The sequence below is a fragment of the Chelonia mydas genome, chromosome 1 (genome assembly GCF_015237465.2).
Source record: "Chelonia mydas isolate rCheMyd1 chromosome 1, rCheMyd1.pri.v2, whole genome shotgun sequence".
Taxonomy (NCBI): domain Eukaryota; kingdom Metazoa; phylum Chordata; order Testudines; family Cheloniidae; genus Chelonia; species Chelonia mydas.
In genome coordinates, this window is record NC_057849.1 from 290,472,204 (window position 1) to 290,616,382 (window position 144,179).

Sequence of the window (144,179 nt, forward strand, 5' to 3'; positions counted from 1 at the left end):
CTTGTCCTTTGTTTTAAAGAAACAGGGTTACCCACTACCCAGACGTTTCTGGTAAACATACTTCAGTCATGATTCCAGCTTATGTTCATAGCTTTACTATAATATTGCTATACACATTTCATCATGATATTATTGACCAGCAAGTTATTAGTTTTCAAATGATACCTCACAAGCCATGTTTTGTACAAAGATTATTACAGTAGTGTGTAGGGTGTGAATACAGGGGGGCATTCGGTCACACTTGAGAACAGTGTTATTGTGTGATTGTTTTCTGACTGGGAGTGGTCATGCACTCAAGACATGCCTGCCTATCCTACACGATTCCTACTGGGAGTATGAGTAATCTGTACAATGGGGATAGGCTCCAGTTCAGGAAAAACACATGCCTAAATCCCATTGGCTTCAATGGAGTTTAAGTACAGGTTAAAGCACAGTCGTGAATGGAGATATTTTCCTGAACTTGAACCTGGATCATGGGTGAGGAGCATAGGTCTGCAAATTTGCAGGCCACACCCTCAGACACCTAGACTACATTGTGTAATGCTATCCTTCACTCCTGTGTAAGGGGATCTGAGGAATAGCCTCTCCAGGTTTTGTGAGCAGCAGGAATAGGGTCAGAAAACCTCAACTCTCACTTGCCTTCTGTCCATGGGTCTTATGTACACTTGTGGCCAGAATTTGGACCCTAGGATATAACTAAAGTTATAACTATAAACCATGTTATACATAGCCATGAATGTTTGTTCCCATTTTGTACTATATTGATGGTCTCAAACCACCATCCAATGTATCAAAATCTGCATCCTTCGCTGAATTAATGTCTGGCTATATTTACGTGCCCTGGATTTCACCACAGCTCATCTGATCAGTGTGTAAAGCATGTGCTGACCAAACACATCTTCTTGCTGCCAAGAGTCCTGTCTCCAGTATGCATTCGTCAAGTGACCTGCCTCCCAGCTGCCAGTTCACAGCCTATCAACTGGGGCTGGAAATCAGCAAATGCAAGAGGACACAGACACTCCCAGCTGACCTACAGGACTTAGGAAAGGAACTGACAAGGAACAAAGAAAGAGACAGACCTACCTGAGACAGGGAATAGCAGCAGTTGTAGGGTGAGCTTGTGGGAGAGTTAGGAGGTGGGAGAGGGCCTGATCTCCTATAGGAAAGAAGAGGGAGAGATCAACAGCTGGAGAGAAGCCTGTTGCATAGTGGGAGGGCTGACAAATTTAGAATGAGTAACTTACTTGTCATCAGTTCCACAGGGTACCTCACTGTGAAAAGTATAGGATTAATATACTGAATAATAGTTCTTTGAATTACTAGATGAAATGTCATATTTTTTGTTAACAGTAACAGTAACAAACTTGAAAGATCTGGCCAAAACTTGAAATGTAACAGCTATCCTTTTGCTAGCACCATCCTACCTTGATTATTCTTTGTAATTTTTACAAAGCATTTACACTCACTCGTAAGTGTCATGCTGTAATAATTCAAATGTGAATTTATCAGGATCAAGAAACTACTTATGGATAGTATTCTATGGGCATTGCTGAAACAATTCATAGTTAACAATTGTCCAACAGATGGAATGAGAGACTGTACCTGTGGACCATAAAGATGAAGTAAAAATATGAGATTGCTACTGTCAATTTGAAATATCAAATCAATCTCAAGGTTAGTACCATTTAAAAAAGTGACTAACATACACTTATTAGGAAATCTGGATTTAGAGAAAGTTTTGTGTATTTCCTAAACTCTGATAGCTTCAAGTGAAAAATAGACCCTTGTCCATCTCAGTGATTTTTAGTGTAAAACAAAAATGTTGTTCAGAGTGAACACAAGTAGTATATCTGTTTTTAAAACCAGTTATCAATGGTAGCCATTTATTTAATCCCTATTTAGACAAAGAACTGCAAAGCTACCTGTAAATCAAATTGCATTCTCAACACATGACAAGGCAAACACGTATAATGGAACCCAGGTGTTAGACTAATTTCTAATTTAGCCATAAATGAAGAAAAGAGAAATATTAATCCTCAATACAAGTAGTTGTGGTATTACAGAATCCATCATAATGAAGAAGTGACCCCACTTTGCATAAAGGTTAACTGTACAAATGGTACTGCATTGACAAAAATGTTAATGAGTTTATGTGTGGCAGCAGGTAAGCAAGAGATGGCAGAAGGAAGCTATTGTGATAGGCAGATAATTACAATGGAAGTCATGTCTTGGATAATGACTAGGATTCACATCACATATCTTTTCAGTCACAGTACAATTTCTCTAGCTCTGTTTATGGTAATCTATGGGATTATTTGACAGCAAGGTGACATTTTGACTTTGGAACAAATTTCTTTCATAGACAGCGCAATTACTCACTGGTATTGTGACATTCAATTAGACACAGCCCTGCTGTGTAATTTAGATTTTAGAAAATATACAAATATTTGTATATTTTTTCATTAATACACTGAGGTCCTTTTGGGTTTTAACATTCTGATCTTCTTATGCTAAATGCTTTGGTTTTACTAATATGCAGTAGTTGAGAGAAATTAAACAATTGTGAATATTTAACCATTGGACTGCTAGGACTTCTTTTAAAAAGGAAAATATTATGTTTCCAATACTTAGACAGGTTAAGAACAAAGAATATGGACTTCCATGTAAGGCTTATCTGTATTTTAAACTATACTGAGTAACAGCAAATGTGTTTTTTCAAAAAGTATAAGGTATTCAGTCTGTTTTTAGGATACAGTGGGCCAGATTCTTGCACTCCCAAGCAACCAAAAACCTGCTTTAACTGAGCAAGCAAGGATTATCCCTGACACAAGGAATACTCAGATGGTGTAAATCTATTCCACTGACTATTCTCCATGTAGGGGGTGTTTCAGGAGCAGGGAGAGGGCATCAAGGGCAGGAGAGGAGGTGTGGACCTCTTGATGCTCCACTAGAGCCTTGATCTTCTGGGACCACTTCAGAGCTGGTGTAATTTAGAGCAGACATTGCAGGGGACTGTGTGTGTTTCAATGCAGAATCAAAGTCAAACGGTGAGCCTCAATGGTGAACAGTCAGTATGTTAAAGGGTAAGTAGTGTCAAACCTAGTTCAGTGAATTGTTCATAAGTGATAAACGATTTACTTGGCAAACAATTGCCATTTTTAAGAATTATGTTTGCTGTTTGAAATTGTTCAAGGAATGCATTTTGCAAACAAAATTTCAGCCTCTGAGTTGCTCATGAACTGTTCCCTACAAATATTCCTGTAAGTGTTTGTTTGATATTTATGATTCAATATCTGAACTGTGTGATTGGTCACCTAAATCACATTGTATTACTTTCCTTCCCTTATTGGATGACCTAACCTTCCAACACTGCTTCTATCCAAAATGTGTCTTGTTTCACAGTGTTACAGGCCTGAAATTCACTTTCCACAGACTATATGAATAAAATATTGTTTGCAAAAAGAGTACAAAAGGGAGTGTGAACAAGTCAAAGACAAAATCTGTTTAGAAATCACCAAAATGTCTGCAAATATCTTTTCTTACTATTGGTGCAGCTCTTGTCATTCTACTGATTTTTAAAAATATATTCTACAGCCTAAAATTCACATATCTATCATTTTTGTAACTATGGATCTTTGGGAAATGTCCATTATTTTAAGATACCCAAAGCATAAATCAGTAATTAGCACAATGAGAAGGTAACCATTCTTAATAATGCCTGTGTTATTCCTTCCACTGAGTTTAAATCTAAACTGTTATACTGAAATTGGCTTCAGAAAAGTTGACTTATGTAACTTATTTATAGTCATGATGTGGAAAACACAATTTGCTATCAGTAGCCTATTATTTCCTCTTCTGCTCAGTAATTTGTGACCTGAATGAATAAAGCCTATAGCTTTAATAGGATGAGGAAGTTACTAAGATTTGTGAGAGCAGTGAGACTATCACTTTATTTCTCCTTCCAAGTAGATAAGTTAAATGATGATCTTACATTTATACAGTAGCTTTCATGCCAAAGGATCCCAAGTGCTTTACAAATGTAACAAATTATGCAGTGATCTTTTCATCCAGTACGGAAATTCAGCAACCTCTGTGGTGAATCAGTATTTAACAGTTTTCAGAGTAGCAGCCGTGTTAGTCTGTATTCGCAAAAAGAAAAGGAGTACTTGTCCTTGAATGCATCCGATGAAGTGAACTGTAGCTCACGAAAGCTCATGCTCAAATAAATTTGTTAGTCTCTAAGGTGCCACAAGTCCTCCTTTTCTTTCTGCGAGTATTTAACAGTGTACAGCAAAACTCTGCGTCTCTTTAGGACAGGAAATGAATTCCTCCTCCAAAACGCAGGGAGAATATCGGAAAGCAGATTAACTATTAAAATGGGAATTCAGCCAGGACATGAGGATTAACACCCCTCTTCTGAGAAAGTGCGTCACGGGCTATTTAATGATGTTGCTTTTATGCTTCATCACAAGGACAGAGAGTTCAATAGTTCAGTGCAACGACTGCTATCTACTAAAGCACTTAGGGTTCAGTCCTACATGGTGCTGAGCACTCCAGCTCCGATCCAGCAAAGCTCTGGAAAATCACTCTAATGAGGTGCTTAAACTTAAGCATGTGGTTAAGATCTCAGCCAGAGTACTTGAAACCTCGCAAATTCAAGCCTCATGCCCATGACCAATGGAAATATAACAGATTGTCCTAAAATAAGAGCCTTTTATCTTTTAAGACCTATAACTCCTCCTCCTCGTAGCAGTGGCTTAACAACTACCTCTCTAGAGCTGGGAGCTCCAGTCAGAGTAGGAGGCACTGACAAAGACCACAGGGGAGTTTGGTCTGAGTGGGAGTTTGGCAGAGAGAAAAGGCAACTTAATTAGTTGAATATAGCTTGTAAAAAATATGGTAAATTACAGCAACACCTAAGATACCATAGATTCTAACTTAAAGGGAAACATGGTACAGCCTAATAGGCAATCAATCAATCAGATAAAAACCTGTTGCACTACATAGAAAGTCAGGAGATTAATTTGGTGGAGAATACCCTATTTACTGCACAAAGTGCAGAATGTGCGGCTACTTATGCACCTGATGAAAACTTCTTGTGCAGCTTATAGCGACCTAATTATTTCAGTGTCTACACTACAGCCTTTCTCCCGCCAATGTCAGTGCCCTACTACACTGACATACTAACTTCACCTCCGCAACAGACGTAAGGCTTATGTCAGTGTAGTTAGGGCAACGCAATGTCCGTGTAGACACAGTGTCCCTTACATGTACTGTTGACAGTCTTGTCAGTTTTCATGGCAGGACCATGACCAATCCTCCAACAGAGGTGCAGGAGGTAACTCCGTCCTCCCCCTTTAATCAGGTCATGCCACAAGATGGGTTACAGTTGTGAAATGTAGAAAACTGTGATGATAGGAGATTTGGTCATTGGAGAAATTGATAGCTGAGTAAGCTGTGAAAGTGAGACTCACTGGGTTATTTGCAAAGGTTGCAGGATCTCATGAATATGTTTTTAGACAATTTTCTAGTGAGTTTTGTGGAGGAGTCCGTAATCATGGTACATATTAATATAAATGATAGAGAGGACCTGGAAGTTAAATTTATATGACTAGCTAAAGGCTTAGATCTAAGGCCTTTATGGTAGCTTTCTCGGAGATGGTTTTAGTTCCATGTGCAGAGCCAGCTAGACAGTAGGAACTTCAGTCTCAATGCATTGATGAGAAGATGGTGTAAAGAAAGGATACTTAAATATATTAAGCACTGGGGACCTTCTGCGGAAAGGGAGAGCAAATACATAAGGGATGAGGTAAATTCCAGAAAAAAGTAGGAGGGTGTCAGACAAAAGAGTAAAATAAAAATTGCCACATAGCAAAACATAAACCTATAAATGGCTATATACAAATATGAGAGTGGTAAAAGCAAAAATAGAATGTCTGACAATGAAATAGGACTTTGCATAATAGATATTACTGGAATATGCTGGAGTGACATTAATATGATGCTATAACATCTGCTTGTAAACTATACAGGTAGGTCAAATTGGATGTGGGGAAGTAGCACTGTTTTTAAAAGATTCCACGGAGTCTAATGAGATATTTCTGAGTGGAGAGGTCTAGACAGTAGAATCTGTATGGGTACAAATCCCAAGTCATAAGAATATAAATATACTCGAAGGATTATGCTACTGGGCTCCTCATGAGGAAAGCATATTGAGTGCACAACATTGAGGCAGAGGAAAGCATTAGCAAAGTCTAACAACAGTAATTACAGCTTATTTCTACTATTCACATCTAATTGATGTTTGTGTTGGTGTTGTAGCCATGTTGGTTCTGGGATATTACAGAGACAAGGTGGGTGAGGTAATATCTTTTATTGGTTTGTCTCTCTCACCAACAGAATTTGGTCCAGTGAAAGATATTACCTCACCCCCTTAACTCTCTAGTCACATCTAAATTAGTGAAACATCAAAATGGGACGTGGTTTAGAGAAGTAATTTCTTGACACTTTAAATTACTTTCTGGGTCAGCTAGTTGTAGAAGAGAAGCTATTTTCTGTTTAGTCCTAAGTAACATACAGGAGTTGGTCTAGAAATAACTGTAGTTGAGCTACTAAGTAAGAATGACCACAGTATACTTACATTTCACATATCCAGAGGTGAAGGAGGAAATCATATAAAAAACTAGCACTGTGACACTAAAATTCAGAAAGGGGAATTATTAAAAAAAAACAAAAAGGAAGCTAGTCAAAAAGATCCTGAAATCCAAAGTGAGGAAAATTAAAATCCTTAGCCCCAGCATGGAGGCTACTTAAGCTTGCCATGATGGATTCACAGGAGGCATGTGTATCACTAAACATCATAAAAGGTTAAATGGCAAAGCCCAGGAAATTTCAGCCAAGCAGGTAGGTATCCTTCAGAAAACAGAAATCCAACCACAGTGAGGCAGGTAGAAAGGAACATGTAATGTGGATTCAAATCACAGCAGAAGTAGAGAGAGCTTGGAGCTAAAACACTCCCCACAAGCAGGAGCTTCTGATGCCTTATGCATTTCCCACCATCAGCATTTGCACAGAACCAGCTGTGCTGGCCAGTGCAAGATGGGATATCCCCAACCACTCTCTGGGAAAGCTAGTGCCAGCAGCAACAGTAGCTTGAGGCAATCATTGCACTCAGGGAAGGGCAATATGTGCTTAGTTTCTGCCTGGGTTCATTAGGTGGGGAAGCACCAGGGGTGCTCTGCTTCCATTGTGCTTCTCACAGAAACAGACATAATCAAGCCCTTTAACCTTGAGTAACCTCAAGTAACTTACCAAAGTGCAATAAAGTACGGGGGGAACACAGTCCACTTGAACAAACACTGCCATTAATATACAAGTGTCTTTTAAAAAAAAATCATTTTTAGTATTTTTGGTTGCAATTGACTTTAGTTACTTACACTTGCAGTCACTCTCTTCTACAAAATAATTTTGGGGACCCCCCACCCCCAAACCTCCTTATGGTATCTCTGACATGTCCCCATGCAACTGAGTAGCGAATAACAAGAAACCCTCCAGTAGTACATTTTTGCAAGAAAAATGTCAGTGAGCTATATGTCAGATCACTCCTTTACAAAGCAACACAAAACAGCTCACAAAATTATTCTTTAGATCCCTGGCTATTTGAACAAATACTCTCTCAAGACATCCTTTCTTTTTGTTCACCTAGCAAGTGAATGAATGAAATTGCACGTGCAAGTGTGTCTCAAAAAGAAGAATGCCTGTTTCCTCAGGACAGAGATGTAGGAGGTTCATATGCTTTTACACAGAGTTTAGTCCTAATAAAATCCGTATATGCTTGAAACTTTTTATCCCAAAATTCTGAATCATTCAAAAATGAGAGGAAAAAGTATTACTGTAATTGCATTTTAGTCATGACGAATAAGGGATTAAGTAATATGTGACGTGAACTCATAGACTGATGATTCTCAGCAAAAGATCTTTGTAACCAGAGGGCTTCGTACTGCAATTCGCACCCCAGCAGTTTCCCTACTTTTTTCACTGCCCCCTCAAACACATTCACGCTCCAAAATGCTACAGATGGCAAAATATATTCCATTTGCATCCTCCACACGATTTGGGGAAAGTAAATATTCCATTTTGAACCATATAGGAGCTGAACAATGTAAGGGAAATGTGTTTAATTTCTCATCTATTTTAACATTAGAGTTATGTAAATTTGATTAAAATAGAGATTTAAATAAAAATGGAATTGCACAATGAACTACATATCATCTTCACCATTCTACTTCTATCTGCCTGTGCAGATCAGTGATACTCCAGCTCCCTCTGCTGTTTAGTTGATTGCCCTAATATTTCAGATTTGCAATGTTTTTTACTGTATTTTTAATCATCTCTGTGTTTTGCTGAGAAAAAATGATGCAGATTAAAATTGCACCTAAAGCAATGAAATGATTGCTTGGATTGATAAACAGAGTGTGCAAAGTTTCGTATAATTACTCTCCCTTGTCTTTTCAGGGACTAGCAAAAAGCCCTAGTCTTCTGATTGCTTTTCAATGACTTTGCAGTGCATATTTTGTCATTATATTTTGAGTCTGATTTGGTGTAACAGGAATTTATCAGTAGCTTAGGCTGGCACCACATTACCTTGTTATGCAAATTCTCACTGATTATTTTTAATAATTGTTCCTTCCTGTACTTTGTACTATTTTATTCCCAAGTGTCACTTTCGGCCGTATCTCTGGAATACTTTACCTCTTAATGCTTTACAGTGTTCAGCCACGAAAAATGCTAAATAAAATCCAATGAGCAGTTTGCATACCTGTCTGTCATTGTTTCTTCATTTCTAAATAGGTTCTACAGCTTCCCTTTTACCAGCCCCCCGTCAGAATACAGCAGTAGACACTCAAAACAATGTATGTTGCTGTCAAAGTGCAATATTAAAATATACTTATCACAACAGAACTATGTTAAATAAGGTGTAAAATGAAGGGAAGGAATTACTGGAATAAATACATGTTATATGCATTATGAAAAATGTAGCATCACACTGAGTAAAATGGGGATTTGAAAAAGAAGCAAAGGTTAAGGGAGTATTAGCACACAAGATTATGCTGTTCCAAGGCATCTGTGATCCACAGGGGATTTTAGAAAATGCAGAAGGTCTAGTTAGATTACATCAAAGAAGGAAAGCTTAGAATTCAATGTGTAATTTTCTCCATAGGAGTATAGGCATTATGTCCTTTCTTTAACCATTTTATTCTGCTGGATATTCAGCCACTATGCAACCTGTGGCTATGCAACAGCAAGTCACTGATAGAATTACTCAAAGAAAATAAGATTAGTAGCTCTCCATATGACATTCTGAAAAATTATTGAAAACACAGGTTTTGGGGAGCCTTGGACTAGATGATACCGTCTCTAAGAGAGCTAGGATGTGATCGCAAAAGGACTGCATTAATGGGGAACCCCAGCAGCAATGTTACCAACTAACCAAGCATGCTGCCTTTGAGAATGTAGGGCAGCTTCTCATCACACTTGTACAGAACAAAAACTTAAATAAAACCTCTTTGACATTCCAATGCCATTTTAACCTGCTCCATTGTTCCTCTGGGACAGCACTGACCACGTCTGTGGCCCACAGTCTCTGAATCCTGCCCTCCAAACGCTTTGTTGCTCAGGTTAAAAAAAAAAAAAAAAAAAAGGCCTAGATGGTACAGAATCTGCTCCTGCTAACTGGTAAAGTTGCTATCTTCTCTAAATGCTTATTACTGCAACCTGTTCTCACACTGAGTAATACTTACTTGTGGGAGTAGTCCCACTGAAGTTGATGGGACTACTCACACAAGTGAATGTTACTCAATGTAAAAATTGTAGAATTAGTCCATAAGTGATTAACTGGATGATTAATGGTGAACTTTCTAATTTGAAGTGAATTGGGATCTGTAGCACAGATTTGATTCTTAGCAGTTAATCTGAAGAGTTTTCTGTGGAGAACACATTTGACCAACTGGTCAATAGCCTTGCATCCTGCATCAGTCGGGAGACTGATTCTCCACTGCCTTGCCCCTGTGTAGTAATTTACACTTATGAAGTACATGCAAAACAGGCATCAAACACTACTAAGACCTCTACTTTGCATAAGTGTAAATGACTAAACTGATTGGAAGGCAGTTGGGAATCAGGCTCAAGCAGTGGTGAGCTGGAGCTGGTTCGCACCGGTTCATGCGAACCGGTTGTTAAATTTTGAAGCCAATTTAGAACCGGTTGTTAAAGGGGTGGGGAAGCTCAGGCGGGACAGACAGGATGTGGCCCGCGGAAGCATCCTGTCCGAGCTCTCGGCTGGGGAGGCTCCCATGTGAATTTTTACTGACCCGGCGGCACTCCGAGCCTTCGGCGGCACTTCGGCGGCGGGTCCTTCACTCGCTCCGGGTCTTCGGCAGCATGGCCTTCACTCGCTCCGGGTCTTCGGCGACATTTCGGCGGCGGGGCCTTCAGTGCCGCCGAAGACCTGGAGCGAGTGAAGGAACCGGTTCTTGGGCTTCTGACAGCTCATCACTGGGCTCAAGGTATGATGGTCCACGTAGACTACAGTGATGGCATCTCTCTTCTGGTTAAAAAAAAATGCTATCTTTAAATTTAAGAGGTTATTACTTTGTGTGTGTGTGTCATATTTACTGCAAGAAAACTAGTTTGCAGAGATGTTTTCAATTTAGTTTTAAATACTGTGAAGCCTGTGGTTTTTTTCACATCTTGTGACAGAAAGTTCCATGGCTAGGTCCAGATCCTGCAAAAATTCTGTAGCTGCTGCTCACAGGTCTCCTACTATCAAGCAGTAGTGCCACTAGCTGTGGGAGTACAGAGAAGTGATCTTTCAGGCCCTGATTCAGGACAGCACTTAAACATATGCTTGACTCCCATTGATGCTTTCCTGAATTGAGGTCTTACGTAATCTGAGCTTATCCCACACAGGACTTGAAAGCCCAGGAAGAAGACCTAACAGATCACGATTGGCCAGTGGCCCAAAGGGAGTAAATACAACACCTCCTTCTAATGGTTAAGGCCCCAAAATTGAGAGTTATTACTACTTAAGAACTGCGCTGGAATCAAGGCTTTTTAGAAAAGACAGGACAGAGAGCTCAAAGAATAAAAAAAAGCAACTCTTAATGGCAAGGTTTCTTCACTTTCCAAATAGCATAAGGAAACTCATAGTTTCAGCAGCCTTTCACAAGTGTACTGTTGACACAGCTAACGAGACTTCCTTTCCCCGCCCCCCGCCCCCCATGTGTGAAATAATGAATTAGAATATAGCTATTGTGACAAAGTTCCTCCTCTACCTTGGTGGGTCTTGTGCTTATTGGCAGATTTGCTTGCCTTGGAGCTTCACGGCAGCCCTCAGCTTGGCCGTTTTTCTGAAACCACAGTCCAGGTCAACTCCTCCTGTGTCTGACCAGGAGTTGGGAGGATTTGGGGGGAACCCGGGCCCGCCCTCTACTTCGGGTTCCAGCCTAGGGGCCTGTGGAATGCAGCTGTCTAGAGTGCCTCCTGGAACAGTTGTGCGACAGCTACAACTCCATGGGCTACTTCCCCATGGCCTCCTCCCAACACCTTCTTTATCCTCACCATAGGACCTTCCTCCTGGTGTCTGATAATGCTTGTACTCCTCAGTCCTCCAACAGTCCGCGTTCTCACTCTCAGCTCCTAGTGCCTCTTGCTCCCAGCTCCTCACATGCACGCCACAAACTGAAGTGAACTCCTTTTTAAACCCAGGTGCCCTGATTAGCCTGCCTTATTTGATTCTAGCAGCTTCTTGATTGGCTGTAGGTGTTCTAATCAGCCTGTCTTAGAATCATAGAATATTAGGGTTGGAAGGGACCTCGGGAGGTCATCTAGTCCAACCCTCTTCTCAAAGCAGGACCGATCCCCAATTAAATCATCCCAGCCAGGGCTTTGTCAAGCCTGACCTTAAAAACTTCTAAGGAAAGAGATTCCACCACCCCCCTAGATCACGCATTCCAGTGTTTCACCACCCTCCTAGTGAAAAAGTTTTTCCTAATATCCAACCTAAATCTCCCCCACTGCAACTTGAGACCATTACTCCTTGTTCTGTCATCTGCTAACACTGAGAACAGTCTAGAGCCATCCTCTTTGGAACCCCCTTTCAGGTAGTTGAAAGCAGCTATCAAATCCCCCCTCATTCTTCTCTTCCACAGACTAAACAATCCCAGTTCCCTCAGCCTCTCCTCATAAGTCATGTGTTCCAGTCCCCTAATCATTTTTGTTGCCCTCCGCTGGACTCTTTCCAATTTTGCCACATCCTTCTTGTAGTGTGGGGCCCAAAACTGGACACAGTACTCCAGATGAGGCCTTGCCAGTGTCGAATAGAGGGGAACGATCACGTCCCTCGATCTGCTAGCAATGCCCCTACTTATACAGCCCAAAATGCCATTGGCCTTCTTGGCAACAAGGGCACACTGTTGACTCATATCCAGCTTCTCGTCCACTGTAACCCCTAGGTCCTTTTCTGCAGAACTGCTGCCGAGCCATTCGGTCCCTAGTCTGTAGCAGTGCATTGGATTCTTCCGTCCTAAGTGCAGGACTCTGCACTTGTCCTTGTTGAACCTCATCAGATTTCTTTTGGCCCAATCCTCCAATTTGTCTAGGGCCCTCTGTATCCTATCCCTACCCTCCAGCGTATCTACCTCTCCTCCCAGTTTAGTGTCATCTGCAAATTTGCTGAGGGTGCAATGCACACCATCCTCCAGATCATTTATGAAGATATTGAACAAAACCGGCCCCAGGACTGACCCTTGGGGCACTCCACTTGATACTGGCTGCCAACTAGACATGGAGCCATTGATCACTACCCGTTGAGCCCGACAATCTAGCCAGCTTTCTATCCACCTTATAATCCATTCATCCAGCCCATACTTCTTTAACTTGCTGGCAAGAATACTGGGGGAGACCGTGTCAAAAGCTTTGCTAAAGTCAAGGAACAACACGTCCACTTCTTTCCCTTCATCCACACAACCAGTTATCTCGTCATAGAAGGCAATTAGATTAGTCAGGCATGACTTGCCCTTGGTGAATCCATGCTGACTGTTCCTGATCACTTTTCTCTCCTCTAAGTGCTTCAGAATTGATTCCTTGAGGACCTGCTCCATGATTTTTCCAGGGACTGAGGTGAGGCTGAATGGCCTGTAGTTCCCAGGATCCTCCTCCTTCCCTTTTTAAAAGATGGGCATTACATTATCCTTTTTCCAGTCGTCCGGGACTTCCCCCGATTGCCATGAGTTTTCAAAGATAATGGCCAATGGCTCTGCAGTCACATCCGCCAACTCCTTTAGCACTCTCGGATGCAACGCATCTGGCCCCATCCGACCTTCTTAATTGTCTCCAGAAGGTTCCTGATTGTTCTGGAACCTTCCCTGTTACCTTACCCAGGGAAAAGCGACCTACTTAACCTGGAGCTAATATATCTGCCTTCTATTACTCTCCTGTAGCTCCGTGTGCAGGTGGCGGAGTCCCGCTCCGTGCGCCAGAGCTTGATCCTGGCAGAAGTCACGAGAGTCGGAGACCTCCTGGACTACGAGCGGGGAGACTGGCTGGATCCCCTGACGCTCGCTCGGCGCATGGGGCTCTCCAGACCTCGCATCCCCCGGCGCGTACTTCAGGAGGTGAAGGCCGCTTTGCCGACCGCTGCTTGAGCTTACCTCGACCGGGTCCTGCTCGAGGGCACGCCCCGCCCACCCTCTAGCCCAGGCCCGCCAGACCTTTTAATTGGACCCCTGCCCTGTAGACCCAATCGACCCCCTCACCCCTTTACTGCGAGCCGGCTGCATGAACTGCAGCCGGTCTGCTTCCAAACCGCGCCAAGGAAACATCTATACACGCTCGTGCTCCATACCCTTCACACCCTCGCCTTAGTGTCCTGCCCCAACACAAAGTGGCAAGACCTTCTGCCACCTTTGGAGGGTGAGCAGCCCCGGTGGGCCAGCCTATATTCCACCTTGGTTCCGAGGCCCGTCGGGGACATCAGTTGGCGGCTCCTTCACGGAGCTGTGAGCACGGGCACGTACTGGGTGCGGCTAACCCCCATCCCAGATGTCCATTTTGCGGTGTGAGGAAAACCCTGGCGCACGTATATTTGGAGTGTGCCAGGCTGCAGCCCCTGTTCCGGCTCCTCACAAATCTCCTATTATGTTTTTGGTTGCATTTTTCCCCTCACCTTTTTATTTATGCACTCCCCATCCGTGGCCTCACAAAGTCGCGGGATCTCCTAGTTCACCTCCTCCTGGCCCTGGCTAAAACGGCCATCTATAAAACCAGAGAGAGGAGGTTGGCCAATGGAGTTTCCTGTGACTGTGGGGCCGTTTTCCGATCCTCAGTCCGTTCACGTATCCGGGCGGAGTTCCTCTGGGCTGCATCCACCGACTTCCTTGATGCTTTTGAGGAGCGGTGGGCGCTGTCCGAGGTTCTCTGCTCGGTGTCCCTGTCCGGGTCCCTTTGTTTGACCCTTTGATTGGGGGAGAGAGCAAGGGACCCCAGCCTCAGCCATTGCTGCTGCGGACACCACCTTAGAGGGGTCCTTTCACACGTGGGCGCACGTGCTCCCCCCCCCTCCTCCGGATTGTCCACCCCACAGCCTGCCCCTCTTGTTGGGTGCTTTCAAAGGAGGGAATTGTTGGTGACACTGGGTGTGGTGCCAGGTAACTCGAGGGAGTGGCAGACCTTGAGAGTTGATGAAGCCCCCTCGCTCTGGGCCACCAGGTAACTTGGAAGGGTGGAAGACCACGAGAGTCGAGGAAGCCCCTCGCTCTGGGCCCAGGCAAGCTTGAACACTTCCCTCGCCTGAAGCTAATGAGAAAACAATTGTGATTGGTTGTTGCGTTACACGTTGCATATGCTGTTGTTTTTGCTTTGTAAGTGTGTTATGCAAATAAAAACACCTTTTTTGCTTCAAAAAAAAAATTTACTCTCATGTAGCTCCGTGTGCAGGTGGTGGAGTCCTGCTCGGTGTGTCAAAGCTTGATCCTGGCAGAAGTCACGAGAGTCGGAGACCTCTTGGACTACGACCGGGGAGACTGGCTGGATCCCCTGACACTTGCTCGGCGCATGGGGCTCTCCAGACCTCACACCGCCGGCGCGTACTTCAGGAGGTGAAGGCCGCTTTGCCACCCGCTGCTCGAGCTTACCTCGACCGGGTCCTGCTCGAGGACACGCCCCGCCCACCCTCTAGCCCAGGCCCACCGGACCTTTTAATTGGGCCCCTACCCCGTGGACCCAACCAACCCTCTCACCCCTTTACTGTGAGCTGGCTGCACGAGATGCAGCCGGTCTGCTTCCAAACCGCGCCAAGGAAACATCTATACATGCTCGTGCTCCACACCCTTCATGCCCTCACCCTCGTGTCCCGCCCCGATACAAAATGGCGGGACCTCCTGCCACCTTCTACCTTGGTCCTGAGGCCTGCCAGGGATATCAGTTGGTGGCTCCTTCACAGAGCCATGAGCACGGGCGTGTTCTTGGCGAGGTTCACCTCCAACCCAGACACCTGCCCCTTTTGCGGCGTGAGGGAAACCCTGGCACACATATATTGGGAGTGTGCCAGGCTGCAGCCCCTATTCCAGCTCCTCCGTTTTTATTACGTTTTTGGTTGCACTTTTCCCCTCACCTTCTTATTTATGCACTCCCTATCTGTGGCCCCACAAAGTCACAGGATCTCCTGGTCGACCTCCTCCTGGCCCTACCTAAAATGGCCATCTATAAAACCAGAGTGAGGAGGTTGGCCGATGGAGTCTCCTGTGACTGTGGGGCCTATTTCTGATCCTCGGTTCGTTCACGTATCCGGGCAGAGTTCCTCTGGGCAGCATCCACTGACTCCCTTGACGCCTTTGAGGAGCAGTGGGCGCTGTCTGGGGTTCTCTGCTCGGTGTCCCCATCCGGTTCCCTTCGTTTGACCCTTTGACCACACTCCTGTCCTTGTTATTTCATTAGTTGTCCTCTGGATTTATTTGGTATCCAGGTCCTGTGGATCCCCCTCTTAGGCTGGGGGGGATCCTTTAGCAGTGGACAGGCTTTGCCCGCCCACTTCCCAGATCCCAATAGGATTACTCTCCTGTAGCTATCCAGCCCGACCCTGTCACACTATCAAATATTAAGATACTATATTATATTGCCAGATAAAATAGTGGGGACAGGTGAATAGGGAACCAGATTGAATCAACTATTGTGATTAAATAAAAGTTATGTTTTAAAATGGAAGTTGGCTACAAGTGATAGAATGTAGGGCAGCTTCTCATCACACTTGTACAGAACAAAAAACAGGTTGGGGCAAAATATTGCGAACTTTAATGACAGGGTTTACCTCTTGGGCAATCCTGTTAAGGAAAGTAGCAGGTTGCATTCATATTGAGTTATTTTAGTGTAGTGATAAAGTGAAGAAGCAAGGCTAATATTTGCAATCAAGCATGTTTATGCTATAAATTGGTGAAATACACATGTACTGAAAAAAGCAATAAATAAAAAGGACTGAAACCAAATAGCATCTTATAAGGACACAATGAGAGTGGAATAATCAAAAATATTTGATCAATAATGTAGAGATCCAGCTCAGCTATGCATAAAAAGGTTCCTAGAATTATTAAAACAAGGAGCACAGAAATGGAAGATTTATACATCTGTTCCAGCCTGCTGGAGAACAGCAGTTCTTGAAGTGACTTTGCATTGTAAAATGGACTGTTTAAAACAAGTTTAAAAAGCATCAAAGAATGCACTGGAACTTTATAAATTATATGAACTTTAAACTTCACATTTCACCAGCTAGTAGAGCGCTGATGGAGAAACTGCACCTTGAACAAGCATAGCCTACGAAGCTGGCCAAGGGATGCACCACAGCAAAGCGAATTGCAGAAATAAATTACTGACTAGAGCAACCCAGCCCATGCTCAATGTTTATCCCAAGATGGTTGTACCAACAGCTATGGCCTAACTTGTCTTACACAAGCTGGTATGACAAGATGTTTTGTATGAAGAGACTGGAAAATTTTCAGCCCCAGTTGCAAAAGCTCAAAGGTGATGCCTCATTCCCTGATTAGACAGTGAGAGGACAACTCTCATTTTGACTGAATATTTCAAATCTTTGGCAGAAGTATGAGTTATCATCTAATTGGTCTACAGCAGCACTCCAACCAGAGGAGCCAAGCTGGACCACTCAACTGGAATGGGATAAAACAGCTCCTTCAACGCATCACTTCCTGAAAGCTGAAGACACCTGGAAGGGAGAAGACTGAGCTGGCCACCTAAGTACTCGATGTCATCGGCTATCTTGGATAGACACATTTAACTGTCTTATTTTCCAGGAATTCAGATTGCCTGCTAGCACATCAGGACAAGACTATAGTCAGGTCCATCCTTTGCTCCGCCTGTATTTGCAGCATCAACTCCTGCTGTGAACAGTGACTGAGCTGAAAACTGACAGCTGAGCAAAGGTCTGTTGATAAGTAACACACACTTTCTCTTGGTGACAACCCAAATTACTCAATTGACTACTTCCTGAAACTGGGTACTTAATTAAGGGCAGATCCATGCTTGTGAACGTGCTTTAAAGGCTGTCACAGAGTTAGGCTTTGTCTACTCTGGCAATTGAACAACAAAACTTTTGTCTTTCAGAGGTGTTACCCTGAACGACAGAATTTTTGCCGCAACAAGTGCCAGTGTAAACAGCACATTGTCGGCAGGGAAAACACAAACACTGCTCGTTGGGGGTGGAAGTTTTTTTGTTGGCAGGAGAGCCGACAAACAGCAGCTACACTGCACAACTTTTAGCGGCACGGCAGTGGCGACACAGCCATGTTGCTAAAAGCTGTGTAATGTAGACAAAGCCTTAGTGTGTGTCCTTGTTTTGTAGCAGGTTCCAACCAAAATTGTTGTAAAATTGAACAAGTTTGAAATTGAACAAGTTACTGTTGCTAACTAAGATTGTGAAGCAGTCTGCATGGGTCTATTATAGTTAGGTTTGAAAAGGATTAGATTTGTATTGGTAAATGTCAACAAGTGTTGATTTCATCATACTTGCACAAACTGACAATATTTCCATTGATGACTGAATTTACAGAAAGGCCAAGAAAGAAAATTCTGCTTGAAATTATTAGAGTTTGATTTAAGACTATTTACTTTGTGTGCTTTGACATATGATGTTGACATTTGTTTTAATCGTTACAAAGCTTTAATTTTTTAAATCTCAGTGTCACCAAATAAGTGTGACCCACCCACAATTTTCTGCAATTGTGAACATTTAAATAAAAAAAAAAAAAAAAATTAACCCAATTTCCCACAGCTGTGAAAATTTAAATTGATAAAAATAAAAAAATGCTTAACAAGCATGTTATCCATCAAAATTATAAAAATAAAATAAAAATTGAATTTAGCCATGCCTAACTTCAGTTAATGATTTCACACTGGCTTTCAAGTTCTAAGTGTATACAAATGTAAAAGGAGATCACATATGAAAGTAGGAGTTTTAGTCAGGAGTGTTAATAAGATCCTGGGGGTAATATAATTTATGTGGAAGCAGGTTAAGAGCTGACTACTATAGATCTGTTGGGAAGGAGACCTGGGGAGAAGAGGGGAGTAGGGTGCAAGTAATTGACCAAATTGTCTTGTTTTAACTTGGGTGGTGGTTCCTCTGTGGTAACACCTCCCAGTTCATAACCAATTGGCAAAAGTGAGTTTGTATTCTGAGGGACTGAGTCAAACTCTAAACAAAGTCACCTTCCCAAGACAGCGATTGAGTCTCATTGTTGTTTTTCATTGTGGTTGTGTTGATTCTGAAAACCTGGATGGTTATTGTATTAATCAATTTTCTAGCCAGTGTTAGCAAAATCATAGTCCATTACTACTTTTACCTTATATCCTACGCTATTAGTTGATGTTGTTAAGGATAGTTAATAAAACTCTATAAAAAAACCTGAGTTGGTTTTTCTTTAGTTGAGCAATTGAAATTGAAATAATGCTAAGAAAAGCAGTACAGGTGAGCAGGTTACTTACTATTTGTTTTAGACCTTATCTTTCTGGGACCCTTTACACAAGGCTGTGTGTGACTTAAGGCTTAGCTATGTCGACAAGGCAGAGCCTGTGGCAGTGCAACTGTGCCACCAGAACCCCCTGGTGCAGAACAAGCACACAGTGACAGGAGGAGTTTTTCTGCTGGTGCAGGAACATCTTGTCCCCCAATGATGTCAACTCTACCAACAGAAACAATCTTCTGTTGGCACTGCAGTGTCTACACTGGTGGTTTTGCTGGCATAGCTATGTCTCTAGGGGGCATGGGGGTTTTCACACCCCTGACTGACACAGTTATGCCATGAGAAGTTTTAAAAGGGTACGACCAACCTTTAGGTTACGATTCAGTAATTTAACATGGACAGATGTAGGAGTCTATCTGAGAAGAGCCCCACAAGTCACGGCATGGAGCACCCTGCATGGGAGAAGGGCCAAAACTGTATATTTGTAAGTAGTCACCTTAGATGAAAGGGTATCTCATTGTCCCTCTTTAAACTTTTAAAAGAAAAAGTCACTATTTTTAAACAATCACTAACAGCATAAAACAGACTGGCCAAGATTTTTAGAAGTGGATGCCTAAGCTTAAGTTAAATACGTGGTTAAATGCGCAAAAACTGAATGCCTAGAAGTTCCCACTGAAGTCAAGGGGAGCTTCTGTGCTCATTTGAAAATCTAGTCATTTATTTAGGGCTTGGATCTTCCAAGGAGTTTAAGGGTTTGTCTACATGGCACATTATTGCCCACCAGCTAGGGTGTAAATTCTAGCATGCACAAGTGAGTTGTGCACTAACTGATGAACGTGGACCCTGCTGCGTGTTGACATAGTCATGTTTCAAGTAGGACTCTGTCAATGTGCTCTAGGTAACTTTTAGTGCACGCAGCAGGGTCCAGACTGTTTGTGTGCAACATGCTGGTGCACACTAGAATTTACACGCTTACTGGTTCTACACTAACGTACCATGTAGACAAGCCCGAAAGGGAAGATTCACAAAGGAGACTTAGGCTCAGTGTTGCAGCACCTAACTCGGTGGAATCACACCACTTCTGTTTTGTATGGAGCCCAATCTGGTAGGCATCCCCTAAGGTGGCCTCTGAGCACTACCACTGCATCAGCGAGTTAGGCAGGGGAATGCCTAATTTGTGAATCCTGCCAGGGCTTAGGTGTTGAGTGTCAAAATTTTGGGATAGACACTGCTGCCTACCAGCAAAAATTTAGGTGCCTAGGAAATGTAGTCACCTACAGGGTTTGGCAGCAGCTAAACAGAGGTTTTGAGGATCTAAATATTGGACTTAGGCACCTGAAGCAGCAGTTAAGCACCTAAATCCCTTTGTGGACCTAGCCTTAAGTGCCCATATGTGGATTTAAGATCCTGACTTTAGGTACCCACTTTGAAAAAGGAATGCTCAATTTTCAATATCATATACAGACATATCTACACAACACATAATTTGTAAAAATCTGAACATCTTAAATCACTTTATTCAGTAAAGATAAAAGACATTTTGAAAATAATTCTTAATTGGACTGAGCAGATTTACACATTAATCCACACATTTCAATTAAACATCTGATATGTCAAAAGAAACACTGAAAAACAGGTGAAGAAATACATGGTTTACAGCTCTTGTTCATTTACTCAGATTATTTCTAACTCATCAGTGGAACTTGGCTTTTGTGTAAGCTTTCCATACAAAATTGTAGTTTACTTGTCAGAATTTCCTCTCTCCACCAGCACCTTCCTAAGTTTTCAGTGTGACAGCACTGCTAATGATTAACAGTCACCTTTACAAATTTGCATAATATCGATCCCGGTTCTGAAAGTTTCTGTAAGCATACTTGGCATCTGATCTACTGTGTGGGACTCTTCCGAATGGTTCATGATCATTAAAACAGGAGTCAAAAACTCCATCCACAGCTTTTTCTGCTGTTTCTTTGCTTACTTTTCTAACAGCCAAAATGGAGCGAATGGCTCGGTCTCGTACACAGGTCTGAAAGAAATGGGGGGAAAAAATTGTAGCTACGATTTGAGGTCACAAGTTACAAACCATTTTGTACAGATCTATCTAAATGTTAGTTCCTATTGCATGTGCGTCAACATTAAGGTTACAGTTAATTATGTATCACAGAAAACTGACACCATTCCAAATAGACAGATCTCAAAAACAAACTTGTGATCATTTAAATGTATTTTTCTTTAATCTAAAATTAACTATTTAATTTTCATTATGCACCTAAATCTTCATGTAATAAGAAGAAATGCTATTTTTCTTTGAGTAGCAATAATTCAAATGCAGTTTAAAACTCTGGCTTTATGTAAAAAAAAAAAAAAAAAAGTGTACAACTTAGACATTCACACAAGAGAAAATCTGCTCCAAGTTGAACAGCCATGTGTCAGTTAGCCTTTTTCAACTATCATCAAATAGAAGATCTAGAGGGCTTGACTCCTCTGCCATCACTCTCCCCTCCTGTGGTTACTTTCCCTGATCCCACCTTTCTGTAGCAACTGCTACCTATTGGGCTTTTCCTCTAAAAAGAAGAAAAGGATACACAAGATCCCCAAGCCACTGTCAGTAATTGCTGCTCTAGATCAGCCAGGAATAGATTTATTCAAGTTCAGTCCTGTAATCTGTACTTAAGTAAAAGTCCCACTGAAGTCTCGGGGAGCCTTTCCTGACTAAGGGGCTGCATGTCTGACTCTATACTAAATTTATATTCTGAACTGGCTTTTGAGTCTTTCCATACATAGGAAACAAAAATTAAAGCTTCAGCAAAAATCCAATTCAGAAGACACTTCTGGTCAACCCTAGTCACTCTTATTCTGTTCTTGCTGACTACCCATTGTAATTAATTTATTAAGCAGTAGTTCGAGCTGGAAAAACCACAAGCTCCTAGTTTAGCTTTTTTTAAAAATGCATTGGTTCTACCAATGCAAAAATCTTATTTTTTGCGGGAATTTTTCTTCTAAAAAAATGTAACCCTTTAGAAAGTGTCTTAAAAGATATGTTAAAGCTTGATCTTGAAGGTTCTTCTCCTTTCAGTTTTATCCTTCATTTAGAGCCCTTCCATCTTCAATGGCACAGCTCTGGAATCTGTTTTCAGGGCCAGATGCAAAGGTAGCTGAGGGAAGGGAGCAAATCCCTGGTATGTTCCCAACCTCTGAGCAAGAGAAGCCTCTTGCACAATCACTGGGTGGTCAGGACTCCATGGCTCAGGGCATTCCAGGGACTGGAGTAGAGACCCAGTAGCATTCCACACCAATGGCCAGTGAATGTAAAATGATACCAAATGAGAATGCTATAACTTTGCACAGGTGTACATGACTAGGCAAAGAGTGGGACAACAGAATCCAGGCTTAATTATAGAAACAACCTATCTCTGGCCGCTTTCACGGTAGGATGGAGGGAATCAACAACGTATTTGTCTCCTGAACATTTGGCTGGCTAGAAAGGGAAGGAGCAAGGATAGCAAAAGGGACAGAGAGCAGACAGGCTGCTGCTTCGTGCAGCAGCATTCAGCCAGCTCTCCTCTTCCTGCCAGCTGCCATTTAGCTCCTGCACAGAGTAGGAGTCTCACTGGAGCCTACTGCCAGAAGGAGCCGTTTTATCCTTCTGACAAGGCAGGAGAGGCTGCAGCCAGCTCAGTTCCATCCCGGCCCACCTATGCCCCTCCCCTGAAAGGGCCTGGGAGCAATAGAAGCAGGGGGACAAAGAGGAGTCACTACCAAATCAGGTTTCCATCCAGCAGCAGTTTCTTCTCTCCCTCCTCCTTAGGAGACAGATATAAGGGAGGAGAGGAGCCAGGTACAAGGAGAAACTGTGAAGAGGGCAATGGAGTGAGGAGACACTGGGGGCATGTCTGTATTAAAAACTTAAGTCAACCTATGTTAGGTTGACTTACAGCCACAGCAGTAACTACTGTGGTGGTTAATGTCCACACGATCCTCCTTCTGTCAGCGGTGTGCATCCTCACAAGGAGCGCTTCCATTTACTTAAGAAGGGCAGTGTGTGTGGGGGGGGGGGGGGGGGGGAGGAGGAGGAGGAGCACAAGAGCCCAGACTCTCAGCTCCGCACGCAGCTCCCCACCAAGAGCCCGGCTGCCCCCCCATCAGCTACCGGCTCCCCACCTGGGCTATCAGCTCCCTGCGCTCTTGGCTCCCCACCAGGAGCCCGGTGCGCCCCCCTCCCCACAGCTCTCAGCTCCCCACTCCTTGGTGCAGGAGCCCCCACTCACCCTGGCTTTCTTGTCAATTTCAGTTCCAGATGGAACCATGAAATTGACAAGAATGACAGCCAACACCTCAGATACAGGGGTGAGCGGAGGGAGGTGGGTGGGAGAGCTGGGGAGTGTGGGGCAGTGGTATGGAGGCAATTTAGAAAAACAGAGAGGTAGGGATGACTTGAGGAAGGGGAAGCTAGGAGAGGCAGAAAGGAAAAGGACTGAAGGTGAGAGAGCTAGAGGGGAAAATTTAGGTTTTGGGAAGTGGGAGGCGAAAGTCAGATATGGATGGGTAGGCGGGCAATATAAAATTATACAAAATTTACAATGATTTCCCATCATCTACTGTTTTTCCTGTGGTAAGATTGTGGCTAGGAGTTGGTGTATTGCTTGATGGACTACGATAATGAAGTCCAAAGCCATACTGTACTGTTCCTTAACATAAGTCAGCATTATTTACAAGGCACAGTCTTCTTTACCTGATGGTGCTGTTTTAATCCAAATTTAAATCTTGTCATTTCATTTATGAGTGAGCAGTCTCCACTGAGATTAGCAGCTCGAATCTATCATGAAAACAAAAGACCACAGAAAATAAATGGAAAAGTCAGAGCATTACAGTATGTCTTAACATAATGAAGTAGTTTCCAGTATTTTTCTGGTGGATTCTCCCTCTTTGTGCTTAACTGAGGAACACTGAACCCTTCTTTGCCTTCTTGGTGTCAGCTATGCCAGGGCATGGTTCATTGACCACCATCTTTTCCCCTGGTTTTGCTCTTTCCTGTACTTTTGCTTTTTCTTTTCATAGTACCTCCCCGCTCCTATATAAAGGCTACATATTGTTCTGGAGAGAATATCCCTTGGTGACTCCGGGGGGCCAAGTCATACATGCTCTTGCAGATGAAATGAGTGATCAGGGAGTAGAGAAGAAAAAATTAGATCTCTGAGCCACTGCTTGAACTTGAAAACCCTGTGAGATGCTCCTGTTGCCATCTGCATTAGGGACTACTGTAAGAGCAAGGAAGGCAGGCAAGTGGCTTTCAAAGAACCACCTGCTGCATTTTCCACAGTAGCAGGAACACAGCTGCATTAAGAGAAGTACAGACAGAGTCATGCACATTTCTCTTTCTCTTCCTTGCACTTTCTCTCCCTCCTCCAGACTAGTCTGGGGCTTCCCCGGTATAGCCTACCTTCTGGGATGGGAAACACTGCTCCAGTAGTTTATTTAAAAAAAAAAAAAAATTAAAATCATGTGTAGAAAAAAAATAAATCATTGTTTCATAAGAGGAAGCTAGTATTTGTACTGGTGAATTTAAAAGACTGAAAGGGCAAAAGTTGTTTAGACACAAAAAACGGGCCAAAAAGTACAAGCAAGCAATTCCCAGAAAAGTTTGAGCCCAATCTTGTGTTAAATCTTAAGTTCTAATTTTTTACATTCAGCACAATGGCACCCTATTACTCCTTTAGAGACAAAAAGCAGGTAGGTAGATAATGAAATTTCTGAATTCCAGAGGGGCTTTAATGATATTGTATATGTGGCTACTAGATACTAAACCAAATTCATTTCAAAGACGAATTACAAAGAAATCACAGCTGACTTCCACTTAAAGTGCATCTTCTCCAGGTAAAACAAATGCAAACATGATATACAATTTCATGTACCTGTATAAAATCTGACTTTTTGGTAGCAAATTCATTATATTACTTCTCTCATTAGGACAGAATACTGAAACTGCAGTTTTACAATGAAACCTGTAAGTTTCTGCTATCAACTCCAGATATCATTCTTTACAGTTCTTGAAAAGTACTCCTAAATGTTTTAAACTAAAATGACACAGACACCATTTAACTCCATATATTTACATTATCTTTATTGGCATAGAATAATTTTTTTTTGTTACAGTGAGGAAGTTTTCTACTTTATCAAAATGAGAAAGATGACATTTACATGGAAATATATTCATATAATTCTGGTTCATATTCCAAAATGAACTATTAGTAACCCGTGTAAGTAGCTTAGTTTCGTTTCATAATCCATCAAGTTCTCCATGCTACACAAGCAGCTATGTGCCACTCAATCTGGTAATAACCACTCTCCAGGAAAGGATTAGAGTGTCATGAACAGAGGTTTATGATTATTTAGGCTACAGTCAATGAAATAATAAGTAAATATTTTTACAGGAAGAGTCACTTCTGTTATTAACCTTACTTTTGAACTCTAATATACAACTATGAAGATTATGCAAAATATCAGTATTTGTAGAAAAAGGAACTTTATAAATACTGTACTATCATCTACATGTTTTTATTCTGTAGCTATTGAAACATGATAATCACTTCATTACATATCAGAAGCAGATAAATATGTATGATGTATTACATTTGTTTGTTAAACTCCAAAATATAGTATTTCAACTTGTACTTTGAACAAATCTGGTCTCTAGATTGAACCAACAAAAGGTGGGTGGGGGAGGAGGATGAAGAAGGAGTTATATTGAATTATGTTTCGATAGAACAGAACGTTTGGCTCAGCACCAAAACCTCTAATAGCCACCAGTGAGTAACACTCAGACTCAAGTAAGAAGCCTACTTGTGTGTGACAAGCACATTGACTTACCTCTGAACAGGCTAAATGTTTGACATTGCTGAACCAGTCAACATGTGCACGACAGTGATCAAAAGCATGAATCAGTTCATGTGTAACTACTCGGTTCATATGGGATTGTTGATGAATATTGTTCTGGCATAGAACAATCTATAGAACAAAAATATAGGAAGTCTTTAGCAGAAAGTTAAAGGAATTTTCCTTGCAAGAGTGTACTAGCTTTGAACAGTATTACTGGCTTTACTCCCGATCCTGTTGGAATTATTTACGCAATCACTACAATACTAATTTAACCATAATTCCTATATTAAATTCAAAGGCCAAATGGTATTTATACAATTGCTCTAAACATACCTAAAAGCCTAACTAATAAGCCCTTTACTACATCCCCATAGTAAAAAAAAAAAAAACCAAAAACCAAAACCAAAACCAACATTTTACAAGCATTTGATCAAGATACTTACAAATGGGCTAAACCCAGGGGTTCTTAGACCCATAATCATTAAATCATACATGTGTATGACTGGAAGAGACCTCAGTAGATTTAGTCCAGTCCCCTATACTTAAAGCAGGACTAAATAATAACTAGATCATTCCTGACAGATATTCATCTAACCTGTTCTTAAAAACCTACAATGATGGATATTGCATAACCTTCCTAGGCAATTTGTTCCAGTGCTTAACTATCCTGACAGTTAGGAACAACCTTTTATGTACTTGAAAACTGTTATCATAACCACCGCCCCCAGACTGCTCTTCTCCAGACTAAACAAACACAATTTTTTCATTCTTCATTCATAGGTCATATTTTCTAGACCTTTAATCATTTTTGTTGTGCTCCTCTGGACATTCTCCAATTTGTCCACATCTTTCCTGAAACGTGACATCAGAACTGGACACAACACTCCAGTTGAGGCCTTATCAGCACAGAATAGAGTGGAAGAATTACTTCTCATGTCTTGTTTACAACACTCTTGCGGACAAATCCCAGAATGATGTTTTCTTCTTCTGCAACAGTGTTACACTGTTGACTCATATTTAATCCACCTTTCTGCAGTACTCCTTCCTAGACAGTCATTTCCCATTTTGTATGTGTCGAACTGACTGTTCCTTCTTAAGTGGAATACCCTAAACTTTATAAGTGTACTCTCTACGTCATTATCTAAATCATTTATGAAGATATTGAACAGAGGCAGACCCAGGAACAATCCCCGGGGGACTGCACTCGATATGCCCCTCCAGCTTGACTGCAAACCACTGCTAACTACTCTCTCGGAACGGTTTTCCAATCAGTTATGCACCCACCTTATAATAGCTCCACCTAGGTCGGGGTGGGCAAACTACGGCCCGCGGGCCACATCCAACCTGCCAGCCAATTTCATCTTGCCCTCAAGCTCCTGCTGGTGAGCGGGGTCTGGGGCTTGCCCCACACTCGTGCTCCAGACGGAGATGGGGTCCGTTCTGCGCATCCGTGTCGCAGCGTTCTGCACATGCGTGTCCCGGAAGCAGCAGCATGTCCCTCCTCCAGCTCCTACATTTAGGGGCAGCCAGGCGGCTCCGCGCGCTTCCCCTGCACCAAGCACTGCCCCTGTAGTTCCCATTGGCCGGGAACTGCAGCCAATGGGATCTGCAGGGATGGCATCGGAGGACAGGGCAGTGTGCAGAGCCACCCTGCCGTTCCTCCGCGTAGGAGCTGGAGAGGGGACATGCCGCTGCTTCCAGGAGATGCTTGAGATAAGCACGGCCCAGAGCCTGCACCCTTGAGCCCCTCCCGCACCCCAAGCCCATGCTCTGATCCCCCTCCTGCCCTCAGAACCCCTCAATCCCAGCCCAGAGCCCCCTCCTGCACCCCAAACCCCTCATCCTCTGCCCCACCCCAGAGCCTACACCACCAGCCGGAGCCCTCACCCCCTCTGCCCCAGCCTGGAGCCCCCTCCCGCACCCTGAACTCCTTATTTCTGGCCCCAGCTCAGAGTCCACACCCCCAGCCAGAGTCCTCACCCCTTTCTGCACCCCAACTCCAATTTTGTGAGCATTCATGGCCCGCCATACAATTTCCATACCCAAATGTGGCCCTCGGGCCACAAAGTTTGCCCGCCCGATCTAGGTTGTATTTCCCTAGTTTGTTTATGAGGTCACGCGGGACAGTATCAAAAGCATTATAAAGTCAAGGTATACCGCACCTACCGCTTCCCCACTACTCACCCTGTCAAAGAAAGCTATTAGGTTGGTTTGACACAATTTGTTCTTGACAAACCCATGCTGATTGTTACTCATCATCTTATTATCGTTTAGGTATTTGCAAATTGATTACTTGATTATTTGCCCCATTATCTTTCCGAGTACTGAACTTAAGCTGACTGGTCTGTAATTCCCCATGATGTCCTTATTTTCCTTTGTATAGATTGGCACTACAGTAGAATCTCAGAGTTACAAACTGACCAGTCACCCACACACCTCACTGGGAACTGGAAGTACACAATCAGGCAGCAGCAGAGACCAAAAAACCAAAAAACAAACATAGAAAGCAAATACAGTACAGTACTGTAAACTACTAAAAAAAAAAAAAAAGGAAAGTTTAAAAAAAAGATTTAGCAAGGTAAAGAAACTTTGTGCTTGTTTCATTTAAATCAAGATGGTTAAAAGCGACATTTTTCTTCTGCATAGTAAAGTTTCTAAGTTGTATTAAGTCAATATTCAGTTGTAAACTTTTGAAAGAACAACCATAACATTTTGTTCAGAGTTACAAACATTTCAGAGTTACGAACAACCTCTATTCCCAAGGTGTTCATAACTCTGAGGTTCTACTGTGTATTTGCCCCCTTCCAGTCCTCTAGAATCTCTTCCATCTTTTTTCTAATGGCTCAGATATCGCCTCAGTCAGCTCCTTGAATATTGGATGTATTCCATCATATTGGTCGGCTCCAACATGGTCAGACAAGTATTAGCAATGAACCCTTTAAGAGTTTACATTTTATACCCTTTAACAATCAAGAGATGTCATTGCCAATTACTGACATCAGCTAAAAAACAACTTGAGATCGTGTACCCTTATTTCCAGTCTTAATCCAGATAAGATTTACAATCTCTTCCCCTCCTTCTTGCTGACCAAATGGGTTTTCCTTTGCATCTGGGTTTACATAGGCCCTAATTTTTAGGTAACACTGGTACGTGGGGTTGTTAGGGCCATGCTGGCTCATTTTAAGACAGATTCTCTTTCTTATTTAAAACTAATCTGCAGTCACCCCGTCGATTAGAGGCCTTCTTTTCAGAAGCTCTCTTTTATTTTATTATTCTTTGAATCACACATCCTCCCTTAGTTCATTTCTTCTGGTCTGTAACTCATTATTTTCAAGGCCTTCCTTCTACTTGCTAGTATGGGCCTTTCTTTACAACACATATATTTCCTTAAACAAATTTAAGATAACCCTAATTCTGTCATTTTATAGTTATCCTACAATCCCTCAAAGATCCCAGGCAGGTCATCTGCATCACTGAGAACTTTGAGGATCCCACTATTTTTCTCCATTAACCATGACTTCAACCTGCTGTGTACTAATATTAGTGGTGTTATCTCCAAATAATAACTCGTACATAGTGCTTTTCATTAACACAGCTCAAAGCACTTTACAAAGAAGCGTCAGTAGCTAAGGACAAGCATGGATCTACCAAATTTTAAAGTTAACTTTCTTTTATGTATTTAAATCAAACTTCCAACATTTAAAAATCTGATTTTGATTATAAATACATGTTCTTGCAATCTTTTTCACTTTGTAGGTATTAAAATAGTTAACATCAACGCCCACCTGTGATGTTGCAGCATCAAAACCTCCACTGACACACCCATCACAGTCTTCACAGGCAAAGTGCCGATCTTTATAAACAGTGCTGAAAGGTCAAGAAGTATGATGTTAGAGGCAAATTTTAAATAAGATTGCTAAGGAAAATCCATTCACTATAGATTCATAGACTTTAAGGTCAGAAGGGACCATTATGATCATCTAGTCTGACCTCCTGCACAACGCAGGTCACAGAATCTCACCCACCCACTCCTGTAACAAACCCCTAACCTATGTCTGAGCTATCGAAGTCCTCAAATCATGGTTTAAAGACTTCAAGGAGCAGAGAATCCTCCAGCAAGTGACCCGTGTCCCACGCTGCAGAGGAAGGCGAAAACCCCCCAGGGCTTCTACCAATCTGCCCTGGAGGAAATTTCCTTCCCGACCCCAAATATGGTGATCAGCTAAACCCTGAGCATGTGGGCAACACTCACCAGCCTGACATCCAGGAAAGAATTCTCTGTAGTAACTCAGATCCCACCCCATCTAACATCCCATCACAGGCCATTGGGAATATTTACTGCTAATAGTCAAAGACCAATTAATTGCCAAAATTAGGCTATCCCATCATACCAGAAGTCAATATAGAACACACAAGTCAGAGGTTGACCTACCAGCCAGACTGCTTCATAGCATCAAGAAGAAGTTGAGCATAAGGACCTAGAAAAACAGTGCTGCAATCAATTTCTCTACACAAAATTTTGTACAGCAAGTAAAGTTCAGTTATTTATTACATAAAAGATAATTACGAAGTGAGATTTATGCAATTATCATTATATGGTGATGAATTGACACTGCATCTTAAACTAAGAGCAGTACGACTTTCTTTGGAAAAGCACTGGATGAGAAGTCAATTTACAATTGTCCCAGTTCAGATTAATTAAAAATGACATTCAAAGCCACACAATGCTCAATTCACTGCAGGGCACACAGACATAGTTGAAATAGCAAATGCTTGTGTAGAGGCCACTACTTCTGAATCCTGTACAGAACTTAGCGTAATGTAGCGTCAAGCCAGACCTCCACCTAAAACTTTGGTCGACCTAGCTGTGGCCTCTCAGAGAGGTGGATTTATTATGACAATGAGAAAAGTCCCTTTCTGATACTGTAGTATGGTGTAGCATATGTAGTAAACACCCAGCCTCAGTGTATAATAATGGAGACTAAGTGTAGAATTAGTATATGCCCTCAATCTACAGAAAAGGGCCTTCTGGGTAAAAAGAACATATAGCAGCCACTTCTGGAAGGTTATTTTCTTAATTAATTAACCAGAATTAGTGCAGATATGGAAGATGAACAAGGAAAGTTACATAGCAAGACAAAAGCCCAAGAACAATGAAGGGGCTTTTTAGAGGTGGTCACTTTAACAGAAACATCCATTACTCACAATTAAACCAATTCCTACAGTATCTTCACAGATGCCAAAAGCTCCAAATATCCCCCCCCCCCATCTCTGCCCACTGCACTGCCAAAATCAATACAGTAAAAGCTCTTTTATCTAGCACTTCACCAACCAGCAAGCTCTGTAAACCGGCATCTCTAATCTGCACGGAAAGTCCGATTTATAGTGCGGTTGGTGTGGGGCCAGCAGGGGGCTGGGGCGTGGGAGGGACTGCGGGGCGCACTCTGGGAGGGAGTTTGGGGCAAAGGGTTCCAGATGGGGGGGCTCCCCTCCGGCAGCTCCCTGTCCCTGCTATTGCTGGCGGAGGCACAGCCAGGCAGTTCTCCAGGCACGCTGCCTCCGTCCCCCAACCCCAAGTACTGACTCTGTGGCTCCCAGCCCATGGCCGGGAACTGCGGCCAATGGGAGCTGCAGGAGGTGGGGCCTTCAGACAGAGACAGCCTGGCACATGCCTGCTTGCAGAGCTGCCTGGCCGCGCCTCCGCCAGGAGCAGCAGGGACGGGGAGCCACCGGAGGTAAGCGCCATCCCCCACCCCCTGATGTGGTACCCCGAGGCCTGGCCACACCTCTGGTAAGAGCTGGAGGGGGGATATGCCACTGCTTCCGGGAGCTAGTTGAGATAAGCATTGCCCGGAGCCTGTACCTCTGAGCCCCTCCCGTGTCCCGAGCTCCTGCCCTGATTCCCCTCCAACTCCTCGATCCCAGCCCGGAGCCCCCTCTGCATCCCAAACCCCTCATCCCCAGCCCCACCCCAGAGCCTGCATCCCCAGCCAGAGCCCTTAACTCCACTGCCCCAGCCCGGAGTCCCCTCCCGCACCCTGAACTCCTCATTTATGGTCCCACCCCACAGCACCCCCAGCCAGAGCCCAACCCCCCCCCCCCGTGTCCCAGTCCCCACCCTGATCCCCCTCCTGCCCTCCAAACCCCTCGGTGTCAGCCTGGAGCCAATCCTCCTACACCTCAAATCCCTCATCCCCAGCCCAACCCCAGAGCCCACATCTCCAGCCGGAGCCCTCACCCTGTTTCCCCGCCCCCCCCCCCCCGCATCCCAACCCCCTGCCCCAAACTGGAGATTCCCATCCTGTACCCTGAACTCCTCATTTCTGGCCCCTCCCCAGAGTCCACACCCCCTGCCAGAGCCCTCACCCCCTCCTGCACCCAAACCCAATTTTGTGAGCATTCACGGCTCGCCATACAATTTCCATACCCAGATGTAGCCCTCAGGCCAAAAAGTTTGCCCATCCCTGTCTTAGCACTTCATCATTTACCTTTGTAAGTGTGCAGATGCTTGTCACTGTGATATTTAATGTATATTTTAAGAACAAATACTCATTGAAAATATGTATAAGTACATGCTAATAGCTTTAGCAAGGACATCTGTGTTTCGGGTAGTGCACTTGCTATGTTGTGTGAGCACAGTAAATGAAGCCGCAAAACACATGATGTTTAAATGACCTCACTCCATTAAGAAGCGATTGACACTTATGGACACCAGGCAGGGTCCTCTGGAAGCTGAAGACTTTGCTTCCATCCCACACCACGGTTAAGTTTTAGCAAGTTCGGACAAGTCAGCAAATAAGAACAGCCTTACGGATGCGTAACTGCCACTGGCCCCAGCTCGCTGCCCCCGGCCCCCTGGCAGATTAGGTCAGCGAGCAGCTCTAACATCAGTAACTGCTCCTGGCAGCACCGGGCCGCCGCTTCTCACACGACACCCGGCCCCTGGGGGAGAAGCTCTGCGCCCCCGGCCTGGCCGGCCCCTCAAGCCCCGCGCTCAGAGCCGACCCCGCCGCGCCCCCAGGGCTCGGGAGCCCCCCTCGGTGCCTACTTGTGTCCAGGGCGATCTTCAGCATCACCCGGCACTTGTGGTTGAAGGTGAAGAGGCTGGTGGCCAGGAAGCTGCGCGGCGGCTTGGCCTCGCTGCGCCGCTCCGGGAAGAGCCGGTAACCGAAATCCTCCCCCTCGGCCACCTCCGGCGGCGGCGGCTCGCTCCGATCCATGGGCCCGGCTCCCCGGGCGCTCACGGGCGGGTTGGAGACATGCCCCCAGCAGCGGCGGTTCCCGGGCAAAGGTCAACTCCGGCCCCGCCCCGCCAATCACCGGGGCGGCTGCGCACCACGTGCTGCGAGCCGAGGGGCGGCGCTGGCAGCCATGACACCAGCGGGAACGGTCGCTCGGGGTGAGTGGTCGCGGAGCGGCGCTGCGCGGGGCGGGGTGCGGGCGGCAGCTGGGCCGAGGCCCCGTCACGCGGAGCGTGGGTGACTCTGTTTCCAGCCCCAGCCGCGGTGCACTCTGGGAAGCGCCGGCCGCGGTTGGCGGCGCTAGCGGCGGCAGGAGGAGGCGGCACCCGGCGGCGGCACCCGGCGCAAGGTGGAGTCTGGAGAGCGCGGGGCGGCGGTTTCAACCTGTCCGGGGGCGGGGCGGCTGGGTCCCTGGTCTCCTGGCCGGGGGGGGAGGTGGCACCTGTCGGGGGATGAGCCCGAGCAGTCACGTTTGCTTCCGCACCGCCAGAGAGCGGTTGCAACGTCTGGGGGCATGTGAGGCGCCAGGGACCCTGGCCTGCCCCGCCTCTGCCGTCCCTTTCCCCGCCCCCATCAGGGCAGCGCCTGAGCCCCTGGGGGGGCACCAGTGGACTGTGAACAGCGCTGCTGGCCCAGTCTGTAGATGGGGAACTGAGGCAGGGAGAGAGTAAGGCCTGGGGTCAACGAAGGCACTTAGGCGCAGGGCTGGTGCAACCACTAGGCAAACTAGACGGCTGCCTAGGGGGCCAAGATTTGGGGGTGCCAAAAAGTGGTCCCCAAAAGTAGGCCCACATATCAATCAAGAGGCTGGCAGCAGATTGCAGATGGTAGGGAGGATGTAAAAGAGCCATGCTCCCAATGGATTGCTCTCCTGCCTTTTAGAAAGCCAGTGGTTAGTGAAGTCCTTTGATTAGATTGCAGACTGCAAGCAGGTGATAAAAACCATGCTCCCAATGAATTGATCTCCGACTGCTGCCATTTAGAAATCCAGTGAAGTCCTTTGATTGTGAATCGATAATTCTACAGATTGCTGTGTTGGTAGATACATTATCCTGCCTGCCCCACGCCCCTGCTGCCGGAGCAAGAGCCCAGCATTCAAATCCCCAGCCCGGGAGCAGGACGGACTTGTGAAGGCAAAGCAGGCGACACGCTCCCATTGCCCTGTTGCAAGTGCACTTGGCCCGCTGCTGCATGTCAGGGACTGGAGAGGAGAGCGCCAATTTCACCTTATGGCTCTTTGAATCCTACGCCGCCCCCCGGCCAAACCCAGATTGCACGCTATCCCCCCTCCCCAGCCAAACCCGATTTTCTAGGTGACCAAACCAGGTCTACTCCGCTTGCACTCCCCAGCCAAACCCGAACCCCCACTGACCGAACCCAGTCTGCTTCCCTTCCCCGCCTAACCTGATACCCCACTGACTCAACCTGGTCTGCTTCCCTTCCGCTCCCCAGCCAAACCCAATCCCCCACTGAGCCAAACCCACTCTGCATCCCTTCTCCTCCCGGCCAAACTCGAACCATCACTGACTGAACCCAGTGTGCGTCTCTTCCCCACTTAACCCGTTGATGAAATTCAAAGAGTGACTCATAGTTGGTAAGTGACATGTTCTCTATCCTTTACTTTTAATAGTGAACAAGAAAAAGAACTGATAGGAATAAAATTTCATTTTTTTCGGTTTCAGTTGATACAGCCTCATGGCAGATAGAGAAAAATTGTCTGGGGCACAGTTTTGTAAGCAGAAGGCTGATAAGCAAAAAGAAGAAAGAAAGCAAGAAGGTTCATTTCTGAGGTATCTACGTCCACTGGCCAGAGATGAAGGTAGTCCAATGCCAAAGGATCAAGCAGAGATGGAGGTCGGGATGACAGTTTCACAAGTTAAAGAAGAGTTTGAAGAACATAATCTGAATATTGAAGACGAATCATATGAAACACATGAGGATCAAAACTTGGAAGAGCGTGAAAGCGAAAATGTCACTTGTTTGAATTTGAGCTTTAGTGATCCTGCTACTTGGGCCAAATGCGATGATCAAGTCAGACAAATTTTGGTGGAACATGAGCTGGAACAAGTTCAGCAGTTCGATTTTCCCAAAGATAGTAAGCAGAGAAAATTCTCGACAATTCATTTCAAACGTAGGCTTGTTAATGGAGAAGAAATGCACCATCAGTGGCTGCAGTATTCCACATCAAATGATTCTGCTTTTGCTTCTGCTGCAAGTTGTTTGCCAGTTGTACTATTGGCACATCATCTCTTTCTGGAAAAGGCTCAAGGGATTGGAAAAATATGTCTGCAATTCTTTCAGAGCACAAGAAAAGCAGTCAATATTTGACAAATGTTCAAACATGGAAGGAACTTGAACTGTGATTGAAATACGAGAGAACAATTGATGAAGAACATTTGTGCTTCTTTAAGCAAGAAGAAAAGTATTGGCAGCAAATACTAGAACGTCTGATTGCTTTAGTCAGAGTTCTTGGTATACAAAACCTGGCCTTTCAGGGAACACAAAAAAACCTGCACACTTCTGGTAATGGGAACGTCCTCAAATTTGTCGAATATCTAGCTTTGTTTGACCCGCTTATGGATGAGCATCTTCGCAGGATTAAGGACAAGATGCATGTACGTTACCTAGGGAAAGGCATACAGAATGAGCTTATTCAGCTTCTATCCAATGCCATCAAACAAAAAATCCTAGCATCTGCTCGTGCTGCAAAATACTTTTCAATCATTCTAGATTGTACACCAGATGCAGGCCATGTTGAACAAATGACCATGATCATTTGGTTTGTGGATAGGCCGACTTCAGAGACAGAGAATGAGACTGAATCAGTATGCATAAAGGAACACTTCTTGGGATTTGTGTCGCTTATGGAGACAACTGGAGCTGGTGTGACAGAAACTATTCTTCATCAGTTAGAAGAGATGTCACTGCCTATAGAAAACTTGCGTGGTCAAGGCTACGACAATGGGAGCAATATGAAAGGGAAAGAAAATGGTGTCCAGCAAATAATTTTGGATATTAATCCACGAGCCTTTTTCATTCCTTGCAGTGCACATTTATTGAATGTGGTTGTTAGTGATGCTGCAAAGTGTTGTTTGGAGGCAACCGCCTTCTTTGATTTAGTACAACGTGTTTATGTATATTCCTCCGCTTCTACACGTCGCTGGGAAGTTCTAACACACCACGTATCTAATCTCACAGTTAAACCATTGAGTGAAACAAGATGGGAAAGTCGAATTGATGCCTTGAAACCTCTTCGCTATCAGCTTGGTGACATCTATGATGCTCTGCTAGAGATCTATGATGATACTACTCTAACTGGATCATCTGGCAATATGTCACAAGTTGATGCAAAGGATCTTGCAAAAGCCATTTCTAGTTTCAAGTTTCTTGTTTCTCTTGTTGTGTGGTATGACATATTGTTTGAGATCAACATGATTAGCAGACAACTTCAGGCGAAAGAATTTGACATAAGTGACGCCATTAATCAACTTGGAGAAATCAAGAAGTTTCTTGTAGGCCACAGAATTGACACAGACTTTGAGAAAACATTGGTAGATGCAGGTGAACTTGCGGAGGAATTGGATGTACTGGCACTTTTTGAACCAGATACAATCTGTATTAGAGAAAAGAGGAAGCAGTTCACATATGAAGCAGATGACAAACCTATTTATAATCCAAAAGAAAAATTCAAAGTGAACTTTTACTTTGCAGTCATCGACACAACAGTATATTTGGTTGAAGAAAGATTAACATTGATGCAGCAAATTAGTTCAGTATTTGGCTTCCTATATGATGATTACAGTTTGCAAAATACAAGACCAAAGCAAATTATGGAACATTGCTTGAATCTGGAGCAAGCTTTGCAACATGGTGAATCCAAAGATATTGATGCCTTTGACTTGTGCAATGAATTGCAAGCTATTACAAGACGAGTCCAAAAGACTGCATCACCACAAGATGTATTGAACTTCCTTTGGAAAAATAAGCTGACAGATAGTGTCTCCAACACAGTTACTGCTCTTCGCATCCTCTTGACTCTCCCAGTTTCTGTGGCCAGTGGTGAGCGCAGCTTCTCGAAGCTCAAGTTGATAAAAACATACATGAGAACATCAGTGTTGCAACAAAGACTTGTTGGGCTATCTACCTTGTCAATAGAACATGACATTGCTTGCAGCATTGACTTGGAGGAACTTGTTTCTAAATTTGCTAAACTGAAAGCGTGGAAAAATAAATTCTAAATTATAACGTGTCACTCTGTGACAGTATATTGTGTTTAATGTATGTGATTTATTTTAAGATCCATGCTATTTTGTGCAAAGTAAAAAACAATAATAATGTCAACACTGTCAGGTTATTAATTTATTTTGATTAAATATGTAGACTAAATAATGAAATTAATAAATTTTCAAGCTGAACGTGTATTAATTCTAATGAACAATGCCACATTATGCAGTATTCGTTTTTGAAAGATTTTAATAAGCGATGCTCCGGGGAAAGGGGGGGCGCAGGGCGCAAGGTGGACGTTTCGCCTAGAGCGCAAAATATCCTTGCACCGGCCCTGCTTAGGCGTTGCAACACTGAGCATCCTAGTAACAGCCCTGGGATCCACTGAGGCTGAGTCAGGTGCTGAGACGCCGCTACCATGCATGGAAGAGTTAGGCACCTTAAACTGTGATCTACACCAGTGCTTGTCAACCAGGGGTACATGTACCTCCCAGGGTATGCAGAGGTCTTCCATGGGGTTACATCAACTCATCTAGAGATTTGACTATTTTTTCAAGAGGCTACATAAGAAGCACTAGTGATGTAACTACAAAGTAAATGACTTGTTTATACTGCTCTGTATACTATGCACTGAAATATAAGTATTATATTTATAATCCAGTTGATTTATTTTATAATTATATGATAAAAATGAGAAAGTATGCAATTTTTCAGTAGTAGCGTGCTCTGACAGTTTTGTATTTTTCTGTCTGATTTTGTGAGCAAGTAGTTTTTAAGTGAGTTGAAACTTGGGTTACGCAAGACAAATCAGACTCCTGAAGGGGGTACGGTTGTTTAGAAAAAGTTGAGCGCCACTGAGCTACAAAGCCAGCATGCTAGGAAGGTGAAGCTTGCATAAAATAGCCAGGGGTGTGTGTGTCCTAAGCTTAGTTGTTCTCAAAGGGGTAGGTGCCTCAGTTTGGGCAATGAGGAGGCACCTGTCTCTGTTAGCGATCTATAGTCAGGAACCCATCTCTTGGAGTAATCAGAGGAGTGCTCTTAGTCTTCTCTGTTGATGCTGCTCCACTTCGAATCAATGCTTAAATAGCCATTGGGCCACAGAGAAAATGGACTGACTCTGTAAACTGGTGGTTAGGGCACCCCAGGAGACCTCAGGTCCAGCCTCCCTGCTCCAAATGATTATTTAAGTATTTATCCAAAGCTGAGCAACTACCACAGGGCAGATTGAGGGTGCTTTATGTGACCCGGGGTGCCTATGGTACTCCTCACTGAAAATGCCAAAGTCGGGGCAGGCTGCGAAAAGGAGAGCAGATGCTCTCAGAACTGGTGGTTAACACTGACATTAGACTCCCCAATCAAACTGTTCTGATTCCCCACACTGGTTATCAAGAAGCTGAAAAAAGAAATCACACAGCTCCCTTTATTGCATTCCAATAAGGTGAGGAGTTATTTTAAAAAACTGCTCACTATACAAAATGTTCTTCTGAACCGCAAAGGGCCATTACCAGGCCAATTTTAGTTTGGATCTTACCCACAATACCATGTTGCCAAGCAATCTTTTAGTATCTAAAACTAAAGGTTTATTAGAAAAGAAAAGGAAAAGAACAAGAAGAGAGTTGCTAAATGGTCCAAGTAGTCAGATACATACATAAGAATTCATAGTCCATATATCAGGTTCTTAGCAATATTGGTAAGTTTGCTGGCTTGAAAGACCCTGTGGAACTATGGATGTAAAATATTAAACTGTTAAACGGTATACCAATATGTATTAGTCTTACCGTTCATCCACCTCCTTCCGATCAGCTGGTAGAAGTCCTTGCTGGGGGCAGGGCCTGCGTGCAGATCTCTAACAGGTTCTTCTGCAGTAGAGGTGCCATTTTGGGACACTGCAAGAGGTGAATTATGGCACCAGGAAGGAGTGGGCATCACAAGAGATCACTGGGAGCCCAGCCCCTTCTTAAAGGGGCTGAGTCGATATTAACGATATTAAAAAAAAAAAGTCCCTCCAGCCCCACAGACCTGAGGAGAAATACTTGCACAGACCCAGGGCGGAAGGATACTACTCGCTAGACCAGGAAATGCCTGGCAGCGCCGGGAAGCAGGATGAGCAAACTACCAGTCTGGGGGCTTCGCAGGGAATGGCCAGCCAGGCAGGGGGAGCACATTTAGGGTGGGGCGGCAGGGGCTGCAGGCCCCATTGGGGGATAAAGTAGTCCCTGGCCTCCCGCCTGTGCCACTGGAAGGGGTTTGGCTGCGGAGGGGATGGCGCGCTGATTGGTGCTGCGGTTTCAGCTGATTATTGAAGGGAAAGGAAACTGCTGCTGGGGTGGCATTGAGCATCTGTGGAGGCCACATCAGCACAAACTAAGTACCTGGGGCTCTTCTCCCTTTTCCTGGGTACTGAGGGTGCAAGCGGGTGCTGGACCCTCTCTACTGCCCTAAGCTCTCCTGGCTATGCCTGTTGTGTCACCCCCAGTATGAGCACAGCTGTCCTTCCCCATCTGTGCAGGACAAGGGAGAGGGGAGACGTGCCATTGTAAGCATTGTGAGGTCCAAATTGGTTAACCGGTTAAATGATACAATTTTTATTGTTTAAACGGGTACTTTTTAAAATGATATTTACATTCCTGCCTGGAACACATCCAAAGCTTGGCTGGGTCATTCAGTCCTTTGTTCAGAACTTCAGTTTGCATAGAACTTATTCCAGAGGCAAGAAGCAGGATTGAAGATAAAATGGAGACGATACAGCTGCCTTTTATATCCTTTAGTATGTGGCTTGCATACAGCATCACACCTCACATCAAAATATCCCATTGCTCAGTGATTAGAGCCCCTTCCTGAGATTTCAGATCCTTCCTGCCAATCAGGCAGAGGGGGGAATTGAACCTGAATCGTCCACATCCCAGGTGACCACTGCGCTAAATATTGGAAGACAACTCCTCCTTTGAGCAGATTTTGAGTGGGACCTGATCTGATAGGTTCCCACAGTCCATCTACCGGATTGGGCTCTGCACACAAGATAGGCAAATGAATACCTATTTTCTCCCAGTTTGTGCATCACTCTGGCGTTAGGCATCCAGATGCCTGGAGTGAGGCAGCAGTGTAAGTGCCCAGAGGCAGGAATTAAGATGCAGAGGTAACCTGCAAATTTATGCACCAAGTAAGTTTAGGTGCCTGTGGGTTTGGTGGGAGTTTTGTGAATCATGGTGAAGTTTAAAACTGGGTTTTAGGTGCCTAAAGCTGAATTGTAAGTGCCTGAATTTAGGTTTAGGCACTCAAGTGCCTTTGTGGATCGGGGTGTAAGTGAATTGCCCAAGATTGCACAGGAAGTCTGTGGCAGAGCTGTGAATTTAATCTAAGTGTCCTGACTAGATAACGGAGGGAGAGGAGTTATTTTAATTAAGGGCCAATGTGGACACAAGAACAAATAGATATAAACTCGCCATTAACAAGTTTAGGCTTCAAATTAGGCAAAGGTTTCTAACCATCAGAGGAGTGAAGTTCTGGAACAGCCTTCCAAGGGGAGCAGTGGGGGGAAAAAACCTAACTGGTTTCAAGACTGAGCTTGATAAGTTTATGGAGGGGCTGGTATGAGAGGACTGCCTACAATGGTGTGTGGCCAATGGGCAACTGCTAATAGCAAAAATCCCCAATGGCTGGAGATGGGACACTAGATGAGGTGGGCTCTGAGTTACTACAGATAATTCTTTCCAGGTATCTGCCTGATGGGTCTTGCCCATATGCTCAGAGTGTAACTGATTGCCATATTTGAGGTTGGGAATTTTCCCCTGGCTCGTCTGCAGCATGGGGTACAGGTCACTTGCAGGTTTGAATTAGTGTAAATGGTGAACTCTCTGTAACTTTAAGTCTTTAAACCATGATTTGAGAATTTCAGTAACTCAGCCAGAGTAACTCAGTAGATGGGTGAGGTTCTGTGTCCTGCAACATGCAGGAGGTCAGACTGAAGATCAGGATGGTCCCTTCTGACATTAAAGTCTATGACACTCCCAATCCAGTGATTGGTCTACCATAGACCATCCTTTCCTCCCCGCTTCCCATATGTATGTAACTGTATATGTTAATTTTAGCAGCATGTCTTTTTATCACATGCTTGAGGAATCCTGTGCCAAAATATCATAATTTGTTCAGAAAGGATCCTTACCTTGTTCACCTGGTTAAAGGCTTCCCTAATTAATATCTCTTATTGTCCTCCACAGGTTGAGAGGTATGAATAGAGAGACTTTAGTATGCAATGGAATTCCAAGGTCTTTGCTTAGGTCCCTATCCTCCAAACTCTTAAACATGCACTTTACAGGGTTCTAAATTAACAGGATAATGCTGGAAAGGGACCTGAGCATTGGTGTGCTCAACTCAATGAAGACCTCTGCTCATTTGCAAAAAAACAAACAAGATGTTCGGAAGCATAAGGAACAGGCTATAGAATAGCAAGAATAAGAGAAACAGAAGAGTGCCAAATTCAATACTAATATTTTTTTCAAATAACACATAATTAGATTATAGAACTCATTGTAACAGGATGTCAGTGAGGCCAAGAAATTAGCAGGATTCAAAGATATTTATATAGATAGTAAGAATAGCCAGAGTTATAATAGTTAATGGTTACCAAAAAAATAAGTAGGGATATAAAACTTCATTTGTAAAGGTTTGAAACAATTTCTAATTTTTACAAATTAGGATGAGACCTTCATGGAAGACAGATTATCCCACATCTGTCTATTACTGGGTTTCTTGCAGTTCCTCTGAAGCATCTGTTGCCAGCCACTTTGGAGACAGGATACGAAACCACTGGTCTGATCCAATGCTGCAATTCCTACATTCTAAATTCATTGCAACGATTTAGTAAAATGACCATGGCATCATTCAGGATAGTTCAAGGAGAGCATCTGTTCAGTGTGCAGCAGTAGTCAAAAACAAGCAAAAAGTTACACTGTATAAAGAATGTGGGTTAGTGATCATGAGAATATTATCTTTATTTTAGGTAAGGCTATCTAATGTTAAATTCTGGTCATCCTGTCTCAAAACAGATATACGAGAAATAGGAGTCTAGGACTCTGAAAATTTTAAGGTGTGGCAAGAGTAAAGAGATTAGTAGTATCTAATTGAGAAAGTATAAAAATAACAGGGGACATAATGGTAATATATAAAATAGTGACTGGAATAGTGGAGAGAGGCCCCATCCGCAGGCACCATCCCTGCATCTCCCACTGGCCTTGGTTCCCAGTCAATGGGAGTTGAGGGGGCCGCGCTTGGGGCAGGGGCAGCGTGCGGAGCTCCTGGCTGCCACTACACGTAGGAGCCGGAGTGGGGACACACACCTGCTTCTCGGGAGCTGCATGGAGCCATGGGACGCGCAGAGCAGGGCAAGCCCCCGACCCTGATCCCTGGCTGGAGCGCTGAAGCCAGACCCCGCTTCCTGGCAGGAGCTCGAAGGCTGGATTAAAACATCTGAGTTTGCCCACCTCTAATCTATAGAATGAGTACTTTTTATAGTTGCAGATTTTTTGTTAAATGTTAACTTTAAGAAGCCAATTTCCTTGTTTTTTCACATAAGATTGTGTGATTACAACATTTTGAAAAATTATTGAAGGCATATTTCCTTTAATACAAAATCACATAGTTGTCACCTTCTGGATACTTCCTTGACTTGCTCCTTAAAGAGGTGGTACACCTTATCCACAATAACGAAAAACAAGACTTGTTTCTTATCAGATGTTTCAATATGTCAGAAAAGTTATAACTTTCCTTCGTTTTAGTAACTTGTTCTCTTCTCATTTCCTTACTTTTTCCTACAATGTCTTTGCTCATACTGGTGGGAAGATTCAGTCATCCATGCAAAGTAATTCAGTCGAGTTCAGGCATGATTTTTTTTCATTTTACAGAAACTAGTTTTCTTCAATAATTGCTTTTGATTCTCATCAAAAACCTGTTTTTCCCCAAATTCAACAGGTAACAATGACTTCACCGAATAAAGCACTAGAGCTACAGCTGCAAATGAAGCAAAATGCTGAAGAGCTGCATGATTTTGTGAGAGAATTAGAAAGCTGGGAAAAAGATATTAAGCAGATGGATTCTGAATTGATGAAACAGAGTGGTGCCCCAGAAGAGGTAAATTCAAGAGTCCAATCTCAATATTAACACAGCTATTAATAAAAAATGGTGGTATTTGTTTAATAATTTATTATTTAGTTTTGTTTTTCTTTGCACAGATTAAGATCCAAAGTGATTCTCATTTTAATGTTCCAGGGATACATTACTGCTGCTCCTCAAGGATATTTCATAAAGACTAAGGATCAGTATCTCCTAAAACCCCTCTTTTTTTTTTTTTTCCTCACCAGCAACATGTATGATCAAAGTACATGCAATGCTACCCTGCTGTATGTTTAAAGAATTTATTTATGCTGGGCCAAATTCTACCTTGCACTACAGGCTGTCCGTGGCCCCACTAAGTCACAGGACCTCCTGGTCAGCCTCCTCCTGGCCCTGGCTAAAGTGGCCATCTATAAAACCAGGGTGAGGAGGTTGGCCGATGGAGTCTCCTGTGACTGTGGGACCTATTTCCAATCCTCCGTCTGTTCACATCTCCGGGCAGAGTTCTTCTGGGCGGCATCCACTGACTCCCTTGATGCCTTTGAGGAGCAGTGGGCGCTGTCCGGGGTTCTCTGCTCGGTGTCCCCGTCCGGTTCCCTTTGTTTGACCCTTTGACCGCATTCCTGTCCCTGTTGTTCATTAGTTGTCCCCTGTAATTATTTGGTTTTCCAGGTCCTGTGGACCCCACCTTAGGCTGGGGGGATCCTTTAGCAGTGGGCGGGCAAAGCCTGCCCACTTCCTGGATCCCAATATGGCTATCTGCTGTACCCAACTGGCGTAGGTCTATCACATATATCTACATATATACACACACACTATCTTCTTACTATATGTTCCATTCTATGCATCCAATGAAGTGGGCTACAGCCGACGAAAGCTTATGCTCTGATAAATTTGTTAGTTTCTAAGGTGTCACAAAAAACTACAGACGGAGTTTAGAGAGAGTACCATGTCACGACCTAACTATCATCATGGGAGACCTGAATGCCAAGGTCAGTAAGGACAATACAAACAGTGACAGAGCAATGGGAAGACATGGGTATGGCACCATGAATGAAAACAGAGAAAGGCTTGTTGATTTCTGTAATATGAATGAACTATTTGAACCCTATTTGAACATCATGAAATTCACAAGCTGACATGGTGTTCTCCAAATGGCAGAGATAAGAACCAGATTGACCATATCATGATCAATGGCAAATGGGGACGCTCACTGACAGATGTGAAAGTGAGAAGGAGTGCATATGTTGGCAGCGACCATCACCTTGTGACAGCTCCATCAAGCTAAAACTGAGAAGTGTGGGTCCACCGAACAAGGGACATAGACGTTATGATATTGACAAGCTAAAGTCCCTGAAGCACAGAAAGCCTCCATTCTGCAGTTAAAGAACAGGTTTCAAGCACTTGCAGACCTTAATGAAGAGTAGGGGAATGCAGATGAGGAGATCAGCAAGAAGAGGGACAAAGTTATAGCAATTTATAAACAGAGCAGTGATGCCTGTCTAGGCTACAGGCAGAAGAGAAGGAAGGAGTGGATTTTACCCAGCACATGGAATGTCATAGAAACCAGATGAGCCCTGAAGAAAAAAGTTTTAGACACAAAATCCCAGAAGCTAAAGGACAAATACCACAAGCAGTATAACAAGGTACACTGGGAGGTCAATTTGTGAAAGCAGACAAATAGCATTATATTGATAATCTGGCAACAGAAGCAGAGGATGCAGCTGCTTGTGGTGAAAAAGGAACCATCTGCAAAATGATGTGGCTTATCAGTGGTAAATGGCAGACACCAACAAACACTCTTATCAGGAACAAAAAAGGACACCTACTCACAACTAAAAAAGAACAAGAAATACGCTGGACAGAGCATTTCAAAGAATTGATGAACAGGGAGCCACCTAAAGAGGAAGCAAACATCCAGGAGGCAGAAGATCTTGATATCAACACAGACACCCCAACTAAGGAAGAGATCATTCAAGCCATCAAATCCTTAAAAATGGGAAAGCTCCTGGCAAGGATAACTTGAATGCGGAATTGTCTAAGGTAAATCCTAAATAAGCAGCATGTATCCTGGCCCCTCTATTTACATCAGTGTGGGAAAGGGAAAAAGTGCCAAATGAGTGGAGCAATGGGGTTATAGTGAAGATACGAAAGAAAGGAACTCTCAGTGATTGTAATAACTGGCGTGGTATCACACTTTTATCTGTACCAAGCAAAGTATTGTGTAAGATTATAGTCCAGCGAATATCAGAGGCAATTGATAGTGTTTTCAGAAAAGAGCAAGCTGGTTTTCGGAAAGGGCATGGATGCACAGACCAGATCTTCACTCTACGAAACATAATAGAACAGTGCTTAGAATGGCAACAGCAACTCTACATAAATTTCATAGACTTTGAGAAGGCTTTTGATAGCATTTACAGGACCAGCCTATGGCGCATTCTGCGGGCATACAGAATCCTTTCCATACAATCAACGTCATCAAAAGCTTCTGTTTCAACTTTATGTGCTGTGCTCATCACAGTGATCTCAGTTTTGAAGTCAAAACAGGAGTACATCGGGGTGTGTCATGTCTGCAATCCTTTTCCACATTGCCATCGATTGGGTAATGCAGCGTACAACAGAAGACATTCCAAGAGGTATTAAATGGACACTTCTCATCCCTTGAAGACCTGAACTTCACAGATGATGTCGCTCTCCTGTCCAATACTCAACACTATATAGAAGAAAAAACCACTCAACGCAATGCAGTCAGCCAGCAAATTGGACTGAAAATCTACCACAATAAGACAGATATCATGACCTTTAATATTGCCTCACCATTACCTATATGGATAGAGGATTATGTTCTCACCAATGCAGAAACATTCACATACTTTGGCAGCACCATCAGCCAGGATGGTGGAACAAGCCAGGAAATCTGGATCAAAATCAGTAAAGCCACGAACACCTTCAGGAGCTTAAATACTGTCTGCAAATCATCAAAATACAACACCAAAACCAAACTTAAGATTTATCAGAGCTGCATACTTTCAACACTACTTTATAGTGCAGAATGCTGGAGAATGAGAAAGTATGACATGTCCAAACTGTCTTCATTCCATACAATCTGCCTCAGAAAAGTCCTACATATCTTTTTGACCAGTACAATCTCAAACCAAGATCTATTGACACAGTGCAGCCAAGAGGATCTGAGCACCATCCATTGCCAGGAGGTGCTGGAGATGGATTAGTCATGTGCTTTGGATGGAAACTGATTCCATCACCAGAATAGCAATAAGATGGACACCTGAAGGCAAGCAAAAACGAGTCCTCCTGAAAACAACATGGAAGCCGACTTGAAAAACATGGAACAACATGGAAGCCGACTTGAAAAACCTGGGGCACAGCTGGGGAACTGTTGAAAGACTTGCCAGAAACAGGCAGGAGGAGCTTCATCACTGCCCTAAACACCAGAGGTGTAATAGGAACATGATGATAATGAAATCCTCTTTGATGTACTCTTCTGAGAAGTCCTGTTGATATCACAGGGCTCCCTGCATTAGTAAGACAAATAGGATTTGGCCCTCTACAAGTAAACTGATGCTTCAGTATAAAACTGTAAAAGAATTTAACAACCACTACAATATGTGGAGGTGTATGGTTTCTTTCTGTGCAGTGTAACTTTGTGTAGAATCCTGGATCCACTGAAATAAATTGCATAACTCCCATTGATGTCAGTGAGGACAGAGTTTCACCCTCTGCACTCAAATGGATAATTAATATTTGTATGAAATGTGCCACTGGCTTTTAAAATGTTTTATGTTTCAGAGGAAAGAAAACACATGGAGACTTACAGAATCAGCACATTTCCCAGTCAAACATGCATGTTACAGATTTTTTTGCTCTTCTTTCCTTTTTATCCAAAATATTATACATCTATTTATGTCTGAAATTCAAATCCAAAAAATTAACTGAATCTTGTTTTACGTAATCACAAAGAGGTTCAACCATGGTAAACATCTTAATGTTTGTATTTTTTATATTGCATTTAAAACTTCCTGTTAGATTTATATTATCCATAAGGAAAATCTTTGTCAGCTTGTGGAGCAGCATCAGCATGAACATTATTTGAGTGGACCTACAAAGCCGGGTGACAAACAGTTTTCTTCAAAATGTTTTGGATTTAGGGAAACCTAATCTAAAACAAAACTTGAGCCTATCTTACCTCAGAATTGTGACACTATAAGGTCTTATGCACTTTCATTTACATTTATTTACAAAGATTTTCGTTTTCCAAAATACTTGTGAGCATTAAAGTTTACAGACTCTCAGAAGAGAACGCCAGTCATGTGTTGATAGTAACAAAAGCTGTACTGCCTTAAATCTGCCTTCATCTTTAAGACATGCAGTTTTCAATCATCCTTTGTTTTAAAAAATAAAAAAAGTATTTTACTGTAAATGTTATCCTATCTCATCTGAAAAAAAAATCTCATAACTATTTCTCTGTTAAGTTAAAACTACACTGAAATAACTGTTGTTCTACCTAGAATTTACCACCAATTCGAAATGAGGCATATAGGAAAAAGAAGAAGAGCAAAGCTAAAGTACCTTCTAAGAAAACAACTGAGGAAAACAAAAAAAACAAGATAAAATCTTATGACTATGAAGCATGGGGAAAGCTTGATGTGGTACGTTATTCCAGTTATATGGTATACTTATCTCATGTGTCATGCCTGATTGATACTATTGCTTAATGTTATATTTCATTAGTGTCTAGAGGCCTGCTAGGTTGGTTCCCAATTGCACTAGGTATTGAAAAACAGAAAATAACACCCCCGCCCCAAACAGCTTACATTTTGGTCCTTGAAAAGATGTGAAATAGGATACTATAATTTATTTTAAATACATTAGGTGTGAATTATTCCACAGTAATTATGCCCTGCTCTGGCTCATATCATAAATTTTTGGCATTAAGAAAAAATGGTTTTAAAAATAGTGTTTTATTTTAAATGTAAAATAATTCTGCAAGTAGTAGTTCAGAGTAGAAGGAGAAGAGCATGTGAGGTGAATATTTAACATTTTTATTGTAAGTTTTTATAGAGGTATTGGTTAAAGAAGGTGGTATACATATTTTTAAAACATTTTTGGCATCCCAGTTTATTACTATTATGTGTGAATAAGCTTTGTGATGAACACGTTTTTAAAACAAAATATTCGGAAAATAGTTTCTTAAAGTACCTGCCAAATCCTGAGTTCATGAGCTCATGCTGCTTCTGCTGCTATTGACATTGTAAGTATCCAGACCAATGCAAGAATTGTATTGAATTAAGCTGTTGTGTAAAGGCTGCATACATTCTGTTAATTATTTGGAATTAAACACATTTAACCTGTGAAAGTTTTGGAGCTGAAGTCTTACTAGTGTAGTGTCTCTTAACTAGGTTCCTGAAGTGAAAGCAGCATCGTGTTTAAAAGGAATGGAAACCTTCAGGATACCAATAGGATGCCTCTTATGAATTTTAGTCTCAGGTTTCTCATTGGATATGTCTGACTAATGCTACACAGTTAGGTTTACCCAAGGAGGTAACAGCTTACAGAAGCTGGAGATTTGAGGATGGCTATTTTTAAAAATTAACTTTGATTACAATTTTTTAATGTTTCTGTAGCTTTGAGGTAGATATATGCTTAAATATATATTTAAAAATAACTGATTAACTTTCGTCTGATGAGAGTCCAGTATTTAAGGTCTTTGAAAACTTTAATCTGATCTGAAAACTAAAATACTCAGTAGAATGAGTATTAAAATACTAAGCTCATCCCACTTTTATTGACATTTCAGAAAAGGGTAGAATCTATGTGAGGTTTAGCATGTTATCAGCGATTAAAATGTTTGAATAAGCATTGGGTGTGGAGTGGGTTTTTGGGATGACAAATATTTCCCTGTAAGAGTGAACTTTTTCTTTGCTGTGTGGTGCGTTTAGCATGGCTGTACAGATACTAAATGAAACATGGTAAGTGCAGAGAGACATCTTGTTTGTGAATATGAATAAATTTTTCCAAGTACAAAATTGTAAACTGAGATAAACTAAAACTAAGTGCAGTGAATACACTGTAATACTGTGAAACAAATTACGATTTTGTAATCAAAACTGCGTGTGAAAGCTTTTCATTTAATCATGACTTATTGTGCCACATACACATTTTTAAAAATGATAATGAAAAAACGATACCACTGTCAATTTCAAATGTTACAGTTTGGATTACGGATTACAAATTGAGTGGTCTCCAAACATACATTGCAATCCCTGTTGCAAAAAGCTGTACAATTCATTAAGGCCTGAATTCAGGAAAGCACTAAAGCATGTGCTTAAATTCTTTCTTGATTTAGAGAAACCTGAATAGGAATCTAAAATGCCTGATGTAGAGTGGACATTCAGGTAGTTCAGGCATTTTTGTGAACTTCATGGAGTATGGCTGTGTTCTAGTCACAGAAAATAGTTCTGTATTTCAAACATTTTATGGTGTATATTTTCAAATTTATGCAATTTTATACTGAATGTACAGCTGTTACTAAGCACCAACCATAGCACCATTATCAGTGTTTAAATATCTGTAATAACAATGAGCATTTTATAAGAACCCAAACAGAATAACGTAGTTTTGCTATTTTTAGTGTGTTGTTGTCAGGAAGTTGTTTTATTACCTTTGTGAATATTTCAAAATCAGTTTACAAAATTATAAGTCTATACATTCCTGGGCCTCAATGCTGTATAGAGATCTGCACAAGTGAACCCCTGTGGCTGAGCAAGATCGCAACCTTAGTTAAATAAAGACAAAACAAAGTACTGCCAGTAGTATTTGTAATAATTGAAAGATGTATTTTTAAAAATCCTGTGTCTAGTTTGTCCTTTATCGATATCTAGTTATAATTTGTATGGAGTCGTGGATTATAATGAACATTATACACGTGAATTTATTTTGTGTTTTTAGGACAAAATACTTGAAGAACTTGACAAAGAAGATAGTACCCATGATTCCTTATCTCCAGAATCGGACTCTGAAGAAGATGGAATTCATATAGATGCAGAAAAAGCTCTTGCTGAGAAAGAAAAGGTTATTGCAGCATTAAATGACCCTTAAAAAAGAAAAAATGACGCAGACATTTGAACATTGGCTGTTGCTTCAAGTCATTGTCCACATGGATTCCACTTCTGGTGAGCATGTGCCCATAACAGATTCTTTTAGACAGCAGTGTCCGTTGGGACCATGCTCGTGCCCTGCATACACTTAAACTGCACCACCCTCTCCACACTCATACTCCCTTGCCCCCGGAAAGGACATAAAGGGAGCAATGGGCCCAGTTATCCCTCACTTCTTTCTTACTGCTCCTGACAGCAAGAGAGAACTGTTGCAGTGTCCACTTACTCCGTGCACTGACCTGTTAGTTGTCAGGATAATTAGCATTGTTTTTTAGTGTAGTTAGTTAATAGTTACTTTGTTACACCATTTGGCTCAAAAAAAATTAGATTAGATTTGGAGTTTACTTGGTATTTAGTTGATATGGCTAAAACTAAATCCCTGGGATTTAAAACTTGTCCTTCTTGAAAGGCAGCTATGTTGTTTAATGATGGACAGTCTTGGTGTTTCTTCTGCCGTGGTGAGGGACAGAATCCTGATAAGTGTTCAGTCTGTTCCTATTCCAAGAGGATGCACAAAGCCACTGAGGCTCATCTTAAGCTCTACTTTTAGAGCACTAATGAGGGCCTCTTCAGAGCCCAAGGCTAAAAAGTCCTGCTTCCTCGGTCTATTTGAATGAGCACCCTGCTGAGCTGTGGCTCTACACCAAGCTCCTAGGCACTTTCTTAATCTAAAATTACCGAGTCTGACAGGACAGACAAGAACTCCTCTACCCAGTCATTGTCTGAAAGCGGTTGGAAGCAGCGCCGCTCCAGGATCAAGCACACACATGGTCACCCATCCTGGTGCCCAATAAAGACAGACAAAAGACTTACCATGACTCAAGATATGATGCCCCTCAGGCAAAAGGCAGTTGGTAACCCAGACTGGGTTCCTCTGATGCCTTGGCACAGTTAGTCACCAGGAACTCATGGCACCATCTGAAACCATGGTCTTCATTTCCCTCAGTGCTGCCATTGAAACATCTACACTTGAGCCTCAGTGCCCATGACTAAGACTTCATCTCCACAATATAGATGTTCCCAGCAGTGACGTTTTAGGTACCCATTTGTCTAATGGTCACCAGGCTACTGGAGTCACCCCTGCTATCTGCATCATTTAGCAGAGGTGCTTCTGCCTCAGTGCCGACTTCTGATGTGGCTATGGTAATGATGAACTCACCTGTTAGATTCTGTCACTTGGTTGTGGGAGGACCCTAGAACACCTGACAAGATAGCTTCCCCCATTAAAGGAAGCATATTCATTTTCTTCTTGCCCTTCAGAGCATAGCAGGAAGATATCTCCACATACACCTCACTCTTCCTCGTATAAACCTTACTGATCAGATAGATTCTAGAGAGTGCCATTATAGGCATAGACATCAGGAAACTTGAGGAGAACATTCTTTGTGGCTTCACCCCCATGGCCTCCACTCCTGTGTAATTCCAGGACACCTTGTGCTGCCCTTATCCTCACTCTTCTCCTGCTCTGTAGTTATATCTTTCTCTCCTACAAGACCCCATAGATTTACTCAGCAGGGTCAGTTAGTACAGTCTCACAGTCTGCAACAGCAAGACCATGACAATGAAGAATAGCAGCTGGAGATGGAAGAACACTTATTCTAAACAGCAATTCCTTCTCTTCACTTCTATTCCTAGTTAGATAGATGATTTCAGGATCTTCTGAGAGCTTTTAAGGCACACAGCAGATATGTTAGAAATTCCGGTAGAGGTAGTATAGGAAAATCCACACAAACTACTAGGTATCCTGCACTCTTTCATGTCTTCAAGTAACCTTACCATGCCCATTAATGAAGGCTTGTTAGAACAGCTAAAATCTTGTAGCAGACCCAAGCACCAATGGCACCTAATTCCAAAAAAGCCGACAAGCAATATCAGGTTTCCTTTGAGGGATCATTGAGCCCATTCTGCCTTTTGATGTCCGTGGGTGGGTGGGAACATCACAAAGGTATCTAAGGCACAGATATGGTCCCAATGAATGCGGCTGAAAGGATCTGATCTCACATGCATGGGACACATGCACACCAGAAGCAGAATCTGGGTGGACAACACAATCTCAAAGAACCACAGTTGCTGTAGGTTAAGTAACCATTCTTTTCTCTCTCCCCTCCGATTTCAGCTAGGATGTATGTCGTCTTCATTTTGCCAAGTCCCACGATTCCTTATATTCTTCTGAGTGAGAAGATTCCCTTCTGATCTTCGCACAGCATTTAAGTCAACTTTCTGCTTGTTAAAGGGGCTAGGTTGTTGAGACTGAACCTCCCTATCTTAGATATAGCACAGCTATAGAAATACTGTTCTGTCTCCCCTTCTTCCACCACCTTGCCAGCATTTCTCATCCTGGACCTAAAGTAGCTAAATCTAGGAGTGAGAGAGTAGTTCAATCTTTGTCCATAGGTCTTATCTTCTGTTGACTTCGAAGAAGGGTGCCAGTTCTGATGGGAATCTTTTTTTTTTCTCCATTTGTTTATCTGCTCCTCAGGATTTGAGGTGGGAACACCAACTCACTATATATGACTGCACAGAATTCAGATGATACTAACTCTTTGTCATTATCAACCTTGGCTGGACTTGAAAGTCTTCATATCCTGTTGTCGATCTCCTGACCTTTCCGTTTCTTATATGAAGTATAAGTTTTTGATTCACTGTCTCTCAATTCTGAGTTTCCAGCTTACCTGTATGAGTCTGGTGCCTCGTACAGCAACTGATCCCTGGGCTCTGTAGCTTGCAGATTTGGTAATCTTGTGAGGCGGCAGCAGGCTGTTAAGAGTAAAAATAAGAACCATAACTTCTGAATTTCACTTATACACTGTCCTGTATTATCTTAGTCTCTCTCATTTATGAGTTAACCTTATGATCACTGTTTTTATTTGTGGGACACTTTGTTCTCCCATTATAGATTGGGACAGTTCATCTTGACTGATGGACTGGACAAATATTCGTCACAAGATTTTACATTGGCTTATTTACTGTACTACTATTATTTTTGTAGCAAATTTTGTTTTAACATCTACGTAAATTATTATTGGAGTATTTTTGGCAGAAAACACATTAATGTAGAAAATATACACAACTCTCAGGGTGCGTCTACATTCAAAGTGCTGTCAATTGTGTCTCAAATGTTGCTTTAAAATCTAACCCAGACTGACTTTTCTGAATGCAAATAGAAAGCTGCTTCCATAACCGTGGAAACAATTCCAAAACAATAAGTTCTTTTCCCCCATCTCTTTTCCAAATTATACTTGGGCAAGACAATATTCTGATCTCACAATAACTTGTAACATAAAAGGAAAATACAAAAGGTACTATGGCATGATATCATAAACCTTCTTGGAAAGCTAAAATACTGTGATATTTGATTGGATTTTCACTGGTAACCTATGAAGATGTTTTAATAATTACGGGAATTCAAGCAGCAATGGTCTGTATTAAATTTAGTCTTAACACGCTGGATGACCTTGAAATAATAGTTTAGGACAAAGTAAACCATTTTTATTACAAGGATAATAAAAATTATTGACTGTAGGAAGGTGAGAAACATTTTAGACATGTTTTGTAAGTAACAGACTAATGATAGCAGTGCTTGGAGACTTTAAACTGGAATGTTTAACCTAAAGTATAAAATGCTTGTTCTCTTTGCACCACAAAATTAAGAGACTGAACTGAAGTGAGTACAAAATGTTTCTTCAGCAAAACACTGTACTGTGACAAACTGACAACAAGCTGCTGGTTTTTTTATTTTTTGTTTTTAAACAGGGCAATATGTACTTTAAGCAAGAAAAGTATGATGAAGCAATAAAATGCTACACAAAGGGGATGAATGCTGATCCGTACAATCCTGTCCTCCCCACAAATAGAGCATCTGCTTTCTTTAGAATTAAAAAGTAAGACTTGTTATCCAATTTTTTCTTTGGAATACTATTTTGCTTTGAATTGTAGTCATAAATATATTGTTTGTCATGCTAAGATCCACAGGTCTGTTTATGTGCATTTTCAGCCAGCTTGCAGCTTTGGAGGTAGAATTTGTTTTGCCAGGATGGAAAGTGTCTTTTTCTGAAGTTATCAGTTTCAGTCTGCCTCCACAGCTTCAGACTGGAAGTCCCAACCTCCCTGTTGTAGAGTATTTGAGTGAAGACACTTTTTTGCCCTCTAATATATCCCCAGATTTTCACAGTGCTTCCAAGGCTTTCCATTTTTGGCAGAGGGAGATTGCTTTTCGCCCTACTGCTGAGGCACTGTGGTGTCTAGAGACCCTGCACATCTATTATATTGGAGTGCATCGTAAAAAAGAAAACGGAAAAAATATTTGTTTCTTAGGGATCATCTATACAAACACTTAGATTGCAGCAAGCTGGGGTGTAACTAGCCTGCCGCACACCAAGTGTCCATGTGGACCCTGCTGCTGCACATTAGCTGTTTCCTAGTATGTGGCAGCATACACGCTAAATTCCCTAGCGCAGTGCTTCTCAAACTATCTGATGTGGCGGACCAGCAATTCTTCTTCCAATGTGCCGGGGACCAATACCATATTTGCCAGGGTCTGGTACCATATTTGTGCCATATTATTATCGTATTCACATAGGCATGTAGCACATCAGATCAGAAAAACTAACATTCTTCACTGTATTAATTGGAATGGCAGTGTGGCGTACTCGCGGAGATGTTCCTATTTAAATACATTGAAGACCGACTGAAAGGCTGTGCGCCTGTGCGGATCGTATAAAATGACTATTATTCATTTACGATCCAAGAAAATATTATTTGAACATTTGCAGTAATATTAATTTATATCAGAAACAATATAATGAATATAATAAAAGTTGACAGACATTTTTTAGGGGGCTTATCCGCTCCCACCTGACAACCTGCTGCAGTGTCTTTTTCCTCCACTAGCTCCGCTGATCAGTGCAGATGCTGTCAGATTTCACGGAGCAACACCACCAACAATAATAATTAATCCTCCTCTCCCCAAACCTGCGCTCAACTGTCTTCCAGCATCAAGGGGCTACTTTTTTTTTTTTTTTTTGGAGTGGGTGGAGGGGTGAGGAAAGAGAGGGGATGGCAGCCAAGCCCCAGAAATTGCCAGAGATGAATGAGTCTTCTCCTCATTAGTGTGTCCCTGGGCTTTGTCTGCTCGGGGCTGGTTGGGGGGGCAGCATGAATGGATGGCATAACGTGCAGGAAACGCACACCTACATTACACACACTGCAGCTCGTGCAGCGCCTCTCCCTCTCCGCGGCGGGGATGGGGGGGGTGGGAGCAATGGCAACAGCCGCAGCAGAATCGCTGCAGCTGCTGCTGCAACAGCTAGGGTTGAGCCAGCATGAGTCGGGGCAGTGCGCGGGGAGCGGAGCGGAGCCGGCGCGAGCAGAATGCTCTGCCTCGGGTCCCAGGCGCCACGGACCGTCAGCCAATGGGTCGCAGTCCGGCACCAGTCCATGGACCACCACTTTGAGTAGCGCTGCCCTAGCGTACTTCAGTCTGCTCCCATTTCAAAGCAGGCTTGGTTAAAGCTCACTAGGCAACATTTAGTGCACAGCAGCAGTGTCTGCACGGACACTTAGTGCACAACAGTTTAGTCTGGGGTTGATTTACACCCCAGCTTGTTGTGAACTAAGTGTTCATGTAGACAAGCCCTTACTGCTCCTTTTATCAAGTACCTCAACTGAGATCTAAACCTCATTTCTGGGCATGATCCAGGCAGTTTATTGGGAATTCAGTCTGGGCAGCAGGTATTGCTCTAGCCTCCTCCAGATGTCAGGAAAAGTCCCAGCTGTTTGTTTTTTGCCCTTTTACTCCCAAAGGGGATTACCATCAGAATAGTGCTGAAAATACTTTGAGGAAGAGTCAGAGTTCCTGTCAACAACTAATGCCGAATACCGCCCCTCTACGCATCATCTTTATTTAGAGGGTTAATGTCACCGAATCCCCCCAAAATGGACTCTCTAATGTTCTGTCATACTTTGGGTAAATGTTTCTCTTTAATCTAAATTGTATTCAAAATAAATAATTTCCAGTATTGTTATAGGTTTTCTGTTGCCGAATCTGACTGCAATTTAGCACTTGCACTAAATAAGAATTATACAAAGGCTTATTCCAGGAGAGGAGCGGCTCGCTTTGCTTTGCAAAATCTTGAGGGGGCCAAAGAAGGTTAGTCGTTTTGGTTTTTTAAACAATTCTTATTGTACATGCAAACTATTTTATACACGTACTACACTAAAGCTTCTTTTTGTAGATATTTGTTTTGTTTTTATCCCTGTTGATAAAGGACTCTTGATTTCCATTTTCAAGAAGAAATCAAATGGGATGCCAGATTGAGTTTATCTGGCAAGTTGAAAAGGGATAGTAAGTCTAAATAAGAAGAGTAGCTACAAGTAGTATATGAAATAATAGGATTTTTAATGGCTTAGAATAGTAAACTGTGTGACATCTTAAGCCAGCTAGCTAGGTTTTTTTGTAGTACCACAAAATGACTTGATAGAAGCTGTTAGTTCACATTTTGGTAATACTTAAATATGCTAGTTTCTAATTTCTCACCTGTAATGTTGTTATATAAAAATATGTAATTTTGATGTCCTGTCTACTGTTTAGATTATGAAAAGGTTTTAGAACTGGATCCAGATAACTTTGAGGCAAAAAATGAACTGCAGAAAATCGATCAGGTAAGAGAGATGAATCGTTGCTAAAAGTCTAATAAATACCTTTTTTATATTTAACTTGATTCATGATGTCAAAAAAACCCTTTGTTAATTTTATATTTATGGTTTTAGTACATGGCATATTTTCCCCCAGGATTTTAAGGAAGTTTTTAGTCTACTTCTTGCAAATTTATAAGCATTGATCAATGAAATGGTAGCTCATTGACCTACAGTGGACTAACCCATATAAATCTTGGTGGAAAAAATAGTGGATACCAATATTCTGACTAGGTCATGTTTCTAACCTGTTTTTGATATCTTAAACAATTTTCATCCTCCTATCTTTTCATGTTTTTCATTGGTTTGGTTGTTTTTTTTTTTTAAATATTTCTGATCAGTCCAGCACAAGTCACATAGTAGCACTGTATATAAGTGGACGAACTTTACATGTTCTGTTAGCTACAGAGTAATTCTGGCTGAACGTATGCTTGAATGCACTCTACTTATGCCTCAGACTAATTTTTATAGTTGGGAAGCGTGGTGAGTGGGTGTAATCATGGCAGGATATCAAAAATCTGTGGATTAAAATCTATGGTAGGTCCACCACACAAGCAGTGTACTGAGAGAATGTACATTATAAGGAGTTGTGATAAATACAAGTTTCTCAGAGTCCAAAAATATACACCTGTTGTTTTGGAAGCATTTGGAAAAGTTACTTTTAAAACCAGTCTTCACCCTTTAAACATTGTAATGAACTTGAAAATGATTTGCCAGCTGGAGCTGATGTTGTACAGACAGTGCTGGGAATAAGCTACAACTGTACTTCAGAAACTGGAACATCAGAATAGGAATTTTACTGTCCTCTGCTAAATATTTTAACAAAAATCAAAGTTGTGCTTCACAGAGATGCTGTGATGGAAGCATGTGGTAGATAGACACTTCAACACAATGAAGAGCTCTAGTCCCTTTTAAAGAGCTAGTCCCTTTAAATGTTTTTATTTCTAACAGTGAGAAATTGTATGCAACCAAGTTATAACAAAGTAGCTTCCTTAAAAATAAATAAAATGCTTTCCAAGATAGTTTTGATTAGACTACAAATTGTGATATATTCCAGTTGAAGAAGATTGTATGTGTGTTTGTGTGTGTGTAGACTTGTCTACATGGTGCCTTAGTCCACACCAGAAGGGACGTAAATTCTAATGTGTGCCAGCATGTTGCACACTAAATGGCCTGTGTGCATCCTGCTGGCATACACTAAAAGATATCTAGTCAACTTAGTGAGTGATATGTTAGTGCACATTAGAATTTACACTCCTGACTGGTGTGGACAAAGCCACCATGTAGACAAGGTGTGTGTCTGAGAGAGAGAGAGCGAGAAAATGAATTGAATAATATTGCTGATGCTATCTATTCCAGGCTCTAACATCAAAAGAAAATTCACAACAAAACGAAGCTGAAGAAGTCGGAAAGAAGCTTGAATTAACAGAAGAAGAAAAAAAGCAAATAGAAGAGCAGCAGCTCAAGCAGAAGGCTATTGCGGAGAAAGATTTGGTAAATCACATAACCTTTACACATGAGGGGAAAATGAACAAAACATTTACTCAAGATATGTAACAGTATACTATAATTTTACTGTGCAAGTATGAACAACAAAAGTACATAGTATCTTTTTTTATCTTTGTACTTCATTCCTTTGTTCATCTGTACGAAGTGTGTATTTTTTAAGGGTGTGAGGTGGGATTTTATCTGGCTAGTGCCCATTGTTTATTATGGTTGAGTGGCTTTTGTATTAAAGTAGCACCAGGAGACCCCAAATGGGATAGATGCCATTAAGCTTTATCTGAGGCAATATACTAATACATAGTAAAAGTGTATTCCCGCTCCAAAAACCTTACAATCTAAGAACCTGATTCTGCGATGTATTACGCATAGGTTGACCGCAGTGTGCCCAAGTGGAGTCCCCATTGCAAATTTGGGGCCTAAGATGAAATGAGGCAAAGTGATTACAACAAACAGGGAATGCGGGAGGTTGTGGGTAACCCTGACAGGAACATGTGGTGCCCAGTTAGTTGATTGTGATAAACAAAGAAATAAAATAGATTCAAATAAACTGTAGGGGCCACCTACCTACCTATTTATTATAAGTTTGCATTTTCTTATTGACAAGACACACTAACTGGGTCTTGATGTGGGATTTGGAGGACAGAGTAGTAGTTGTCTGGACTAGTTTGGGGACGATCCTCCACGCTTGAAGGGGTGATTTGGAAGAAGGTGTTGGGGGAGTTAATAATTAGGTTATTAAGGATGGGATCATTGAAGGGGCAATGGGTTATGCAATAATGTACAAGAGCAGATAAATAAAAAGGGATGGAAATCTGAGGGGCATTAAATGTGAGGACAAGAAACTTTAATCTGATGATGCTTGAAGAAGGAGTTAGTGGAGACAGGGCTGGATTAGGGCATATTCACTCTGGACATGACCCTAGGGACGGGTCCTGGAGTCCCACAATAATGTCTGAATTGTAGCCTTGACTTAAAAAAAAACAAAACAAAACAAAAAAACCCCCTGCTTCTAGCCCTCAAGGTTATTAAGAAAGCCTTGTGAATGTAAACATTGTGGTGTTGATGGAGTGATGTCTGCCTGAGTTTGCCTGCAGTCTGAAATGATAGTTCCAAGAGCTGTGAATTTACCATTCATCTTACAGGGTGGTTAATACTGAAACCTGCTGCTTTGAGGGGCCTCACCTTCACCACCTCATCAGGGGACTCTGTGAATTGCTGAGGGATTTGTAGGCATGGTTCCATCATGTGCTAGACTGGTGTTGGAAGGGGGCTGACTCCTCATTCATTCAGGGCAGAGCCATTCTGCCTGAACACAGGGACGAGGGTCATCAAAGGTAGTAGTGGCAGGGGCTTCTTGTGTGGAAGGCCCCTCCCACCACAAGCAGGAGTTTTGGGTGGCATGAGGGCATAACTACAGCATGAGGGTGGGGATGAGCAGGGGGTTCTCCATGTGGATGGCCCTGGATTGCCTGAGAGGAGATAATCAAAGAGGGAAGGGAGACATAATTGGAATGGACCAGGAGGAAGATTTTAGAGCATCATTTCCAATGGAGTGACCGCATTGGATGCTGGGAAGCTCAGCAAGGAGAAGATGGCAGTAGGGAAGATAGGTGCCAAGGTTCCAAGAAGAGGGTTCTAGTAGTGTGGAGAACAAGAAAAAGCCAGATCTTGGAAATAGTATGGGAGGAAAAAAATTTGGACGTGACCAGGCTTTGTGAGGGCTAGAGAGAGGGCAGAGTTGAAGATGGCGCCAAGGTTCTGGGCCTACATAACTCTCAGGATCGTGGTGATGTCAACAGTGACAGAGTGAAGAGGGTTTAGAGGGAAGATAAGTTTCATTTTGCTCAAGTTGAGTTTAAGTTGATAGTAGACCTCCATGAAGAGATGTCAAAGAAAGGGACTGAGTGGCAAGGGTGGATGGAGACAGAAGTGTAGATGTACACTTGTTACTAATTGACATAAACAGCATAGGTGAAATCATATGAGCGCTTAAAATATCCAGACAGAGAATGCAGAGGAAGAAGAGAAATGGTCAAAGAGTGGATCTTTGTAGCAGGAGGAATGAGGTGTTTCCACCAAAGGAGAAGCTAAAGGAAGGCAAGGAATAACACTTTCATGAAGCAGGATATGATCAGCTGTTAAAAAATCAGCCAACTGATCAAGGAGGATGAAGGTGGAGTAGAGGTCCTTCAACTACTGTTTTGAGTTCTTTAGAAACTTTGATAATTGTATGGAGGTAGATTGGAGAGAGAACTAGGATGGAGTTGAAAGAGAGGAACTTAAAGCAATGAGTTTAGAAGCTGAGGGCTAATGGTAAATGGAAAGATAGGTTAGGATCAAGAGTGAGTATTTTAGGATGAGGGAGACCATAGCAGGCTTATGCTTGTGAGGGGAAGGAACCTGAGGAAAGAGAGAGATTGAGGAGAATGGTAGAGGAGGAAGTAGGAGTGGGGATCAGGCGTTAAAAGATGGGGTCACTGGTGCAGATGGAAGAGTTGGAGAAAAACAGCGTGTGTGAACCTTTGAAGTTTTGATCTTGAAATTGAGGAACTGAAGTAAGATGTAAGAGAGCTGGGTTCAGTCCCTGACTCTGCCACAGAATGCCTTTGGACAAGTCACTTAATTTTACTGTGACTCCATTCCCTATCTGTAAAATGGAGTTAATACCTCCGTAACTTATAGGGGAGTTGTGAGGATGAATCAATAAATACAAGGGAAACACGTGGATATTCAGGCAATTTGGGGAGTGATTAAGGGTGAGGTGAAACATTAAAGTACATAGACTAGGAGGCAGCTGCAGATTTGGCCCTGGCTTTTTTTTGTTTGCTGGGTTGTAAAGTACTAAAGATGTGCCTCCTTGCTGCCATTTTCAGGGTCTCCAAGAAGGAAAATGGAGAATGTTTTCTTTGGAGCCATCTAGAAAAAATCTCCACAATGACTCCCTTATCCACTGTACTATCCTCTCCTTCCAGCAAGAAGGCAGAGTTGGATAAAAACAAAGGCAGTAATTTCCTGTCTTCTATGTCTTGCAGCAAATGCTGCGTTTCTTGTGTTGCTGGAGTCATAAGCAGAAATGAGGCTCTTAACTTTCTTTTCTTCTAGGTTTTTCTTCTAGGTTTATTGTGGGGTGAGAGGGTGGAAGGAGGATTGTCTCCGAATAAAATAATTAGGAGCCTTTTTTAAAATGGTCTCTTTTTCATCATTTTTCAAGGCAACAGTGGTGCCAGGTATATATTTTTCAGAATAGCCATAATAATTAGAGATACAGACTTCTATAGTCAGGGGGGAGGAATTGTGCATTGACAAAGCATTTTGTGATCTGAAGATGATGAGTTAGAGGGCCTACATAGAGAAAGAGGATCTCTTGGCTTTTCTTACAGCGAAGTCATAGACCAGGGTGGCCAACCTGAGCCTGAGAAGGAGCCAGAATTTACCAGTGTGCATTGCCAAAGGGCCACGGTAACATATCCGCAGCCCCCTGTCAGCTCCCCCTACTACCCCAAGTACTATCTACTACCCAAGATCCATAAACCTGGAAATCCTGGGCGCCCCATCATCTCAGGCATTGGCACCCTGACAGCAGGATTGTCCGGCTATGTAGACTCACTCCTCAGGCCCTACGCTACCAGCACTCCCAGCTACCTTCGAGACACCACTGACTTCCTGAGGAAACTACAATCCATTGGTGATCTTCCTGATAACACCATCCTGGCCACTATGGATGTAGAAGCCCTCTACACCAACATTCCACACAAAGATGAACTACAAGCCATCAAGAACACTATCCCCGATAATGTCACGGCTAACCTGGTGGCTGAACTTTGTGACTTTGTCCTTACCCATAACTATTTTACATTTGGGGACAATGTATACCTTCAGATCAGCGGCACTGCTATGGGTACCCGCATGGCCCCACAGTATGCCAACATTTTTATGGCTGATTTAGAACAACGCTTCCTCAGCTCTCGTCCCCTAACGCCCCTACTTTACTTGCGCTATATTGATGACATCTTCATCATCTGGACCCATGGAAAAGAAGCCCTTGAGGAATTCCACCATGATTTCAACAATTTCCATCCCACCATCAACCTCAGCCTGGTCCAGTCCACACAAGAGATCCACTTCCTGGACACTACAGTGCTAATAAACGATGGTCACATCAACACCACCCTATACCGGAAACCTACTGACCGCTATTCCTACCTACATGCCTCCAGCTTTCACCCTGACCACACCACACGATCCATCGTCTACAGCCAAGCTCTGCGATACAACCGCATTTGCTCCAACCCCTCAGACAGAGACAAACACCTACAAGATCTCTATCAAGCATTCTTACAACTACAATACCCACCTGCGGAAGTGAAGAAACAGATTGATAGAGCCAGAAGAGTTCCCAGAAGTCACCTACTACAGGACAGGCCTAACAAAGAAAATAACAGAACGCCACTAGCCGTCACCTTCAGCCCCCAACTAAAACCCCTCCAACGCATTATTAAGGATCTACAACCTATCCTGAAGGATGACCCAACACTCTCACAAATCTTGGGAGAAAGGCCAGTCCTTGCCTACAGACAGCCCCCCAACCTGAAGCGAATACTCACCAACAACCACATACCACACAACAGAACCACTAGCCCAGGAACCTATCCTTGCAACAAAGCCCGTTGCCAACTGTGCCCACATATCTATTCAGGGGACACCATCACAGGGCCTAACAACATCAGCCACACTATCAGAGGCTCGTTCACCTGCACATCCACCAATGTGATATATGCCATCATGTGCCAGCAATGAACCTCTGCCATGTACATTGGTCAAACTGGACAGTCTCTACGTAAAAGAATAAATGGACACAAATCAGATGTCAAGAATTATAACATTCATAAACCAGTCGGAGAACACTTCAATCTCTCTGGTCACGCAATCACAGACATGAGGGTCGCTATCTTAAAGCAAAAAAACTTCAAATCCAGACTCCAGCGAGAAACTGCTGAATTGGAATTCATTTGCAAATTGGATACTATTAATTTGGGCTTGAATAGAGACTGGGAGTGGCTAAGTCATTATGCAAGGTAGCCTGTCTCCCCTTGTTTTTTTCCTGCAAAACCCCCCCCAAGACGTTCTGGTTAAACTTGGATTATTGCTGTGCACATTGTAAGATGAGCTGTTGCCAGCAGGAGAATGAGTTTGTGTGTGTGGTTTTTGGAAAGGGGGGGGTGTGGGGGGGGGTGAGAACCTGGATTGGTGCTGGAGGTGACCCACCTTGATTATCATGCGCATTATAAAGAGGGGTTTCAAAGGGGGATGGGCTGTTGCCAGCAGGAGAGTGAGTTTGTATGTGTGTGGGGGGGGGGGGGGGGGGCAGAAGGGTGAGAAAACCTGGATTTGTGCTGGAAATGGCTCTACTTGATGATCACTTTAGATAAGCTGTTGCCAGCGGGGGAGTGGGGTGGGAGGAAGTTTTGTTTCATGGTCTCTGTGTGTATATAATGTCTTCTGCAGTTTCCACGATATGCTATGCATCCGATGAAGTGAGCTGTAGCTGACGAAAGCTCATGCTCAAATAAACTGGTTAGTCTCTAAGGTGCCACAAGTACTCCTTTTCTTTTTACGAATACAGACTAACACGGCTGTTACTCTGAAACCTACTACCCCCAGTGTCTCCCACCCGCCAGCAGCACAGCCGATCAGCATCTAACCCTCCATCCCTGCGCCTCCCACCTGCCGCGATCAGCTATTTTGTGGTGTGCAGGAGGCTCGGGGGGGCGGTGGGGGAAGAGGAGCAAGGGTGCAGCAGACTCAGGGGAAGGGGCGGGGGCCTTGGGGGAAGGAGTGGAGTGTGGCTGGGGGCTGGGGCAGAGCTAGGGTTTGAGCAGTGAGCACCCTGTAGCACATTGGAAAGTTAGCACCTGTAGCTCCAACCCCAGAGTTGGCACCCATGCAAGAAGCCTCATATTAACCTCTGAAGAGCCGCATATGGCTCCGGAGCCACAGGTTGGCCACCCCGTCATAGACTATTTTTAAGGATTCCTTACTCTGAAATCTGTGTGCTTTTGTTTTTCCTCTGTGCTTATAAGTTTTCTTCCTTCTCACTTATTCTGCAAGAGGTGGTACTATAGGTTATAGTTGGGTCATATGGAGTCATATAATCTTGAAGTAACTCCGTAAGCTTTTCTATAGCTGATGTCCTATAACTATCTGGAAATAAAAAAAAAGCATCATCGATGTAGATTTCTGCCGTAATGCATTAGAATGTTTTGCCACATGCATTATTTGTGATTCTAGATTTTATTTTATTCCTAAAGTATTATCTTCTAGTCTTCTTCCAAAGAGCAGGGATCTGATGAATAAACTGCACACCGCTACCCTTATCTGAGCAATGATTGAGTCCTTTTTTTAATAGGGCTGAATCAGTGGAATCTCCCATCAGACATTTAAAAAAGAAAAAGTTTATACTCTTTTTAAATAACTTTCTATATGAAACATAATGAAAAACATTTTTTTTAAATTCTGCAAGTTATAATACTTATTTTTCATCAGTATTTTTGTCGTCACATTTTCTAAATGAAGCTGCATCAATTTATTTTTCATATAGAGTTAGTGATAAATTTTATCAACAATTGACATTGGTCTTTTTATCACATTCTCATATATACTCACACGTATAAACAATAGAAAAATAAATATATTTTTCTGTTTTTATATATATGTATGAGTGTGTGTGTGTATTCTATTAAATATAATCATCTCACACAATGGCGCTGGTCTGTTGTGAGAAATTAATTTTGTGAAGAATATTTGAGTAGTGGTAAGGTTAAAAAGTTAATACATGTTTGACAGTTTTTCCAGTGTGTTATTTCTAAATATGAAAACTAAGTAGACATCTGGCTACAAAATGTCTCCCATTTAATGTAGTAAAGTACTTCTCAAACCTAGCAAATTTTAAAGTGCATCACTTATTAATGTGACTCACCTTGTTAGTATTTTTAAATGCTCACCAGTGTATAGTGTTTGTCAGAACTTCCTTAATATTATACAATTTTTCCATTCAAATATATCAGGGAAATGGATATTTCAAAGAGGGAAAATATGAAGCAGCAATTGAATGTTATACACGTGGTATAGCAGCAGATGGCACCAATGCACTTCTGCCAGCTAACAGAGCTATGGCCTATCTAAAGATTCAAAAGTAAGTGGAGTTAAGTGTATACTTCTCTATTCTTTGTAAATTGGGAACAAAAAATGATACATCCGTTTCATTTAAATTCAAACCGTTACTGCCATTCATTTTACCTTCTTCTTAGAATTCAGTGTAAAATATATTCAAACAAATGTTCAGTTGTTCTTTTCAATGTCTCCGTTAATATATGCATATGTCATCTTGTGATTTTTAATGAAAACATTTTGAAAGAGAGAAAAATGGGGTTTGGTTGAAACCACAATGAAACTTGAATCATTGTCTCACAATTTGACCAGTCCTATTTTTCTTACTTTTAAAGTTCTGTGCAACTGTACTCACCTCTTCAAAGGACCTGGATCAATACAGTTTATGTATGACAAAAAGATAGAAAGTTGCTAGATGTCTCATATAGGATGTAAGAGAGCTAATTTTGCTAAAGAAATTGATTCAAATTTCAAACTTCTGAAGGAATGGTTATAAGCAGTCTATAAAACAAATATTTTTTAATTATACAAACTCTTTTCAGTTATGGACGTAGGAAGGTAGTTGGGTTTTTGTTGTTGCTGTTTGAGTAAACCAAAAAGTCCCAGTAACAATAGACGCACATGCTTGTCTCTGGAATTTAATTTTACAATCAAATGAGACAAATGTTTCTACCATTTGTAAAGGCTTTTTCCATGTAGTATGTGTTCTTCTGTGTGGCTGTCACAAAATTCAGATATAGAACCAATATATTAAAGTATATAATATAGAAAATTTTAATAAATCTGCTAGATTACACTTATTTGGAAAAATATTGCTTTCTAAAAACTCTGTAGTTTGTTGTGTGTTTATAAAAAAAAAAAAAAAAAAAAAAAAGTCTAGAAATAAATACTGTAGACAGAAGCTGGGAATTTAGATCTGTGATATCACTGGATGTAAGAAAAACTAAGGCTAAAATTTTCAAACCTAGGTGCCTAAAGTTTAAACCCTTAGATTGAAAGTCAGGCCTCTTTTATTAAGTGATTAAGTATCAAAGGTGTACTGAGCTCCTGAGCCTCCCATTGACTTAATGGGAGCTGGGGATGCTCAACACTTCTGAAAACTAGGCCACTTCTATTTGTGACTAAATATGGATTTAAGGATTTAATTTTAGGCATCCGGATATTAAGCCTTTGGTCCAAATGTTTATACCTTGGAGAAACTATTTTTTTTAATATTGAAACTATGTTTTCATTACATGATTATTATACTAATCTTTTAAAATTTATTTTCTGCTGAGATATGAAGAGGCAGAAGCAGATTGCACACAAGCTGTACTACTAGATGTTTCCTATTCTAAAGCTTTTGCCAGAAGAGGGACTGCCAGATCAGCACTAGGAAAGCTAAAAGAAGCTATGCAAGGTGAGACTTTGAATGCAAGTAAATGTTTGTGATGGGTTAGGTACCATATGTAGATTTATTTAGTCCTGATTCTTTAAACACCCAATAAACAATTAAACCAATTTATTGGCATTTCCAGTATATTGGGGCACAACTTCTAGGAAGACCAATTTTTTGGTACCATGAATGTCAAATCTCTAATTTTTTGTGTTGGTAGGCCAAATTGAAGATTTATTTCACCTACCACCCCTTATTCATTTGAACAGATAATTTTATCTCGCTAAAGATTGCAATGGAATGTATTATTTAAAGAGTGTTGTAGAAGGGTTCTAGGTTTGGATTTATATGAAACATAATGAAAAACATTTTTTTTTATATTCTGCAAGTTATAATACTTATTTTTCATCAGTATTTTTGTCGTCACATTTTCTAAATGAAGCTGCATCAATTTATTTTTCATATAGAGTTAGTGATAAATTTTATCAACAATTGACATTTGGTCTTTTTATCACATTCTCATATACACACGCACACATATATACACACACGTATAAACAATACGTGCAAGGAACTAGGACTCAACAGCATGGGACATGAATATTGGAAGAGTGGGAGAGATGAAGACTGATACAGTAATGGTCATTAAACCAACCTAATTTTTAAGCTTCAGCATGTATTTTTAGTATTATCTCTAACCAGAAACTACATTAAGATGGAGTCTAGTTTGAGAATAGTAATTTAGGGGAAAATACATCACAGGAAAAGTGTAACTGTTACAGAAAGAAACATGATAAAACTAGGAAATTCAGAGTTAAGATTAAATTTAAAAGAAATCCAGACATGTTAAAGGTATGGAAATGCAGAGTTAAGGCACCTAAACAACCTTAACCCTCTGTACTGACACCGTGCAATAACCACATAATTATAATTAAAGCATTTTAGTGTTTATAGTTCCATTTTAGGTAAAAATTAATTTTTTTAAAGACACGTTTTTTTTTTTCTCAGCCCTGCTGCCTTGTGGTATCACTACAGGAGAGAGTTATGGCTGTTTGGGTGCCCTAATTATGTATTTGTAGTTCCTATTTAAATGTAACTTGCCAATCAGTCTTAAATATGGAACTGTGACTGGTGCTTTCATAATAAGTCTTATTTTAACATAAAATATGTTTTTCCCACCTAGTTATAAAACATTTCTTATATATTATTAGCTACTAGGAAATAGTCTAGCTTTATATTTTTCCAAGTTAAATGGAGTTAATTTTTATATTTTTAATTTATTTTAGGGCTGTTGATCGATCACAGTTAACTCACGTGATAAACTCAAAAAAGTTAATCGCGATTAATTACACTGTTAATAGGATGCCAACTGAAATGTATTAAATATTTTTGGATGTTTTTCTACGTTTTCAAATTTATTCATTTCTATTACAACATAAAATATGAAATGTGCAGTGCTTACTTTATATTATTTTTTATCACAAATATTTGCTCTGTAAAAATGATAAACAAAAGAAAGTGTTTTTCAATTCACCTCGTACAAATACTGTAGTGCAATCTCTTTATCGTGAAAGTGTAATTTACAAATATAGATTTATTTTTTTTGTTACATAATTGCACTCAAAAACAAAACAGTATAAAACTTTAGAGCCTACAAGTCCACTCAGTCCTCCTCCTTGTTCAGCCAGTCGCTAAGAGAAGCAAGTTTGTTTACATTTATGGGAGATAATGCTGCCTGCTTCTTATTTACAATATTACCTGAAAGTGATAACAGGCATTCGCATGGCGCTTTTGTAGCTGGCATTGCAAGGTATTTATGTGCCAGATATTCTAAACCTTTGTATGCCCCTCCATGCTTCAGCTACCATTCCAGAAGACATGCTTTCATGCTGATGAGGCTCGTTAAAAAAATCTGTTAATTAAATTTGTGACACAATTCTCCCCCAAGGAGTTCTATGTCACCTGTTCTGTTTTACCTGCATTCTGCCATATATTTCATGTTATAGCAGTCTCGGATGGTGACTCACCACATATTGTTTTAGGAATATTTTAACAGTAGATTTGACAAAACACAAAGAAGGTACCAATGTGAGATTTCTAAAAATAGCTACAGCACTCCACCCAAGGTTTAAGATTCTGAAGTGCCGTCTGCAATCTGAGACGGATGAAGTGTGGAGCATGGCTTCAGAAGTCTTAAAAGAGCGACGCTCAGATGCGGAAACTACAGAACCTGAACCATCAAAAAAGAAAATCAATCTTCTGCTGGTGGCATCTGACTCAGATGATGAAAATGAGCATGCGTTCTGCTCTGCTTTGGTTCGTTATCAAGCTGAAGCCATCATCAGCATGGACACATGCCCTCTGGAATGGTGGTTGAAGGATGAAGGGACATATGAATCTTTAACACATCTGGCACATAAATATCTTGCAACGCTGGCTACAACAGTGCCAGGCGAATGCCTATTCTCACTTTCAAGTGACATTGTAGGCAAGAAGCGAGCCGCATCGTCTCCAGCCAATCGCTCAGACAAACAAGTTTGCAGAAGTAGGACTCAGTGGACTTGTATGCTCAAAAGTTTTACATTGTTTTATTTTTGAATGCAGTTATTTTTTTGTACATAATTCTACCTTTGTAAGTTCAACTTGCGTGATAAAGAGATTGCACTACAGTACTTGTATTAGGTGAATTGAAAAATACTATTTTGGTTTTTACATTGCAAATGTTTATAATGAAAGTAAAGTGAGCAATGTACACTTTGTATCCTGTTGTAATTGAAATCAATGTATTCGAAAATATAGAAAACATCCAAAAATATTTAAATAAATAGTAGTCTATTATTGTTTAACAGTGCGATTAATCAAGATTAATTTTTTTTTAATCGCCTGACAGTCCTAATTTAGTTGTAAACTAATTATTTTGGAGGCAGTTACCTTTGGAAAAAACAGATAGTTTAATAAAAAAAAAAGAAAGAAAAAGACCAGAAATGCTTTAACTTGAAACTTATACATTTTTTTTCTCATATTTTTTATTCACTTAGATTTTGAAACAGTTCTGAAGTTGGAACCTGGCAATAAACAAGCAATAAATGAACTAACCAAAATACAGAGTGTATGTATATGTTTGTGACTATATGTTGCAGTTTATTAACAGAATATTTCTGTGCTTAGATTAGATGTATAAATGTAATGAATTTCATAACTAACCTTTAATTTTAATTATCTGAACAATTATCTTTAAGGAATTAGTTGAGAAAGGGCTGTGGACTTACCAGGAATGTCCTGAACCATCCGCAGAAGAAACAGAAATACGAAACCTGGTGCAACCCATTGATAAACCCTTACATCTTAGATCAACTGTAAGTGGGGGAGAAGGGGGGAAACATTTTGAAAATATAGAGGGGCGTGGAGTTAAACATTTAATTCCTTTCTTACCTGTTGTATTGTAAATGTAAACTGATATTTGGCATATACGCTTTTAATGTAAAAATGCCTTATTTAAATATATATTAAGATAATAAATGCAGTTTGCAGATACAGATTTCTGCATGCATTAGACTTACACTATTCATAATTTTAATTTTTTTCTGTTCCTTATAAATATAAGGTAAATTCCCTGGGACACAGAGTATTTACTGTGTTTTGTACAGTGCAAAGCACACTAATGTTTGACAAATACATTTTTTCTTAATTTAATTAACTTCCAAACAGTTTTGTTTCTTGATTCCTTTCATTGTAGTATTAAACCAAAATTGGTAACAGACTAAAGTTAGGTAGAAAATAATGTCCTTTACTTTAAATTTTAAAAAAAAGTATTGGATTAATTACATCCAATTAATAGATATTGTATAATAAAAATGTAATAGAATATATCCTCTATAATGTTAAATTACACTTGGTTATATCAGCTGTAGCATTATTGACATGCTAATTTTCAGCTTAAAAGCTGCACTAACTGGAGATACTAAATATAGATTCATTTGTCCTTCATGGTTCTATTAAGGTTAGACATTTACTGACACTTACAAATTTACTGTCCTACTCTGCTCCCTTTTCATTGATCTTGCAGTACAAAGAGAACAGAAACCACTTGTGTCTCCCCAGTGGAGACCCTATACCTCTCCTGACACAAGACAGGATGGGTTGTGTCCATAATTGATTGCACTCTGCCTACCCCAAGATAGAGGACTGTTCTTTGGAGATTGTTGCTAGTTAGCATAGCTGTTAGAGCAACTCACATTGTTCTAACCTAAGGTGGGGCTGGGCCAGATCTGGGGACTGGTAAGTCATAACTGGTTCCCTGAAGGCCTCTTCACTGTGTTAAGCAGATCTCAGTCATGACAGAGAATCTGCCCCAGAATCTTTTGCATTCTTCTGTTCTTCCCTTTAACAGATTAATTAGCTGTTTGAACTTCAGAGTCCCATTCCTAATAATTGTATATAGCCTTGCAAATATGCATAACACACTCTTCTCCCAAAAGATTACATTCAGTGGATGGAATTCACCCTTCATTTGGGTGGCTGGTAAAAGACCCTGAGATCCTGTGGAGGGCCTGTAATACGATGTCTGCAATTGTTGGAGATCAGGCAGGGATCAAAGTAATTATTAGCAAAACTGAAACAAATAAAACAAATTATTTCAGTAACAATGGGTAGGCACACTATGGAATTCACTGCTTCAGGATGTCATTTAGTCAGTAGTATGGCTGGATTTGAAATTTTGTGACCACAGACCCATTTGTAGTTATTTATGCAAAATAAAGCTAGTCAAATCTCATTGCATGTCTTTCTTTGGATACAAAATTTGGTTTACTAGTGGACTGGCCAAATATCATAGATCCTAAATTGAAAGATTAAAGAGCCTCTCAGAAGAAGTATGCTTTTTGTGTGGGGGAGGGGAGGGTTATTTGTTTTGTTTGTTTGTTAGTTGTCGTCTGGGAAAACAGAATATAGAAATGGAATGACTTTGAGGTGAGAATGCCCCATAATACATACGAATAAAGTAAAATGGTAGCAGGGAAAAGAGCCAAATGAAAGAGAATATTTTTAATTTTATGATGAGTTTTGAAGTCACAAATTTATAATAAATATGTAAACCATCTGTATATTTTTATTGTAAAGTATCTGCACTGGACACCAGCACACACTAACATAGTGGCTCTGGGGTTCTAGTCCATTGTAAACAATAGTCTTTACAAAGAATAAAGTAGAGTATCCCACTAACCTTAGGTGTTTGTTCTATTTAGAAACCTTTGAGAAGAATATTCATTGAAGAAGTTGGTGATGAGATGCAGGATGTTGATGTGCCTAATACTACTACTCTAGTCAATAATTGGATTAATTCTACAAGCGTAGAAACAACAAAGAATCTAAATCAAGATGACCTCTTAACCACATCTGATACTCCTAGAGCAAAACAGTTGAAAATAGAAGAAATCCGTGATATACCAGCCTTCCAGTGAGTATAATACACGCTTTGGTGTTCTCAGATTTGATAGGCAAATGTGACTGGGTATATAATCCTTCTCAGATTATTACGTGCTTTGAATATTGCACCAAAAAACCTTGCTTAAATGTAGTTGTAATTGAAATTTGAAAACTTAACTACTGTATTGTTTTTATTAAATAGTCTTGTAGCTGTATACACCTTGTTTGAAGATTTACTTTGGAAACACAGGTTCACAGAATGTATGTGTGTGTGAGAAGGAGAGAAACTTCTGAAACAAATATGAGCCTTTTAGAAACAGGTGGACAAGTTGTTAACTTAGATTGTTTTGCTCAGGTATTCCAAATATCTGAGGGAAGTTATGTAATTTTGATGTATAAAATATGCTACATTTCCTATGCACTACATCTTACCTCAATTATAGAAGGTCAGTTGGGAATTTTAGTGCAAGATTCTCAGGAGTGCTATAGGTCTGCTCTGGACACCTGGAGATGGGAGGCAACAAAGATGGTATTAAAGGATTTTGCCACCACTTCTCCAGTTGTGGAGGCAGCCAGGAGCCTCATGTCTGCTCCAAGTTCTGTTGACTGGTAAGAGCTTCCAAAGAGCCTATGGCAGGGTCAGAATCCACCGCACTCCCCTTTTGGCCCACCACGGCACTATTCACCATGTCTCAGTTTTCTCCCAAGGGGTAGTCTCCATCAGCCCCACCCAGCAAGGTACTGGTAACGAATTTAAACAGTAATCCCAAGTGCAGCATAAACAGAAATGTATCGGGGGAGCCGTTTAGATCCACAAAAACAACAAGGAGTCTGGTGGCACCTTAAAGACTAACATAAAAACCCCACTTCTTCAGATGCATGGAGTGAAAATTACAGATGCAGACATAAATATACTGACACATGAAGAGAAGGAAGTTACCTCACAAGTGGAGAACCAGTGTTGACAGGGCCAATTTGATCAGGGTGGATGCAGTCCACTCCCAATAATAGATGAGGAGGTGTCAGTTCCAGGAGTGGCAAAGCTGCTTTTGTAATGAGCCAGCCCCTCCCAGTCCCTATTCAAGCCCAAATTAATGGTGTTAAATTTTCAAATGAATTTTAGTTCTGCTGTTTCTCATTGAGGGGCATTGCTGGCATATGATGGCATATATAACATTAGTAGACGTGCAGGTGAATGAGCCTCTGATGGTGTGGCTGATGTGGTTGGGTCCTCTGATGGTGTTGCTAGAGTAGATACGGGGACAGAGCAGGCAACGAGGTTTGCTACAGGGATTGGTTCCTGGGTTAGTACATTGGCCAAACTGGACAGTCCTTATGTAAAAGAATAAATGGACACAAATCGGACATCAGGAATGGCAACATACAAAAGCCAGTAGGAGAACACTTCAATCTTCCTGGACAGTCTATAGCAGATTTGAAAGTAGCTATACTTGAACAAAAAAAACTTCAGAAACAGACTTCAAAGAGAAACAGTAGAACTAAAATTCATTTGCAAATTTAACATCATTAATTTGGGCTTGAATAGGGACTCGGGGTGGCTGGCTCATTATAAAAACAGCTTTGCCTCTCCTGGAATTGACACCTCCTCATCTATTATTGGGAGTGGGCTACATCCACCCTGATCAAATTGGCCCTGTCAACACTGGTTCTCCACTTGTGAGGTAACTCCCTTCCTTTCATGCGTCAGTATATTTATATCTGCATCTTGTAATTTTCACTCCATGCATCTGAAGAAGTGGGGCTTTTACCCACAAAAGCTTATGCCCAAATAAATCTGTTAGTCTTTAATGTGCCACCAGACTCCTTGTTGTTTTTATAAACAGAAAGGTTTTTCACCCTTCTTGGCCTAAGCTCTCAGGCCTTTCCCACTCTCCACAGAGCACTGACTCTCAGGGCATTTCCCCTGTGGGAGCCGCCTTCCTCCCAGGGTCAGTCATAGGAGCCAGTCTCCTTCCCGAAACCCTCAGTCCACCAGGCTGTTTGTCTGGGAGCTACCCTTCTCCAGAGCCTACTAGCGGAATCAACCTGCCTCCCCCAACCAAGCTCTTGCAACCCTTTGAGGTCATCCCGTAACCCTTCCCAGCTAGGACTAATAATTAAACAGGGCCATCTGCTCCATAGCTGATCAGGATCAGCTGGAGGAAGAGGGTAGCTGACCTTTCCCGACTAGGCTGAGCCCAACTCCCCTTAAAAGGCTACCGAGCCTGTGACAGGGTTATTACATTGGCTGGAATTATTCCTGGGATGACTCCTAAACTGCGTGAGTGCTGGGCTGGGTGATCTGGAACCAATGGAGATAGCTCCCTACACCCAGGCTGTTTAAGCCAATTTCCCAGGCTCTTTGAACTGTCGGAGAATATTAATATGGTATTCCTTGCCTTTTTTAACATATTTTTACTAACTGGAAAACGGTCTGGAAAAATTTAGTTCTTTTTTTCCTCCCCTGAACAGCTGAATGGATTCAATTTATAGTGTTTTTAGGGCAAAAGTACATTTTTACAGCCATGTTCTAACCTCTAAAAATATACTGATTGAAATGACAAATAAATTATAGGAGAACAAATGGCTGCACTGTAATCAGTGTTGAAAATGTTTTCACAGTTGACATGCTTATTGTTTTGCATTATGAAATTCCAAAGAAAACTTATTTTCTTATTCTTGCAGCTGTGGAGGAAAGAATTTATGTAATGCTGATATATATTGAATGGTAGAAGTGTTTCGTGCTCTAAAAACAGTTATTTATGGAAATATAATAAATATGTAGCACATACTTCTTTACAGGACTGGAAAATCATTTACATTGACCAGTCAAATCATATTTTAACAAACATTTAATTAGCTCAATTTAAATATGTTCGTTTGCTTTTATTTCAAAGCTTAGGAATATTTTTGTCTGAAGAAAATAATTGCTTTTTATACAAACTATTACTAAAATCTTGAAAGTGAGACTATTTATTAAGGCTCAGATTTGCAAAAGAGATGGTACCCAATAGCTCCAACTAAGACTCCTTTATGAAATGGACAGAATTTTTATTTTAAAATGTACAATTAAACAAATATTTGTAGATCCCCTACCAATATGAAAGAGATGCCATCAGCTACACTTCAATCGTCCAGTCTGAAAAATCATCTAGAACAAGAAAAAATATTACTTCCTGCATCTACATCTGATGTTCCTGCAATCCCTGCAAATTCATTCCAGCTTGAATCTGATTTCAGAAAATTGAAGGGCTGCCCAGATAAGATGTACATGTACCTAAAGGTAAGAGAAGTAGTATTCTGTGACTACAACTGTGCTTAAAGAAATAGTGTCCTTTTATGGTGGTGGATTGGGAAATTTAGTGTCTAGAATGATTTAACAGTTCACAAATGGCAGTATCTTTATTTTCATTTAAACCCCTTTCCCATGATACCAAGGAGCTTTGACTCCATGTGAAAATAATTTTCATTCTGTGCTCGATTTTGTTTTATTTGACATTTACAGTATAAGTCTATGAATGGTGTCCTCATTTTTTTTAATCCCTTCCTTCTAACTTAGGCCCAAATTATGTAAACACACATTTTGGTATCCACATTGAACTCCAGTTACTCACATGTGTTTTTTACCGGATTGGAGCTGTAGCGTTGAAGAATACCAGCATTCTTATCCCTTTATAGGCTGTATAGGTATTTTAAAGTGCCTCAACCTACTTTAATGTATATTTTAATTCAATAGTTTTGAAGGAAAAAAGGTAATTTTAGTTCCTCCCTTGTTACCAAGGGTTAATGTACATTTTTTTAAAAACCTTTAACAATCACTTGCAAAAATGTACAAGTAAATAAAATAAAATGAGGAGCTCTAAGAAGAAAAATATATTTCCTTGTAACTACAGCTATCTTTTCAAGAGAATGTAGAAGGCTATATGCAAAATAGGCCAAAACCTATTCTTGTAGCTTTTTTTAACTTATTTCCAGGAGTGCCCATGATGTTGGAAGGCACTATAAAAATATGTGGAAGGGAATGGATCCTGCTAGGAGAACTTAAAATGATTAGTTTCAGTTTTCACAATTGAATAATATTTTTTGTCTGTAAATAACAGTGTTTTTTATTCTTCCAAAGCAAATAGAGCCTTCGCTTTATCCAAAGCTGTTCCAAAAATCCTTAGATCCAGATGTATTTAACCAGATTTTGAAAATTCTGCAAGACTTTTACATTGAGTAAGTTCATTTCCTCACTAATTATCCTAGGGTTTTATATTGTTTGCATCCAACAGAGGCTTTTTCTGTTTAGTATACCGAACATGTAGTCTATAGTATATAACACTGGCTTATCAGGATGTAGTTATTTAAATGTATTCCTCAAGAAATTAATTTTCAGAAGGACCAGCTAGGAGAAAATTGGTAATGAAATAAAAAGCCTTTTGCGTTAAGGCATTGGTTTAAATTCAGATTGTGTCATTACTGGCCACTGATTGACTACTTGATGGCCTATGTGAAGTGATTTGTTTCTATTGGAAAGATAGCACATTCCTTGAGCTCAGAATTCATTTTTAAAACAATAAAAATGTAGCTCAAAGACGAGCAAAGAACTAAGAAATTCCATTATTTTATGCTATCTTCATTGTGATGCCTTCAGTGTCTTGGTTTTTATTTTTCCCCCTTTAATTATATGCTTGTATTCTGTAACAGAACACTTAAAAGTAGCAAGCATGTGTATGGGAATAGAAGTCTTAATATTAAGAAAATAAAAAGCACTTAGCAGTTATTTTTGAGATATTTCAGTGCTGCATTACTTGGGGCTAAAAAGTTCATTCTGCTCATTATGAACAATGTGCCACTCCTCTAAATTAATCTGAGCTCTAAAAATATGTTATATTTTTTTATGATGCAGAGTAGCAAGTGTAAATTAAAGGGGCCAGGTATAGGCCAGAAGCAAGTATTGTCCCAACAGCAACAAATCATGAGGGTGAATCACCACACCTGAAGAGGCATGTCCTTCATTCCGTGTTACTACTTGCATGGCTGCTAGAGAGTGAATTTGTTGAGAGCAGAAAGTTAAAACCAGTTTTTAAAAGGAGGGGAATGTGAGGTATAAATCAAAAAGATAATTTGTAGTCATTGGTAGTGAAAGAGGAAGGAAGGTGGTCAAATATGCTCTCATTGTCAAAAAAAAAAAAAATGAGATTTTTCCATACTGCTGAAAATGACAGCAGCCATACAATCTGATGTCTGTACATCCTCACAATCAAATCACTACCCATTAAAATCTCTCCTTATTTTCCTCCTGAAACTCTCTGGATTTGCATACACTAATCAATAGATCATGATCTGTAGATGTCTAAAGTGGCACATCAAATGGATTTCTTAGTACTAAGGCAGTTTAGTTGACATAGTTTGTATGAGCATGTGTTTCCTTAGGAAAGCCAGAGATGGTGTTTTTAAGTGATATTATCTGTTGCTTCCATCTTTGGTTGAAAACGAGGAATTTGATTTCTCTCTCCATTATCATGAGCTAAGAATAACCACTCAGAAAGGTGCTGTGGTTATGGAAAGGTTCAAAAAGAAACATGCACCATAAGCACCAACCTTTTGGGCACTGAAAAGTATGATTTGGTATTTAGAATAGCAATAACTAGTGCCATGATCTAATGTTTACGCCTTGTCAACTTTCCTCCTTCTTTCTGTATTTTTTTTTACCTTTGTTCGCTAGTACTAAAAATATTTGCATACGGACTGTTTGTTTGTTTGAGTTCATCTGTTCCTGTAGCTTGAATTTCCTGAATTCCGTAATCCTGCTTGTATCTATTGGATCTTTCTAATCAGAGGTAGTTATTTTCATATATATTTAATAATTTGCTATTTTAGGAAAGAGAAACCATCGCTCATCCTTGAAATTCTCCAGAGGCTATCTGAATTAAAAAGATTTGACATGGCAGTCATGTTTATGTCGGACTTGGAGAAAAAAAGTAAGTACAAAGTAATGCCAAATCTTTTTTTTTTTTTTTTTTTTTTCAAACTTGGATCTTGGTATAGGTCTCATTTCAGTCAGATACTTCAGTATCCGTTCAGTTAACTGCCAATAATGCAAATAGACATATGAAATCTTATTTATTTACACTTCAGAGGCTGTTTTAATTACATGTTTCTAAAAAGGTTTCCAGTTTGATTCTTTTTTTGAGAGGTTGATGTGGAGTGGAGGGGAAGATATGTGGATCAGTCTAAAAGCAGTGAACTCAACCACTCTGAGAAGGGAAATTTTCCACCACTTTGTAGTGACCATTCTTGCCTGAGCAGTTGTGGATCTGACAGGTTTCAGGCAAATCATATCCTTCTTGGCTGGGAGATCAGTTTATATAGGGCTTTTGTAAGTGGGGAAAATAAAGGAAGAAATGGGGACAAATCCTTGGGGTACTGTGCGGGGCGTGAAGGACCCTCCCTGAAACAAATTATTCTTCATAGATTTTAAGCCCAGAAGGAACCACTGTGATCATCTAGTCTGACCTTCAGTATAACATAGGCCATGAAACTTCCCCAAAATAATTCCTAAAGCATATATTTTAGAACAACATTTTGATTGTCTTTGAAATGTAAATGATTTTTTATAGATTACTTGAAATTCCATCTAGATGATTTTAAATGACATATGAATGCTTGATCAAATCAGCTGTTTTAAATGTGCTTCTCAGAAACTTTCAGTTTTTAGGATCTTCTTAAAACTCAAACTAACAGCCAGAAAAGACATGCTGGTTATAACTGCCTTTTTCAATAGCAATGTTGTGTACAAACGCTAGTAGCTGCAATTGTAGTTGAGCACAATGTAGTACCAAAATGCATGATGTCATTCATATCTGATTCTCACTAAATCAAATTTGGGAAGAAAATGTTCAAAATGTTGTAGAGTCAGACTCAGGCTCTAATTGCAGTACTGAGTGCTGCCACCTTTGCATTTTACCCATCACTGTAATATCAAGGCACTAAAGGCTTGATTCTGTCTTGGCACAGGAGAAGGTTGGTGGGCTGAAACAGCTCCCTGATTTGCGTGGCTGGCCCCAGCTCTGATACAACTTAGAGCTGCTTCGTGGCAGTTTTAACTTGTGCCACTGGAAAAGAGTCACTAATATAATATACCCTGCCAATGGATAATTGCCATGATAGAGCTCCTCCGTGCCCCTGAAGCATCTCTGTTCCCCACCATTTTAGTCCCTCTAGGTTCTGCTGTGGGATGTGTGGCGCAGGGCCTGTGAAAGCACACATACTCGAACAGAGTTCCTGTACTTCTGGAACATCTCTGCTGGGCATTTGCAGCTACATTATGATTCCTCTGTACCATTTGAGTTGTGTAAAAGGCTTTAACCCACCTTGAGAATTTTGCCCTAATACTCTTGTTAGTAATTTTTTTTTTAATATTGGTTTTCACACTTGTTACATGAATCAGATTCTGTTGGATCCCTCTTAGCATCTTTTGATCATTAGTCTACATTGTAATTGTTTTCTGACTTCTATTTTTTTTAGTTGATTTTATTTTTAATTAGTGTTCATGTATGTGCTAGTCAGTCTCTAGGACTGAGAAATCATCTTCTGTTTAGCCACAGAACACATTTAAGCAGAGACAGTGCAAGCTTCTCAAAATTGTTCTGCCTGTATGCATCAGCACTGTTCTTGAAGGACCACCACAGTTAGTTCACAGGAGTTTTACTCTTTGTGCCTTGACCCTCCTTTCATTCAGCCCATTGAGGTGGGTGTGTGTCATTTGAATATTTGTCTACTTCAGACCTAGACTGAGACCACCAGTTTTGTGCACACAAGCCATTTGGTGCCCTATGACATCTATTGCTGATAAATGGACATTTTAAAAAATCAGTTTGGAAATTACTGAACATAGCTGAGCTTCACTACAGCTACCACTCTTTCATTATAATAGAAAACAAATCTGAGCCTCTTGGACAAATAGTTTCCTTGTAAAAGACATTTTCATGTTTTGAAACTATTAGCTTTTTCAACTTTTTTACTTCAGTATATTTTTCTTCATTACAGCTTATAAATTTGAATAAACAACTTTATTTTTATGCCAATTTTGTCTGACATCTGGCACAAACTTTTTACCTCCTGTTTTTTATAGCATAAGACAAGATAGCTTATGTCTTGTTTGTTTTTTTGTTTTTGTCATCAGGAATATGCACCTGTTTGAGGAATTATGGGTTTTTTTGCCTAACCACTTGCTGTAAAAGGACCTTTATTCGTTGTATAAAGCACCAAAACAAAAATGCTGGCTGTTGCTATTTGTGGATTTTTGTTTTGTTTTCAGTTTCTTATAGACAGAATATTGAGTTTTAACTAATTACTACTGAGATTTCTTCTTCTGTCGAATCCAAATGACATATTAAATGTATTGACAGTTTTCAGATAGGACATATTTATGTTCTATAACAGTTTGTCTGTCACCTTAAAACCACACATTTAAAAAAATAGTGTGTCTGAAAGTCTAAAAATGGAAGGTCATGTTAATTTTTATCCTCTCTTACAGCTGCACATGTATTGTTCAGTCACATGAACCAGTCCGGATTGGAAGATAATTCTGTTGAAGAGCTGAAGAAGAGATATGGTGTTCAGTATTAATGGATTACTGATGTTACATATTTGTATGTGTAAACTAGTCTGATTCCGCACCTCTTCTCTGAGCTACTTGTACTGAATTCAGTGGAAGAGTTAAATCCATAAAGTTGCATTTATGTAGGTAAAGAAATCCTTATACCAGATAAAACCAAATGGCAAGTGCCTAGAAAGGATAATGGCCTATGTCCCAGTTCTGCAATTGTGCCCATTATTTAAGAGCCCTGTGGTTCCAGGAGGACTCTCTCCTGGTTTAAGAGTCCGCTTGAGTAGATTGAGTTGCAGGATTAAGGCTGACAGTTATTCAGAAATAAAGTTAACTATTTATAAACATGTGGGTTTTGGTAAGAATGATTTGGTAACTTGATGATTATTAAAAGATCAGCGTGAATTTTATTTTGGGAAATAAACTTAACAGTGTTTAATTCAGAATTGGCTGGTATATTTTATTTTAACGTAAAATGTACTACTTAATGAACTTACATTTCTCAGATAAGCTAAATTGTTATTTATCTTTAAATAGATGTCACGCAGGACAATATGAAAACTTCATCTGATGCTCTGCAAACTTGGGGTCTGAAGGCCAGTAAATTCCAAATTTCTTTAGCTGAGATTGCCCTAAAGCTGAGTTCTAGGCACTGACAGGTGAGATGCCCATTGCAGTAGTACAAAAGGAATCTCTCTTAAATAACTAGGTTCCAGACAATGTAAGATTTTTTAAATAGTCACTAAGACCCTGAATTTCACCTATGGCTGAATGAAAATATAAAAAAAAATATGAATGAATATTGCACCACACAGAGAGCACAATTCTTAACAGTCCTATCAATCTATCCCCTTTACAAGTTGGTAGCTATGCAGTATTTCTTTTGATCCTTGTTCGATGGATGGCCCCAGATCTTATTTGCCACGCACTTTCAATGGGACTTGTGCTCTTAAGTCACTTAGATGTTTTTGAAAATCCCATCCTTTATCCTAATGCCTGCACACAAGAGGGCCACATTCAGGTTGTACAGGCAAACTTAATTCTGGCAATTTCTAACTTTTGAGCGCTTGATTTTTCAACCTCAGTCTGTTTTAAGTTACTTTTTGTATAAATCCAGAACAGCTAACAAACCAATAAAACCTAAGTAGAACAAGATGTATATAGCTGAGATGTGGAGTTTTGCTTGTGGGTTGTTGTGTTTTTTTTTTTTTTTCCATTTTTGCTGCATTCTTTCTATCTACTAGGTATTCAGGTTCTAGCAATAGATCAGAATCATTAACTGGAATCTGTCACGCCAATATCTTTATGGTGTACTGTAGCTATACAACCCTTTAACTTTACAAGGAGACCTGTTGCCACGGTTGGTCAAGCTTTGGCAAATGTGTTTTTTGTTTTGTGAAAGAAATGCACCATGCTATGTTATGGGCTTGTCTATTGTGAAATAAGCTAGAGTATGAATTTAAAACACAGTGGCTATTCCTCAACTCCCTGTGTGGACACACTCTTATTTGTCACTAAAATGGATTCAGTTAAATTGCACAAAGGCTTTCTTAGAGCAGAATAAGAGGGTCCATATGAGGAGCTATTGTGGAATATCTATTCAAGGCCATTTTCCCCCTATAGACAAGCCCTGTGGGAAATAATAATGCTGTATTCTGTGTAAGAAATGCTGGACAGTGTATCAGTATGTAGTATAATGCACTAGAGATAGACTAGCAGGTAACAGCTGGGGTATGGTGGTGTGGTGAAATACTTACACATGTATTTTTCACTCATCACCATAGATCTTTATTTCCTCTGGGAACTTTAATAGGGTGAACATATCTAAAATGTTCTAACCTCACAGATTTGGGCCAGTGGGGTCCTAGTCTTGTAGAACACCTCTTTACGGTGAATACCAACAGGTGGGGGTATTGTGTCTTTGTAGCAGGCTGACCTCTTCTAGACACAAGATGACCCACTTCACACTGAGGAGGAAAAAACCCTAGCTCTGTGTCAGAAGATTGCCTTGCTGGGTCTTAACTGGAGGTATAGGTGCTCTCTCTTCTTTGTGCCTTAGTTCAATTTCTGAGCTATATGACATTATTAAAATTTCATCCCTGACTGAATGACATCATTCAGCCTGGAAAGACTTCAATCCCATGTTGAGACCGCTATGTGGCTACTCCTAAAGGCGAAGTTCCCTGCTGAAATTACAAGAAGCCTCTGTAGCTGCATAGGCTACAACACTCATGCACCTTCCTTAAATCAACAAACCATGAAGACAATTTGGGGCTGGATAAAGACTATTTAATTAGCCCTGGGATAGTCATGCTGTTAGCTGGGGTCTTCAGAACCCCCAAGAGGGGCAATTTAACTATTTCATTCTAGGCAGTGTTAGTAATAAATCAACAGGAACACAGCAATTCTGTCTGATAGAGCATACTTAAATGCATGATCTTATCTAAAACTGCAGTTTTAGATTTAGGCACACAAAAGCAATAGGTTTAGAACATCCCAGATAGTTACCTAACATCTGGAAAGGTATTGAGTAACAGCACGTTCTCAGTGGCCAGTTGCTCATCCACTGGGGAGAAAGGGTGTCAGGAAAAACATCTCAAGTTGGCTTCTGAGGACTGTTCCAAAGTACTCTGAGCTAATCTTTTATAACTAACTTCTACAAAACACATAAGTCATAATACTCCCTACTATATCATCACTTTTCTAACTTTCAGTAAACTTTTAATATCAAAGGCCTCTAGACTCAAGGTTTTCCAGCCACCAAGGTTTTCAGTCTGTTGTTTTTCTTGTCTGTCACTTCCTCCCATTCTGATTAGCAGAAAACTGCCAGCTAGATACGATCTTGCTTCTGAAAGCCTGTCTCCAAGTTAACCTTTAACTATGTGGTGTTCTATTTCATTATTTTAGGGTGGCTGAATGCATGTAATAAGTTTACAATTAGCTTGATCACATTCTGGGGTATACACACCCCTCAAATACAGTGCAACATTCCCCTCCTTAAAGGCCACATTTTTAATAAAGGCCTTTAGATACATATATATAAAAAAAAAAAAAAGGAGTTCAGTGGGTTACTTTTGAAGGTCCAGCATTAGTCTCAAGGCTCTTGACAGCGACAAAATCTTCTCGCTGGCACTCTCCGGTTTCACTCCTGACTTGCCTCGTTAAGGACCAGACTTCATGTACATCTCTCCAGGGAGTACCCATGGTCTATAGAACCGCTGGTTTTGCAACCGATCAATCTTCCTCCAAATCCAGCATATCCGTACTAGAAGCACAACAACCAACGCCACCTGAAACATTAGAACCTCACGACAATTAAATGTAAGGCCAAATTAAATCCCCAGTTCTGTGGGGGACCATCTCAATAACATCTCCCACTAATTTTGTTCAAATCGCTGCTAACCCTCTCAGTCTCTTAATCTAATTAGAAGCGTGGTGGATGGTAACCATGACTCTGCGTGCCTCCTGCCTAGCAACTTACCAATAATTCCTTAAATAGGAATGCTTAGTTAACATTTTACAACAATCAAATTCATTTCAATAAATACAGGCATATTCTCTCTATTCTAAACATAGATCTTGTACCTGCAAGGTATTTGTGGTACATTCATATTCAATCCCAAATTCTTCTAAGCAGGTTCCTAATTTCCAATGTTGAGTATCCCACTCATACCATCTCAAATCATGTTCTTTACATGTCAGTAACCTACATCTGCATTTGCATGCATGTCAGAGCCAAGGAAACATTACTGTGGAGGGCACCAACAGCTTGCAAGAGGTGGAAGTGGTCCTTTTCTTGGGATTGCGCCCATTTCTCTAAAACCTGTGTCACCCCATCCTGTATGCAGCTCAGCTGATCTAAAAATACCCTGAGGGGCATTGCTAAATCTTTTAGGTGTTGATCCATTGCATTCATATTCTTCACAACCACCTCCTCATTCATACTGTTTCATTGTCTACTGTACATCCACACACCATAATTCACCTTACTGTTTACCTTCACCTCTATATGCATCTTTCCATTGATTTCAACCAGACATGCTCCAATCAAATCAATTACAGGTGGTTACAGAATTCACACTTCTATACCTTTTAATCATTTTACCAAAACACCATTTAACCATCCTATTATCCAGACATCCTTTATCCCTTTTATAAATTTCCTGAGGACCTAGGGCCTCCCAAGTGCAAGGCAAAAGAGCTTCCCATTCCCCTCCTGGTATCCTTATCTGTAATCTTGCCTCCCCCCCAAACTTTTCTACCCAATGTTTGGCTATAAAAGGGAGTGTTTCAGCCTAAAATGAATTGTCTCTTCCCCTGATGCTGTCCAGTTGGGGATATCAATTCATAAATGAACACAACGGGGTTTACAGGTGGAAAAAAACTAAAATTTAAACTAACATTTGTCACCAATTTACAGTCCCAAAGCAGTATTGCTTTTTTTTTTTTTTTCTGTCCACCAAAGCAGATAGCCCTTCATTATGGCATCTGGAGATGAGTCATGGGTGGGATCACTTCTGTCCCACTGACATCTGACCACTTCCAAGAAGCATTGACAGCACTGCTTGAGACTTTTCTGGTCACCGGGGCGACATCAATTTCCACTGCATCATTCACTTTGCACGGCACTGTCATCCACAGGAAGTTTTCCCACGCTGGGGGCACACCAAGTTCTGGATTCATACCATCCGAGGAGTAGCCCTGCGATCCAAATGCCAGCCAAAACAGCACACAGGAATGCATCATCTCCAAGGTCTTCCAGCATCCACATAACTAATATTCTAAAACAAAGCAAAACAAAACGTCTGCCCTCCCTATATAGAGAGAGGTATACATTTAAACAGAACTTAAACATTTAACTAACTTATTAACCTGGACTTAGGCCATTTGGGCCTAAGTCCCTCTTTCGCCTCGCTCTTTTCCCCTGGGAGGGCTCTAACTCTTAACTGTACTTTGAGCACCCACTTGGGGCTCAGCAAATTCATCAGCTCTAATTTGCTTAAGGCTTGCTGGGGCTGAAGATATGACCATTACTAATCTTGCTAGTACTCACATATTTCACTGGGGAGTGGGCAGTTTTCAATAACAAAGGGCACAATCCCACCAGATATTCCCAGTGCTGCAAAACCCAAACTAGTGCCAAAACTTCCTTTTTCACGGGGAGTAAACCCCCCTCTGTTTCATTTATAATTTTGGAGGCTTAAACCACAGGACCAAGGCCTGTTCCATGGTTCTGATTTAACACCACTCCCAATCTCCTTTCTGTAGTTGCCCGCAGTAGCACAAATGGTGGTCACACCTGGGTACTAAAGCTGGAGCCTAAACTAAGGTCTGCTTTAACTTGATCATGGCTTCCTGCTGCAGAGGGCCCCAGTTCAATTCCACCCCCTCTTTAACAATTCATGCAGTGGGGCTGCCATCTTTAAAAATCCTTGGGAGAAATTAACCATTCCCAGAAAGCTGTAACATCTGTGGGAGCTGGTAATTTAAGAACCAGCACCACTCTGTTGATCAGGAGAATGGCCTTTCTGGACCAAAATCACTCCAAAATAATTTACCTGCTGGGAACACAACTGGGCTTTCTTTGGGCTTACTTTAAACCCAGTTTTCTGAATCTTTTGTAAGACCCTATCCAAAACTTCCAAACTCTCATCTCTGGTCTAAATACAAATTAGGATGTTATCCATATAAAAAAATCACAGTCACTTTCATGCATCCCATCCCACATCTTGATTACAGGTGGACCCTGGCAAAACACAACTGCTTCATTTGAAAGGAAAGGCAAATTTGTAATAGCTGTCCTGATGTAAAGGGATAGCAAAGAAAGCATTGGCCAAATCAAAAACTGAAAACCACTGTGCCCCCTGCCCGCCCTCCCCCCCCCAATGGAGGCCATCACCACCTAATACTTAGCCACTGTGGGGGCCATCAGTGGTATCACCTGATCAAGGGGGTGAAAATTAACTATCAGCCTCCAGGTTTTGCCATCACTTTTTAGGACTGGCCAGAGAGCAGCATTATTGGGTCTTGACTAAAACCCCTTGGCTTAAAAGCCTATCAGTTGTTTCTTTCAGACTGGCTTCTGCCTCCTTTGGATACTCATACTGCTTCTGGGGTGGGGGATCAGGGCCAGTAACAAATGAAGGGGGGGTAGCTCCCTTTTATGAACACCCAGTTGTTCTCTATTTGCTTTACCTATAAAGGGTTAAAAAGTGTCCCTGCATAGGTAAAAGGAAGGGAGTGGGCACCTAACCAAAAAAGCCAATGGGAAGGCTAAAACTTTTAAAAATTGGGTAAAAACTTCCCCTTTGTCTTTCAGTGTTGTTCTCAGGGAGAGAGGGAACAGGGCAGAACTATACTGTAGAAAGCTTGGGCCAGGTATGAAAAATCATCAAATCATACCTAAAAAGGGCTCATTTAAAACTCCAAATATGTAAGTAAATCAGGAAATGTCTAGGAAAACACTATTAGGTTTATTTCTTTTATTTCTTTATGGCTTGTAAATTCCTCTGTGATAACCCCAAATGTTTTTGCTTGTAACCTTTAAACTGAACCTCAAAAAAGTTATTTTAATGCTTAATCCTTGTAAGTGGTTCTTTTTAAAATATAGTAATGGTCTAAGTTTTTTAATGTATTTTCTTTCATTTTGTTTTAATAAAATTTACCTTTTTTAAAAAACAAAATTAAATTTTTTGTGTCCTAAAAGATTTATGCATGTTGTTTAATTAGCTGGTGGCAACATCTGATTTATTTTGTTCTTCTTTCTCAGCTCTTCCCTGGAGGGGGGGTGAAAGGGCTTGAGGGTACCCCACAGGAAGAAATTCCCAAGTGCGCCTTCCTTGGTTCTCAAAGGGGTTTTTGCACTTGGGTGGTGGCAGCATCTACCCATCCAAGGTTTAAAAAAAAAAAGCTGTAGCCTTGGAAGTTGAATACAAGCCTGGAGTGTCCAGTATTCATTTTTAAAATCCTTGTGGGGCCCCACCTTCTGCACTCAAAGTGCCAGAGTGGGGACTCAGCCTTAACCAGGCCAGTAACTAGGATTTCTGCCTCAATTTTATCACATTCTGTTTTATTCTTGGCCCACACCTCCCGGTGTTTCTCTGAAATTGCAAAAGTTTCTGGAGTACACATGGGCCACTCCAATTCTTCAGATGCCTTAAGGGCTGCTATCTGGTAGCTTGCTAAAATCTCCACTGGTTCCTAGGATATGCTAGGAGGCATTTCCCATAGAACCCTGTTAGCAAAATCCGCTAACACTCTTAATTCTCTTAAAACATCATTTCCCAAAATTCCCTCTCCTCCCAAATTTATTAAGCCAAATTGCTCTTTATTTCTCCTCTTCCACACCTAATACAAAATATTTCTGCAAAAGGGAACACTTTGTTTTATTTGTTTTGGCCAGAGGGCCAAACAGGTTCTTACTCTGGATACTCATCAAGGAGTAAGTGGCACCTGTATCTAAAACAAATTCTGTCTGAATGTCCTTCCTTCAAACATAAACCCCGAATCTCACCCACCCATCAGTGTCCAAATGTGCCACTGCTGGGGGAGTTGGGGGCAATAGGTAAATATCTGGGATATAAAATTCTAAACCTAACATCTGGAATGGTATGGAGTAATTAACAGCAGGTTCGCAGTGCCCAGTTGCTCACCCACTGGGGAGAAAGGGTGTCAGGAAAAACCTCTCTCAAGTTGGCTTTCAAGGACTGCTCCAAAGCATTCTGAAAAGGAGTACTTCTGGCACCTTAGAGACTAACCAATTTATTTGAGCATAAGCTTTCATGAGCTACAGCTCACTTCATCGGATGCATACTGTGGAAAGTATAAAAGATCGTTTTATACACACAAAGCATGAAAAAATGGGTGTTTACCACTACAAAAAGAAAAGGAGTACTTGTGGCACCTTAGAGACTATGCTCAAATAAATTGGTTAGTCTCTAAGGTGCCACAAGTACTCCTTTTCTTTTTGCGAATACAGACTAACACGGCTGTTACTCTGAAACCAAAGCATAATGTAGCTAATCTCTCATAACTAACTTCTACAAAACAGGTCATAATACTCCCTACTATATCATCACTTTTCTAACTTTCAGTAAACCTTTAATATCAAAGGCCTCTAGACTGAAGGTTTTCCAACCACCAAGATTTTCAGTCTGAGTTGTTTACTTGCCTGTCCCCTCCTCCCGTTCTGATTAGCAGAAACTGCAAGCTGGATATGACCTTGCTTCTGAAAGCCTATCTCCAAATTAACCCTTAACTACCTGGTGTTCTATTTCATTACTTCAGGATGGCCGAATGCACATAATGTGCTTGCAATTAGCTCGGTCACATTCTGGGGTATGCACACCCTTCAAATCCAGGGCAACAATGCACTTTTCTGAATGATGCACTTTGTCATTTCATATGCTGTTATTAACTGTATCAACCTCAAGCAAGCCAGGTGGCAGGAGACACTTTTCTTTTCTTAGACAGCTACTGTTCTGGAAGCGGACTTTGAGGAACAGCTCTACAGCAGAGATAGTGTTAATGTGGTGGTGGTGGTGGTGGTGTGGCTTCTAAACACCCTCTCCCTCATTCCCGTCTTGCTGTTCACTGATGCCCTGCAAGTCTTGAAGGATAGCGGTTAGGGCACCAGTAGTAGAAATCACAAGCTCCACTCGATCATTTGCAATAGCATTTTTAAGCCTTTCACCATAACTGTGGTAGATGCAAATAAAGGTTGATTCTCCACCACAGCTTCTGTGTTGTTTCAGTGCCCTTATAGTTGGTAGACAACCAAGTGAATCTAGTGTTTAGCAATGGTGAAGGGGGTTTACTTTCTGTGGTACAGATGGAATTAGATACGATTTGGACAAGACTCTATGTTAGCAGATGCATAGCCAAATGAAACAAACATGCCTACCTGTCTGGTTAAATTTCAGCCAGTTTGTAACTGGTTATAGAGGAAAAGTGCATTACCAAACGACCTTACTGTTTCTTTTCATTTCAGCACCATTATATCTTTATTGCTTTCTAAAAGCAAAAAGAGTACGGCTTATTCTCCTAATACAAATTATTGGGAGATAAATTATAGGCCCGTGGTTCTCAACCAGGGGTACACATGCTCCTGGCTGTGCGCAGAGGTCTTCCAGGGGGTAAATCAATTCATCTAGATATTTGCCTAATTTTACAACAGGCTACGTAAAAAGCACTAGTGAAGTCAGTATAAACTAAAATTTCATACAGACAATGATTTGTTTATACTGCTGTATATACTATACACTAAAATGCAAGTACAATATTTATTTTCTAATTGATTTAATTTATAATTATATGGTAAAAATAAGAAAGTGCAATTTTTCAGTAATAGCGTGCTGTGACGCTTGTGTATTTTTATGTCTGATGTTGTAAGCAAGTAGTTTTTAAGTGAGGTGAAACTTGGGGGTACGCAAGACAAATCAGACTCCTGAAAGGGATACAGTAGTCTGGAAAGGTTGAGCCACTACTAAAGGCAGAGTAATAATTCAAAGAGCTGCAGGTTTAGTTTCTTCCAGGAGATGGCAGTATTTTTCCTTCTTCTGAATTACAGCTTCTCTCTCTCTCTTCCTCCCCCCCCCCCCCCCCCCCCGCCTCCAATTAAGACCTTGATGTACCGTGGGGAAACTTGTTATGCCTCCTGGTACTGCAGTAAAATTCACCATACAGTAATGAATTCATTTGCATTAAGTACAAATTTTAAATTTGAAACAATGGACCAGATCCTTCACCATGACAAAATAGTAAACTGGGATAATTGGTGGGGTGAGAGGTAGCACAATGCAGAGAGGTGAATAACGGGGTTTCCCAAGGATCTGTACCATTCAACATAGTCATAAATGATCTGGACAAGGGGCTGAATAGTGAGGAAGCAAAATTACAGACAATAGAAAATTACTCCAAATAGTCAAGTCCAAAGCTGATTATGAAGAATTACAGCGGGCTCTCACTAAAGTGGATGACTAGGCAACAAAATGGCAGATTAAAGTCAATGCTGAGAAGTGAAAAGTATAGCACATTGGAAACAAATAATTCCAATTATTCATACAAAATGATGGAGTCTAAATTAGCTGTTACCAAATGAAAAGAGAAATAGAAAGAGATATTGGTGTCATTGTGGATTGTTCACTGTAAACATGCTCTCAGTGTTCCATGGCCCACACTTGGAATATTGCATGCAGTTCTGGTCACCCCACCTCAAAAAAATATATTAGAATTGGAAAAGGGCAACAAAAATTATTAATGGAACAGCTTCCATAGGAGGAATGATTAAAAAGACTGGGACTGTTCAATTGAGGAAAAAAAGGATTAGGGGGGATATGAAAGTCTATAAAATAATGAATGGTGTGGAGAAAGTGAATAGGGAAGTGGTATTTGGCCCTTCACATAACACAGGAACTAGCAGTCACCTGATCACATTAATAAGCAGCAGGTTTAAAACGAACAGAAGGAAGTACTTCACACAACACACAGTCACCGTGTTACCAGTGGATGTTACGAAGGCCAAAAGTATAACTGGGTTCAAAAAGAATTAGATAAGTTCATGGTGGATAGGTGCACCAATGGCTATTAGCCAAGCTGGTCAAGGATGCTACTGGGTGTCCCTAACCCTCTGATTGCCAGAAGCTGGATGACAGAGGGATGGATCATTCATAATTTCCCTGTTCTGTTCACTTCCTCTGAAGCATCTGGCACCAGCCATTGTCAAAACAGGATACGAGGCTAGATGGACCATTGATCTGACCTAGTATGGCCTTTCTTATGTTCTTATAAAAGATAAATTTTGCATGACCATCATCCTGGGGCTGCTCTTTGCAGAATGGTCCCCAGGCATAAGATAGAATAACTTGAATGCACCTCTAATTTGCACCACCAGTAATATCCCTAAGCAGAATTTGGTGTATTGTAGGGATATTCCACCTATGCCCGTTTCTTCCATCCACACATGCTGGCAACAACGAAGTGGTGCTGCATAGGAGCTTCTGTGCCACTTCTGCTCCACCAGAATCTCCTCCTTATGTTGGGTTGATCAGCTAGTTTCATAGCCAGGATGCCCCAGCAGTGTGGCACAGAACACCTTCAACCACACCAGGGGAGCTAGCCTACAAAATTCATTTTTTCCATTTAGTAAATATCATTAAAGTGCCTTTCTGTCCTAGGAAGGGCCTCTCTTAGAAGGGCATTGTGGGGCTCCATATTCGTTGTGTGATTCCCATGCTAACCTTGCTCCATTTGTAAGTAGTATGTGTTATATGTCCTGCTTCTTTCTCCACTCCCCTCCCCTCCTTCCCTGAGATCTGACAGTCAAGCTGGATTCTGTCTAACTCAGTTCATCACCAAGTTTAGAAATTCTGCAGGCCAAATTATTCCCCCATCTACATCTATGCAACTCCACTGTCTTTAGATTATGCCTTCAGTAATGCCTTCCTAACCTCAATATCTTTCCGCTCCAAGGTTTACACAAATGCCTCTGAGAGCAAAATTTGACCTGCAGAATCATTTTTTGCTGTTGATGATCCAGGAGACGGAGAACCCACTCTGACTCCTCTTCTCCAAGAGCTGATGTTTGATACTGCAGGACAAATTTAACCTCCATGTAAGCAGGTGTCATTCTGCTGAAGACAATGGAGTTGCACCAGGGATGAATTTGGCCTTATGTCTAGTGCTTAGGCCTATGGAAATGAAGGTCTTAGAATTCAGGGATACATTTAATTATACTTTTCATTTTCTTCTCGCCCCTAATCATTCAACTTGATTGCAGTAGTGAAGTGCTCTCTTTTCTCTCCTTTTCTTTGTTATTCTCCCTTGCTTCCTCACAACATTTCTCATGCAATCATTTGCACCAGATCTCTCTTGTCATTTCTGTCACCTTGAGTTGGACCCCTCCTTTGATTTTCTCTCTCTCATTGTGCCCTTTCTACCTTCTGTCAAGTTCAAAACACTTTTTCTTTTCCAGTGTATTCCCTCTACTCTAACCACTACTGTGGAGCTGAGCCTCTAAAAGTGTAATTTGAAGGCTCTTCTTTGTTTTTCTAAAGATATTTTCTCAAGGCTTTTTTATGTTTTCTAAAAGCAGCTTTCAAGGACTGTCTTTAAGGCTCCAGTTTACAGCTATCTTTATTTTCCTCAAGCAGCTTGATTTAGAAACAGAAGCAAACAAACATATCTGCTGGGGGATTCTTTTTCTTGCCTGCTGTTAAGATGTTGCCAAATTCCCTAGTGGATGGATACCCTCATGGGAATCTATTCCTTTCTAAACAGTAGCATCAAGCAATGATTCCTTTCCAGCCATCTTCAGTTTTCAGGCCTTCTCTTGCCACTTACACCAGTAGTTTAGTTAATGGTGTTTATCTGGATTAGATTAAAAAGTGAGTCTGATTCCCTACTGCTTATACCAATGAAACACCACTGAAGTTGCCATCACAGAGCGAGGAATCTGGCCCAAATACTGGTAAATTGACAAACACCCAACTACGGCAAAGCCTCACCGATTTGTACTAATGTCTGGAAGTCTCATTACACGTCATTGTGGTTTGTAAATGGTCAAATAAGGGCCCATCTTGCAAACGGAGCCACATGAGATCTGCTCACATGGCTCTGATCAGGACTGAAGTGAACAAACACACACAAATACATCAGACTGCATGTCAGAAATGCTCTTTCTTATTTGTATTACATTAGGGCCCATTTGTCCTAGGCATTGTTCAAACACATAGTAAAAGACAGTCCCTGCCCTAAGGAGTTTAAAGGCTAAATAGGTAAGACTGACAAAGAGCAGGAGAGTAAACAGAGACACACTGACTTACCCAGGTCATACAGCAGCTCAGTGGCAGAGAGGGCAACAGACATCTTCTGAGTCTCAGGCTGGGTCCTATCCACTGGATCACCCTGACTATTTATTTTTACAAGTGAAATTTAATTTATTAACTAATAAATGTATGGCCACCTATTTCGGATCCATGGTAGAAAGGGAGGATACAATGGAAGCTAGGATCAACATTTAAAACTGGAATTGTCACATAAAAGTATTTAGCTTCCTTAGATCAAAGATAGGATGAAAACCCACCATCTTTTGTACAAAGAAATACCTTGAATAAACCGCTGACCCCACAAATCTCTGAGAACCTGCTCTCTAGATATGGCAGGAGTAAAGACTGAACCTCTGATATTAAAACTCTCTTCTGGGAGGGGCCACTGATTAGGGAAGGTGGGGAGGTATTTGAAAAGGGTAAGGTCTCAGATTGGATTGAATACCCCTTGTCTATAATTTCAAGAATCTGTTTATCTGACGCTATCAACTTCCAGTTGCTGGCAAATTGAACCAGCCTGTCTCCAAAACAGGTAGGAAAGATTGTGCCAATTCCATGAGGGTGAGTAATCTGAGTCTATCTCAAAGAGCTCAGGTTACAAGTAACCTCCATTTATTTATTCATTAGTAAATGTTTTGCCGTCTATGTTGTACTGATACTTAACCATCTAACTGCACAACATTATTCTATAAAATCTTTGCTGAGAAGTGAGGTAAGGCCACTATTTTTACTAAAATCATTGGGTATGCTCATTAGCAAAGTAAGAATCAGTTAAATTCCACTTTAAATTTTTTGATTGCCTCATATTTAAAACAAACTCATATGGGCTTCTGTTGCTCCACTCCTATTTTTCTTCACATTTGGTGTGTGAATTTCAGTGCATGTGAAAATTACATTGGTTATCTCTGGTTTATCGCTTTGAAACGACTAAAAAATTCACTGTATAGTATTGGATTAATTTAACTGCAATAGGAAAACGGTCTCACTTGCTAGGGGAAAGCTTTGTTACAGACTTTCCATTTCTTCTACACTTTATAGTCATTCTAATCTCAATGGAAGGTCTATAATGAATTCCTTTAAAACCTAATGTGAAGTTTATGCGAGATTTTCTCCAATTCCATGTCTTCTTCTAGATGGAAATGTTGCTTAATAGGTTGGGAAAATTGGGTGGAGGGAGTATTGATAATTTGCAGCTCAATAGCACCTTTTAACCAAAAATCTCAGTGATTTATAAATACTAATTCAGCTTCATGAGGGTTTTATGAAGAATCTAAATTGGTAAAACAAAGAAGTATAAGCTGATGTTTGCAATGCAGTGCAGGGACTTTGGCCACACCCATCTTCCATTAAAATGACACCCCCAGGTCTTTAAAATTAATGCAAGCTATGTGTGTGAGGAGTGGGGGAGGAGGAGGAGGTGACTAAAGCTCCTGCACTGCTTTGAAACTGTCAGCCTTAGGCAAATTCCTACAGACACTCATGGCCCTGCTCCCACAGAGTGCCACTTGGAGCATAGGTGCCAAACAAGCAGAAGGTCTGCCAATATGGAATAGCTTACAGGATGGGGCCCCAGTGACTTGCTCAAGGTCATACAATAAGACAGTGAAAAAGCCACATCTTAGCTTTAACAATTAGACTACCCTTCTTTTCAAATTCTAAACAAATATTCCACACAACAGAGTATAAAGTGAAAATGTTTAAAGTACTCAGAGTATAAAGTGAAAATGTTTGAAGGCTCAAATTGCAAACATTTGAATCCAGAGTTCTAATACACTAAAGTTAAGGGGAAGAGATCCTTGGGTTTGGCTCAGACTCATCTCAAATGTCAAGTATAAAAGCATAGTTTGTATACTCTCTTTAATGACCTGACTTAAGCCACACAAAACCTGAAGCACAAGCCCTCACGAAAGGAGCTACAGAAGACTGGTACAGAGGATCTGCACATTTGTCCATGTATGTAGCCTGGCTTGAAAATTGCAGCTATTCTTCCCTAACCCATTATTTGTATTCCTAGTGAGGTGGAAAGTGCTAAGGGATCAGAATACACATGCACCACCTTAGCTCTGCTTTGGAAGCATATGTGGGCACCGATTTTGGGGGTCAGTTATGGATGTAAGCAGAGTCAGGCTGAGCTCCACCCTGACATCTGGTGGTGAGTTGTGGCAAGTTGTGGAAAAGAACTTCAGGGGCTGATCTAATTTGCATAGGCACACCCACTTCGCCTAGCATGAGCCCATAGCTGCCCAAATGGTCACTTTGGCTGCTGGGGACCCCCAGTTTCTCTGTTATTGGGGCAGGAAGAATAAATTGTTATTATCCTGATTATGTGAATCAAGGACAGTGGAACTGTACTTGGCGAGTCCCTCCATCATAACAAAAGGCCATCAACTAAGTAGTACTCGCTAGGCAAGGGACATGGGTTCCAAAACTCAGTGAATGGAGAGAAAGAGGCTGGGGATAGGTATTGATATCTGGTGGTATGGGCCCCTGGTGTGGGCCTTACATGCTAATTGCACTTTCTTTTCTCACTACTGTGGAATATCAGAGCTAATTTTGATTCTATTAGCAGTCTAGTTACAGGTTGTTGAGCTGAATTCACTTTGGGCCAATGGTGCACCAGCACTGAGGCTCCCCTACTACAAGCTGAAATCACAAAAGAGCTAAACTTACCAAGAGTTGAAATCACTGAGCGTTGTGTTAAGTAGTGGGGGAGCCTGAAGATATATTGTGGAGCAGTTTGCGGGTTGGCTGGAGTGGCTCATGGGATGGCGAGCAGAGCAAAGTGGCTCTTGGAGCAGAGCAGTTTGTGGGATGGCTGGAGCAGCTCATGGGGGCGGCTGGCAGAGTGGAGCGATTTCTGGCGGAGCGGAGCCCCACGGAGAGGTGGGACAATTGGCTTTGGACCATGTAAGGTGCCCTTTAACCCCCCACCCTCACATCTCCACCCAGGTTGGGAGGTAAAACTCTGCAGATAAACTTTCGAACTCTGGTGCTGCACTGACCAGGGACAGAGACTTTTGGGTTGTTGGACTTTTGGGACTTTGGGTGACTTTGCGGGACTCAAGAACCAAATTTGCTTGGGGTGGGTTTTTTGCTCATGGGTTGTGTTATGAATCCTGTTGGTGGTGTTTCCCCAACATAATGCCACATTGTTTCTCTCTGTTATTAAAAGGTTTTGCTACACTCAGACTCTGTGCTTGCGAGAGGGGAAGTATTGCCTCTTGGAGACGCCCAGCGGGGGTGGTATATATTTGTCCCAGGTCACTGGGTGGGGGCTCGAGCCGGTTTTGCATTGTGTTATTGGAATGGAACCCCTAGATACTGAACCCGGCCTTTGTTGCTGCCAAGTCTGATGGGCAGAAGGGTTACATGAAGGAAAGCAGAACTTGATCATAGTATCTACTGCTAATTGAATAAAGCAGGAGAGAGTGAGTCAAAATACTATCACACAACTGAGAACAGTAGAGGATGTTTAAGGAGGGTGTCAGGAGAAGAACAAAACAATGAAGCTATTACTTTGTGAGTTTGCTGAATGTAAGGCTCTGAGCAGGTATGTGACTGTACTGTGTGACCCCACTTCTTTCAGTGCTGCCTTCATGTCCTTCAAAATCTAAAATTTAATTTAAAAAAGTCTCGAGTTGTTATAGTTACTGAGATATAGTTGTGACAGGTTTTAAAGGCTAACTGATGCAGAGATGTCTGCCTGCGTTTGCAGAACCTGAAAGAGTATCCCTAAGAAGGGAGATCACCATTTCATTTCAATGGATGCTAACACAGATGCCAATGATAACACTTTAAAAGTCAATGTTGTTAACACATGCTTCGAGCAGTGAAAGTAAGGAGCCGGAGGATCGTGGTATGAACATATGCAAGAAACTGCTAGTGATGGCTCATTTTGGCACCAACAGTGAGTGTAACAGGGCTATGGAGCCATTTTTTCTACCCTCAGTCAAGAAGGAGTAAAGCCCAACAAGCCTGGCTGGGAATCTGAACACCTTCCAATGGGAGCCAAGTTCATGGTACACAGGCCTCACTGATGGGGAAACCAAGCACAAGTTGCCCAGAGACCATGCATGATCATATTTTGAACACCTGCACATTCTACAGCGAATGGTGTCTCATGTATGTGAGCCTTACTTGGTGGACAGAGCTTCCTTCCCCCTTCCATTCTCCCCAAATACGACCCCTGGATTGAATGAAAAAACACTTTAATCCCTGGAGTGACTACTTGCTTGCTGCTTTCATAATGCAACCATATAGTGCATCTTGAAATCACTACAACGTGAATGCCAAGCCATCATAACCCCTCATGCTACTATTATTTCTAATTTGCATTCCAGTAACACCAAGTGACCCTAGCTGAGACTGAAAACCCAGAGTACTAGAATCAGTTCAGACATAAAGTAAGTATCTTCCTCAAGGAGCTTGTAATCTTAATAGACAGCACAGATAAATGAAGTATTATTATCTCCATTTTTAGGGGTGAGGAACTGAGGCAACTCATATCCAAAGTATAACACATGAAGTAAAGTGGTTGAAAAATAGGGAAAAAATTTTGTAAAATCTTTGAAATGTCAAAGTTGTTTCCATTCCATGGGGTTAGAAATCTTTTTTTGTTTTTTTTTAGGTTTTTTTGGTTTTGCAATATTTGTAATCACTGCTTTTTATTAAATTTTTACTCAGCTATGTTAAAAAAATCATTAGATGTTTTCTGTTAATTGAAATAACTTTTGAAAACAACACTGATAAAAATGTAAATAGTGATAAAAATGTCACTGAAAATTTGGCAAAAAATGAAAATTTTAAAAAGTTTGACAAGTTTGAAGTTTTATTATTAAAAATGCCATTTTTGACCAAATGTGTGAAAATTTTCAACTGGTTCTAATGGAAAAGCTGTGGTAGAGCCAGAGATTCAACCCAAATCCCTCTGAGTTCCAGTTCAATGCTTTTAACCATAAAACTATCCTTTTCCTCCCTGGGTAGGGCAAACATAGGCGCTGACTCCGTGGGTGCTCTGGGGCTGGAGCACCCACAGGGAAAAAATGGTGGGTGCTGAGCACCCATCGGCAGCCTCCCTATCAGCTCCTCCTCCAGTGTCTCCCACCTGCCAGAAGGCCCGGCAGATCAGCACCTCCCACACTGCCTGCTCACAGCAATCAGATGTTTTGCAGCATGCAGGAGGCTGAAAGGGAGGCGGGAGGAGCAAGGATGTGGTGTGCTTGGGAGAGGGGGCAGAACTGGGTGGGAAGAGGCAGGGCGTGGATAGAGCAGGGGGTGGGAAGAGGTGGGGCCTTGGGGTAAGGAGTGGAGTTGGGGCCTGGGGCAGAGCTTGGGGTCGAGCCCCCCAGCACTTTGGAAAGTTGGTGCCTGTGATGGCAAACAACCACCACCCACAGAAGCCACAAGAAGGGGTTGAAAAACCCTTGTGGTCACAATCAGCCCCAACCCACTGCACCTGTGTAGCTTGTCACATCTGGGGCAGGCCCTTAAAATTGGCTGAGCTGGTACTCTGAAACAAGCAGAGCCAGAATGTCCAGAAGAATGGCTTGAGAGAACCACCTGAGAAAAAATGGGCTGGTTTGTTTATTTTCTTGAAACTCCCAGGAGTAAGTCTTGGCTTGGTGGGAGCTGAGAGTTCCTGGGGAATCTGAAAGACAGATTTCTCTCCTTTGCATGGGGTGGGTGGGGGGTGGTTCAGCCTGGCCCCTTTCAGGCTATGAAACTATCTTTCTTTTTTTTGCTTGGACTGTTTTTCACACACACTGTTCACACTGGGGTAGATTTGTTAAGAGGTGCAGCTGATTGTATACCCCAGGTTTGGACCACAGGGCTGATGTGGCCCAGAGAATCACGTATGAGGTAAGTAAGGCACCTCCCTTTACCCTCCCTTTACCTCCCTTTACCTTGAGATATGCCCTTATGTTTCAGGTGCATGCCCATGACAAGTTGGCAGTGCATTGAGATGGAGGTGTTAGGGATTCCTGTGCGCACTGCTTCTGTTGTTGTTGTTGTTAGGGGGCTTATTCCTTCACCCACTTACTTCCCTGGTCCTTCTCGCATGAACAGAGAGCAACAATACCCAAAGTCCAAAGGTGCAAACAATTTGATGTTTATTGGGGTGAACTTCCAGCAAGCATGATTCTAGTTTCCTTCCTTAGCGTCCCCCTTCCCAGCTCTGACACCACAGAGCCTAACGCCTGTGTCCCTGTTCCCATTCCTGCCCTTAGCCAAACATGATTCCAATTTCCTTACCCCCATTCCCTGTTCCCATTTCCCCCTTTAGCCAAACATGATTCCAATTTCCCCACCCCTGTTCCCATTCCCCCACCCACACACTTCCTGATTGACTGCAGACTATATAGTAAAACTTGAGTTCTGCTTTGCTATACCTTAACCAATCATTTTCCTGAAATTTAAGTAACCAATCCTAACATATTGTAACACGATTATGTAACCAATTATATCCCACCACCTTAATTAGTTTACACCCAGCAAAATTAATTATACAGCAGACAGAAACAATCACAGAACCAGACAGAGATTATACAGACAAACAATAGCAAAGTGGGAACTATAATGACAAAACAATACAGAAATGAGGATTTCACATCCCAGCTATTGATAAGTGAGTTCTTGCCAGACAGGATGCTATCAAACTAAGTTTCCTTTTACATCTTCTAGGCACTTCCCTTTCTCTGGAGGTGATAGGCATTTTCAGGACAGGATTGTATTCCTAACAGCCCAATAGCACCTTATTTCAAAGTGACTAGTTTGGAATGTGAGGATTTGACCATTCCTTTCCCAGCTTATGGCTGCCTCTGCTGCTTAACCAAAGGCCTTAGCCTAAGAACAGGGCCTCAAACTGTCACAGTAAGAGAAGGCTCTTACACCACCAGACAGTGATTTTGATTCTTTCTTTTATACCTCTAGAACTAGCCAAGTGATAAGAATACACCTAAATTCTTAGCATCTAGGTCTTTACAGACAGGCCTGAATATCCTATATCCTAACAGTTGTTGTTAGATTCTGTCAGAATAACTTTGTTCTTTGAGTGCTTGTGTAACCAACACACCTTGTGGATGTGGTGTTCTGTCCCATCTAGTGGCACCAAGACCACTTAGAGAGAGAGTTTAATGAGTTTGCTCTACAGCCTTAGCTAACAGCCAGTTGGCTTTTAGCTCATGCTGTAGAGGCTCATGTACTAAGCTCCAGAGGCCCCCTGTTCGATCTTACCCACCGACAACCAGGGTCTGTTGACGTTACACTTGCACATGTCCATTCCCTTAGTGGTATCTGTTGGGATGGCTCCAATGCCCTCTGGTGCCACATACTGACCGACGACTGTCCGGCTACTTCGCTAACTGACTCTAGGTCAGTGTTTTGCAGCTGGATCCCCTGCTGACCCAGTGGTGGATCACTCCACCACTGTTAGGGCCCTGGGCTGGGATGCAGTGGAGTCGGGTGGGCTCACATTCCCCTACCCCTGGGGTGGCAGACTCCCCATCCTAGGCCAGGAGGCCCGTGTGAGTCTACCGTCCATCAAGCTAGACTCTGTTGGTGCTCACCCCTGCTGAAGCCCCTAGATTGTGGTGGTGGTGCTCCCCCCTGCCTGAACCCCTAGACTGTGTGTTTGCTGACTGCCTTAGCCTACAAGCTGAGGCTAAAGCTTGCTCCCTGCTCTGCCCTGGCCCAGGGGCTAGGGCTCTAGACTACATGTGTTTGATGGCTGCCTTAGCCAGGAGGCTTAGGCTACAGCCTGCTCTGCCCCACCCAAAGGGTTAGAGCCCCAGACTGTGTGTGTTTGCCAGTCCTTCCTTTTTAGTGGGAGCTGTAGAAGAGCTTCTGCACCACTTAAGAGGAAAGGGGTTCTAGTCCTGTTTCTTCCTAAAAGCCAACGGTGGTCTCATAACTATCCTAGACCTGCATCATCTCAACCCCTATCTGAAGAACTTAATGTTCCCCATGGACTCCTTGGCTTCCATCATTCCCTCCTTGGATCCAGGGGATTGGTATGCCTCCCTCAATTTTAAAGGACACATCCTTCTACATATTGATTTCCCCCCCCCCCCCCCACCTCCCAAGGCGACAGAAAGTTCCTAAGATGTTTCCTGAACCAAGTAATTACCAGTTCACTGTGCTTCTGTTTGGCCTATCAGCCACCCCACCACCTTTTACCAAATGTATGGCTGTGGTGGAGGCTTTCCTTAGAAAAAGGGGAGTTCATCTTCCCATACCTTGACAACTGGCTAGTCAGAGGTCGGTCCAGAGCTCAGCTGGAATCCAACATCCACATCATCCAATTGACCTTCTGGGCACCAGTCCTACTGATAAACACCCAGAAATCCATCCTTATCCCAGTGCAAAGGATAGAGTTTATCAGGGCAGTTCTTGACTCCATACAGGCAAGGGCCTTGCTTCTGGAAGATCAGTTTTGGGCAATCACGGTCCTGATAAGGTCCCTCTAGACCCATCCGGACGCAACAGCTCAGAAATGTCTGAGTCTTCTGGGCCACGTGGCATCATACACTTATGTAGTGCGACACGTAAGGCTACGTCTCAGACCTCTCCAAGCCTGGCTGGCCATGGTATACTCTCCTTTGCAGCATCATCTGGACTTGGTGTTCATGATTCCCGCTCAAGTCCTGGGTTCACTGATGTGGTGGCTGAACCACCAGGTGGTCTGAGCAGGAGTACCCCTTTTACAGCCCTTTTTTTACATCAACAGGCAGAGCAGCGCTCACCCCCGCCACCCATGTCAGGAAGCAATCCAACTGTGGGAGTTCTGCATAACACATTCAAACCATCTAGAAGCATCATACCTCAAGGGAGTACATAACCAGCTGGCAGATCGCCTCAGCAGGTCTTTTTCCTCTCACCACAAGTGATGCCTTCAACCGGACATCACAAGAGTCATTTTCCAACAGTGGGGGACTCCCCTTATAGATCTGTTTTCTCCCGCAACAACAGAAAATGTCACCATTTCTGCTCCCGGCAAGGGGCCACAGCTCAGGGTCTCTTATAGACTCCTTCCCGCTATCATGGACAAATCACCTGTATTACGCCTTTCCACCTATCCCAATGATACACAAGGTCCTGATGAAGATCAAGGAGGACCGGGCAGGAGTCATTCTTGTAGTCCCGGCATGGCCCAGGCAACATCGGTTCGTCACCTTCTTCCACCTCTCAATGGATACCCTGCTCCCGCTTCTGCTGCATCCAGATCTGATCGCCTGAGACCATGGGTGGCTGCTCCTCCTAAACCTCAGCTCTCTTCATCTGATGGCCTGGAAGCTCCATGGCTGAATCCTGAGGAGCATGCTGCTTGGAGCAAGTCCATAAAATCCTGCTAGGCAGTAGAAAACCCTCCACCAGGATCACTTACCTTGCAAAATGGAAGCAATTTTCCATCTGGTCCTCCCAATGTGGAATTCTACCTATGCAGTCCTCATTGCAACTCATATTGGAGTACCTTCTGCTTTTTGAAACAACAGCCCTTTCTTCAGTCAAGGTCCATCTAGCGACAATTTCAGCCTTCCATCCCAAGGTCGACAACCAGTCTGTCTTTTCACATGAGATGGTTATCCGTTTTCTTAAAGGCCTGGAGAGGTTATACCCCCAAGTAAGAGACCCAATTCCTCCCGGAGATCTAAACCTGATCCTGTCAAAGTTTACAGGTCCCCTGTTTGAGCCACTAGCAATGTGCTCATTGGTTCACCTCTCCTGGAAAGTGGCTTTCTTAGTGACCATCACCTTAGCCAGAAGGGTTTTGGAGATCCATTCCCTCACATAGGAGCCCCCATATATGATTTTCTTCAAGGATAAGCTGCGTCCATACCCGGCGTTCCTCCCAAAAGTGATTTAGCAATTCCACTGCAGCCAGGAATCTTTCTGCCAGTATTCTCCCCAAAACAGCATGTGAACCAAGAGGGGCAGTGTCTACGTTCCTTCAGTGTTAGACACACCCTAACTTTCTATATACAAAGAACCAAACCATATTGCAGATCAACCCAGCTGTTCATAGCGATAGCAGAGAGGATGAAAGGCCTTCCCATCTCTGCCCAGAGGATTTTGTCCTGGATTACAGCATGTATCCAGACATGTTATGAATTTGCTGGTACCCCACCTCCAGCTAACCTGACTGCTCATTCCACAAGATTGCAGTCCTCTTCAGACACTTACCTAGCACAAATCCCTATTCGGGACATCTGTGGTGCAGCAACCTGGTTGTTGGTGCACTCATTTGCAACACACTATGCCATCACCCAGTGGGCCAGAGACGATGCCAATTTTAGCCATGCAGTCTTGTACTCTGATCCCACTTCCTGTTCAACTGCTTGGGAGTCACCTATATTGGAATAGACAAGTGCAAGCACTTGAAGGAAAAAACAAAACAAAACAGTTACTAACCTTTCTGTAACTGTTGTTGTTCGAGATGTGTTGCACATGTCCATTCCAAAACCCACCCTCTGTCCCCTCTGTCAGAGGGTAAGAAGAAACTAAAGGAGCATGGGGTCGGCAGGACCCTTTATACTGGCATTATGAGCTGACCTCACAAATACCACTAAGGGGAAAAATTCCAGCAACTGTGGTCAGGGCATGCACACACCTACATTGGAATGGACATGTGCAACACATCTTGAAGAACAACAGTTACAGAAAGGCTAGTAACTGTTTCTTCCTGTGTAGTATGTTCAGTAGTAGCGTAGAAATCCAGCTGGCTGGAGATACCCATACTCAGGAAGTCTTCAGCCACTGTTCCTACATGTTCTGAATTAAAGCCTAGCAGAAACAGATGACCACACAGTCAGAAGTGAGTTCACAGCCATTAAGTACTGGTCCCATCCCGTCCCACGCCCCCCACACCCAATATAATTCAAGTAGCACCTGTGCTAGATAATGTTGTGCAGATACCTTGGAAAAACCGCAGAAATCAGAAAATGACCAGTGGCCTAGTTCTTTCCCATCAGTCTGCCAATAATAATCCAAGGCTCTGCCTCCAAACCTCTTAAGCTTTAGAGCAGTGAAGACAAGTATACCTGTGCTCAGTTCTGTTTGAGCAACTGGAGATGATAGAGTGATTTCAAGCATCTTCTCCTTTCAACCAAATGAAACTTCATAATCTCTCCATCTCTCCTGTAGCCTCCCCTGCTGAGCTCTGAAACCTGCCTCGCCTCCCTCCAGGCTGATACCCTCACAGTGCCTGCCTGCCTCCACTCTCCTCCCCTGCTGCCTCTTACCCATCTCTGGCCTCCACAGAACCCTGCATCCTTATTAGTTTTAGACACAAGACAGTTAGAAACTGATGGAAGAGGAGGTGGTTTAAATCACAATAGTAGGATTTTGCTAATAGATTACAGTTGATTTAAACAGTTGGGACTCTTTGAGGATCTATCCCCACATGTCCCACTTCCCAGCATCGAGAAACCTTCAGTCCTCCCTGCCACAGCACCACCTACTGATTCATATAAAACCGCTATGACACTGAGTATCCTCAAGCTGATAGACATCTGGGGAGAGATTGTGAAAGACACTAAGGGCAGCTCCCACTGACTTTCAAGAGGAAATGGGCACCTAACTGCCTTTAGTGTGTGTGAAAATCTGCCCCATGTGGAGTAGTCATTGTCCTGAAAAATAATGGTTTCCTTTTCTTTGTTTGTTACGTTATCTGAAAGGTGCAGCTATGCTGCGTTTCTTTTCAATGGCTACAGTCTCTTGTTTCAGTACTTATAATTAGCTTATTTATAAAAGAGCAAAGTAGGTTTTACAATATTACTGTTTTAAAAGATCACTCAAAAGCCGTTGACGTTTTAAAGAAAAACACAAAAGGTCTAGCCTTTAATGGGAGTTTCCCTTTGCCTTTCTAACAGTATATTTAAATTTATCCACAAAGCATAAAATTTCTTTCAGCTTTACAAATGGGAAGTTGTAGTAGCTTTTATTTTTAAACAACTTCGCTATGCTATCTCATGCAGTGCAAGAATTCAATGTAGGAAATTCCATGCATCAGCTCTGACTGTGCAAAGACTGAGTGTTTCTCCACAAAACATCAGGAACTATCAAGGAACTCTGCTTGAAGACCAATTGATCTGAGAAGGATTTTTTTCTTCTTCTATATTCTCATAAATACTATCTTAAGAGAACTGTCCTGGGAAAGTAAGTGAGATATGTATCTTTGCCATGGATTCCCGCTCCTCCTCCCCTCAGTTAAAGAGCATGTGAGGCTGTGATATGGGTGCTACATACAAGTGGTGGCAGAAGACAACTAAACTTTTTTTCCTGACCCACATCACTTGACTTGGTCAGATTACAAAGGTTAATACCCTATTACATGACAGAGATCAGACCCCAGTGGTTATTGTTATTTAGCACATTATTCAAATTTAAAAATATTTTCTTTTTATTGGTCTTCTGGGTTTTTCTTTTCTTTTTTTTTTTAGCCTTTAGCATTCAGGTTGTTTTGGAACTTTTCTCTGCAACCAAATGAGTTACAAATGTACTTTTTAGAAAATGAAAGGTGAGATTCTCATGTAATCACTTGACTCCAGGAGCTGGGGCTTTAAGAAAAATATCATGAGACTCATGATAAAATCTTGAGCTGGCAACACTGCATTACCATAAGCTGAGTGGAACACATTGTTCATTGCCCATCTCCAAATGGTGGAATCAGGTGGGAGTGAGAAGAGTGATGAAGGGTGGAAAGAAGCAAAAAAGCATAGAGAAATTAGACTATGGGGACCAACAAGGTATAAGAATAGTATAGATGATGTGACAGGAAGCAGATGGGGGGGCAGAGAGTGATACCTGTCAGTCAACTAAAGCCCTGACTCTGCTCCATATATGAGACCCTACTGATTTCAATATGAGTTCTAAGTTGAGTGGCTAGAAAACTTAACCCTAATGAAAACAATGGGAAATAAACAAAACCACATACTTTAAAAAAATTGGAAGAAAGGAGGAAAGAAAGTAAAGATTATTAAATTTTCTTTTCTCAGTTAGCTGCTTTCCTAGCTGAACTTCTATATATCCATCTTTATAAATCTACAGAACATTGTGAAGCAAAGGTTTGACATTCCAAACTTCAAGCACATTCAGCTCCTTGCTTTGGCATCTTTGTCCTGCTCCCTTCAGAGAATTGTATTCCATATTGGTTTTTGTACCACCATCCTCACAGTATTGCATTAAATCATATGATTAATATCAGTCACATGTGGTGTGTTCTTTCTGATATCTTATCCACAGGGGGAGAATTGTGTGTGCAATGTAGGGCTTTGTTTGGTGGGATTTATCTTTTGACTTTTAAAAAAAATGTACATGCTGCTGCTGCTGTATGTTTGTTAGAGAAGGCAAGGTCAAAGAAGTGCACCTTGAACTTTTCAAGTGGAAGGTGGTGTGGTTTGTGATGGCCCTGCAGGAGTTTGTTCCACACTCTGGGACTAGCCCCAAGAAAGCTCTGTCTCCTGCACAGACAGGCTTTACCCTTATGGTAGTGACTTAGAACATAAGAACAGCCATACTGGGTCAGACCAAAGGTCCGTCTAGTCTAGTATCCTGTCTTCTGACAGTGGCCAATGCCAGGTGCCCCAGAGGGAATGAACAGAACAGGCAATCCATTCCCTGTCGCTCATTCCCAGCTTCTGGACACCATCCCTGCCCATCCTGGCTAATAGCCATTGATGGACCTATCCTCCATGAATTTATCTAGTTCTATTTTGAACTCTGTTATAGTCTTGGCCTTCACTACATCCTCTGGCAAGGAGTTCCACAGGTTGACTGTGTGTTGTGTGAAGAAATACTTCCAGACCAATGATACAACACTGCCATGTAGTCAAGATCTAACTCAGGAACTCTGAGTTTTCTCCTCCCAGATTTTTCCTGGGCCATCTGTACCTTTCATACAAGCTTTACCAGAGGAAAGTGTGATGTGACCCATTATTCCTATGGCTTTATGGACTCTGTGGTTTTACAGATGCAGAATTTGCCAGAGAATCAACTTGTTGCCACAACATATTTAAAGCCTTTATTTTCAAAAGTTCCATTGCTAGCCCTCCTGGTTTTCCCAAACATCCAAACTGATGCAGTGCTGTCTGCCATCAGCCTGAAACAATAGCCTTGAGAAATCCCTGCCCTGACTTCCTTTGTGATGAATGGTGGAAGCTGTCAACCATAGTCTTCATCCCAGAGCTTTAGGTGATCTTTTAGGCATGCTGGGCCAAGGCCATTGAGCACCTTGAAGGGTAGAGACCTTGAACTTGATTCAGTATCCTATGTGAGCACAGGTTTGATGTGCCCATAGTAGTCTTTGTTGCTGAGGAGACGTGCTGCAATGTTCTATATTAAAGCATTTAGACAATGAGCTAGGTCCCCTTCATAGGCCTATAGGGCTAGAATCACAAAGCAATTAAGATACCTGTTATTTTAGGTACCTAAATCCAAAATTTAGATTCTCAAAACACCTGCTCAGCTGCCACCTAACCCTGTAGGTGCCTAAACTCCCTAAGTGCCTACATTTCTGCCAGTTAAGTCCCTTCAGCCCTTAAAAATCTACCACTGTGCATGAGCACAGATGGTTCAATCATGGTGCCTGGGCACCTGACTCAAACCTAAGCCCTGACAGGATCCTTCAATTGAGCATGCCCTCACCTGTGGAACTCAATCCAGCAGGTGTGCTCAGAGACAATCTAACAGATTTGGAGCCCTGTACAAAATATCATCATTGGGCTAGTGAGAGTTAGAATGATTCTATAGACTAGAGTTTAGGGCACTCACAAGGGATATGGGAGACTCAAGTTCAGGTCCGGTCTTCTACTGGAGAAATTGAGAGATCCCCACAATACACTATCCTATAGTCCAGAGGTTAGGGCATTCTCCAGACATGTGGAGCAAAAATTTGAACCCACATCAGGCAGGAGAGGTCTCCCACATCCCACATAAGTGCTCTAACCAGTGGGTTAAAAGTTATAAGGGAAAGTTTATGAGAAAGGCTTAAGTGCCTAACTCCAGGAGACGGTTGAAGGCTGTGACTGAAAAGCAGAGAGGTGTGCCTCCCTCTGTCCTGGCTATAGGTGCCTAAGCTCCTTTAAAGGGTTGGCCTTAGGCCCCACCCATCTTCTTGGCATTGCCTGTTGGCTAGCCATGGTGGCTTACCCCCCAGTGTGCTGGATTTTGTGGATCCCATTCTTAGGTGCCTTACTCTTCCCATGCATTGTGCAGGAACCCTGGGCACCTAACCCGGGGCCATGGCTTCCATTGGGCAGCAGGATGCCTAACATTAGGCATTGAAATTCTGATTCTAAACCCCCTTTGTGGATCTAGCTTGTACCTTCTAACATTTGGGAAAAAAAACACCCTCAAACGCTTTTCCAAATCAGCTTTTCAATATTGAATTGATGGGATATTTCTATCATGTATCTCTAACGACACTGTTCTCTCGCCACTGTTGCCTGAAATATAAATTTACAGGAGCTAAGCGAAACTGAAATGCAGTGGTAGGAATGGAGTCATTATTGCACGCACACAAAAGTTATCACCTAAATCAATCAGGGTTAATTCAGAAGTATTTCCCCTTGTCAGAGTCCGATGGCACAGACGGACTCTCTTCAGTGGCTGGCAGGAAAAGGTTAACACTTTCCCTCTGAGCAAAATAGCCGTTAGGGGAAAATGGCCATGAGGGGATTTTGAGTGGGCTTATCTCGAGGGCATTACATTAGTGTGGGAAGTACAAGAGAACTGAGCTTGGGAAGAGAGAAAAGAATCATTCTTGGAGTCTGACTAATGCCAATGGAGTGATCTCATTGTATAATTTCCGCAGTGGTCATGCTGTTACTTGCTGTTTATAGTTGTCTCCCGGTTATAGAGCTGAGCTGATAATGTGAATATTCACAAACATATACTATGCATTTTGTGAGGAGAGGGATATAAAATATATTTGCCTATTTTTTTTTAAAAAAAACAACTTATTTTCATAAGCTTCAAAGCGGTGGCAATTTAGGGGCACAGAAAAATGCGGGCAGAGAGAGAGCAAGCAATTTGTTTTCACTAATTTATTCTGGTGGGAAAGAAACCCCTTCATCTTCCATTTATTTCAATCCAAGCCCTATGTTTCCTTCCTATGTTTTTTTTTTTTCTTCCCTTCAGTTTAATTCTAAAAAAGTAGAAGCTTGATTTCTCTGCTTACTCTGACAGCCCTAGCAGCAAGCCACATTTTGTTAGGAAGTTTTGGACTTGAGTGGATAGGAAGGTTTTTCCCAACTAAAACTGAGTAGGTTGCTCAGAAAATGTATGTATCACAACAGCAGAATAGATGGAATTTGCTCTGTGCCTTTCTGAGCTTAATCTTAATATACAATTGAACACAAAAAATGTAAACAGAACAGTAAGGTTGTAAACTCAAGCATTCAAAAGTTAGGAAATGCCAACGGCTGCCTGGGCAACCTTAGTTTGGCCATAATACATTGTGCATATGTATTATGATAGTCTTTAAGTACATGATCACATACTGTTTTTACATTCTTGCAGCAAGGCCCTTATGTGTCTTCATCGTCATTCACTAAATGGATTCTTGAATGACTCTATTTCTCGCAGAGAAGAAAGCACTTACACCTAGTAGTGTACATGGAGACCTGTAGTCTTAGGCAAAAATTGTACTGTATCAAATTCTTGTCGTACTGTCCTGATGAAGCAGGGCAGCAAATCTAAGTGACTCTCAAGTGGGAGCTAGGGAAATGGTGGGTTTTTTTAAAAAAAAATTCCTGAGAGCACCCATGAAAGCCCCTCACGCCCTGCTCTCTGTGGGTGATTTGAAATAATCTGTCTTCTATTGGCTACTTCGCAAACACAAACTGAAACACCTGCGTGCTTAACATGCACATTTGTATGTGTGCTGTGGCTCTGCGGATGCAGCTGCAGCACACGCCAGATGGCATTTGCTTTTCATTGGGCAGGTTGGGAGAGAATATCATTAAGAAGTCTCCAGCATAATTAAACACTTCTTTCTCACTGCTTTGCTCTTGTGGCCTTTCCTTCTCCAGTTAATTTGTTGTTACTGCAGCTCTAATTTCTCTCCCTACTTTTAATTTATTCATCAGCATTAGTTAATTGTGCTTGTGAGCTGTAATAGCTTTTATTAGTGAGCTCACTCACCATGTGGGTTTTCCAAATCTACCTCTACAGATATGTTCATAGATTCATAGTTATTAAGGTCAGAAGGGACCATTATGATCATCTAGTCTGACCTGCTGCACAATGCAGGCCACAGAATCTCACCCACCCATTCCTGCGATAAACCTCCCGCCTATGTCTGAGCTTATTGAAGTCCTCAAATCATGGTTTAAAGACTTCAAGGAGCAGAGAATCCTCCAGCAAGAGCCCCATGCTACAGAGGAAGGCGAAAAACCTCCAGGGCCTCTTCCAATCTGCCCTGGAGGAAAATGTTTTTGCATTTAGAACTGATTTATTAAACAAAGCAAATCTGTAGTTAGTGAATTGAACTGATTGTTTCCAGTCACCATGTCGTTCAAGATAGTCATGGAACTGAACTAGCTGAATAAACTAAAATGAAGAAAGATTGTATGCAGTGGTGTTGTAGCTGTGTTGGTCCCAGGATATTAAAGACACAAGGCAGGTGAGGTGATATCTTTTATTACCTAAGCTCGAAAGCTTGTCTCTCCCACTAACAGAAGTTGGTCCAATAAATGATATTACCTCGCCCACCTTGTCTCAGTAAAGATACGCAAAGAGCTGCTGCTGCCTGACGCAAAGCCAGCACATCTTACTAGCTTAGTCAGGGAGAGGCTCGGGTGGTGGAATTGTTGCTGCCTCTGGACTTAATAAGAGACCTAGAATCTCAAGTGACTTAAATTTCAACAGTAGCTGCAAAGCTCTCCTAGTAACTGTGAGTGTTCTCTACAAAATGCTGCTTTTCTAGCTAACAAAATTGGTGAGACCACCTAAATAATGAGAGGGACTTATGACCTCACACTGTGACATTCTCCTGGTGTTAGCTGGACCGGTGATCTGCTAGGCCACTCCAATCCTCAACTCTGGGAGCCAGCCTGACCCTGCTCTGCTGTGAGAACCCCCACTCCTGGGCTGTTCACACACAGCCTCTGGCATGTAAGCTGCTCCTTGGCTTGTGCAACCGAATGACTCTGTCTTGCAGTATCCAGTTATGCCTGCTGGACGCTGCAAGCTTATATGAGTTCGTCAATTTAACAAAGAAATTGATATGTCCCAGGCTTGTTACCCCAAGGGGAGTCTCTGACATGCTTCAAACCAAACACACTGCTTCAGGTAGAATAAACAAACAAATTTATTAACTACAAAGTTAGATTTTAAGTGATAGGCGAAAGTCAGAGTAGTTACCAAAATTAAATAAAATATAAGCATGCAGTCTAAACTCTTAACCCTATTAGACTGGGCAACATCTAGATTAAGCAGTTTTTCTCACCCCACTGGATATTAGTCCTTAATATACAGGTTTGTTCCTTAAACGTGGGCCAATCTCCTCTGTTAGAGTCTTGTCTTTTTCTCAGTGTCTTAGTTGCTTGCAGTGAAGGTGAGGGGCAGGAGAAGGGCCCAGTGTGTGTCCACTCTGACTGTTTTATACCCTCAGTCCATGTGCTTGGGGAGCACAAGTTCAGGCATGTCTGAGGGGCATTGCTGAGTCTCTCCAAGGGAGTCTGAGCAATTCCCCTGGTGTGGCCTCATGCAGGTGAGTCATTGCATTGTAGCTCCCTTGCTGGACAATGGCTGTTGATGGGTTGTTTGATACCCCACCTGGGCGTTGGTTACTTTCCTTGCTGTTGCCTCTGGGGAGCTAATATCTGGCTGATTCCCCAACTTACTCATGTTTTAGTGACCACCATACAACACAATTCTCATAACTTCATATGCATTAATGACACACATATATGGATAGAGAAATGACTTTCAGCAGATCATAACCTTTCCCCTGACACCTTACAAGGCATGCTTTGTATGTAAGATCTTGACTACATGAAAATGAGGAATATGGGGGTTACAGTATGCTCCCCCAATGTATAGAATGTCACACACACACACTGTGTGGTTTTGGATTTCTCATTATGTTTGGATAGCATGTGAAAAGTTACTCTGAACTCTGAGTTTCAGAGAGAGAAAATGAGCTTGTTTCCTTAGTTTCCTTATTTCCTGTTTAGACCCCCCTCCTCATATTATTCGTTCATTACATGAAGCAAAAGTGAGTCAAAGCAATGTTGTGTACTCTTTTTACAAATCTCTGAACACAGAGGGAAAAAGCAGCAATAAAAATGTCTGACTGGATAGCCTCAAACAAAGGTTTCTCTCTTCTCCTCCTCCCAAAGAAAGAGTTAAAAAAGCATTGCTCTATACCAAGATGTGTGCTACTTTATTACACACAATAGTTGATTGGTAGGTCATGCTTTAATAAGTCCGCATGAGATTGTTTAGACTCAGAATCTGATCATAAATAAATATACACTGAAGAGCATCTAGCCCGAGGAACATGACTGCTGGTTTCATCATTACATTTATGACCTGTAAGGAATTTTTCTAAATACTGTACACCTCCATTCCCAAAGAATCCTGAAGGATAAAAAACACATGAATATGTAAAACTGAGGGAAAGTGAACATAGATTATTAGTCATAACAAAAAGCAAATCAAAGCTTAAAAACAAAGTGTGGATTTTTAGCCTTCACCCTGTAGAATGCTTGGCTACTTTTTACTTGTATACCTTGTACTTGAAGACATTGAGTTCTCACAGCTCGCTCTTTTTTTTTTTTCCATCTTTGTTTAACAAGACTCTATATCCAAAGGCATTAAAATTCCAATATTCATGCTGCAGTCTCAATGTTATTTTAATACTTCTCTGGTTTAATTACTGAAATAATTAAAATGTACACTCAGTAGGTGCTGTAGTGTGATATTGATTTAGAGTGTGTGTGTGTGTGTTTTCTCAGTACTGGAGGAATCATAAACAGTCATCAGTCATGTTACATCTGCTGCCCTATCACAGAAAATAACACTTAGGAGAGAGATTTTCAGAGGAAGTGTCTTTCTCTTCTCTTTACTCATCTTCAGACACTAATGAAGCCAGGCAGTAGCGAGCCAAATGCTAGAGTATTGATACATTTAAACATGATATGTTCCATTTTTTGGTGGACATATGGGGTGAAACCTTGCATCTTTGGGGTTTTGCCCCTGAATTCAGTGAGGTCAGGTTTTCACTCATTGTAGAAGTGATAACACAGAAGCGAAAACTCTGTAGAACGATCGAAGTGTTATTTAATTTAAAATGTTGTAAATTCAGCTTTGTATTAACTTCATAATAGTGCTTCTAGAGCTGTCTTCATTTTCAAGTGTATAAATATTACCTAATTAACCCACAAGGGGCTGTAGGGAAGGGAAACTGTCCCATCTGATAGAAGAATACAGAGGATGGGACCTACGGGGGGAATAGGTATGTGTCCCCAAATTGGCTGTAGTGTAATAAGTTGTGGGCACTATGAATCCCAGTTGCAGGTGGCTCTGTATCCATTTTCAAAACTGTAAGATTTATCTGCCAAGCTGGCCAGAGGTGTGAACTTTTCAAAACTGTATATGATCTAAGCCTGTCAAGACTAAGTGTTAGAATCAGATTCAAAACATGCCATACTGTGCACACTCACAAAGAGCTGTGCAAGTCTGGAACATTCCTCTGTGGTATTGCTAAAATGCTTGCAGAATTTCAGCAAATAATGCATCAGTTGCTCCAGGAGATAAAAGATGGAATGCCTGTTTTTAAAATGTTGGCTATGTTTTGATTAAAGTGTACTCTTTTGAGAGAGCCCAATCACATAGCAAATGAGAGACTTTGTCCTTATTTATCTAGACATATGTTGCTGTAAGTAGAGAATTATTGTTTACCATGAGGTAAAGAGGTCATATCCAAACATTTTACAGACAAGAGTGTTGGTTGGAATACATGAATGGTATCAAAGCACAATGAAAAGTGTGGCAGGAAGTTATTTTTGGTGGCCATATGTAAATCCAGACAAAGAAATGGAACATCCATCACTCTCAGTTACTTGGTAACCGCAAAACCTTGCCACAAGCCGCTCTTTGTCATCCATGAAAATGGGCCATTAGTCTGATGGTTGTCAGGGTACCCAGGACTGTGAGTCACCTTGTTACCCGCTGCCTGTAACAAGAGGGAGTCTTTCTTGTAGTAGCTGGCTGTCAGCTCCCTGACACTGCCATCCCTTCAAGCATTCTCTTCTGGGCTCTGCCAGCCCTAACTTTGCCTCGCAGGTTAGGCAGGTTAGGGGCACCCCATTCCCCACGTCCCTTTGAGTCATACTCCTGTGATATCCAGCCCCTGACACTAGCCTACTCGCAGAATTTCCAGATCCTCTGTGCCCAAAGGTGCAAGATATCCCAATTTGCCAATTTTACCATATACAACAGCTCTTGTCAGCCACACAGCACTTGTGAGCACTTACAATAAAACAAAATAAGGTTTATTAAAGTAAGAACAAAGATATTTCTAGAAATGAGAGAGTGGTGGAAACAAGTGGTTACAACACAAAAGAAAATCATTAGGGCAGTCAAGCGATTAAAAAATTAATCATGGATTAAAAAAGTTAATTGTGATTAATCGTGCGGTTAATCGCACTGTTAAACAATAATAGAATGCCATTTATTTAAATATTTTGAATGTTTTCCACATTTTCAAATATATTGATTTCAATTATAAAATACAAAGTGTACAGTGCTCACTTCATATTATTTTGATTACAAATATTTGCACTGTAAAAAAAGAGACAAAAGAAATAGTATTTTTCAATTCATCACATACAAGTACTGTAGTGCAATCTCTTTATCATGAAAGTTGAACTCAGAAATGTAGAATTATGTACAAAAAATAACTGCATTCAAAAATAAAACAATGTAAAACTTTAGAGCCTACTAGTCCACTCAGTCCTATTTCTTGTTCAACTAATCGCTCAGATAAACAAGTTTGTTTACATTTACAGGAGATAATGCTGGCCTCTTCTTGTTCACAATGTCACCTGAAATTGAGAACAGGTATTCGCATGGCACTGTGGTAGCCAGTGTTGCAAGATATTTACATGCCAGATGTGCTAAAGAGTCATATGTCCCTTCATGCTTCAATCACCATTCCAGAGGACATGCGTCCATGCTGATGATGGGTTCTGCTCGATAACAATCCAAAACAGTTGGACCAACGCATGTTCATTTTCATCATCTGAGTCAAATGCCACCAGCAGAAGGTTTTGGGTGGTTCAGGTTCTGTAGTTTCTGCATCGGAGTGATGCTCTTTTAAGACTTCTGAAAGCATGCTCCACACTTCATCCCCCTCAGATTTTGGAAGGCATTTCAGATTCTTAAACCTTGGATTGAGTGCTGTAGCTATCTTTAGAAATCTCACATTGGTACCTTCTTTTTGCATTTTGTCAAATCTGCAGTGAAAGCATTCTTAAAATGAACAACATGTACTGAGTCATCATTCAAGACTACTATAACATGAAACATATGTCAGAATGCAGGTAAATTGGAACTGGAGACATACAATTCTCCCCCAAAGAATTCAGTCACAAATTTAATTAACACATTATTTTTTAATGAGCATCATCAGCATGGAAGCATGTCCTCTGGAATGGTGACTGAAGCATGAAGGGGCATAGGAATGTTTAGCATATCTGGCACGTAGATACCTTGCAATGCCAGCTACAAAAATCCCATGTGAATGCCTGTGCTCGCTTTCTGGTCACATTGTAAATAAGAAGTGGGCAGCATTATCTCCTGTAAATGTAAATTCACTTGTTTGTCTTAGAGATTGGCTGAACAAGAAGTAGGACTGAGTGGACTTGTAGGCTCTTAAGTTTTGCCTGCTTGGATGGGTCATCCCTGAGGCCCTTTACCTCTTGGTGATTAATTTCTACTCCAAGTCCATAAAGCAGTTTTTCAATAAAAATACATTATTCCTTAAATATTACCCTTATGTACATCTCACAATGATTGAGTCTTGATAAGTTTTGATCTTTCTTCAGACATCTCACATGATATCCCTTATGGATAAATACCCTGCAAGATGTGTTTGGTGTAATGAGTTTGTCATGTCTGAAGTGAAAGCTGTTTACAAAAGAACAGGGGGCCCTTTGCCAAGGAGTCTCTTTGTCATAACTGATTCTGCAGAAATTTTTTTAGAAAATGTACATAGTTGTGGTTGATACTTCTGGACAGTTTGGAATAGGTAAGAAACATAAGCAGTACTTCTGCTGCTGAGAGTATTGAGCACTGCCTACAGATTAACTGAACAGATCATATCACATAGAAGTTATCATTCTAATGTAAGAGAATCCAATGGGGATGTTTTTAGTGGAGTCCTGTAGGGATCTATTCTTAGCCCAATATCTTCATCAATGATCTGGAAGAAAACATACATTTATTGCTGGTAACTATTTGCCGTTAATGCAAAAATTGAGGAATGGTAAATAGTGATTGGGACAGCTCAGTTATATAAACTATTCTGGATCACTTGGTAAGATGGGCTTGTGTAAGCAATACGTGTGACACTGAAGAGGGTTTAGGAGCTTGTCATAGATAACCAGTTGCATATGAGTTCCTTGTGTGATATTGTAGCTACAAGGGCTAACATAATCTGGGATGTATAAGCAGGGGGAATAACAAGTAGGGGTAGGGACATGACATTACCTCTGTATATGGCTGTGGCAGGGTGGACTAGGTCCAGAGGCCCCCTGCTGGAGGTCTCATGGCCCTGTGTCACCCTGCCCCATAATAGAGCATCGAGAAGTCCTCCAGACAGCCTAGGTTGGCTGCAGAGGGAGAAGCCAATCAGAGGGGCTGCTGGAGCAACCAATAGGGGCCAGAAGGGCCAGATAAAAGGCAAGCAGCAAAACAGAGTCTTCAGTTGCTGTGTGGAGCTTAATGAAGGACACCTGGGTGTCTGGCTGGTAAGATGAGCAGCAGGTCTGCAGACAGCTCACTGCAGAGCTCTCACCAGGAAAAGCTGCCAAAGATCGGCTGGCTGGACGAGCAGCAGGAGCAACAAAAGGGCAGTGAGGGCAGGCTGAGCCCAGGGGACTGAGCACAGAACCTGGCCAGACTGAGTAAGGGTACTGAGATGGGCCCTGCTGGTCTGGTTGCAAACTGAGCTCAGGGAGGCCTGCTGAAACACCACCAGCTGCAGGTACCAAGATGGGCCCCAGCTGGGTGGTGGAAGAAGGCAGTGCCTCTGGGAAGAAGCCTAAGAACTACAGCCCCATACCAAGGCTGTGATAAGAACTTGGGACTGTATACCCTGGAAGGGGGAACAGTGTATGCAGCTAGAGGGCTGAGTTGCTGAAGACCAGCTGAGAGAACCAGCCTGCAAGAGGCAGCTGCCACTCCATTGAAAGAACAAAAACTAAAAGCAGGCTCACACCCAACCAACCAAGGAGGGGCTGCCCATGAAAGGTGGATGCCACCTCGTGAAAGGACTATAATTGCAGGCATATTGGTCAGAGAAAGGGGGCACTCATGAGAGGTGGGAGCTGACCCTGTTACAATGGCATTAGTGAGATCATAATTGGAATACTGTTCTGTGTGTAGTTCTGTTGTCACTAATTCCTAAAGCATGTTGAAATACTGGAAAGGGTTCAGAAAAGAGCTACAAGAATGAGAAGGTCTGGAAAACATGCCTTACAGTGAGAAACTAAAGGTGCTTCATCCATTTAATTTACCAAGAGATTAGGAGGAGGCTTGATCACAATTTACAACTACCGGCCTGGGGAAGAGGGTCTGATATAATAGTCAACTCTTTTTAATCTAGTAGAAAAGGGCATAATGATCTAATGGTTGGAAGCTGAAGCTAGACAATTTCAGACTAAAAATAAGGTGCAAGTTTTTATCAGGTGAGGTAATTAACCATTAGAACAACTTCCCTAGGAATAGGTTGAGTTCTCCATCACTTGAAGCTTTTAAATCAAGACTGGATGCTAAATCAACACTAGCTCAAACAGAAGTTATGGACTTGATTGAGAAATTACTGGCCTTAATCTTTTGGCCTTAAACTATGGCCCAGATCTACAAACTTTACTTAGGTTTTGCGATGCTCAGTGTTACAACACTTAACTTTGAAGTGCCTAGAAAATCACCAGAAACACTCTGATTCATAAAGTCTGAACTAGGCACCTAGACTTCCTCTACAATGAATGGGGAGAGACAGGTACCTTAGAATGTGATCCACAAAGCCAGAATGCTAGGCAGGGAGCTACCTACACTAGCCAATGTCTGTTTAAACTACAACATTGATACTCAATTTTTGGAGACTTCATTCACCGTTTATTTATACTGGTATTACCAATGTAAATCCATTTAATGCAATAGAATTACTCCTGTTTTACACTATTCTGAGAGGACATGCAGGCCTTTGATTTTCTACATCAAATCCCTTAAATAAAAATTTCAAACAGATGCTAGTGGATATTCTAGTAGTCTCCATTATAATCTTGGGGTGAAATCCTGGCCCCACTGGTGTCAATGGGAGTTTGTCATTGATCTCAGTGGAGTCAGGACTTCTCTATTAGTCTCTTTGTTTGATGACTCTTGTAGGACCAGGAGTCCCAGAAACCAGTAGACTAAACAACTTTTGTTTCTTTCTTAAAACCTAATTGACCATCTGAAATCAGGTAAAAATTCTCAACCAGAATTTCTACCATGGGAGCAAACAGAGAAAGAATTTCCATTAAAATAAATGGAGGGGGAGCTGAAAGTACAGCATATCAGGAAACTCAGATAACGGACAGATGTTTCCTTCTAAGTATATTCTAAGTCTTCAGTGCCGTGTTCTAATCTCTTTTATTCTGGTTTTACACTTATCATTTTAATGTGTTTATATTTATTCTGTTTACACTTAACTATAATGTATTATTTATATGACAATAACACCTAACAGCCTACATCAAGCCTGGGCCTCGTTGGACGAGGCACTATAAAGACAGAATAAAAGGCAGTCCTTGCTTTAAGAGGTTAATCAAAACAAACTTTACTGCTGTTTCTTCAGATTTGCATTGGTGTAAGTGAGGTCAGAATCAGGCTCTTAAACTTTATCGTTTTCAAGTAAACCCATATCTTAAATGTCCACTCTGGCTAGAGAACTTTAAACTGCCTGGTTTCCATCCACAATAAAAACTTCAATTTGTGCCAATATTTTAGTACAGGCAAAACAGGTAGAAATTGTGCCTCAAAAGGAAGGACACAATAAACTAATTTTAGTAAATTAAAAAAAAGACAAAGGGATAATTCCATTAATCAACACAACTAATAGCTCTTGAAGAATTATTCATACAAGAAAGCAGCATAACAAGGTCACTAAAGGATAGTTTTTCTTTCAAACCGATTTTAAGTTACAAAAATTTACTCTCTCAAATATTTAACAAACAATGCAAATAAACTGAACCAGGGAAAAGACTCCAGGAAAGAAGTCCTGAAGATCAGTAACTTGGAAAGAAGTCCTTGAAAAAGCTCTGTAGAGCCTGGGAGAGGGTGGAGAACCTGGTGGGGACTGAGCTAAGAAAGGGTGGAAGAGTTTGTTCTTTTAATTTTAGTGTGCAATTTGAGTAACCCAGAAGGGGTGTGTGTCCCAGGAGGAGAGCAAGGCAAAGAGGCTATAATGCTGTGTCTTCCCACATGGGGTGTTTCAAGATAAGATTATCACAATAATTTAAAATATTAGATATAACATATATTAAAAGTAGACATTACAAAATGAGATTGAACGATTGATTTACTTTTCCCCCCCAATGACTGTTGGAAATCTATTTCAGTTTTGTATCCTACCATACATACCGACTCTGAAAGATTTGCCTTCACTCACAATTCTGACACTTTCCGACCACAGGAATGCTCATCTCCTTGTTTTGTTCTGCTGTGATTTATTTTGACTTCCTTGTGTCAGTGTTAAATGAAACTCTTAACACTTTTGGATAAGTGGAGATGTAATGAAGAGAATGCCAGCTTTTCCCTAATAAGCTGTCATTAACTAAATAACTGCACACGTTTTGCGCATATTACTTTCAGGCAGCTTAAGATGTCTCCACTGTGGACATTATTCCTCTTCATGGTTAGTAAATTCTCCAACTAGCTTTAATAATGGCATGCCCCAGATTAGTTTATGAACTCTATTCAGTATGAATTATATACCCAACTCATTATACTTTTTTAAACTTTTAATTTAGACTGTACAAATGTGCCTGAAGTTTTGCTAATTTACAAGTTACTGGTTTGCACACTGAAGCCAGTGGATTCACTTAATTTTCATATGTAAGTCTTGAGACTGTATGAAAATCAATCCATTTACACCTTCCTCTTCAACTTTGTCTCATGCAATATTTATTAGCTTTTTTAAGTGGAATCATCCTCCCAACAACGCCTCCTTACAGCACCAAAAATGTGTGTGTTGGTTTTTTTGTTCTATTTTAAAGTGTATTTATAGCGGGAATCTCTCACAAAAATGCCGGGCTAGATTTTCAGCTGGTGAAAATCTGTTTAGGTCTACATAAGTCACTGGGGTGACACAAATGTACATAGGCTGATGATCTGGCCTCTTGGATAGGAAATGCACCTTAGAAGTGCATATTATAAAATAACAATACAGAACAATTACTACTAAACATACTAAAACTGCTTCCAAGCATAGACAAAGTTGCAGATACTACTTACACTGCCATAAAAATGGTGTAAGCAATAACTAAGCTGGGCCAGATCCTCAGCTGCTATAAAACAAACTCCACTGATGTTATGCTGGCCCATGGCTCAACAGAGATACACAGGCATTGAACTGGAATAACACATACTTTCAGTAGTGAACCAAGCCCAAAAAGAGGATCATGAACATCTGTTTTTCCTCGCTATCTGAAGACCACATAACTAGCTCTATGACATGTATGGCATCATTCCAGTATTTCAGCAAAAACTGATAAATTGTGTTAACTTTTTTATCCCTTGAGTCTTTGCACATATCATAGGCCTGTATTCCAGTCAGCAACAAAACTATCTGAAGTGATAACAAAGGGCCATATTTTTAAATGGAACTCAGGCCAGTCTCCCTTTTGAGTTTGCAGTTTTGTACCTGTGACTAATTATTGATGCAGACATCAGCATCTAGGTGGCTAAGTACAGTACTTGACTTGCAGGAGCAATGAGGTAGCTAGCTACCTGTATGCTGGCATTTGAACCCAAAGTTATTTGTGGGGACAAAAATAAGACTGTTTTTCCCCCGCTAAAATCAAGCACAGAGTCCCTGGATTACACAGGTGCTGTCTGAACTGAAATGCAATGGGCCCCTGTAATCCTAACGGCATCCCAATGCAAGAAGGCAAGGGGCTCACTGATATCTGGCTGTGAGTTTCAGCCAGCCTGATGAGTTCAGTGTACCCCAACTCGCTAACATCACAGGATGTAGGTTGTCATGTAAGAGATCAATAGAAAGCTAATAACATACTGATCGGTTATATTATTGTTGGTGTATGTATGGAGGACAAATTCAAAATTACAAATGTATAGGGTGGCACGGGGCGTAGGCACTCAGCCCCAGTCCCAGCTGTGAGCAACATGGGGCTCAGGTGCTCAGCCCCAGCCCCAGCTGCGGGGGGCACAGAGCTCAGGTCAGCCCCAGCCCCAGGCAGCACGGATCTCAGTGGGGGTCAGCCCCAGTCGCGGACAGCACGGGGCTCAGGTGCTCAGCCCCAGACATGAGCAGTGTGGAGCTTGGGGCGGGGGATCATTCCCAGTTGTGGGCAGCACAGGGTTTTGGGGGTCAGCCCCAGCCATGGGCAGTGCCGGCCGGGGGCTTGGGGGGGAAGAGGGTAAACATCTCTGATGAGCCCTGCAGGCAGGGAGGGTGGCTTAGGATAGCCCCGAGCCTTCCCATTTTTACTTTAGGAAATATGGTCACCCTATTTGCTGTGCTTGCATGTTTGTGGACTATCTGCATAGTCTATTCAGGTTTTATATAAGCAGCTGAATGTTTTGTAAACATGAGTAAGATTCAGAAGTCTAGCCAACTAAAATAGTGGGGTGACTTGTTTTTCCTCCTGCTGTACAATCCTGCCTGTAGAGTTCAGTATTCACTATCATTTCGTTTCAGCTCAACGATATGAAAACCCGAGTAGATGGAAATTTTCACTTGTTGAAATGAATCTCTGCATTAGAAAGCTATCTATAATTCCTTCCACGTTCTTCTCAAAGCATTTGAAGTGATAACATGAAATCTGAACTATGGAAAGAGGGTTTCCAGTCTTGCAGAATTAGAATTGTCAGTACAAAAGTATAAATGACTAAATACTGAACTATTTCTTTAAAATGCCAGTAATTTTGAGAAACATTAACTAATCTACTACTTCTTCCCCATGTTATCAAAATAAGCAGTTAAAGGCTAAATGGTCTGAAAGGAACACTTTTTAGATAAAACATGATATGAATGGAATAAAGTGTTACTGAAAGAAGTATGCTAAAAATGTAAGTCTTAGTTTTGGGTTTTCTTTCGACATTTAAAACACCAGTTGGAATGGTTTCTGAGCACTCAATCCAAAGCCAACTGAAGTTAATTGAAATGCTTCCTCTGATTTCAGTGGGCATTGGATGAGCTATATCTTTCTCTGCTAATACTCTTTGTGCCATCCTATCCTCTTAAGTTGGAGAGAGCAGAGCATTTGGTCTTGGGGTGCGTGTACAGGAGTAGGAATGTTATAGTTTATAATATTTTTGCCTTTGTAGCCTGGGTTTTTGAAATTCCCTTCTTAGGTACATGCTTAAATTGTAGATCTTACCTAATTTAAAAGGGGCACAATGACTTTTTCATTTGGTAATGTTTTATTCTTTACAAATAGGGCATATAGTGCTCATGCAACATGCCAAATTGGAAGCCCTGGAGTCCTCTCTTTATTCACAGAGTGGGCAAGACCAGAGCAGATTCTTTGCCAGCACTGCTCTTTCTTAGCCTAAAAGGACCAAATCTATAGGGATGTTTGGACCATTCCATTTTGATGTTCCATGAATCCTTGGCCTCCCTGCTGAGTTGAACCGGTAAGAAAATTTTCATGAAAATTTGCAAAAATATTTGTCACTTTATATTCTCCATTTTCTAACCAGGTCTATTGCTGAGACTGCTGACAAGGGCATGCCATTTAGTGCTAATGTGGTAGTCACCTACATGTTATGGTCTACTAGGAACTGGAGAGAAGACAAATTCATTTCACACTGTCCACCAAAGGGCCATCAGATGGTAACAATCCTTGAGTAGTAGGCAGTAGGTGGGATGAGGTGGGGGACAGGTTGAGGAGCAGGTGAGATGGAATGGGGATGGAGGTACACCATCTCTCCTCCAGTTCATGGAGATAGAGCAAGAGGCTACATTAAATTTGCTGCGAAGCTCCTCCCCCAACCACAGGCCCATGTGGCAGCAGCAACCAAGATAGTCACTGGTAAAACCCTCTCCTTTGGAGCCACACTGCCAGGGACCTAGTGGGAGGAGAGTCACCAGGGGTTAAAACTTGTGCAAAAGTACCTAAGCCTTGATGCAGTTGGTTTAGGCGTATTATTGATCCCTGGAGATCTTCCAGGGATGGGGGCAGACACCAAGGCTCTCCCCATGATAGTGCAAACTTTGCCTCCTCAATGGAATAATGGGAGGGGGACACAACAATGGGGATATTTGTGGAGATTTCTTTCTCTCCGACCCTCTTCTGTGTGGGTTTTACCATGGAGTAAGAGGGGCAGGTGTGGTACAATACAGTAAGGGCATAGATTTGGCATCTTTTGGCTCCCCTATGTAGCCATCCATTCACAAAACCTCAAGTATCAATGCTGTGGTGGAGCAGAGCTACAAAAAGAGAACCTTAAGTAGTGGTGAGTCAGAACTGGGGATTAGGAGAGAGAGAAGACACAACAGGAGGAAGAGAAAAGGGTGAGGGACAGAGTCGGGAAACAGATTTTCTAGGTCAGAAAGCAGTGCAGTAAGGGGAACAGATGGGAAGTCATTCATGTGAGGAGAGATTAGCGGAATGCCCTTTCTAGGAAATTCCTTTCCTGACCACAGTCGAGCATTTACCCTTGAGTGTTGTAACCCCCCTTTCCTTCCCTGGTTAGTCAGGAGCAGGCAACACTCACCTGTGTGCTGGGTATCTGAAGTTGTTGACAGTAAAGGAGATCCTGAGTACCCCAGTAGTGATGTTGGATAGGTGGGAAAGCTCTATTGACCCCTCTGCTGCAGTCCTTTTACTTATAAGGACATTAATCTTAGCGGTGCCTCTGCCTGGTTGAGCCTTGTGCACATACACAGTGGTGTGCCATGGGAGCCTCCAGGAATCAACCCAAGCTGATGGATGCAATGTGTCTAACCCAGAAGTACCACTTATAAACGCTGTACAGACAATACACTCGGGGCAGGCGACCTAGGTGGCCACTTGGGTTGCCAGGCTTGGGGAGCCCAGGGCTCACAGATTTACAGATCCTAGCATGCAAATGTATCGTATTATATGACAGGGTTAAATCATGCATGCAAATTGTGCATCAAAGTCGTGAAATGGGCTACAAATGCAATAAAAATAAGGTATTCAAAAGTTTAACAAATGGAAGGTGGGGTGCCATTGACACTTCTTGTGTGGGGTGCCATTTGGTCTAGGGCTGGCCCTGAATACACTGTTAGACTAAAATTAACACACCTTTACTTAACAAATTAGAAAGAAATGAGAATAATTAAAATGTCACAACCACTGTAAGTCAGCAGGGGGCACTTAATAAATGCAATTTATAGTGGTAAATAAGACTTTTATACTGCCACCAGTTATTCCATCCCTGAGCATGTGCTCCTCTTATAACTTGAAGATCTTGAAGCCAGGGACAGCACTCAATTGGTTCAGTAATACAGACCAGCCAAGACAGCAAGGGGTGGAGCGATTCTAACTTGGGATCATTGCAAGCTGCACAACCCTGCTGAAGATGGGAGTTATAATCAGAGGTAAGTAACTCTGTCTCTGAATCCTGGTTGGATAATAAGACCACTTATCTTCGTAGACTCAAGGAGAATCCTTAAAGTCTCTTCACTATCCCCTGCAGGGACTCTCCCTAACAAAGTTGTGCTTACTCACACAGACTTCACTGCATGCCAGCCAAGGAGGCCAGAACCTTTGAACAAGTGTGGTGTGGTGGGGGGGGGGCACTAGTGCTGGAACCGGGGAGGCCAGGGGACCATGCCCCTGACTTTTTGACTTGGGCATAGTTTGGGAAGTAGGGGGCAGCGTTAGCCCCCCCAAACTGCAAGCCTTGGGCAGGCGCAGAGCGGCACTGGCAGGGGCTGCACTTTGCGACTGGGGAGCTGACGCTGGTGCCGCACCTGCCTGAGGCTTGCAGTTTGGTGGGCAATGCTGGCCTCTTCCCCCCACCCCAACTATGCCCAGATTAAAAAGTTGGGGTGGAGGGCATGGCTTCCTGGTCCCCCTGGTTCCTGCACCATTGATCACAGCAACAGTCTCTGCCCTGGCTCCAGTGAAGCCCAGCAATAGCCTCTGTGACGCCCCGCTTGGTCAAATAACAAGTTTCTCTGCAGCTTCTGGTTTTCTAGTAGCAGCTCCTGGCTTGGACAGGACTCCAAAAGGCAATCTTCCCTCCCCTGACCAGGAGACCGGTAACAGTCTCAGCCGAATGCATGCTGCCTCTGCATCCAAACCCAGAATCCCCTCACTCCTGGGAGCAGAAGTCTTTCTTCCCCAAGGCTGTAGCAGTCTTCAAGGCTGGATTGCAGCACTGAAGAGCTTCCCGACCAAAACACCCCCAATTAAATTCAGAGGCCCCTCTAATAGAGAGTGCCTACACAATGTTTCAGTGCTCCTGGTACCATTGTGCCAAACTAACAGATCTGTCTATAAACAAAAACGTTAACCTAAAGAGTTCCTGATACTTACACGATTTTTTAAAGAATCCATAACCTTTAATCTGCAGGCTACCTTTTTGCAGAAGGACTGTGGAGGAGGTGTGATAAAGTGTGTGTATATGTGTGTATGTGAAATATAATGAGGAAACTTCAGAAGGTTCCTTCCGCCATGAATCACAACTGCTATGTACTCTTCCAGATCTGCTTTTGCTAATTTTAATAATTGGTATTGTGACTCAAGCAATGTATATAGCTTTGGATATGTCTACACATAAAATGCTACAGCAGTGCAGTTGCACCGGAGCAGCTGCCCCGCTGTTGCACTTCAGTGTAGACACTACCTATGCTAATGAGAGAGAGTCTCTTCTTGGGGAGGTGGATTACCTATGACAACAAGTGGTAGGGTAGGTCAACAGAAGAATTTTTCTATCTACCTAGTGCTGTCTATTCTGGGGATTAGGTCGATACAGCTACGTCTCTTAGAGGTGTGGATTTTTCATACCCCTCAGAGTGTAGATGACAGAACGAGGAGTAATGGTCTCAAGTTGCAGTGGGGGAGGTTTAGGTTGGATATTAGGAAAAACTTTTTCACTAGGAGGGTGGTGAAGCGCTGGAATGGGTTACCTAGCGAGGTGGTGGAATCTCCTTCCTTAGAAGTTTTTAAGGTCAGGCTTGACAAAGCCCTGGCTGGGATGATTTAATTGGGGATTGGACCTGCTTTGAGCAGGGGGTTGGACTAGATGACCTCCTGAGGTCCCTTCCAACCCTGATATTCTATGAATTCCTAGTGCAGACCAGACCTTTGTGTTGTAGATTATGGTACTATGTGGATACCGAGCAATATGCTTTAAATGTAGCTATCTGCAGATAGGACGGCTTGGTCCTCGTGATGCACAAACCCCAAAAATTCAGATTTGGTTTGGATGCTAATCTGTGAGTCTGTGAAACTGGGATGGCTCTCATGAGGTCATGCTTTCCTGAGGTTTTCCCAGTTCATTCTTCTTCTGGTTGCACCAGAATTAATGCAATAACAACCTCTTTTGCAGTATTTCAGCACTTTCAGTCGTGGGCAAAACCATGGAATACAGAGGAATATAAAAAGGAATGAAATAACTTATGTAGCCATTGGTTTAACCTCAAAAGTAGTCTGTGTGAGTTATGTTATCTGGATCAATTTGCCCATCCTAATTAATAAGATCAAAAAACTTTGAGTAAACAAAAAGTGCTGCTTCTGGGAACTTCATTGTTATTGTCACAACATTTAAAGCACTAGCTGTTCATTTATTAGGGTGGTATTTATTTGTTTATTTTTGCAGTATATATAAAATGACTGCTTTGTTCCCCCTCTTGTATTTCCTATTTTAGACCATAGTTTCAACTGTTGGCAACCAGTGAACAGTAACCACTTATTACACGCTATCCATTGCTTTTGCAAGGAAAATTGTCTTCAGTTGAGTTCCTTGAATTTAAAAAACAAACACTTACCTATCAAGAAATCCACTTACCTATTGGTCATGACACATGGTCACTACCGGGCTGATATGAAAAGGTCAGTCATGTTTGACATTTTCGTATCATAAGCTGTTGATTTGTGTATGGTGCAGATTGGGCAAGAACAAAAACAATTTCTGGATAGATCACACAAAGTGGAATATTTTAAAAAGGTCATTCTTGATAACATGATATAATCAAGGACTGGGATATTCTGCTAATTGCTGCTGATAAAGTGCTGCATAACTCTGTCACTCTTATTCACTAATATCAATGGGAATGTTCTGCTTAATATGAATGGAGGTTACAGAATCTGGCCCAAAATCAAAACATGAGGTGCTTTATTCATGCAAGTCTGGCTTCAGTGTTGCTTTTATTTGTGGTTAAGAGAATTTAAAATCACACCCCCATAATGAATTCCTGATCATTATTTTAAGATAAATGTAAATGTGCTTTTAATTTAGTTTTTATAACAGATTAGTTATCAAGGTCACTTAACAATGAAACAATTAATGTATTTATTTTCCTTGAATGAAGACTGCAAAATGAACCAAGAATGCACCAGGAAATAAATCACTATCTAGATAAACATGATGACTACATGTGTCTCACTACGAGCAGCAGATGTGAAAAAGACAAAAGACTAATTGTCAGCAATAGTGTTGCTAAATAAATGTTTGACTTATTGATTATAATGAAATGCTACTGCTAGTGGGAGTTTTGTGCAAATGGCTTGTCTTGAAGTATTGCTCCTCACTGAAAAGCTTTTCCAGTGGAAAATTTGATATGCAATTATGCTCTTTTGCTATTAATATGCAGCTCATTTTCCCACAAGAAAATGTCTCTCAATGCAAGGATGCTGTGGAGAAAGAAGTGGTTCAGGACTATTTAGAAAAGCTGGACGAGCACAAGTCCATGGGGCTGGATGCGCTGCATCTGAGAGTGTTAAAGGAGTTGGCAGATGTGATTGCAGAGCCATTGGCCATTATCTTTGAAAACTCACGGCGATCAGGGGAAGTCCCGGTCGACTGGAAAAAGGCTAATGTAGTGCCCATCTTTAAAAAAGGGAAGAAGGAGGATCCTGGGAACTACAGGCCAGTCAGCCTCACCTCAGTCCCTGGAAAAATCATGGAGCAGGTCCTCAAGGAATCAATTCTGAAGCACTTAGAGAAGAGGAAAGTGATCAGGAACAGTCCGCATGGATTCACCAAGGGCAAGTCATGCCTGACTAATCGAATTGCCTTCTATGACGAGATAACTGGCTCTGTGGATGAGGGAAAAGCGGTGGACGTGTTGTTCCTTGACTTTAGCAAAGCTTTTGACACGGTCTCCCGCAGAATTCTTGCCAGCAAGTTAAAGAAGTATGGGCTGGATGAATGGACTATAAGGTGCATAGAAAGTTGGCTAGACTGTCGGGCTCAAAGGGTAGTGATCAATGGCTCCATGTCTAGTTGGCAGCCGGTATCAAGTGGAGTGCCCCAGGGGTCGGTCCTGGGGCCGGTTTTCTTCAATATCTTGATAAATGATCTGGAGGATGGTGTGCATTGCACCCTCAGCAAGTTTGCAGATGACACTAAACTGGGAGGAGAGGTAGATAAGCTGGAGGGTAGGGATAGAATACAGAGGGCCCTAGACAAATTGGAGGATTGGGCCAAAAGAAATCTGATGAGGTTCAACAAGGACAAGTGCAGAGTCCTGCACTTAGGATGGAAGAATCCCATGCACCGCTACAGACTAGGGACCGAATGGCTTGGCTGCAGTTCTGCAGAAAAGGACCTAGGGGTTACAGTGGACGAAAAGCTGGATATGAGTCAAGAGTGTGCCCTTGTAGCCAAGAAGGCCAATGGCATTTTGGGATGTATATGTAGGGTCATTGCCAGCAGATCGAGAGACGTGATCGTTCCCCTCTATTTGACATTGGTGAGGCCTCATCTGGAGTACTGTGTCCAGTTTTGGGCCCCACACTACAAGAAGGATGTGGAAAAATTGGAAAGAGTCCAGCGGAGGGCAACAAAAATGACTAGGGGACTGGAACACATGACTTATGAGGAGAGGCTGAGGGAAATGGGATTGTTTAGTCTGCAGAAGAGAAGAATGAGGGGGGATTTGATAGCTGCTTTCAACTACCTGAAAGGGGGTTCCAAAGAGGATGGCTCTAGACTGTTCTCAGTGGTAGCTGATGACAGAACAAGGAGTAATGGTCTCAAGTTGCAGTGGGGGAGGTTTAGGTTGGATATTAGGAAAAACTTTTTCACTAGGAGGGTGGTGAAACACTGGAATGCGTTACCTAGGGAGGTGGTGGAATCTCCTTCCTTAGATATTTTTAAGGTCAGGCTTGACAAAGCCCTGGCTGGGATGATTTAGTTGGGGATTGTTCCTGCTTTGAGCAAGGGGTTGGTCCCTTCCAACCCTGATATTCTATGATTCTATGATTCTTCCCCCCAATATGCAATATATATGTCACTCCCCTGTAAGCAAAATATATTAGTCTAATATTAGCGGTTTTTAATTTTTAAGCTGTCCACAAGGTTGTACTTTTCTCCATCAGTCATCGTTCTTTGATAGACATACATTCTTACACTGAGCATTAAGCTGCTTCTGGATGTCATTTGTGATCTCACAGGGCTCAATAAAGTACAACTAGGGCTTCTGATTTTAGGTTTTAACCAATAAAACACCGCTGACTAAAAAAAAATGTATTGAATAAACACCAGAAATGGTTACTCAATTCATATTGATTTCTTACCTTTCCCAGTGTAGTTTGTTTGTTTAGGCAATGTATCTTGTCTCTGGTTTGTATCTAAGGCTTGTCTACATGTAGTAGTAATATGGACTACGGGGGTGTGATTTCTAAAGCATATATTGGGGCTTGTCTAGATGTACAGAGCTGCAGCTGCACCACTGTGCCTATGGCAGAGCTTCTCCTGTGAGTGTCATTAATCCACCTCCCTGAGAGGCGGTAGCTACGTCAATGAGAAAGCTCTCCCGTTGACATAGCACTGTCTATACAGGGTGTGAGGTCTATATAACTAGTTGCTCAGGGCTGTGGATTTTTCATACCCCTGAGCAACACAGTTATACCTACATGGGTCTGTAGTACAGATCTAGACCTAATGGGTCTGGGTAAACCCTGCTGGTCTATATTAAAGGCTCCCTATAGTATTCTAACATAGTGCTGTTTGAAACAGTACAAATGTATCTACAAAAAGAGATCTGAAAACCACTGAGTTTTTTGACATCTAAGTAGAACTCACGAATTGCTAAACATTAACCCTGAAAAATGAAAGTAATCAACCCTGAAAAACAGAAGTCTGAAGTGTAACATAGACAACATACATGCAAGCCATGAAAGCTTCAGAAGGTGCGAGAGGTTTGCTCAATGGGCTACTAGCATGTTCAAACACCTGGCCTGCCCTAGAAACCTTTAACACGACAAAACTGAAATATCTGAGGATCTGTGGCTAGGAAGTGGAAACTCTGTTATTCTCCGACAGCCAGCAATTTCTGGTTTTAAAGACCTTTTCAAACCTCTATTTGAGGTCCTGCTAATATGTTAATTTAGGTAGATTTAAGCAGAGGCATTCTCCTTTCCTGTCTTTCAAGCTAGTGCCCTATCTGTTGGACTATGCTTCCTCTCTTATTCATGTATCTTTTGTGCCATGATCTCTTCCATTGCCAAGATGCCCATAATAAATGAAGTCAGACTTTCTAGTGTGGTATCTCCTAGTCCATCTGAATTGCCAATATGCATATCTTTTCTAATTTAAGAAGGAACAATAGGGCCTGGTCTTTATTTCTTGATATATTTTCTTATATATTTGTAATACCTAAAATACAGAGATGCAAAGATATTATAATTTCCAATAAGTTTATTTTACTCCATTTCTGACTCGAAATTTTCCCCTTAAGCCCCCTGTTGGGCAAATAAACCTCTGTTAAGTGTTTATTCTTTACAAGGCTCAGCTAAGTGAAAAATCCTTTCCTCATAAAACAGTTATGCTGTATGAGTTTGATAGGGTCTTAACGATCTAAATTGAGTGTTGGTGCTTCTTGCGGTGCTCTGCAAGCCCATTTTACTTAAGTTTGCAAGAGCTAATTAAACTAATTGAAGACAGGAAAGACAATTCCGAAAAGAAAAGAAAGGTACAACTATTCACAGAAGAGAAAAAATATATATATAATTTTCTCGGCCAAACTGCATTGATATTCAGATTGGGGTTTTGATTCAAGGCCTCTTGAGAAAGAATTGATCTTGACCAGAATGCCTCATTGCCTGAATACTGATGGAGTTAGTTGAAATAGGTAAAATGTGTTGCATTTCAACTCTTATGCTGAGCAGTGTACAAACCAAATATACTACAGTATTGCATTGATAGCAGAGTGATCTCTCTTTATTATGTACGACTCCCTAGAACCAACCATGCTGCTGATAGTGGTCACTTCACTCTAATTATGCTTCCATTTTCTGATCCCACCCTTCTTTTCTGATGTACCAACAATTAATTTCCATCAAGAACAGTCTTCACCCTTAAAAGTGTTTCAGTTGCCATTGGTAACCAAATGCCATTACCTCAAGATTTGCACTATTGTCTATAGTACAGCCCTTGTAAGTCAATAGGAGCTGTTGACATCCTTGGGCTTATAATCAGGTCCCTTAGTGGATGATTAATACTGTGAGTATAGAATCTTCGCTCTCCTATAATATTACAGCTTCCCATATTTTCACTCAACAATGAATGACATGTCCTAAACAATACGCTTGAGGGACTTACCCTAGAACACTTCATTCAATCACACTAAAAGCAAGGAACATGCAAGTGGCCATATTCACAAACTCTCAGGAACCTCTTTGTTTGATGTATACAGGATATGTGTAGGAAATGAGTGATTCCGCTGTTCTTTCAAACTGTTAAAGATGCCAGAGTCCTTACAATGCCAACTTAATTCCCATTTATTTTGTACTCTTGTGTACAGCAAACAGTAAACTTACATGATGAGTGGGTGGACAGAGGGCGTTTGGAATCCACTCCAGACAGCTTTATATGACTGACATAAATTGCTGTGATTAGCCCCTGAACACCAGAAACATACACATTACCCAAGCACTTGTGTGGTTATGAAACACACAGAACCAAGTTCACTGGGGTCATTTTTCTAGAGAATTTAAAAAAAAAATTTTTTTACATGAAAGGCACTGTTGAGTAATCTCATGAGATCCATAAGAATAGCTTTGATCAGACTAGCATCTTGACATAAATCAGATATGGATAATAAGCCAGTAAAGAGTGTGGCTTGATAGGGAGATTGTGCCCTCTACTAGGCTCCTACAGCTTCTACATCAGGGATGGCCAACCTGTGGCTCTGGAGCCACATGTGGCTCTTCAGAAGTTAAGATGCAGCTCCTTGTATAGGCACCGACTCTGGGGCTGGAGCTACAGGTGCCAACTTTTCAGGGTGCTGGGGGGTGCAGAGCCTCCTGCACCCATGAAACAGCTGATTGGGAGGTGCAGGGAGGGAGAAGGAGGCGCTGATCGGCGGGGCTGCCAGTGGGCGGAAGATCCTAGGAGCGGGATGGGGGAAGCTGATGGAGGGCTGCTGACGTATTACTGTGGCTCTTTGGCAATGTACATTGGTAAATTTCTGACTCCTTCTCAGGCTCAGGTTGGCCTCCCCTGTTCTAGATGGTGGTGTGTCAGGTAGCCAGGTCTCAAAGCATTTGCATGTTCTAGATAATAGTTATCTCTAAGTGCACCCATAAACTAGGAATTATCCCAGATTACAGATGTAATCTGCTTCTTGCAGGCTGTGTTACTAAACAAGTGAGACATTAAATAATGATTTGAAGGAACTTGGGTTTCCTACTGCTTAAGTGAGCATCATAACCACCACACCGTAGAGCCATTTTTCGCTCCCTTACCCTGGCCCAAAGACTAATCCTTGTCATTATGAATGACTATGATTTACCACTAGGAATGACTACTTCATTATTGTAACAAAGTGGAAAGGCTTCAACAGGGCTGAGAGAGCCCCTTCCCCACCCCAAATATCCCCTAGCCCAGGAGCTAAGATATTTTCTTCCAGTGTGGGAGATCCAAGTTCACATCCTGTCTCTACATCAGCCAGAGGAGGAAACTGAATGTGAATCTTTCACTGCCTCTAGCCTAAAAGTTAAAAGAAGGGCTGCTCCTCCTGCATCCAAATTTTGAATCTAGCCCTTTACATCTGCTCCAAAAAAAAAAAAAAAATCAATTTCAAGTTCGTGGATTTCCCCCTCCCATTATAGCTTTTTGCAATTTTATTTGTGAGAAAAAATGTGGCCACCATTCTTGCAAATAAAAGGCTGAAATGTTCTTATAAATGACAGTCTGGTTCATATTTTTTCCGGTTCCCATTAGAAATAAAATGTCATTAAAATTTGAAAAGGTTAAAGGCTTTCTTCCCTGATGTAGTTTATCTGGTAAAACTACGGTAATGAAGCAAGAAGTGTTTTTTAACAATCAAAACACTTTTCTGAAGCAGTCTATTCTATCTGTGAATCTCTTATCCATTGTACATTCTGTGAGTGGAGTCATATTTGGTTAGATATGATTAAAGCTATCATTGGTTATTTTGGTCCCAAACAGAGAGAGAAGAATGACTCTTTCATTTTGAAAAAAATAGACTGTATGGGCTAAATCGTGCTTGAGTTCCTCATACAATTAATCCCATTGAATGCTTCACCCCATTGAAGTCAGCAGGACTATTTTTCTGAATATGATAAGCCGGAATTTGCCCTGTGCCTCAGAGCAGTTTGAGATTTAGCCATTTCAGTTGGTGAGCTTTTGCTACCTTTGAATTTTGCTTTGAGTTTCATATTGAACTGAATCACACACCTCAAAACAAAACTCATCTGAAAACAGCTGTGGTTCAGTTGGTTTTAGTCTGATCTCTGATTTTCATTTGTTTCCCCCTCAAAATATAAATCAGAGAAATATCACTGGAATCTCAATACAGGTTCACTGAATGATGTGTTGTTCTTAGCAACTTTGCTAGCAGCCCTGCCCTGAATTTCAATTTCTATCTGAGGTATTCCTGTGCACACCCCCCATTACCATAGTATCTGGGCACATCTCAGTTTTAATGCATTTATCTTTAATTTAATGTATTTTAAGTCCCTTTTGATCTGAGCAGCTACCCAAAATTCAGGGTCTAGTGAATTGTTTCAGTTAGAAATTGATAATGGAGCAAGGTATCTTTGTACATTCTTCCTAAATAAACAAGATTGCAGCAATGTCCTGACTCCTGAACGCAGCAGGAGAGAGTTTCTTTGCTCATAGCTCCAAGCCACTTTGTAGCTAATACCCTGCCCAAAAGCTCTCTTAGCTTTTTCTCAAGGATAAGCTACCAGTGATTCTGTGGGTGTGTCAAGTGTTTCCTTGCATCCTTCTCTCTGCATCTCCGGTCTTTCTGCCTCACTGTCACAGACACACAAACCATCACCAAAAAACATCTAGAGAAACTTCTCCACACATTTCAGAGTAGCAGCCATGTTAGTCTGTATTCGCAAAAAGAAAAGGAGTACTTGTGGCACTCTAAGGTGCCACAAGTACTCCTTTTCTTTATCCACACATGTGCCTGTGTTTTGGGTGGAAGCTACTGTTGCTTCAGCTATCTGTCTCTATAAAAGCACTTAGCTGTTTCTTACATTTATCCCAAATGAAGGGTGGTGGTTAAGCCCACCAGTTTCAATGAGGTTGAATCCTACCCAAAGCTGTATTTATTTTTAATTTACTAAAGAAGCCTAAAATCAGGTCACAGTTTTGTAATGGAGGCTTAACAAGCACTTATCAGGCTATGGAAATGAAAAAAGGAAGTTATTTGAATTACTCACAAGGCAGTATCTAGTTTAAATAAAGGTTATGTCACAACAATTTAGAAATCTGTCATGGAAGAAAAGAATAGAGTAAAACTCATCATTACCTCAGCCTTTTCTAAAACATGCCTTGAGTGCAGGGGACAGGACTAGATGACCTCTCAAGGTCCCTTCTAGACCTACACTTCTATTATTTTATTCTATGATGTCCCATATTTTATATCTAGAATCATAGAATCATAGAATATCAGGGTTGGAAGGGACCCCAGAAGGTCATCTAGTCCAACCCCCTGCTCGAAGCAGGACCAATTCCCAGTTAAATCATCCCAGCCAGGGCTTTGTCAAGCCTGACCTTAAAAACCTCTAAGGAAGGAGATTCTACCACCTCCCTAGGTAACGCATTCCAGTGTTTCACCACCCTCTTAGTGAAAAAGTTTTTCCTAATATCCAATCTAAACCTCCCCCATTGCAACTTGAGACCATTACTCCTCGTTCTGTCATCTGCTACCATTGAGAACAGTCTAGAGCCATCCTCTTTGGAACCCCCTTTCAGGTAGTTGAAAGCAGCTATCAAATCCCCCCTCATTCTTCTCTTCTGCAGACTAAACAATCCCAGCTCCCTCAGCCTCTCCTCATAAGTCATGTGCTCTAGACCCCTAATCATTTTTGTTGCCCTTCGCTGGACTCTCTCCAATTTATCCACATCCTTCTTGTAGTGTGGGGCCCAAAACTGGACACAGTACTCCAGATGAGGCCTCACCAGTGTCGAATAGAGGGGAACGATCACGTCCCTCGATCTGCTCGCTATGCCCCTACTTATACATCCCAAAATGCCATTGGCCTTCTTGGCAACAAGGGCACACTGCTGACTCATATCCAGCTTCTCGTCCACTGTCACCCCTAGGTCCTTTTCCGCAGAACTGCTACCTAGCCATTCGGTCCCTAGTCTGTAGCAGTGCATTGGATTCTTCCATCCTAAGTGTAGGACCCTGCACTTATCCTTATTGAACCTCATCAGATTTCTTTTGGCCCAAACTTCCAATTTGTCTAGGTCCTTCTGTATCCTATCCCTCCCCTCCAGCATATCTACCACTCCTCGCAGTTTAGTATCATCCGCAAATTTGCTGAGAGTGCAATCCACACCATCCTCCAGATCATTTATGAAGATATTGAACAAAACCGGCCCCAGGACTGACCCCTGGGGCACTCCACTTGACACCGGCTGCCAACTAGACATGGAGCCATTGATCACTACCCGTTGAGCCCGACAATCTAGCCAGCTTTCTACCCACCTTATAGTGCATTCATCCAGCCCATACTTCCTTAACTTGCTGACAAGAATACTGTGGGAGACCGTGTCAAAAGCTTTGCTAAAGTCAAGAAACAATACATCCACTGCTTTCCCTTCATCCACAGAACCAGTAATCTCATCATAAAAGGCGATTAGATTAGTCAGGCATGACCTTCCCTTGGTGAATCCATGCTGACTGTTCCTGATCACTTTCCTCTCATGTAAGTGCTTCAGGACTGATTCTTTGAGGACCTGCTTCATGATTTTTCCAGGGACTGAGGTGAGGCTGACTGGCCTGTAGTTCCCAGGATCCTCCTTCTTCCCTTTTTTAAAGATTGGCACTACATTAGCCTTTTTCCAGTCATCCGGGACTTCCCCCGTTCGCCACGAGTTTTCAAAGATAATGGCCAAGGGCTCTGCAATCACAGCCGCCAATTCCTTCAGCACTCTCGGATGCAACTCGTCCGGCCCCATGGACTTGTGCACGTCCAGCTTTTCTAAATAGTCCCTAACCACCTCTATCTCCACAGAGGGCTGGCCATCTCTTCCCCATTTTGTGATGCCCAGCGCAGCAGTCTGGGAGCTGTCCTTGTTAGTGAAAACAGAGGCAAAAAAAGCATTGAGTACATTAGCTTTTTCCACATCCTCTGTCACTAGGTTGCCTCCCTCATTCAGTAAGGGGCCCACACTTTCCTTGGCTTTCTTCTTGTTGCCAACATACCTGAAGAAACCCTTCTTGTTACTCTTGACATCTCTTGCTAGCTGCAACTCCAGGTGCGATTTGGCCCTCCTGATATCTTTCCTACATGCCCGAGCAATATTTTTATACTCTTCCCTGGTCATATGTCCAACCTTCCACTTCTTGTAAGCTTCTTTTTTATGTTTAAGATCCGCTAGGATTTCACCATTAAGCCAAGCTGGTCGCCTGCCATATTTACTATTCTTTCGACTCATCGGGATGGTTTGTCCCTGTAACCTCAACAGGGATTCCTTGAAATACAGCCAGCTCTCCTGGACTCCCTTCCCCTTCATGTTAGTCCCCCAGGGGATCCTGGCCATCTGTTCCCTGAGGGAGTCGAAGTCTGCTTTCCTGAAGTCCAGGGTCCGTATCCTGCTGCTTACCTTTCTTCCCTGCGTCAGGATCCTGAACTCAACCAACTCATGGTCACTGCCTCCCAGATTCCCATCCACTTTTGCTTCCCCCACTAATTCTACCCGGTTTGTGAGCAGCAGGTCAAGAAAAGCGCCCCCCCAGTTGGCTCCCCTAGCACTTGCGCCAGGAAATTGTCCCCTACGCTTTCCAAAAACTTCCTGGATTGTCTATGCACCGCTGTATTGCTCTCCCAGCAGATATCAGGAAAATTAAAGTCACCCATGAGAATCAGGGCATGCGATCTAGTAGCTTCTGTGAGTTGCCGGAAGAAAGCCTCATCCACCTCATCCCCCTGGTCCGGTGGTCTATAGCAGACTCCCACCACTACATCACTCTTGTTGCACACACTTCTAAACTTAATCCAGAGACACTCAGGTTTTTCCACAGTTTCGTACCGGAGCTCTGAGCAGTCATACTGCTCCCTTACATACAGTGCTACTCCCCCACCTTTTCTGCCCTGCCTGTCCTTCCTGAACAGTTTATAACCATCCATGACTGTACTCCAGTCATGTGAGTTATCCCACCAAGTCTCTGTTATTCCAATTACGTCATAGTTCCTTGACATCACCAGGACCTCCAGTTCTCCCTGCTTGTTTCCAAGGCTTTGTGCATTTGTATACAAGCACTTGAGATAACCTGCTGATCGCCCCTCCTTCTCAGTATGAGGCAGGAGCCCGCCCCTCACAGACATTCCTGCCTGTGCTTCCTCCCGGTATCCCGCTTTCCCACTTACCTCAGGGCTTTGGTATCTAGTATGTTCTTAAGCCTGCAATCTTTAATTTGTGTATCATGCTAAGAATAAAATAATGCTTTGTACTTTACTAGTATTTCAGTTATTTGTTAGTAATAGAAAATACAAATGTGGTAAAATATCCAGGAGGGCTTGAACAGCTATGAAAGTAATAAAGTTAAAATAGTATCCCTTATGATTTGTGAGCCCACAGACTATTCATTTTGAGTTACTCTTTTCAGTCTGACACATCAGAATTTTGAAAATCATATCAGTTCAAAGTTCTCGTATTCATTCATGTTTCTCAGCATCTCATATTTTGTACATGATGTTATTTTACATAATCAAGCACACCGTGTCACAAATGGAAGCTCCAGTAATTTTTGTCTAAAAGGTGATTACAAGTAATTTTGAAAATAGAATTTCCTGTTTTATGAGAGAGAGAGAGAATCTAGGCAGTAGGATTCACAAATTGTTTTAATTTTTAATCGTATGGTACTAAGAACAAAATGTGCTGCTAGTCAGGACGATTTAGCAGGAACATCATTCTAGCTGGCCTGAGAAAAGTACAAACTCCTCCCCGCCACCACATTTTTCTAAACTTGACACCCTTGGGTGCGATGGAATGTGCCTGCAGCACTTACTCTTAAAGTATTGGGTCTACAGGACCTTGCATCATCTGCTGCTTAGGGACATTAGCGCCTACTCCAATTGCTTATATAAGGCATCTTGTTCTGCATACATTAAGCATGCCATTAATCACACATCCACCTAGCTCTCTGTTAATTCTTCCAGTCACTAACTCTCCCAGTCACCATGCTGTGGAATTTATTGCAATATAATAAATATTTATTGTTGAGTTAAGCTTCGTGATTGCTAGTTAAAGACTAAGGGGTGATCCTGAGCTGGTGTCAACCAATGCAGCCACTTTCAAGTCAATGGGGCTATACAGATCATCACCAGCGGAGGCTCTGGCCAACAGTATATATTTGTAAAGAAACTAAATTGGTGAGGATGCTATTTTATCACTGTCATAAATATAAAGGGAAGGGTAACCACCTTTCTGTATACAGAACTATAAAATCCCTCCTGGCCAGAGGCAAAACTCTTTCACCTGTAAAGGGTTAAGAAACTAGGATAACCTTGCTGGCACCTGACCAAAATGACCAATGAGGAAACAAGATACTTTCAAAGTTGGAGGGTGGGGGGGAAACAAAGGGTCTGTCTGTCTGTGTGATGCTTTTGCCGGGAACAGAAAAGGAAGGGAGTCTTAGAACTTAGTAAGTACTCTAGCTAGAAATGCGTTAGATTTCTGTTTTGTTTAAATGGCTGGTAAAATAGCTGTGCTGAATGGAATGTATATTCCTGTTTTTGTGTCTGTTTGTAACTTAAGATTTTGCCTAGAGGGATTCTCTATGTTCTGAATCTGATTACCCTGTAAGGTATTTACCATCCTGATTTTACAGAGGTGATTCTTTTACCTTTTCTTTAATTAAAATTCTTCTTTTAAGTACATGATTGCTTTTTTATTGTTCTTAAGATCCAAGGGTTTGGGTCTGTGTTCACCTATGCAAATTGGTGAGGATTTTTATCAAGCCTTCCCCAGGAAAGGGGGTATAGGGTTTGGGAGGATTTCGTGGGGGGAAAGACGTTTCCAAGTGGGCTCTTTCCCTGTTCTTTGTTTAACACGCTTGGTGGTGGCAGCATAGGGTTCAAGAACAAGGCAAAGTTTGTACCTTGAGGAAGTTTTTAACCTAAGTTGGTAAGAATAATCTTAGGGGGTCTTTCATGCAGGTCCCCACATCTGTACCATAGAGTTCAAAGTGGGGAAGGCACCTTGACAATCACATAATCCAGATTAAACTTCATTCTTAAAGTCTCCCATTCATCAGCTTCTGAGTTTTCAACAACCTTTTTGTAAAAAAACAATCCCATAATGAAAGGCCTACTTTGCATGTGATTTTTTTCTTTAAATCTTATTTTCAGACCTGTTAAATACAGTAGGTGTGATCCTGTTTCACCGAAGCCATTTTAAGTTTTGACATTTTTCCATGGGAGCAGCATCCAGCACAGCAGGTGTAAGCTACTGAGTTTTGAAAGGGGTTTTATCCTTTATCATCTTTTTCACTGCCAGGATCCTGCAGAGTACCACAGGACAATTACAGCATCAAAGATGAAAGATGAGTACACTGCAATCATAGCCAAATCGTTGGTATTAGTCTAGAGCTGTGTTTGAAATAAAAACTTCTGTTTCACAAAAACACTCAGAGAATAGATATTCCTTGCTAATTTTATTGGATAATTTATTTGTGCAATGACTGGTTTGTATATAAGGATAGAAGAAAAATAAATCCTCCATTTCTGGGCTCCATTCAGTTCAAATCCATACTACTCTATCTTCTGAAGCTACCATGTAAGTTCCATAACCCCCCCTGATGACCTCGACCAGCCTAGAAAGCATTTTTGTAGAACAGCTGTATATCGTCCACCTCAAGCCCTGGGAATAAATAGTTGTTTTGACAGGCGAGGCAGCGATGCTGAGAGGCTAAGAACTACTTTCCACATCATTAAGCACAACCTCTCCCCTTACAACAGTAGTTGATAAAACGGTGCAGGCTACTTTTTACTATGACAGTTTCTCAATAGCTCATTTTGTAGGGTATTCATCATGAATGGCTTTTCACCTTTTGATAAAATCATGTTTGCCTGCATAATGGGCTAGGTTTTATGTCTGCCAACCTGGCAAATTTTCAGTCTGAGAGCTCCAGCACTTAGCTGAATTATTGCATGTGAGTGCAGCTGAGAATAAGTGGACTGATTTTCATAAACCTCCAACTGGTTCAAAACACAGCAGCTCTCCTCCTAAGCAACATCAATAGCTGAGATAAGTGTACGCCACTGCTCCACTCTCTACCTTGGCTTCCCATAGTATACTGGATTAATTTCAAGATATTTGTCCTCATTGTTAAGATCAGCTACGGCACGGGAAAAAGCTATCCAAGAGAGTCAGGGGCCACAACCTCCCTTGCCAATTACATTCCACAGGAATGATGAAATGGTCAAGCAAATTCATGAGAGCAGGGGATGGAGCTTTCTCAGCAATCGGCTCAAGACTAGGGAACTGGACTAGGTGATCTATTGAGGTCCCTTCCAGTCCTGGACTTCTATGAGTCTTGACTCTCTGAAGGATGTAAGAGTGACCACAGACCTCCACATCTTCAGGATCAAGAGCAAAATTCCCTTCTGGATTCCCACACTGGATGGTACAATTCAAGTACATGCTAATGTGAAGTATTGTGCTTGGTTAGGCTCACAGTTGGAACTGGTCAAGAATTTTTCATCCAAATATTTTTCTATTGGAAAGTGCCAATTTGCCAAAACAGAAATGTTTAGCAGGAAAGGATTTCTTTTGCTACATTTTTCAAGTCAAAAAACTTTTGAAAAGAGATTCAGAATTATTGAAGCATTTTGTTCTGACATTTTCTAAATCACAAAATAAATTTTTCAGCTTGAAATTTTTCTTCTTGAAATTTAACTTAATTATAGTAAAAAAAAAAGTTGAAATCAAAATGAAACATTTTGGCTGATCCACACTGAAAATTTTGGGGAGATTTGTTTGGTTTGTGAAAATATTTGAGATTTTGACATTTTGTCCTTATTCAGGATAGAAAAATTTCAAAATATTGACAGTTTTCTTGGAGGAGAATACTGGTTCCTGCCCCACTCTACTCACAATAGCATTTCCTAAAACCCACAACAGCCCAATCCCATTTTAATGAATGAGAAACATCCTACAGCATAAAGGGACTCTTTTCTTCATGATTACAACCCCAAATACCTCCCATGATGACTCCTAGCTTTCTGCTTCCCTCTTCTATTTCCTTCATGCACTACAAAGAAGGAAATTCCCTCCCTTTCTAATTTTAAAGGCAAAATACCTACTATTTTTAATCTATGACAGATCTACACAAAACAGAAAAGTGACTAATAACAATGGGATTATTTCCAAATATCAGTGTTTGGATGCCCACTGCTGGACTTATTTTGTCCAGCAATTTATTGTACCTTTGAATTTTGAGGCACTAAGTGCTACCATATTCTGATATCTTTACTATGGCACGTTCCAAGAAAGCATTACTTCACTATTTAACGGTATTATAGTATTAGACAATGCTTGGATGACATGCAATGACTACATGGACATTATGGGACGTTATCAGACTATAGGAGCTCTATAATCTATGTGTGCATGGGTACACTGGCATCAGTGCTGTGAACACCATCGCATAGGTGAGCATTGTTGAGGCTAGCAACTTACAACTTTGGGGGACCTAAAAAGAAAAAAAAAGTAAACTTTTAAGGTCTGATTTAAACTTCACTATTCTAGTTTTATGCTGGTGTAAATCAGCTGTGTGCAATGGAGTTATACCAAACCAACATTACGTTACAGGTTCTCAATCTAGGGATTACAATCCCCAGGAGGTTGTGAACAGGTTTCA

At 41.7% G+C, this 144,179-nt stretch overlaps 3 protein-coding genes across 8 annotated transcripts; 2 read left to right on the forward strand and 1 right to left on the reverse strand.

Annotated features, from left to right (window-relative positions):
- Positions 1–20,507: 20,507 nt before the first annotated feature.
- On the reverse strand, positions 20,508–33,118 carry ATP23 (ATP23 metallopeptidase and ATP synthase assembly factor homolog). 2 transcript variants are annotated; one of them, XM_007064004.4, is made up of 6 exons: positions 32,947–33,118; positions 30,331–30,376; positions 29,684–29,765; positions 25,890–26,027; positions 23,755–23,838; positions 20,508–21,048 (listed from the first exon to the last, which is right to left on the reverse strand). In XM_007064004.4, exons 1-6 carry the CDS (start codon positions 33,116–33,118, stop codon positions 20,845–20,847), a joined length of 726 nt encoding a protein of 241 aa, XP_007064066.2. In that variant the 3' UTR covers positions 20,508–20,844. The 2 variants fall into 2 exon arrangements, with proteins under 2 accessions (XP_007064066.2, XP_037743600.1); XM_037887672.2 differs by lacking the exon at positions 25,890–26,027.
- Positions 33,119–33,203: 85 nt separating this feature from the next.
- Positions 33,204–82,564, forward strand: RPAP3 (RNA polymerase II associated protein 3). 5 transcript variants are annotated; one of them, XM_037887668.2, is made up of 17 exons: positions 33,204–33,297; positions 43,331–43,489; positions 47,998–48,138; positions 50,438–50,560; positions 54,400–54,527; positions 56,673–56,794; positions 57,236–57,306; positions 58,699–58,833; positions 65,910–66,037; positions 67,290–67,411; positions 70,426–70,496; positions 70,627–70,743; positions 72,631–72,842; positions 75,899–76,094; positions 76,932–77,029; positions 78,677–78,777; positions 81,336–82,564. In XM_037887668.2, exons 2-17 carry the CDS (start codon positions 43,337–43,339, stop codon positions 81,425–81,427), a joined length of 2,010 nt encoding a protein of 669 aa, XP_037743596.1. In that variant the 5' UTR covers positions 33,204–33,297; positions 43,331–43,336; the 3' UTR covers positions 81,428–82,564. The 5 variants fall into 5 exon arrangements, with proteins under 5 accessions (XP_037743596.1, XP_043404652.1, XP_037743597.1 ...); XM_043548717.1 differs by lacking the exon at positions 33,204–33,297 and adding an exon at positions 33,334–33,488 and having other exon boundaries at positions 78,677–78,781; XM_037887669.2 differs by lacking the exon at positions 33,204–33,297 and adding an exon at positions 33,334–33,488.
- On the forward strand, positions 33,609–37,558 carry LOC119564721 (zinc finger MYM-type protein 1-like). The gene is made up of 2 exons (XM_037887673.2): positions 33,609–34,733; positions 34,822–37,558. The coding sequence occupies exon 2, from the start codon at positions 35,716–35,718 to the stop codon at positions 37,375–37,377; it is 1,662 nt and encodes a 553-aa protein (XP_037743601.2). The 5' UTR covers positions 33,609–34,733; positions 34,822–35,715; the 3' UTR covers positions 37,378–37,558.
- Positions 82,565–144,179: the final 61,615 nt, after the last annotated feature.

Coding starts and splice junctions, on each gene's coding strand:
- ATP23 (XM_007064004.4), bottom strand. CDS start 33,118: ATGGATCGGAGCGAGCCGCCGCCGCCGGAGGTGGCCGAGGGGGAGGAT. Junction 29,766..30,330: donor GCTATGAAGCAGTCTGGCTG/GTAGGTCAACCT, acceptor TTGACCTTTCAG/CACTGTTTATAAAGATCGGC. Junction 26,028..29,683: donor TTGATGCTGCAACATCACAG/GTGGGCGTTGAT, acceptor TTTGTTCTATAG/ATTGTTCTATGCCAGAACAA.
- RPAP3 (XM_037887668.2), top strand. CDS start 43,337: ATGACTTCACCGAATAAAGCACTAGAGCTACAGCTGCAAATGAAGCAA. Junction 56,795..57,235: donor TCTTGAGGGGGCCAAAGAAG/GTTAGTCGTTTT, acceptor TCTACTGTTTAG/ATTATGAAAAGGTTTTAGAA. Junction 67,412..70,425: donor GCTAAAAGAAGCTATGCAAG/GTGAGACTTTGA, acceptor TTATTCACTTAG/ATTTTGAAACAGTTCTGAAG.
- LOC119564721 (XM_037887673.2), top strand. CDS start 35,716: ATGGATGAGCATCTTCGCAGGATTAAGGACAAGATGCATGTACGTTAC.